Source organism: Grampus griseus (assembly GCF_964374135.1).
Source record: "Grampus griseus genome assembly, chromosome: 14".
Lineage (NCBI taxonomy): Eukaryota > Metazoa > Chordata > Mammalia > Artiodactyla > Delphinidae > Grampus > Grampus griseus.
Window position 1 is genome coordinate 65,370,031 of NC_139008.1, and position 125,252 is coordinate 65,495,282.

Sequence of the window (125,252 nt, forward strand, 5' to 3'; positions counted from 1 at the left end):
GGGGACACGGGTTCGTGCCCTGGTCCGGGAGGATCCCACATGCCGCGGAGCGGCTGGGCCCGTGAGCCATGGCCACTGAGCCTGCGCGTCCGGAGCCTGTGCTCCGCAACGGGAGGGGCCACAACGGTGAGAGGCCCGCGTACAGCCAAAAAAAAAAAAAAAAAAAAAAAACTGTTCACTGTCATCTCCTCTACTAGAGGGAATTAAAGCTGGCCTGTTAAGTTGCCTGACAGGACCACTAAATGTCTAAATTGGGAATCGACTATATTCTATCCAATTTAACCCTCTCTGTTAACACAGGGAAACAGAGGTCCAGGGAGTTCGAGAAAGTTGCCCAGAGACAGACAACTACTTTTGAGCTGGGCCAATTGTAAGACCAGGGTTCCTTTCACTAACCAACATTCTTTTCATTTATGTGGCCTTTCACAGTTTACCAAGCACCTCCTCAGCTCCATGGCCTCATTTATTGTACTATATCCATGAGCTTACAGAGGTGGCTTTTGGGAGATTTTCTGCATCCTCAGACCAGTGTTGCAATAGCTTATTCTATACTGACCCTTAAATTTAAAAATATATATGTACACACACATGTAAATGTGTGTGTACCTATATATGCACATATGGAAGACACGGCACCACATCTCCCTGTGTCACCCCATGCGGGCCACACCCTGGCAGTCACAAAGCACAAAGAGAAAATGGTCTTCGGTTTCAGAATTCCCGAGTTGCCACTGATGCTTCAATACTAAAGGGCTTAGAAGTGTTTACACTTTCAAGAGGAGTAGGAATGTTTTAGGCTTCCCTTTAATGAGTCTCATTTTGAGACAGGATGGCAAGGTTGGCCAGCCACTCTTCATGTAGTTTTTGTACTAAGTTTTTCAGAGAATGAATGGTGAAGCCAATTCATTTCTCCTCCTGGAATTTGTCCTTCTTCTTTTTCTCTGTTGTGAGGTTATATTTTAAAGGTATGGGCATACAGACATGAAAGATACGGGCTATCACGTGAGGGAGGAAATCAGACAATAAATCAAAAGAAACCTACGGAAATTAAAAATCTGAACTCAGGGGCAGGGCAGAGGCGACACGGTCTTTTCACAGAGCCGTTACACATAATGCAACTGTCGTCAAAAGCAGGAATGGAGAAGACTAGCCATTCAGCTGCAGAAGGAAGCTGGGGTCTTGGCTTTAGAGCTTTCAATGTCTTTAGCATTAGGCTGGGCAGCAAGTGCCTTTTCCAGAGTAGGCCAGAGAAGATAAGTCCAGTTTTGGTTTTTAAGGCTTGGGTCAGCTCTGTGGCCAGCAGCTCGTGGAGGGACACACCGTCGTGGGAGTACACCCAGTTTCTCCCAGTCCAGTCGTAACGCTTGGGGCTGCTGGATGGTGAAGATAACCAGATTTGCTTGTTTGGGGGTCTGCTTGTTGATCACGTACGTTCCTAGATCTCCACCCAGTTTAATTGTTAAAACACCACTCCCAAAGGAGACCTCATAGCCTTCAAATGTGTAAGGTTTGTCTGCAAGGTCTTCAAAGAGCTCTGCTAAGGAGTCCAGCGTCTCCTCGGCCAGTCTTTCATAGGTGGTATCGTCCAGAGGGCCAGCGTCACCCAAAGTTCCTGTTGTCCTCAAATCCATCCAACAGACACACTGCTTTTTGACATTCAGGATCTGGTTGAGGCAGCAGAGGCTCGGACTGGGCTGGCTGGGTGTGCTGGACGCGGTGGTCCCGGTGCGCAGGCCCCGGCAGCCGTAGAGCCGGGGGTCCTTCGTTGGCCGCGGGGCTACGGCGTGGGCCTGGGCAGAGCCCGGGGGCGCCGAGCAGGGCAAGAGGCTGGCAGCCGCTCGGCGCCCAAGCGTCCACATGCTCCTCGCGATCTGCGGCCGCTTATTTTGGCCTCTTAATAAGGCTGCCCTCAGAACTGTCCTGACGCTGGTGGGTGTGTCATTTAGCATATGCTGATGTATCACAACGAGCGTATAATGAGGCTCAAGGTCCATTGGAAGTTGAATTTTCCACCACCTTGGACCTAGTTTGTTCTAACCAGTTTATGTCATATCCTCAACGGCTAAGTCATTCTTTTAAAGGTTGTGCCCTGCCCCCTTCCCTCCTGTTTCATCTTCTTTCGCTTAGCATGTTTTTGAGGTTCTTCCAAGTTGTAGCATGTATTAATACTTTGTCCCTTTTAATGGCCGAATAATATTCCATTGTATGGACACGCCATAGTTTGTCCATTCATTTGGGTTGTTTTCACCTTTTGGCTATTGTGAATAATACTGCTATAGACATTTGTGTTCAAGTTTCCACGTGGACATATGTTTTCATTTCCCTTGGGTATCTACCTAAGAGTGGAATTGCTGGCTCATATGGTAATTCTATGTTTAACTTTCTGATGAACTGCCAAACTGTTTTCCACAGGAATGATGCACTGAGCTGCTGCCCATGGAACTCACTGGCCTTATCACATACTCACCCAGTTCATGGAAGTGCAGGAGATCTGTGAAGACTTAGTTTTGGCTCCAGATTTAGCAAAATAATAAATTAAAAGATAATCTGAAAACTCTCTTACAACAAAAATCCAGACTGCTGGTCAAATTAAAATTTTTAAAGTATTAAAATTTTTAAATTGTACCTATTTTTGAATGTATAATAGGGGTCTGTGGTACATAGTCCAAAAGGTATTAAAAAGTAAGTGAAAAGAATGAATCTGTTCCCCACCTACCCAGTCTCTTCCCCAGAGGCAACTACCATTCCTAATGTCTTGTGTATCTTTCCTGAGTTAATTGGTAATTTTGCAAGCATATACATATATATTAATAAAAATTATTTTAAATGCAGAGCAGAGGTAAAAGAAAACAGGAAGTGGGACTTCCCTGGTGGCACAGTGGTTAAGAATCTGCCTGCCAATGCAGGGGACACAGGTTCAAACCCTGGTCTGGGAAGATCCCACATGCCGCGGAGCAACTAAGCCCATGCGCCACAACTAATGAACCTGCGCTCTAGAGCCTGCGAGCCACAACTACTGAAGGCTGTGTGCCACAACTACTGAAGCCCGCATGCCTAGTGCCCGTGCTCCACAACAAGAGAAGCCACCACGATGAGAAGCCTGAGCACCACAATGAAGGGTAGCCGCCGCTCCCCGCAACAAGAGAAAGCCTGCGTGCAGCAAAGAGGACCCAACGCAGCCAAAAATAAAAATAAATTTAAAAATTAATTAATTAAAAAGAAAACAGGAAGTCCCCAGATGCCAGAAATGAAAAGAGAACTGAAAAACAGCATGGGGAGCGCTTGAGCTGCCTAAGAGGCTACCCAGGAGTTTAATGCTCATGTGGGCAGAGGACCTTGATCCCAGGGGAGGCAGAGAATTGGAACGGAGGCCCCTACAAAGCCCTGGAAACCTCAAAGAGCTGAACCTTCAGCAAAAAGCTGGGCTAGAAAAACATTCACCCGCCAGCATAGGGTGAAATAAGGAGGCTTATCTCTTTTGTCCAATGGGAAAAGTGCTTCCCTCAAGACTCAGTCTGGACCTGCACTTTGCACAGGGTTGGCTCTAAATTTACACCACCTGCATGATCTGGGGAACCAGGCAGAGAAATGAGTGTAAATATTCCCCCTGAGCCATGGAAGTCAAGTCTGGCCCTTCCTCACCTGGCACTGTCTTCACAGGTAAAAGAATGAGGCCAGAACTTTATTCAGTACCAGATTGATTGCTATACAATTTCCTCTTGCCCTTTACCCCTGAACGTCCCCAGAGCCCTGCTGCTCCTGCTGCTGCAACCCCAAGACTCCCCTGCATTCAGGCCCAAAGGACGAGGACTTGTGTTACCCAGCAGGGTGCCCCGTGTGAACGGTGAGCTTGTCCACTCTAGCTGACTTCCATTTCTGCTTCTGTGCTGTGTATGGACAGAATCTCCATTGGTCTGGTTAACATCCTCCCAGTAACGGGGACACCTTCCTTGCTTTTCTGCTCCAAATCCAAAGTGGGCATCCTGGTGGATGAGAGAGGGATGTATGTCAGCAGGTTGAATCCTGTCCTCATCCCACCTCCCCTCATTCAACATCGAGGGTGACAGGCTGCCTCCTGGAGCTGGGAGGAGAACGGAGCTCACCTTCCCCAGAGGAGACAGACACTGAACACACAGAGGGACCCCGGAGCCCAGAAAAGACAGCACCAGCTAGCTGATTCTCATCATATTGGAGGAAGAGAGAGGATTCCCTAGGGAGACAAGAAGAGCGCATTCCAGGCAGAGGGAACAGCGTCTGAAAAGGCATGAAGCAGATGGTGTGTTTGGGGAACACTGAGAAGCCCATGGTGTGAGCCTAGGACAGAGGAGGGGTGGGGGGAGGGGTCAGACCATGCCAGATCTTGGAAGCCAGACAGGAGCTTTTTTTTTTTTTAAAGTAGCACTTAAATTAGTGTGATTGAATCATTGGAGGAAGGTGTGTATTCAGCAGGGGATGGCGATCCTAGAGGCCGTCTTAGAATTGCACCTACTGCACTCACCAGTGCCAAAGTGAAAGCTTTGCTTGTCTGCTGGTGCCTGACTTCTGTCCTCCCCTATGTGACAGAGGATGTCATAAGCCTGCATCTGACATTAATTAATTAATTTATTTTTGCTGTGTTGGGTCTTCATTTCTGTGTGAGGGCTTTCTCTAGTTGTGGCAAGTGGGGGCCACTCTTCATAGCGGTGTGCGGGCCTCTCACTACTGTGGCCTCTCCCATTGCGGAGCACAGGCTCCAGACGCGCAGGCTCAGTAGTTGTGGCTCACGGGCCTAGTTGCTCTGCGGCATGTGGGATCTTCCCAGACCAGGGCTCGAACCCGTGTCCCCTGCATTGGCAGGCAGATTCTCAACCACTGCGCCACCAGGGAAGCCCGACAGGAGCTTTTAAACTCTATGCTGAAGGCATAACAGGGAAAAGTTTTAAGTGAGGAAAGGACAAGAATCTTTAACTGGGTCACAGGTGTGCAAGGCACAGAACAGAGCCACGAGCCCCTGGGATGGATACTGACCCTTTTATCCAGCCTGTTGCCCTGGGTGTACCTGAGGAAAGTGGGGCTGATCACCAGGACCTGGGGAAGAAGGGGGAGAGGGCCAACCTGGGGCCCTTCCCACAGCAGCCCGAAGCTACATCTTCCTGCCTCTCATCCCCTTACCTGGTCTTTTCTATCTTCCATTCTACTAGGGAACTGGACCATCTTCCAAAATCTAAGGAAGAAGTAGGAGGTGGGGGAGTTTCAGCAGCCCCTGAGACCTGCAAAGGTCCTGCAGGTGCTCTCAATAAGCCAGCAGAGGGTCTCCCTGGAGCCCCCTCTGTCATCCCCTGCAGTGACCTCTCCTTACCCCCCATACTGAGAATGTCTGGGTTCCCAGACCATCACCTCTTCACTCAGAGCATCTGAAGTCCATGCCAGAACAAAGAGCCTCAGGAGCAGCAGATCCAGCTGCCTCCAAGAACCCTGGTCCCTGTCATTCCGGAGGGAGACGGACTGTCCTGTGGTTTGGTTCCCCAGCATCTCGAAGCCCTGAATAGGGACCTGGTTCATCCTGGGAAGGGAAGCAGAAACTGACAAAACTCTGGGGGCAGGCCTGGACGTCCAGTCCCCTGCCCCCTCCTCAGTGCCCACCTGGAGACCGCGGTGTGGTTGGCACTCTTGCCGAGGCTGGCGGCCCACAGGATCTTCGAGTTCCCCACCGATGCACAAGTTCCACAGAAGAGATCAAAATGGCTCACCAAGGTCCTGGGAATCACCTTGAACAGCTTCTCCCACACTCTGCCCAGCTCGCTTGCTGAGTTCATGCCCTGAAAACAGCCAGAGGGAGGAGATTGGGGGTTGAGATCCAGGTATGGGCCCCCGGTGGAAGGAAAGCAGAGCTAGGTGGGTGAGACCTCCATCCGGAAGTCAGGGGTTGAGGCTGTGAAGATAGGAGGCACACGAAGCCAGGGCCGAGGGCAGGAGTTTGGGCCAGGAAGTGGGAGGTGGGCTGGGCCTGGGAAGGACGGGATGGGCTGGCCCAGTGTTGACCACTGACCGACCACGAGAGCACAGCGTCAGGGCTGGTGGGCTCTGCTGCTCCCATGAGGTGCCCCATCGTCTTCTCGTAACCTACATCAAACCAGTTCCCTCCGGCCGTGTGGTGGCAGACAGAGTCGTTGAGGGTCCCGGATGGGCAGCCATATTTCCTGAACTTGAACGGAGGGCAGCTGCAATGCCATGGTACCACCTTCATCCATTTTTCGTGGGGTGCCGATTCCGGCTTCAGATCCAGGCAGGGGGCCATCAGCCACAAGATGAGCATCAAGGAGATGCACAGGACAAAAATCTGCCAGCAGCACTTCATGTCTGGCCCAGGCAAAGACTCCAGTGGCAGGCAGCTGACTGGCTCCTCTACCTGGGACTGGGAGGGGTGAGGAACTGAGGCCACAGATAGCTCCCCAACCCTCTGTCTTGTTGGCTTCCACAGCTCCCCAGCCCTCCACACCACACCTCCTCCCAACCCCTCATCTCCCACTTCCCTATCCATTTGCTCCCCTCCAAAGGGGACTCTGGCTGGGCCTGGGATGGGAGGTGTGAGAGCAGAGACATAACATATGGTGTGTGCCCTATCCTCCCTGCAGGAGGAAGGCTGAGCTCTCAGTGGGGTCCTCAGTGCCACTGGGTATATCATGGCTCTCATCACAAAGTACACATTGTGACCTCCCTCCTTTAGGCACAAAGCCACCACCCCAGCCTGTCTGTTACACACAAGCTGCCTGCACTGAGTGCAAGATGCACGCGGATAGAGACTGACCTTGACTGTCTTCTTTACCTCCGAATCCCTAAGACTGAGAATCATGTAATAAATATTTACAGGAAACAGGAACAGAGTGGAGAGGGAACCGTAGATACTATTTATGTGTGAAGCCCCCTCTCCAATAATGTATCTTCGGCTCAGGCCTCTCTTCTCTTCTCTAGACCCCATATCCAGCAGCCTGTCGCACCTCAGCTTAGATGTCTCAGAGACCTGTCACCCTGAGCAAGCCGGAGACAGAACTCATGATGCTCCCTTTAAACCAACCCCTTCCCAAGACTTCTCTATCTCAACAGATGTTCCTCCATTCAGCCTGTTGCGGAAGCCAGAAACCCATGCGCTATCCTTGACTCCTCCCTCTCCTATGATTTCCAAATCATTTTTTAAAATTTATTTATTTTATTTATTTATTTTTGGCTGCATTGGGTCTTCAGTGCGGCGAGCGGGGCTATTCTTCCTTGCGGTGTGCGGGCTTCTCATTGCGGTGGCTTCTCTTATTGCGGAGCACGGGCTCTAGAGCACGGGCTCAGTAGTTGTGGCGCACAGGCTTAGTTGCTCCACGGCATGTGGGATCTTCCCGGACCAGGGCTCGAACCCGTGTCCCCTGCATTCTCAGGCGGATTCTTAACCACTGCGGCACCAGGGAAGCCCTCCCAATCATTTTTAATCTATTTGTTTCTATCTCCAAACCACCTTCTTCATCTCCAGTGTCACTCCCTTAATTCAATCTTGGCCTGTGGAATATGTTAAAAAACAAAATGAAAAATTTTGAGTTGTTTTTAAGGTTTCAGAAGACAAGGAGGGTCAGAAATCATGCAATTTTACTTTTAAATCAAAATGTTTTCTTCCATAGGAGGAGAACAGTAAAATAGTTATCATAACTAGTGAAAATCTGCACTGGGTATTTTATAGATTAAAAAAAATTCACCAAAAAGTCTGAGTAAGGGACTTCCTTGGTGGTGAATTTTCAAATTCTTAATGGTGTCATTTGAAGTGCAGAAACTTTAATCTTGGTGGAGTCCTATTTATTATGTGGATCATGCCTTTGTATCATATGATTTGCCTAACCCAGGATCATGACGGGTTAGGGGTTACCTAGGTTCAACATAGTTTAGTGATCGAGCCAATGATTGGTTGTAGGTTATGCTTAATTAAACAACTTGAGCTTGTAAGTCTTCGGCCCTTTACCAGTGGATCTCCATGTGGTTTGGAGAACACATTGACAATTCAGGCAGTTTACAAATTCACCCCCCTTTTGCTTTCTGCACACTCGGGGTCTCACATTCAGCCAGGGATGACTAGGTATCTAGGACACTCTCCAATCTCTCCTGAGCATGTGTATAGGCTTATGCAAGTGGGCAGCCTTCCCGACCACCAGGGATGCATGAACGCTTATTAAGACCCACTATGGCTATCTTGTTCCCAGATTTCTCTGTTAAATTTCTGGCTGGCTTACTGGTCTGTTGCTTGTTCCAACCAGTATCATGACCTCAGGATAGCTGCAGGGTTGGCTTTCCTTGACTGCTTGCCACTAGATTGCTATTATTTTCAACAACACCCACAGGCAAGGGTTTTCCAAGCTCTGCTCCAAATCAAATCGGCCCCTTCCAAGGGCAAATCTCCTAGTGCTCACAAACGTCACCACTCTGGTAGGACTGTCACCACAGAGCTGGAGTGGGGAAGATGGGAGCAGTCACTGCCTAAAATGCCATGAAATCTCATTGTTCTTACTGAGCTTTGATAGGTTCTCTCAGATAAATGCTTCTCAACTTGATGTATGCCTTTGGTCAATTTCCAGAGTCCTAAGGTGATTGCTATGGCACTTTTGTATAGTTTCATCATTGTTTTTTTTTTTAAAGATCTTTTTTTAAAAATTTATTTATTTATGGCTGTGTTGGGTCTTCGTTTCTGTGTGAGGGCTTTCTCTAGTTGTGGCAAGCGGGGGCCACTCTTCATAGCGGTGCACGGGCCTCTCACTATCGCGGCCTCTCTTGTTGCGGAGCACAGGCTCCAGACGTGCAGGCTCAGTAACTGTGGCTCACGGGCCCAGTTGCTCCGCGGCATGTGGGATCTTCCCAGACCAGGGCTTGAACCCATGTCCCCTGCATTGGCAGGCAGATTCTCAACCACTGCGCCACCAGGGAAGCCCCCATCATTGTTTTTTTAAAGAGAGGATTTGCTGGGCTTCTCAGTCATTCTGGAAGCCCCATCCCTTAACCAATATGCTCTCAATCCACTGTTAATTTTTCTCTTCTATTATTATAAAATATTTCAAGGACACTGTAGTGAACAATATAATTAACAGCACTAGAGTTATGAATATGACATTATATTCATTATATAATGAACATAATGACATTCATGTAGCCACTATCCATTTTTTTTCAGATCTTAACATTTTCTGTTTTTGGTGTTCTGGTGTCTAGGTGTGAATATAAGCTTATTTGTTCCATTTGAATAGATTCAGGCTTCTTGAATATGAAAACTCATGCCTTTCATCAATTCTGGCTAATTCTCAGTCATATCTTTCCAATATTGCCTCTCCCTCATTCTCACTACTTGCTCCTACTAGAACTCCTATTAGTCATATGTTGGATTTCTTCATTCTGGAACTTTTATATCTATGATCTTATTTTTCTATACTACATGCTGGGTAATTTTTCCAACTCTTTCAGTTCCATATTTCTCTCTTTAATTTTGTCTAATTGGCGGCTTAACTCACTGATTTTTGAACTTAAATTACTATATTTTTCATTTCTAGAAATTATTTTACATTTAAATTTATTTTCAAGTATTCCTTCTTCATTACATTTTTATTGTTTCTTAAATATCTTTAATCACTATAAACTTACTGCTTTATAGTTTTTATCTGAAAGTTCTATGATCTCAAGTTGATAAGCATCTAATCATGCTGATGATGTTGTCTGTGAATCTTGATCATGCTGGATTGTGTCCTCATATGTTTGTAACGTTAGATCAGGTGCTCATTTTTAGCAGGGTTTTATCCTTGAGAATGCTATGTGGCTTAAATTGTGTGTGTTCCCTCAGAGCAGTTTCATGTTTGCATCTGCCAGGTACCCTCAATTTTATGCTAATTTCTCCACTTTGGAGCTTTCAGACTAAGCAGAGAATATAAATCCAAACCTCAAATGTGAGGACAGGCCTGTGATTATGATGTCACGGCAATGCTTAATTTTTCTGTGCTCTTGTGTTCCTATCCAGGACACAGGTTGAGACAATCTCAAGCCTTCTCTTTTTCTTCCTATACAAGTGGATAATTTTTTTCCAGACTAACCGTTTCCCATGGGTCTAGATCTGTCGGGACTCCATCTTTTTATTGAGGCCTCATCTGGCTGTCATCTCCTCTCTATGTAGGCATCAATATCCAATACCCAAAGAAGACCCCCACCCCTAGCTATTGGGTTGGCCAAAAACTTTTTGGCCAACCCAATATTTTGACAATGATTATAAGGCAAGTACAATATGGTCATGGGACAGTTCAGGCCATTTTACCGTGCTCAGGCTGTTTCGGTAAATTCAACCCCAGAGGCCCTGGCTCCTAGAGTACTTTGAGGTCCAGAAGAAATGGGTTGGAATCAGGCCCTGTCATTAATTCCTGTGATCTCCAGGCCACAGTTTCTCCTTCAGAAAATGGATATAAAAGTCACACCTGGGCTTCCCTGGTGGCGCAGTGGTTGAGAGTCCGACTGCCTTTGCAGGGGTCACGGGTTCGTGCCCCGGTCTGGGAAGATCCCACATGCCGCAGAGCGGCTGGGCCTGTGAGCCAAGGCCGCTGAGCCCGCGCGTCTGGAGCCTGTGCTCCGCAACGGGAGAGGCCACAACAGTGAGAGGCCCGCGTACCGCAAAAAAAAAAAAAAAAAAAAAAAAAGTCACACCTACTTTACAGAGGTGATTCTCAAGCTGTAACTGCAGGGAATCACCTGGGAGCCATTCCTAGAGTTTCTGATTCATCAGGTTTGTGTCGGGGCACGATAACTTGCATTTCTAACCAATTCCAGGTGATAATGGGGCTGCCGCTTGGGGAGACTGAAAACCACTGTTCTAGGAGCTTCCAAGTTCCAAGAGTCTCATGTGAAACTCGAGGCGCAGTTCCTGGCGCAAGGCAAGCGAATGCTGCTATTACTGTGTCTACCCGGCGGAGTCCTCCTCCGGGGACCCTGTTCCGCAGAAGACCTACCCCCCCCACCCCGCCTTCCCTCGCTCCCTTACCGCTGGAGCCCTCTTTAGCCGCTGAACAGCAGTGCCGACAGCACGGATGGGCGGGGCGGCCTGCGTGAGAACGAGGGCGAAGGGTGGGGCCGAGCGTACGCATTGCTGCGCCTGCGTGCAGAGAGGGGGCGTGGCTCAAGCTCGGCCGGAAGCGGGAGGCTGCAGGGGCGGGCAGGCGGGCGGGCAGGTTGGCGTCCTCTTTCCGGCTAGTCCCCATGGAGGCACTGGGGAAGCTGAAGCAGTTCGATGCCTACCCCAAGACTCTGGAGGACTTCCGGGTCAAGACCTGCGGGGGCGCCACGGGTAGGCCGTGGCGGGGTCGGAGTGGCGGGGAGTGGGGTGTCCTAGAGGTTGGCTGGGGCGCCTGGAACCTGCCCGGCCTGCCAGGGGCTGAGGAAGAGGAACAGAGGCCCTCCTGACCCTCGCTCCCTGCCCGCAGTGACCATTGTCAGTGGCCTTCTCATGCTGCTACTGTTCCTGTCCGAGCTGCAGTATTACCTCACCACTGAGGTAAGGGGCGGGGCCTAGTACGTGGGCGGGGCTTGGCGTTCTAGAGGTAGGCGCTTTAGGGGATGGGAATGGGGAAAAAGAGGCTTGGGGCCAAATCTTACTGAGGTCGTCCTGCCCCAGGTGCATCCTGAACTCTACGTGGATAAGTCACGGGGAGATAAACTGAAGATCAACATAAATGTGCTTTTTCCACACATGCCATGTGCCTGTGAGTACCTCACCATGGGTGGGAGTTGCAAGTCCCAGGGTTCTCAGGTGGGCTTCCAGGTTCACACCTCCAGCCTTAGGTTCTGGACAGGACTCCAGGACAACCTCGTTCCCCTAATCCACTGCTGCCCCAAGACAAGCCCAGCATCCCCATTACCCTCCAAAACCCAGATTCCCTTGCCCTTAGGTTCCCAGTACCTTATCCTGATTTCCTGCTTCCAGATCTGAGCATTGATGCCATGGATGTGGCTGGGGAGCAGCAGCTGGATGTGGAACACAACCTGTTCAAAAAACGGCTAGATAAGGATGGCTTTCCCGTGAGCTCAGAGGCGGAACGTCATGGTAACTGGGGGGAAGAGACCAGATCTCAAATCCCAGAGCTGGACAAGCCCAAGCACTACCTTCTGGCAAGTGGGCTGTGACCAGCCCAGTGACAAATGAAACATCTAAGACCCAGAGAAGTCAAGTGGCTTGCCTAGGGTCCCCCAGCTATTAAGAATCAGAGTGGGCTGAAATCCAGTATTCTAGCCTAGTATTGAGAAGAGTACTCTTCAGGGCTGTCATTCTCAGAGGTCCCCAATCCCTGCCTGTTGTGGTCTGAGTAACAGAAGTTTGAGGATGGATCCTATGTGCTGTTGCCTTGGCAGAACTCGTCTAGGTGGACCCACGCTTCTCTGGGTGTTGCTTCCCTGTCCCATAGACTGACTTCAGCCCTGAATGCTCTTCCCTGGAATGAAGGATGGCTTAAGGTTGAGTTTGTTCTTGGGTTAGATTGCCTGCGTTCGGATGTAGCTTCGTCTCTTGCCATCTGTGACCTCAGCTATTAAGTGGTGATAAACAGTTATACCCACCACGTGGAATTGTAGGATCAAATGAAGTAATATGTGTACAATGCCTAGTACAGAGTGTCTGTTCACTTTTAGCTTCCTTTCTTCTCTCTGGGTGTCCTCCCAATGCCTCCATTAAGTCAGTTTTACTCCATAACAAAACCTTCCTGAAAGCTATGATTTTTCACACCTTAGGGATTCCTCTGTTGGTGAGCTTTGTCATTTATTTGTTCAACAAACATATGTTGAACACCAGTAAAACCAATAGAATTGGCTGTAGGATTGGGTGTTGGGTCAAGGTTGATTCCAAGGCTTTGGTCTGAGGAAATGAATGACTTGATGACCAGAAAGGAGGAAGAGGATTTGTGTGTGTAGGTGGGAGAGGTGGGGGAATATATATCCACTACTGCATAACAAGTAACCCCCAAAGTTAGTGACTTAACACAACAAACATTTTTTTTTCAGTTTCTATGGGTCAGGAATTCAGGAGTGACTTGGTTGGGCTGTTCTGACCATTGCAGTTGGCAACACGGAGGTCACTGGAGACTGAAAGGATTAGTTTTGATACTGTTGGGGATGAAAATCTAACCAAAGAGTAGAAAAGGAAGTGGAGACATCAAGTATAGATGACCCTTCCAGGAGTCTTGCTGTGAGACAGAGCGGAGAAGTAGGGTGGAGGCTGGAAGAGAGTGCATGCGGGTTGGTAGGTTTGGTGTTGAGATGAAGTGAGGTTCTGTTGCTTCTCTATTTTTAGTGGAAATTGAAAGCAAAGTCATTAGCTAAGAGTGGAGAAAGGGGAAGGGATTTTGGAAGCCCAAGGAAAGGGGAAAAGATAGAAATTAGTCATCGTGGGGAATGGGATAGTGAACTGATTATTGAAAGAAAGTAGGATTGCCAGGCAGTCTTAAGGGAGTCACAGGAAAGAAGTAGGCACAGGGAGTTGAACTCAACTAGGATTTAAGTTTTGCTAGACTTGTACGACAAAGGGAGAGAGGAACAAATGACTTGTGATTATGTGCAAGAGAATAATTGCAGCAGTGGACCAGAGAATTTATTTTCCAGCCTTGTAGAGATATAATTGAAATATACCATCGTGTAAGTTTAAGGTATACAACATGATGATTTAACATACATATTTGTTATAAGATGATTACCACAATAGGGTTCGCTAACACATCCACTACCTCACAGTTACCTTTTTTGTGTATGTGGTGAGAACATTTAAGATGTACTCTCAGGGGCTTCCCTGGTGGTGCAGTGGTTGAGAGTCCACCTGCCGATGCAGGGGACACGGGTTCCTGCCCCGGTCTGGGAAGATCCCACATGCCGCGGAGCGGCTGGGCCCGTGAGCCATGGCCGCTGAGCCTGCGCGTCCGGAGCCTCTGCTCCGCAGCGGGAGAGGCCACAACAGTGAGAGGCCCGCATACCACAAAAAAAAAAAAAAAAAAAAAAAAAATGTACTCTCAGCAACTTTCAAGTATACAGTACAATATTGTTAACTATAGTCACCATGCTGTACATTAGATCCCTAGAACTTATTCATCTTATAAGTGAGAGTCTGTACCCTTTGACCAACATTTCCCCATTTCCCCTATACCCCAGCCCCTGGCAGCCACCTGTCTACTCTCTGTTTCTATGAATTTGTTTTTTTTAGATTCTACATATAAATGAGATCATACAGTATTTGTCTTTCTCTATCTGACTTATTTCCCTTAATATAATGGCCACGAGGTTTATCTATGTTGTTGCAAATGGTAGGATTTCCTTTTTAATGACTGAATAATATTCCAATATATGTATATGATATATAAAATATTCTAATATATATGATGTATGTAATATTCATTATATATATACACACCATATATATATATACACACCATATACACACACACACACACACAAACAAACCACATTTTCCTTATCCATTCATCTGCTGAGGGACACTTAGGTTGTTTTTTGTCTTGGTTGTTGTGAATAATGCTGCAATAAACATGGGAATACAGATATCTCTTCAGGATACTGATTTCTTTTCTTTTTTTGTATCTATACCCAGAAATGGGAGTGCTGGAACAAATGGTAGTTCTATTTTTAGTTTTTTGAGGAACTTCCATATTGTTTTCCATAATGGCTGTACCAATTTACACTCCCACCAACAGTGCACAAGGGTTCCCTTTTCTCCACTTTCTCATCAATACTTACTTCATTTTTGTTTTTGTTTTTTCTAATAATAGATATTCTAACAGGTGTGAGGTGATATCTTGTGGTTTTCATTTGCATTTCTCTGATGATTAGTGTTGTTAAGCACCTTTTCATGTTCCTGTTGACCACCTGTATGTCTTCTTTTGAAAAATGTCTATTCAAGTCCTTTGCCCATTTTTAATTGAATAAATTTATTTTTTTGCTGTTGAGTTATATGAGTTCCTTACATGTTTTAGATATTAACCCCTTATCAGATATATCATTTGCAAATATTTCTCCCATTCCATAGGTTGTCTTTTCATTTTGTTAATTGTTTCTTTGCTGTGCAGAAGCTATTTACTTTGATGTAGTTGCACTTATTTTTACTTTTGTTGCCTGTGCTTTTGGTGTCATGTCCAAAAAACCATTGCCAAGACCAATATCAAGGAGTTCTTTCCCTATGTTTTCTTCTAGGAGTTTTATGGTATCAAGTCTTACATTTAATTCTTTAATCCATTTTGAGTTAATTTTTGTGAGGGGTATAATTTCAATCTTTTACATGTGAATATCCAGTTTTCCTGGCACCATTTATTGACGAGACTGTTCATTCCTCATTCGGACCATAAAATTTAAACACGGAGGGAAGTGACGATGTGAAGGGGTGATAGTGTCAGTGGTGTCAAAGAATTGGTAGATTCTGGGTACCAGAGAGAGTGATGTGGGAAAATGAGGATAAGATTGAAGATTGGGATACTTGAAATTGAATTTTGGAAGCTTTGTGGTAACTGGTAATAACTGAGTATGGAAATGCGTGGCTGAGGTTGGATGACAAAAATAGAAAGATTATTGGAGGACAGGAGATCAGGGTATTGAATATTGAAATCACCAGTTATGTTGAGGTAGTTAAAGGCAGGGAGCCAGGTGCAGAGAGAGCAGTCTGAGGACAAGCGCCATGGTTAAGGGCTTACGCTTTGGATTTAGAGCTGAAATCTGCCACTTACTGTGTTGCATTGGGCGAAATCACTTTTCATCTCTGAGCCTCAGCACCTTCTCAAGTACTATGGGGATAATAACCTCCACCTTCACAGGCATTGTGGGGTTGAAAAGAGACAGTATATGTAAAGTACACCGACCTGTACTCAGCTAATATTTAGTATTCACTGTTATTGTTTTATTACTATTACCGTTATTAAAAGAAATAATATACGTGTAGAAATGCTTAGTGCCTGACACATAGTAAACATGATGTAAATATTAGCTGTTATAATGTTTATTAACCCAAAGGGCCCATGCAAGGGTTAGGGGTATAGATTTCACTGTGCCTGCCCCCAGCTGATGCCCCTGCCTCTGCCCTCCCCTTAGAGCTCGGGAAAGTTGAGATGAAGGTGTTTGACCCTGATTCCCTGGACCCTAATCGCTGTGAGAGCTGCTATGGTGCCGAGACGGAAGACATCAAGTGAGCCAGGGTCGGGGGTGGGGGGTGGGGAGCTGGGCCCCCATCAGGTGTTTTTTGTCAGTCATCCTCAGCCTTTGTTGGACTCTGTGGTTTAGACCAAGAATTTAGACCGGACGGGACAGGCTGCAGCCTTGGTCCCTGATCCTGGTGCAGGCGACTGAGGCTCTGTGGCCAGGCCCTACCTGGGGGCTGCAGAGCTGGGGACGAAGTTGAAGTGGTCCTTGCTCTGGTTCAGAGGTAGTCTCTGGAGTCCAGCTGCCTGGGTTCTACCCATGGGTCCTTGGGCCAAGCTATGTAACCCTCTCTTGTGAAGGGGGACCATAATGGCACCTTTCTCATAAGAGTCACATAAGGAATATGTATGTAAAGCAGTGAGATGGAGGGCCCAGCACAGGTTATTAATTAAGCCTTCCATATATGGTAACTGCTGGTTTGTTTCTCAGGCCCTGACCCGTGAGAGGCTGATTCACCAGGTCTAGGGCAGGGCCTGGGAATATGTAGTTTTAAAAAAATTTTTTAGGTAAAATATATATGACATAAAATTTACCATTTAACCATTTTCATATGTGCAATCCAGTGGTATTAACTACATTCATAGCATTGTGCAGCCATCACCACAATCTGATCTAAAACTTTTCATCACCCCAAAGAAAATGGGAATACGTATTTTTAACAGTCCTGCTGCCACTGAGGAAACATACTTTGAGAACACTGGATGGTCAGGGCTGAGGCTGGCAGAGGCTTCATTAGTGGGCAGAACTGCTTTATTTCCCAAGGTGCCGGCACTGTTTCTGTGCCTCTTTGACATTCTCCCCCTGCACCTCCTCCCCTACAGGTGCTGTAACTCCTGTGAGGATGTGCGGGAGGCATATCGCCGTCGAGGCTGGGCCTTCAAGAACCCAGACACTATTGAGCAGTGCCGGCGAGAGGGCTTCAGCCAGAAGATGCAGGAGCAGAAGAATGAAGGCTGCCAGGTGTACGGCTTCTTGGAAGTCAACAAGGTACAGGAGGAGCCAAGGCGGGACAGGGCCAGCTGGTGTGTGGGTTGGCCCCACTCCACTGTGAATCGAGGGGACAAAGGGAAGGGAGGAAACGGCTGGAGAATGAGAGGGCATCTCCCCTACAGGTGGCGGGAAACTTCCACTTTGCCCCCGGGAAGAGCTTCCAGCAGTCCCACGTGCACGGTAAGTGACCCGACATCAGCTGGGAGCTTTAGCCCCTGAACACCTGGCGAGTCTGAGTGCCCCTTCGGCTGCCTCCTGCTCTTTTGTCTTTGGCCCAGAGCAGACCCTGAACCCAGGGCAGCAGTTTGGTAAACAGTTAAGAGCACAGGCTGAGGAGCCAGACTGCCTGGCTTCAGATTTCAGTTTTAGACCTTACAGGCTGTCTGAAACTTTGAGAAATTTCCTTAACTTTTTGAGCTTCAGTTTCCTCCTTTTTGAAGTGGGGCTGATAGTACTCATCTCCTATGCTGTTTGGGCAGGTTAAAGATGATAGCACAGAGCCTGGCTTGTGGTAGGTACTTATTTAAATGGTAGCCCCCAGTATCAGATGACCTGTGTGTGAGGCTTTGGGGGAAGCAGAGCTGGTTTGGAACCCGGGTTCTGCCTCTCCCACGCTGTGTCATATTTAGTACGTATTGAGCCCTACTCAATTTCTTCTTCTATAAAATGGGCCTGAAATAGTGCCTACCTTACAGGGTTGTTCACAAGGATGAATAAATGAGATTTATTCTCATTCATTTATTCATTCGTACATTCACTAGATATTTAGTAATCACCTGTTGTGCGCCATGTGCTAGTCTAGGTGCTAAGGATACAGCAGTGATCAAAACAAAGTCCCTGGGACTTCCCTCGTGGCACAGTGGTTAAGAATCCACCTGCCAATGCAGGCGACACGGGTTCGATCCCTGGTCCAGGAAGATCCCACATGCCGCGGAGCAACTAAGCCCGTGTGCCACAAATACTGAGCCTGCGCTCTAGAGCCTGGGAGCCACAACTACTGAAGCCTGTGTGCCTAGAGCCTGTGCTGCGCAACAGGAGAAGCCACTGCAATGAGAAGCCTGTGCACCACAATGAAGAATAGTCCCCACTCACCACAACTAGAGAAAGCCCACACGCAGCAATGAAGACCCAATGCAGCCAAAAAAAATTATTTTAATGAAAAAAAAAGTCCCTGCCCTCAGAACATTCTAGTAAAGAAACAGACAATAAATAAGTATGTAAAATGTATATCAGATGCTATTAGGTAACTCAAACCCAAAAAAGGCAGGATAAGGATGATGGGGCCGAGAGGTTGGGTGAGACGGTGTGTGAGTACCATTCCATATCGGGTGGTCAGGGGAAGACTCTGATGGATGACATTTGAGTGAAGACCTGAAGAAAGTGAAGGGACCGGCCATGTGGATGACGGGGGTGAGGTGTTTCAAGCAGAGAGAATAGCAAGTGCAAATCCCTAAGGCAGGAATGTGCTTGGTGAACTCAGGGCACAGTGAGGAAGTGAGGGTGGCCGGAGCACAGTTAGCCAAGCTGCGTGGTTAGCAGTAAGATGAGGGAGGTAACAGGGCCCAGGAGGGCACTGCAGGGACTCGGGCTGCTGCTCTGCATGAGATGGAAGGCTGTCGTGGGGCTCTGAAGAAGAGGCACGTGATCTGACTTAATTTTGAAAAGACAGGCAGCCCTCTGCTCTGTGGAGAAGACGGTGGGCCCGGGTCGGGGGTGTGGCGGAGGAGGACAGAGGCAGAGAGGCCGATCAGGAGGCTGTTAACGGCAATCGGTTCAGGCACCAGGTGATGGGGGCGGGGCCAGAGTGGTGGTAGATGTGGTGAGAAGTGACTGCGGGTATTTTGAAGGTGGAGCTGCTGATGGATGCGAAGGTGAGAGAAAGAGGAGTCAAGATGACTCCGAAGTTTTCTACTTGAGTAGCGAGAAGGATGAAGTTACCATTTAGTGATGGGGGATGACTCAGAGGAACAGGTTTAGATGGTTGGAGTGGGGGGCATAAAGCCACTTTCAACATGTTCGGACCAGTGGGATGTGGGTGTCCTTTTAGACACCTCAGATGTCAAGTAAGAAGTTGGCCATTCAAGTTTGGAGTTTAGGGGAGAGGTCTAGCCTAGAGATACAAATGTTGGAGTCATCAGTGTATTAAAACCATGGGACTGAATGAATCACCTTCTGGGTGGAGGTGAGGGTAGATGGAGAACAGGAGAGCTCAGGAGCCTAAGCGCCGGGCCCCAGCATTAGAGGACAGGGCATCAGGAGGAAGCAGCAGAGGAGACTGCTAAGAAACACCGAGGAGATGAGAGTGTGAACCAGACATCCTGAAAGCCAAGGGATGAAAGTGTTTCCAGAACCATATCAGATGCTTCTGGACATCAAGTACAACGACCATTGGGTGTATAACGTGGCAGTGGTCATTGTGACCTTAACAGAGCAGTTCGGGTGAAGTGCCAGGAAGCACCACTGAGTGGTTCAGGAGGGAATGGGAGAGGAGTGGAGCCAGTGAGCAGAGGCAGCGCTTGTGGGCTTTGTTCTAAAGGGAAGGGAGAGAGTGGGCTGTGGCTGGAGGGAAATGTGGAGTCACGGGGGGTTTTGTAAGATGTGTGATGTAGCAGTGTGTTAACATGCTGTCGGAAGTTACCTCCTGAAGAGAGCAGAAGCGATGCTCCGGAGATGAGAGAGACATTTACTGGAGTGAAGTCCTTGAGGAGGAAAAGGAAGACAGAATGTAGTGCCTTAGAGGTGTAGAAAGCCCCAAGTTGACAACAGGAGGAAGGGCAGATCTACACAGGTTTGGGTAGGTTGGCAGCTGAAATCACCAGGAATTGTGACAGGACCATCGTATGGGAGAGCGTGACAGTGGCTACAACTCTTGAGAACTGGCATGGGAGAACTGACTGGCAGTTCTGTGTGGATCTCCAGCAAACAGATGGGGATGGGAGGTGGTATAGCGTTCCAGGAGCTGCAGACCTGGAGACTTTTAGGGAAGATCAAGGGACAGTGATCTGGAAATGGCATTAAGGAGCAAGGAGGACCTCTCTTAAGGCCAAGGAGGAGGACAGGTGTGGGAGAGAAATAGTCACTGCTTGGGGTCTGCAAGGGAAATAGTGCTCTCAAGGGAGAGCTGGGCTGCCGCCAGAGCACAAGGTGGAGGGAAGGTTTGGAGGTTGAAGATGTTGAGGTTTTGCTGATGAGTAACAGGGCACGTGGAAGGGTCTGGGAGGGATGGGAGTCGGGATTATACTAAGGGAATGTACAGAGCTACATGGTGACAAGAGTCCAGGGGATGAGAGATGACCTGGCAGTCCTGAGCTGCCCAGTGACGAAGGACAGCAGGAGTAACAAGCCTGATGGAGATGGCCCTGCTGGTCTTTAAGGCAGTCGGGGATGAGGCTGAGTGTTGGAGAGGAGCAGGCAGGTGGATCTGGAGGGGGCCGGGGAAGGGTGGTCTTACTGGGATTAGGAAGACGATCAGCGTGGAGCTGTGGGCGCAGGGCCTGCAGGTGGTGCGTCTCTGCTTCTCTGTCTGGGCTGTTGTCATAGTCAGGGAGCCCAGGGCAAAAGGCACTCCATATCCTAGAAGGATGTTCGAAACACAGAACTACAGTTGCCTGAGGCCAGAGGCTGAATTGAAGGCCTGGGAGCTAGTTTCTGACATTATGTTGATTGGGGAAGAAAAGAGGAAGATTGTAAAGTTTACCAAGTACTTTCCCATCTTAGATCCTGTCTGGTCCTCAGGACAGCCCTGTGCAGAGGGGAACACCAAGGCTCAGAGAGGACAAGTGATTTGCCCAAGGTCACACAGCTAGGAAAGTGACTCTGGGCTCTAGGTCTTTTGTTCTTCCTAGGCCACCATACTTCTGCCCCCAAGCCCCCTTGCCTTCTTCTCTGGCCAGGGAAGGGCTCCTTTGGGGAGGGGACCAGGAGGAAGCTTGTTAGCTGAGTCCAGACCCTGCTGCTGAGGCAGGAATATCCAGTCTTCCCTTCTACCACATATCTTGGTCTGTAATTCTTGTAGTTCTTGTTGTGAAGCTCTGAATCTTTTTTCTCTTCCTCCCTTCTCTCTTCTTCCCTCCCCCATGCTGCAGTACATGCTGTGGAGAGTAAGTGGCCCTGCCCTCCCAGGGAGGCCAAGCCCCCATTTCTGGGGCAGCCTGCCCTCCCAGGATGGGCGGAGGTGTGGATGGGCGGGATGGCTGCCCGGTGACTATAAAAAGCAGTGGGATGTATCTTTTAGGTGGGGTTCCTTGTAGCAGGGAGGGATCAGGGTTAGAGGGCAGGAAGAGCTTGTTCTGGAACAGAGGGGGCAGGTTGCCTGTGGGATTTCCTTTGGTGGGTTGAGGGTGAGGGCAGAAGAGGCAGGGTAAGAGCTTGGACCACATTCTCAGGTCCCACCTCACTCTGGGGTTCAGTGATTGGCCATCGGCTCTCGTTAAACCTGAGTCAGTGGGTTTTCTTTCCTGAGATGCAGGCAGGGCCTTGGTGGGAGCAAAGGCCTGGAGTGATGCCCGTGAAGGGCTCCCTGTGTATGTGAGGGAGGAAGTGGGGCCTGTGGAGGGCATGGACTCTCACGCAGGCCTGCGGCAGGCCCTCTGGCTGCCCTCAAGCAGGGCCAGACTGGTGAGTGAATGAGGGGTAGAGGACGAGCCAGGTGGGTCACAGTCCAGAGGGAGGAGTGAGGAGGCCCAGGCGAGGGTGTGGGGAGCCTGCTCCGTCTGCTGACATCTTCTCCCTTCTCTCCTAGTCCATGACCTGCAGAGCTTTGGCCTCGACAATGTACGTACCAGGTAGAAACCATGGAGGGCGGGTGGAGGTGGAAGCGTGCTGCTGCCTTCATTCTCTGTAGAGACATCCTGGGGTGGGGAGTAGATATAGAAAAATAAACCATGTTCTGAGAGGGGGTGCAGTCCGAGGGTACTGGCGGTGACTTTTGAACTGAGATCCGCGTGGGCTGGAAACAGGGGATGGGCTTGGACAAGAGCATCCGGGAAGAGGGAGCCTTGGGGTGAGGTCAGGAGGGTTGGGGCACTTCTAAGGAACAACAGGGCCATGTGGTTGGATGAGGATGAGGCTGGAGGGTTGGCAGGCCGGCCGGGGGGTCTGGACTTTCTCCCAAGCAGTTGGGAGGCTGTTGGCTTACCTTAAACAGGGTTATGACATAATCAGATTTGTACTTTTTTAAAAGATCCCTCTAATGGCTGTTTGATCTAGACAGGAGCAGGACAGGCGCCGGAGCTGGGAGATCTGGGGCGCCTCCAGGCAAAGCCAGCACCTGCCACACAGGGCCCATGTCCAGTCTGTGCTTGGCTAATGGGTGGGTGCAGCCAGAGCCTCAAACTCTGGAGCCCCAGGAGCCCCCAGACCCTGAGGAAGGACTTCCTAGGTGGGGTGGGGGTGCCTGTCTCAAGCAGGTTCTCCTAGGCAGGGCCCAGCCCTTGGCCCATCTCTACACACCCACTCCCCAGACCCAGGTGCCCCTGTCTGCTCCTGTCTGAAGAGCCTTTGAGAGGGAGGGGCCTTTCGGGGCCTCGAGTGCTCCAAGACCCAGGAGCTGGTGTTGCTTGCAGATCAACATGACCCACTACATCCAGCACCTGTCATTCGGGGAGGACTACCCGGGCATTGTGAACCCCCTGGACCACACCAACGTCACTGCACCCCAAGGTACCAGCCTGGGAGGTAGCCCCCAGCTACCCAAGCCCTGCCTGCACCCACGCCCAGTGCCCTCTTCTCCCTGCAGCCTCCATGATGTTCCAGTACTTTGTGAAGGTGGTGCCCACGGTGTACATGAAGGTAGATGGGGAGGTGAGTCTGAGGGAGCTCAGACATCCGGGCACCCTCTTGGTGCCAGGCACCTGAGTTCCTTCAAGCTGGGAAGCGGAGTCCTGCTCTTATCCCCATATGATGGGTGACAAGGTGAGGCTCAGAGAGGGTAGGTGATTTGCCCTCACAGCCAGAGCTCAGGCCCCAGGCTGTCAGATTTCAAAGCGCTTTTCCTACTTGCCCAAAGTACCTCCATCCACTCCTCCCGTGTCCACTCTCTGTCTGCCTCACTGTCCCCCGTTATCTGCCCTGAGCCAGGAGCTAGCAAGGTCAACCCGCCCATGCCCCTTCCTCCCGTCTCTGCTGTGGCCTGTGGAGCAGCGTCTCCGCAGACTGGTAGAATGCAAGGGACTGAGCAGAGAGGAAGTCAGGCCCAGCCTCGCCAGGAGCTTGTGGTACAGCCTTGGAGAGTTGCTTCTCGCCCCTGGACCCCCATTGAGAGGGTCCACCAAACGTAGCTGGGATTGAGAAGCTGTAAAGAGCTGGTGACTGGAGGGGAAGCTGGGATGGTCAGGCTGGGAGAGGGCATCTAGGTGGTCCCCAGGCCTTGCAGTGTTTGTTTCCAAGGTGGGGCCTCGTTTTCTCCTCCACACAGTCAAGGCACTGCAACACCAGGGGTAGGAGCAGGGGTGGGGCGGCAGGGTTGGGAGCCAGGTCATAGACCCAGCCCTGGCCCAGGCTCCCCTCCCGTCCCAGGTGCTGAGGACAAATCAGTTCTCTGTGACCAGACATGAGAAGGTCGCCAATGGGCTGATGGGCGATCAGGGGCTTCCTGGAGTCTTCGTGCTGTACGAGCTCTCGCCCATGATGGTGAAGCTGACGGAGAAGCACAGGTGAGGGCAGGGAAAGGGAGGGGCCTGGGCCGGCAGGGAGCGGGGTGCCTGCTGACCCTCCCCCGCCCCTCTGCCAGGTCCTTCACACACTTCCTGACAGGCGTGTGCGCTATCATCGGGGGCATGTTCACAGGTTAGAAGCTCGAGGGTGTCTGTCTGGGGTTCAGGGCTTGATGGGGAGTGTAAAGCTTGACTCCCCCCACTAGGTTTTGGTTGAGGGAGGAGGGGCACTTCAAGGGCCAAGGGGGGGGATGCTGGCCTGGCCAGTCAGGTGACAAGGCCCGGAGGTCAAGCCAAGAGCCCACCTGGGCCAGTGCCAGCCCTCGTCTCTCTCCCCAGTGGCCGGACTCATCGACTCTCTCATCTACCACTCGGCTCGAGCCATCCAGAAGAAAATTGATCTAGGGAAGACAACATAGTTGTCCGTCCTTCCCCCCCAACAAGTCCCTGTTTTCCTTTGGCCTTGTGGTCATTTTCCCAGCCTCTTACCCCACCCACCCCGCACACCCCCTCTGCAAAGAGTCAGTCGCGGCCCCAGGTTGGTAAATCTATCAATTGTGATAGTACTCGCTGGTCTCTGTGTGGTTCTTGGGTCTGGCTGGAGCGTGGGAACAACCCTCATCACAGCCACTTATCAAAGGCAGTCAGGACTGACTTTGCAGAGCCAGGTGCCCCTGGGAGCCCCACGTGGACGTCCCTGCTTAATAGGACTTGATTCAAACCAGACTGATGTTCACTCCACAGCCCCATCATCAGTCCCTCCCACCGTGGCCTTCAGGCCTTTTGGGTTCAGCCCCAGGGCTTAGATGGACCTGTCCAGGATGAGCTTCCTGGAGTCATCCTGGCCCCCAGCCTTGTGAGTTTCCGACCCCACTGGTAATAGGCCCTGGCTGCAGGCTGGGGGTTGCCACCTCAGTGGTGGCTTAAGCTGGGGCCCCTCCCCGCCACCCTGGGCTCAGTCACCTGATCCCCTCCTGCTCACTGACCCTGCGATGTGCCAAGTGCCTGCTGGCTCCTGGTGCCCAGAAGGGTACAGCCAGGTCCTTTGCAATTTCCTGGGTGGACACAGAACTGAAAAACAGGGAGGGAAGGTAGCAGTGGCCATTCTGAAGCAGGGCTAGTATCAGACTCTGGCTCTGGACCTAGTCAGGCCTTCCCATTACAGCCCTTAAGATGTGTGGGGAACCGGCCCTGAGACCTCACCACTGCACAGCCCAGGCAACCAGGGACATTAGTAGCTGGTCAGTTCAGCCAGTCATTTCTCAGGGAGTTTCAGTGTAAGACAGTAGTGAGGGGAGAAGCGGAGGACAGAAAGCAGAGTAGGGCAATGACAGCAAAACTTCTGGAGGCAGCCGGACATGAGACCCAGCTCTGATGTGGCCACTTACGAGCTGTGACCTTGGACGTGTTATTGGTGGGCCCTTGTCTCATTTATGAATTGCGGGTGATATTGTCAGCTGTAGTGAGCCTTGTTTTTTTGGTCACCCGGGAACCATTCCCCCTTGTTAAGGTATCCTGGGTTTCCTCTGGGAACCTCCCCGCCCACTGTCTGCTTGTGTGATTTGGGAAGAGGGCTGATCTCCCACCCTAAGCCCCAGGGGAGGGCCCCAATCAGCATATCCCATCCCACACCCACACCCCAGTGACCCAGAGCAAGCTAGCATCTGTCAGGCCTAGGAAAGCTTTCTTTCCTTCCGGACATGCGTATGGGGAGACGTGGGGTTGCTGCAGCCGTCCTGCACTTCCGAGGAGAGACCCTGTCTGCAAATGAGCTTCCCCTGAGGACTGCAGCGCCAAGCTCAGGCAGAGAACCAGTCCTAGTGACATTGTTTGAACCCTGAGACAAACAGCACCTGAAGCCAACCAATTCCTGGGAATTACAGCTGTGTAAGCCAATAAATTCCCTTTTTGCTTAAGCCAGCTTGGGTTAGGATTTCTGTCACTTGCAGTCAAGTGTCCTAAGTGATCTGCCTTCTCTCAGGGTCGGTACAGGTTCACGGAGCACATAAAGGGCTTAGCTGCAATGGAGCAGCAGAAGCCACGGCAGGTGGGGTGAGAGGGACCCAGCCGCTGGCATGAGCAGGCGCAGCAGGTGGGCTGCTCGAGGGCCTGACACCTCGGTGGCCAGGGCTCCTCGGCTGTGACCCGCCGCGGGGCCCTGTCCTTCCCGGCAGCAGGGCCACGTGGGCAGCCTCCCAGCCTGTGCATTCATGCGCCCGAGGCCACCGAAGGACACATCTGTTCTCTGCCCCTAGTGTCATTTATTATATGCAGCATGTGTTCAGGGGACAGGGTGGATACCTCGTAAGGTTTACACAGAGAAAGCAGGGAACGCCATGATGGTTCCTGTTGGTGGGAAGGACACCAGGGGCAGGAGTTGAGGAGCTGGCATTACGGGATGAGTGTCCAAGGTCAGTCAGGGGCGGTGGAGGGGGCGGACGGTAACCTGGTTGATCAGGCCAGGCCTGGTGTAGGAGACGAGGAGGAGGAAGACAGTGAGCAGCGCCGCCAGCAGCAGCAGGATGCGCCAGCACCGGCGCCAGACGAAGAAGGCGGAGGTCTTCAGCGGGTTCACAAACCAGTTGAAGGAGGTTTCGGGGCAGCTGCGGGGAAGCAGGTGGTGTCGGAAGGATGAGGAAGCCCCCCGGCTGCCCCTCCCCCCTCCCCCAGGCTCGGGCCCCGCCTCCTGCACCGCACCGCCCGCACCCTTGGGCTTCTCCGAGGGCTCTGGCTCCTTGCGCCTCTTTCCCACTGGACGTTTCTCAGCCTCCTCCACAGTCAGCAGCTCAAACTCAGCCTCCACCTTCCCCTGGAAAAGGGGTGACGGAAGCCAAGTTCTTAGGCCGGCTCAGGCCTGGCCCCTGCCTGGCCCGGTTCCTGCCCTGGCCGCACCCACCGTGAGGATGTAGACGTTGCCTCCTGAGTCCAAGAACTCTTAAGTCTTCTGGCCGGCCCTTCTTCCTCTTCTTCCTCTTCTTCTTGCCAGCCTGAGCCTCCGGCACCCGCAGCTTCACTACAGGCCACCAGCCCCGCAAGCGGCGGCAGCGAAAGAGATTACGCCTTGGCCCGGCCCCGTCCCGGACCAGCCACACGGAGCAGAGCTCGGGGCCCCAGGACCCTCGCACCATGTCCGGTAGCTGCAGCTCCAAGGATCCTGCAGGTCCAGAGCTCTCTGGGTTAGGCAGGAGCTCAAGGTCTATCTGAACCAACCTCCCCTCCCTGAGAGTGACACCAAGGAAAGCCGAGCCCAGAGGTAGGAAGTGACAAGATGGCTGAGAGCATCTTGGGGGAAGGGCAGCACAGCGGGATTGTAAATCGGGGCATCCAAAGTTAGAATGTGGCAGTCAGGCCACAGCTATGGACCACACACCACAGCCCAAATGTCAGCAGGTTGTCAGACCCTGATGCTACAGGGCCCAAGGATGGGACCAGACCGCCAAAGCAGGGACTAAAGGCCATGGAGTCGAGTCCAGTGTAACCCGAGCTCAGGTCAAATTAGAGGATTGAGTGGGAGATTTGGGTGGAAACGGAGGTTATGGTGCTCAGAGCTGAATAAGTTCAGTAATTAGGCCAGAAAGCAGACCTAGAGTCTGAAATCCAGGATTGAGGATTGGGTTAGAGTAGGGAACCCAGGAGAGAGGGGACAGGGCAATGAGGGCAGAAATCGGGGCCAGGGGTTGAGGTAGGAGGGCAGCTAAGCAGTAGCAAGGAAGTCGTTCGTTGGCGGAGATGCAGTCATAGTCCCAGACCTGCAGGACCAGCACAGATGGCTGCCGGAACTCAGCTTCCTCCAGGGCAAAGGGTCCAGGCCAGCAACAGACGCTCACCTCTCGCTCGGTGGGCAGGTAGTCAAAGCGGAACACGAAGCGCCGTTGAAGTTCCCTCCCCTGTCAGAGAGTTGAAGTGAACGCCTGTCTCCTGCTTGTCTTGCTCCAGCCCCTTCGCCCAGCTGGAGCCAGGGGAAAGGTGCAGGCGGAGGGGATGGGCATCCGTGCTGGACGGAGCCCAGAAACCGGCTCCTCACCTAGCCTGCCCCTCCACTTACCACCAGACTGGTCCCTCCACCCAGCTCCGGGCGCCATCGAGGGCTTAGGGGCCAGAGCTCTGGCTCAGCCCAGGGCCCAAGCCCCTGTTTGAAATCGCACCTCAGTGCACAGCCATGTGCCCGCTCGGCCTGTAGGCCTACCTTTTCACGTAGATGTCACTCGACATCTCTCCAGTGAGTGGGTTTGCATCATCCAGAACTACATCCTCCGTGTTCCAGATGATGACTCTGAGCTCATAGCTGAGGGATGTATTGGGGGAGGGTTTTCAGACTCTCGAGAGGGGTCCTGGGAGGGGCTGCAGGAAGGACGTGGGCCAGGGCCACTGACATGCATTGAGCACCTGATGTGTGCCCAGCCGGGTGATCAGGATGTCTGTGGTCCCTTGAAGGGACAGCCCCAGGTATCACGGACCACCCCCACCCCCCCGGATGGCACCAGGAATGGTCTGCTGACCCAAGCTGGGCCAATGGGCTTCTCCCGCCCATAAATTTGGAATCAAGACCCTGAAAGGTTGACTCAAAAAGCATCAGATGCAGAGCTGGAGCCACCACAAGCCAAAGTGCTGTGCAAGCAGAGAGAGACAGTCTGCAGAGAGACACCAAGTGGGGATGACAGCACGCAGCCCCTGGGGGACAGAAGGAAGGGCTGTGACATTCTTGATCCTACCCCAAATAGCCCTGTCCTTGTCTGTCATGAGGTTTCCTGGATATCTATTGTTTTCTTTTGCCCTGTATCAATTTCCCCTCTCTTGTTGACAGCACTCTGATTTTCTGTTGGTGCTCCCACTCCACCCCCACTACTGTCAGTCTGTGTTATCCTGGCGGGGCGGACCAACCCCTCTCTGGCTCCAGAGGTTGGTATATCACCTACGACATCACCCAGGACTGGCCAGTCAATGCATTACAGCTCCCTGATCACAAAGGTTGGTTCAGGAATCAGCATTTGACCCAAGCTGGTCCAATGAGAGTCAGCTCGAGACTTTTGCTCTAACTGGGAAAGACGTGTTTTTTTTCCCTGCTCAAGTGGTCCGGTTGGTAAGATGTAAGCCTCCACTGTTAAAAGCCACTTGGACCCCAGACTGCATAAGTCTCCATGAGAGTGACACCAAGGAAAGCAGAGCCCAGAGGTAGAAAGTGACAGATTGCTGACATCTGAAGTGCACACACCCTCCACTCAGAGTAGCTCAGGTCAAAAGGGGGTTAACTGGTATTTGGACTGTTTTAGTTGCAAGTAACAGACACCCAATTCACAATGGCTTATGAAAAAAAAAAGGGAATTTAATGGCTCACCTATCTGAAGCCTGGATCAGCTCTGCCTGCTTCATGGGGGCCCTTGCACAGGTTTTCAGAGAGCCCTTGTCCAAGATGTGGGCTGTCCAAGATGTGCCCACCCCATGGGAGGATGGACCAGGACTCTCTTACCTGATTGGCTGCCGACGCTTGATGTCAACTGGAGGTGGGGCAGGCACATCTCCGGGGAAGATGTCAATCCACACATGAAGGGATCCCTGGGGGCACAGGAAGAGGCTAAAGGGTCTTGCTGGGTCCCACCCCCCTAACGGCCCTGTGGCCAGAGGTTGTGCCTTACCCCAGGTGGAGAGAAGAGCTGGGGTCAAGAGGGCAGATCCTGGGGTATGAGGATGAAGGTGGAGTCTGAACTGGGAATTCCAGGGTTGACGTTAGCCTGAGGGTTCAGAGATGAGGCCCCAGAAGTGGAAGGCTGAGATCAAAAGTAAGATCTACTGCTCCCAGGTCCAGATCCTAGGAATCTGAGGTAGAGGTCAGGTTGGGAGTGCCAGGTCTGAGCCTTGGTGGCCCAGGGGTGGGGATCCTTCAGAACCAGAGTCCAGGGTGTGGGTATGGGGTCCAGGATGGAAGTCCAAGACTGGAGTGGGGATGCTGGGCACCAGGATCAGGAGCCGAAGTCCAAAGTGCCAGTGCCCAGGTGGAGGTCTTGGAGAAAGGGCGTCCTGGGGGCCCAGGTCCAGGACCAGGTGGGAGTCCTGGGGTTCTGGGGTTGGGTGCTGAGCCCTCCTTCAACGGCAGCAGCCCTGAGCTGCGGCGATGGTAGAGGGGCCGTGTTTCTACGTGCTCAGGTACCAGCTGGATCCCAAGCCCAGGCGTCTCCTGCCAGCGCCGCAGCACCAGCAATGCCTGGGGCTCCTCAGGGACCTCACTTGCCACCTCGGAGTCCCCACTACCTGCAACAAGAGGTGTGTGAGCTTGGGTTCCGCACAGTTCCCGACTCTCCTCCCTTCCTCCCCCTGCCCTCAGTAGACGCTCTAGGCTGAGGCAGCTGCTGCATCGGACAAACCCACGGGCTGGGAGGGCAAGTCCACAATGCACAGAAAGCTCTAACAACTTTTGCCAGTGAAAAGCCAGCAGTCAGGGGGACAGTGGGGTTGGAGGCTTTGTGGCCTCTGTGCAGACCTTGCTTAGAGAACAGACCACTGGCCATATATGAAGCATGAGCTAAATTCTGCATCCGTGTTTTATGTTGTATGGGACCCCTGTGTCCCCAGTTAGCTACGGCTCCGAGGGGTTCGCTAGGGCTCCCTGGAGATCTCACACTCACCAACAAAGACCACTTTCTCTCCACTATCATCCTTACTCAGCCAAAACTCAGCTCCTCTGCTTGCAGAGGGAGGCGGGCTCTTTGTGGGGCACACTAGGCTAGGCACCAGGGTCCCCCTGTACCTTGTTCTTCCATCTTGCTCCCTCTGGACTGTGCAGCGGAGAGGGGCTGGTACCTGGGGGCAGGGTCTCTGGCGGTGTCAGAAAGAGTTTGCTGCCCACCTTGACAGCCCCGGCTCGGTATTCAGGTGGGGGGAGGCCACAGGGTAGGCACAGCACCGCCAGGATCTGCGAAGGCCGAAATGCGTCACGCCAGGCACTGTAGTCATCCCTGCGGCAGAAAAGGAATGTGCCTCAGTTGGATCCAGGATATGAACGTACTTGGGCACGGGGGCAGGGATGGGTGCCCTTGAGGACTTGGGATCCAGGTTTGTAACTCCTCTGCGGGACAGGTTAGCCCTCGCTTACGGTAACGGTGAAAATCAAATATGCATGGCAGGTGCTCCTGTGAAGGAGATACTGATATTACCCATCTTTCAGATGAGGAAACTGAAGCTCAGGAAAGCCAAGTGACTTATTAGTTACAGGATCCCAACTCCCAAGCCCATTTCTTGACCATTAAGCTATAATGTCTTGGTCGCAGGGGAGTCCCCTTCTATGAAATCAAAGGATCTGGACAGGCAGGTGGGATGCGAACTTGAATGTCTTTGGTCAGACTTAGAATGACTCCTGAGGGCCCTGTTGGACTCACACGTCATACTGGGACGGCAGCCCACAGTTCGCCCTGTGGTGGCTATAGAATCGGTTTTCCAGATCAACATGGGTCTCTCTGATGAGGTCATCAGAACCCACGAGGTCATGATCAAACACAGCCACGGTCAACTCTGGCTCAGCAGGGAGAGAGATGCTGAGCTCTAGGGCCCTGGCCAGGAGAGAGCGTGATGAGAACACCTCCACACCCTAGGAGGAGGTCTTGGGAGGGGTAGGGGTGTGAGGGGACTCAACAGCTTCTGTCCATTCCCCCACACCACATCAGCTGCCTGAGTGAGAGCCACAGGCAGGATGGCAAAGTTGCTCTCCATTCCCAAGCCCAGGGCCCAGCCTCACTCTCCAAAGATGGGGTTCAGCTACTTGAGGATGTAGTGCTCCTTGGTGTCCAGCCACTCCCAGCCAGCGCTCACCACCACATAGGGGTGTGCTTTGCCGTTGGCGTCCGCAGGAGCCAGGTTGGTAGCCTAGGGAGACAGTATGGGGTGGAAACGAAAGAAATGTCATTGTCATAACCCAAGGTGGCTCTTGCCAGATCTAATCTCCGATTGAGTGTAAACAGGAAGTTACCAGGGAGAGATCTTCCACCTCAAGGAGTTAGCTGAGAGGTTGCACAAGATGACTTTTACTTACTTTCAAATTAATTATTGAAATACTTAAGACATACAAGTATAACAAAAGATATAATGAAACAGAAAATATGTGGAAAGATGTATACCCTTATACATCTTACTATCCAATTTGTAACTTTCCATATTGTTTGACCTTCATTTTTTTACAATGAGCATATTTTACATTTTATTCCTTTTTTTACTTTTTAAATTAAGAATATTTTAACTAAATAAAAATAATTACAATTTTTAATTGTATTAAAAAATAATACAATGAGCATGTGTGTGCCCTGTTTCATAAATTAAACACTACCGACAAATGTCCCCTGAGTCTCCTGAGTCCCCCTGACCTGACTTAATTCCTTTTTCATCCCTGAAGTAGCCAGACCCTTTATTTGGGGTTTCTCACTCACAGAAAAAAAAAAGGAAAAATACTTTTACTACATATACATACGTCCCTAAGCAATATATAGCACTATATTGCATGGTTTAAACTATATTTAGAAAACTTACTTTTTCTGTTTTTGATAACTGTGTAATTAAGTAAATTCATAACTTATGCATAAATTACTGAAGTATAATTTATACACAGCAATATATTTTTAGTCTTTTTACACTCCTACCTGCCATGTATGAGAGTTCCAGTTGCCCCACATCTTTCACACCTGGTATCGTCAGTCTTTTTATTTTCGTCAATCTAGCGCTTGTGAAATTGTATCTCATTGTGGTTTTAATTTGCATTTCCCTGCTGATGAAGCACGTTGAGCATCTTTGCATGTGCTTATTGGCCTTATATATATATTTGCTTTTGTGAAGTGACTGTTCAAATTTTTTGCTCCATTATTGAGTTTTAAATTTAAAAACATTACACTTTTAATTTCTAAACATTCTAACTGGGCCTTTCAACTTGCTGTTTATTTTTAGTAGTCTCTTGTTCCTTGCTCATTTTAAATTCATTCTTTTATTTCTTTAAACGTTTCATATATACTTATTTTACATTCTCTATCTAGTCATTCCAATATCAACGACCTTGGGGGTCTGGAATGTGTTGTTATTTTTGCTAATTCTTACTCATGGTGACTTTTTTTTTTTAAACATCTTTATTGGTGTATAATTGCTTTACAGTGGTGTGTTCATTTCTGGTTTATAACAAAGTGAATCAGCTATACATATACATATATCCCCATATCTCCTCCCTCTTGCGTCTCCCTCCCACCCTCCCATGGTGGCTTTTTTCTTTATATTTCAGTACTTTTTAATCATGATTCATGTTTCGTTTAACTCATGCTGAGGGGCTGTTGTGGGTGTTCTCTGCCAGAGAGAGCTTGTTTTCACTCCTGCCAGTTTCCTAGGCAAACTACCAGCCTGCAGCCACTTTAAAATAAATCCTCCACTTGAGGTTTTGGGGATCACACAGATGGTGGGAACTCAGGCCCTGAACTGTATTAGAGCCAGCTTGTGGTCATGGATGCTAGGGGAAACTTTTTCCCCTCTAACCAATGCCAAGTTTAAGACAGGCAAGTTTCCTTGGTGTCTCCTTCTGCCTTTCAAGTTCCTATTTTTGTTCATCCTTATGCAGAGGGTGTAATTTTGGGGGCTCCATTTTATATAAGGCCGTTCAGTCAAACTCCTCCCCTAGGTAGCCCCAGGACTTCATCTTCTGTCCTCACTGCCTGTCAACCATCCACGAGGAAGATGAGGTTTCCCAGGTCAGCAGTAAGTGTGGGGTGAAAGCCAGCTTTAGCATTCCTTTTCCCTAGGTCCCTGTTATTAACTATATTTTCTTGTTTTCTGTAATCTTGATGCTGTGGTATCTGGAGCCATACTGGCCCGGGAGAAACTGCACCTGTCAGGGATACTAATTCCTAGAGTTAGCAAACAACACACCTGCCAGAGCACCTTTCATATACAAACCAACCAATCTAGAGCCCATACAATGTCCAACCACCTCCTCTATCTGGCTCTTATACTCCAGGAAGTAATATTCCTCTGCCCTAATCATCCTCAGGGCCAGGTTCCAGACAACAAGAGACAGTGAGACAGCCCCCGTACCCCAGAGCCCACAGGAATTATTCAAACTAGCCAATCCTAAGCCTGCTTACACTGCCTTGTCCTGCCTTTACTGCAGAAACCACAATAAAGGCTCTGGCCCTCACACTTCCCTTCCTCCTTCTGCCTCTGAACTGGCCCTCATGCTTCCCCGTGTGGCCCTGCAGGGTACAGCATGCACCACCACCCCCCACACACAGAAAACTGAAACAACAGACTAGCTTTTCAATGGCAACCATCTCCTGATCTGTTGGCTTCACCAAACATGGATAAGAACAAAATCCTGGGTACGTTTTAAAGCAGTTCCTGCTTTTATTCTGTTTTTTTTTTTTTTTTCACTCTAAAATCTCTTACTTTCTTGGAAGCTCAGCATTGCATTTAAAAGATTTTTTAAAAATAAATTTATTTACTTCCGGGAAGATGGCGGAAGAGTAAGACGCGGAGATCACATTCCTTCCCATAGATACACCAGAAATACATCTACACGTGGAACAACTCCTACAGAAAACCTACTGAACGCTGGCAGAAGACCTCAGACCTCCCAAAGGGCAAGAAACCCCCCACGTACCTGGGCAGGGCAAAAGAAAAAAGAATAAACAGAGACAAAAGGATAGGGACGGGTCCTGCACCAGTGGGAGGGAGGTGTGAAGGATGAAAAGTGTCCACACACTAGGAAGCCCCTTCGCGGGCGGAAACTGCGGGTGGCGGAGAGGGGGAGCTTCGGGGCCGCGGAGTAGAGCACAGCAACAGGGGTGCGGAGGGCAAAGCGGAGAGATTCCAGCGCAGAGGATCAGGGCCGACCGGCACTCACCAGCCCGAGAGGCTTGTCTGCTCCCCCGCCGGAGCGGGCGGGTCTTCGGTCGGAGCGCAGGGAGAGGACTGGGGTTGGCAGCGTGAACACAGGCTGCAGGGGGTTAGTGCGCCACGGCTGGCCGGGAGGGAGTCCGGGGAAAAGTCTGGACCTGCAGAAGAGGCAAGAGACTTTTTCTTCCCTCTTTATTTCCTGGTGCGCGAGTAGAGGGGATTAAGAGCGCCGCTTAAAGGAACTCCAGAGACGGGCGCGAGCCGTGGCTAAAAGCGCGGACCCCAGAGACGGGCATGAGACGCTAAGGCTGCTGCTGCCGCCACCAAGAAGCCTGTGTGCGACACAGGTCACTATTCCACACACCCCTTCCGGGGAGCCTTGCAGCCCGCCACTGCCAGGGTCCCGGGATCCAGGGACAACTACCCAGGGAGAACGCACGGCGCGCCTCAGGCTGGTGCAACGTCACGCTGGCCTCTGCCGCTGCAGGTCACTCCGTGACCCTCCCTACCCCCGGCCTGAGTGAGCCAGAGCCTCCGAATCAGCGGCTCCTTTAACCACGTCCTGTCTAAGCAAAGAACAGACGCCTTCCGGCGTCCTACACGCATAGGCGGGGCCAAATCCAAAACTGAGCCCCTGGGAGCTGTGAGAACAAAGAAGAGAAAGGGAAATCTCTCCCAGCAGCCGCAGAAGCAGCGGATTAAAGCTCCACAATCAACCTGATGTACCCTGCATCTGTGGAATACATGAATAGACAATGAATCATCCCAAATTAAGGAGGTGGACTTTGAGAGCAAGATTTATTATTCTTTCCCCTTTTCCTTTTTTTGTGTGTATGTGTATGCTTCTGTGTGAGATTTTGTCTGTATAGCTTTGCTTCCACCATTTGTTCCAGGGTTCTATCCATCTGTATTTTTGTTTTTTGGGTTTTTTTTCTCTTAATAATTATTTTTTTATTTTAATAACTTTATTATATTTTATCTTACTTTATTTTATTTTACTTTATCTTCTTTCTTTCTTTTTTTCCTTCCTTCCCTCCTTCCTTCCTTGCTCCCTCCCTCCCTCCCTCCTTTCTTTCTTTCTTTCTACTTCTAGTAATTCTTTCTTTCTACTTTTTCTCCCTTTTCTTCTGAGCTGTGTGGATGAAAGGCTCTTGGTGCTGCAGCCAGGAGTTAGTGCTGTGCCTCTGAGGTGGGAGAGCCAACTTCAGGACACTGGTCCACAAGAGACCTCCCAGCTGCACATAATATCAAACGGCGAAAAGATCCCAGAGATCTCCATCTCAACACCAGCACCCAGCTTCACTCAACGACCAGCAAGCTACAGTGCTGGACATCCTATGCCAAACAATTAGCAAGACAGGAACACAACACCACCCATTAGCAGAGAGGCTGCCCAAAATCATAATAAGTCAACAGACACCCCAAAACACACCACCAGACGTGGACCTGCCCACCAGAAAGACAAGATCCAGCCTCATCCACCAGAACACAGGCACTAGTCCCCTCCACCAGGAAGCCTACACAACCCACTGAACCAACCTTAGCCACTGGGGACAGACACCAAAAACAACAGGAACTACAAACCTGCAGCCTGCAAAAAGGAGACCGCAAACACAGTAAGATAAGCAAAATGAAAAGACAGAAAAACACACAGCAGATGAAGGAGCAAGATAAAAACCCACCAGACCTAACAAATGAAGAGGAAATAGGCAGTCTACCTGAAAAAGAATTCAGAATAATGATAGTAAAGATGATCCAAAATCTTGGAAATAGAATAGACAAAATGCAAGAAACATTTAACAAGGACCTAGAAGAACTAAAGATGAAACAAACAATGATGAACAACACAATAAATGAAATGAAAAATACTCTAGATGGGATCAATAGAATAACTGAGGCAGAAGAACGGATAAGTGACCTGGAAGATAAAATGGCGGAAATAACTAATGCAGAGCAGAATAAAGAAAAAAGAATGAAAAGAACTGAGAACAGTCTCAGAGACCTCTGGGACAACATTAAACACACAAACATTCAAATTATAGGGGTTCCAGAAGAAGAGAAAAAGAAAGGGACTGAGAAAATATTTGAAGAGATTATAGTTGAAAACTTCCCTAATATGGGAAAGGAAATAGTTAATCAAGTCCAGGAAGCACAGAGAGTCCCATACAGGATAAATCCAAGGAGAAATACGCCAAGACACATATGAATCAAACTGTCAAAAATTAAATACAAAGAAAACATATTAAAAGCAGCAAGGGAAAAACAACAAATAACACACAAGGGAATCCCCATAAGGTTAACAGCTGATCTTTCAGCAGAAACTCTGCAAGCCAGAAGGGAGTGGCAGGACATATTGAAAGTGATGAAAGAGAAAAACCTGCAACCAAGATTACTCTACCCAGCAAGGATCTCATTCAGATTTGATGGAGAAATTAAAACCTTTACAGACAAGCAAAAGCTGAGAGAGTTCAGCACCACCAAACCAGCTATACAACAACTGCTAAAGGAACTTCTCTAGGCAAGAAACACAAGAGAAGGAAAAGACCTACAATAACAAACCCAAAACAATTAAGAAAATAGGAATAGGAACATACATATCAATAATTACCTTAAATGTAAATGGACTAAATGCTCCCACCAAAAGACACAGATTGGCTGAATGGATACAAAAATAAGACGCATATATTTGCTGTCTACAAGAGACCCACTTCAGACCTAGAGACACATACAGACTGAAAGTAAGGGGATGGAAAAAGGTATTTCATGCAAATGGAAACCAAAAGAAAGCTGGAGTAGCAATTCTCATATCAGACAAAATAGACTTTAAAATAAAGACTATTAGAAGAGACAAAGAAGGACACTACATAAGGATCAAGGGATCAATCCAAGAAGAAGATATAACAATTGTAAATATTTATGCACCCAACATAGGAGCACCTCAATACATAAGGCAAATACTAACAGCCATAAAAGGGGAAATCGACAGTAACACATTCATAGTAGGGGACTTTAACACCCCACTTTCACCAATGGACAGATCATCCAAAATGAAAATAAATAAGGAAACCCAAGCTTTAAATGATACATTAAACAAGATGGACTTAATTGATATTTATAGGACATTCCATCCAAAAACAACAGAATACACATTTTTCTCTAGTGCTCATGGAACATTCTCCAGGATAGATCATATCTTGGGTCACAAATCAAGCCTTGGTAAATTTAAGAAAATTGAAATTGTATCAAGTATCTTTTCCGACCACAATGCTATGAGACTAGATATCAATTACAGGAAAAGATCTGTAAAAAAATACAAACACATGGAGGCTAAACAATACACTACTTAATAACGAAGTGATCACTGAAGAAATCAAAGAGGAAATCAAAAAATACCTAGAAACAAATGACAATGGAGACACGACGACTCAAAATCTATGGGATGCAGCAAAAGCAGTTCTAAGAGGGAAGTTTATAGCAATACAATCCTACCTTAAGAAACAGGAAACAGGGCTTCCCTGGTGGCGCAGTGGTTGAGAGTCCGCCTGCCGATGGAGGGGACATGGGTTCGTGCCCCGGTCCGGGAAGATCCCACATGCCACGGAGCAGCTGGTCCCGTGAGCCATGGCCACTGAGCCTGTGCGTCCGGAGCCTGTGCTCCGCAACGGGAGAGGCCACAGCAGTGAGAGGCCCGCATACCGCAAAAAAAAAAGAAACAGGAAACATCTCGAATAAACAACCTAAACTTGCACCTAAAGCAATTAGAGAAAGAAGAACAAAAAAACCCCAAACTTAGCAGAAGGAAAGAAATCATAAAAATCAGATCAGAAATAAATGAAAAAGAAATGAAGGAAATGATAGCAAAGATCAATAAAACTAAAAGCTGGTTCTTTGAGAAGATAAACAAAATTGATAAACCATTAGCCAGACTCATCAAGAAAAAAAGGGAGAAGACTGAAATCAGTAGAATTAGAAATGAAAAAGGAGAAGTAACAATTGACACTGCAGAAATACAAAAGATCATGAGAGATTACTACAAGCAACTCTATGCCAATAAAATGGACAACCTGGAAGAAATGGACAAATTCTTAGAAAGGCACAACCTGCCAAGACTGAATCAGGAAGAAATAGAAAATATGAACAGACCAATCACAAGCACTGAAATTGAAACTGCGATTAAAAATCTTCTAACAAACAAAAGCCCAGGACCAGATGGCTTCACAGGTGAATTCTATCAAACATTTAGAGAAGAGCTAACACCTATCCTTCTCAAACTCTTCCAAAATATAGCAGAGGGAGGAACACTCCCCAACTCATTCTACGAGGCCACCATCACCCTGATACCAAAACCAGACAAGGATGTCACAAAGAAAGAAAACTACAGGCCAATATCACTGATGAACATAGATGCAAAAATCCTCAACAAAATACTAGCAAACAGAATCCAACAGCACATTAAATGGATCACACACCATGATCAAGTGGGGGTTATTCCAGGAATGCAAGGATTCTTCAATATACGCAAATCAATCAACGTGATACACCATATTAACAAACTGAAGGAGAAAAACCATATGATCATCTCAAGAGATGCAGAGAAAGCTTTTGACAAAATTCAACACCAATTTATGATAAAAACCCTGCAGAAAGTAGGCATAGAGGGAACTTTCCTCAACATAATAAAGGCCATATATGACAAACCCACAGGCAACATTGTCCTCAATGGTGAAAAACTGAAAGCATTTCCTCTAAGATCAGGAACAAGACAAGGTTGCCCACTCTCACCACTCTTATTAAACATAGTTTGGGAAGTTTTAGCCACAGCAATCAGAGAAAAAAAGGAAATAAAAGGAATCCAAATCGGAAAAGAAGAAGTAAAGCTGTCACTATTTGCAGATGACATGATACTATACATAGAGAATCCTAAAGATGCTACCAGAAAACTACTAGAGCTAATCAATGAATTTGGTAAAGTAGCAGGATACAAAATTAATGCACAGAAATCTTTGGCATTCCTATACACTAAGGATGAAAAATCTGAAAGTGAAATCAAGAAAACACTCCCATTTACCATTGCAACAAAAAGAATAAAATATCTAGGAATAAACCTACCTAAGGAGACAAAAGACCTGTATGCAGAAAATTATAAGACACTGATGAAAGAAATTAAAGATGATACAAATAGATGGAGAGATATACCATGTTCTTGGATTGGAAGAATCAACATTGTGAAAATGACTCTACTACCCAAATCAATCTACAGATTCAATGCAATCCCTATTCAAACTACCACTGGCATTTTTCACAGAACTAGAACAAAAAATTTCACAATTTGTATGGAAACACAAAAGACCCCAAATAGCCAAAGCAATCTTGAGAACGAAAAATGGAGCTGGAGGAATCAGGCTTCCTGACTTCAGACTGTACTACAAAGCTACAGTAATCAAGACAGTATGGTACTGGCACAAAAACAGAAATATAGATCAATGGAACAGGATAGAAAGCCCAGAGATAAACCCACGCACATATGGTCACCTTATCTTTGATAAAGGAGCCAGGAATGTACAGTGGAGAAAGGACAGCCTCTTCAATAAGTGGTGCTGGGAAAACTGGACAGCTACATGTAAAAGTATGAGATTAGATCACTCCCTAACACCATACACAAAAATAAGCTCAAAATGGATTAAAGACCTAAATGTAAGGCCAGAAACTATCAAACTCTTAGAGGAAAAGATAGGCAGGACACTCTATGAGATAAATCACAGCAAGGTCCTTTTTGACCCACCTCCTAGAGAAATGGAAATAAAAACAAAAATAAACAAATGGGACCTAATGAAACTTAAAAGCTTTTGCACAGCAAAGGAAACCATAAACAAGACCAAAAGACAACCCTCAGAATGGGAGAAAATATTTGCAAATGAAGCAACTGACAAAGGATTGATCTCCAAAATTTATAAGCAGCTCATGCAGCTTAATAACAAAAAAACAAACAACCCAATCCAAAAATGGGCAGAAGACCTAAATAGACATTTCTCCAAAGAAGATATACAGATTGCCAACAAACACATGAAAGAATGCTCAACATCACTAATCATTAGAGAAATGCAAATCAAAACTACAATGAGATATCATCTCACACCAGTCAGAATGGCCATCATCAAAAAATCTAGAAACAATAAATGCTGGAGAGGGTGTGGAGAAAAGGGAACCCTCTTACACTGTTGGTGGGAATGTAAATTGATACAGCCACTGTGGAGAACAGTATGGAGGTTCCTTAAAAAACTACAAATAGGGCTTCCCTGGTGGCGCAGTGGTTGAGAGTCCAACTGCCAATGCAGGGGACACGGGTTCGTGCCCCAGTCTGGGAAGATCCCACATGCCGTGGAGCGGCTGGGCCCGTGAGCCATGGCCGCTGAGCCTGCGCGTCCAGAGCCTGTGCTCCGCGACGAGAGAGACCACAGCAGTGAGAAGCCCGCGTACCGCAAAAAACAAAACAAAACAAAAAAAAACTACAAATAGAACTACCATATGACCCAGTAATCCCACTACTAGGCATATACCCTGAGAAAACCATAATTCAAAAAGCATCATGTACCAAAATGTTCATTGCAGCTCTATTTACAATAGCCCAGAGATGGAAACAACCTAAGTGTCCATCATTGGATGAATGGATAAAGAAGATGTGGCACATATATACAATGGAATATTACTCAGCCATAAAAAGAAACGAAATTGAGCTATTTGTAATGAGGTGGATAGACCTAGAGTCTGTCATACAGAGTGAAGTAAGTCAGAAAGAGAGAGACAAATACCGTATGCTAACACATATGTATGGAATATAAGGGAAAAAAATGTCATGAAGAACCTAGGGGTGAAATAGGAATAAAGACACAGACTTACTAGAGAATGGACTTGAGGATATGGGGAGGGGGAAGGGTAAACTGTGACAAAGCGAGAGAGAGGCATGGACATATATACACTACCAAACGTAAGGTAGATAGCTAGTGGGAAGCAGCCGCATAGCACAGGGAGATCAGCTCGGTGCTTTGTGACCGCCTGGAGGGCTGGGATAGGGAGGGTGGAAGGGAGGGAGACACAAGCGGGAAGAGATATGGGAACATATGTATATATATAACTGATTCATTTTGTTGTGAAGCTGAAACTAACATACCATTGTAAAGCAATTATACTCCAGTAAAGATGTTAAAATGAAAAAAATAATAAATTTATTTACTTATTTATATTTTATTTTTGGCTGCATTGGGCCTTCATTGCCGTGCACGGACTTTCTCTACTTGCGGCAAGCAGGAGCTACTCTTCGTTGTGGTGCGTGGGCTTCTCATTGTGGTGGCTTCTCTTGTGGCAGAGCACGGGCTCTAGGCACGTGGGCTTCAGTAGTTGTGGCATGTGAGCTCAGTAGTTGTGGCGCACAGGCTTAGCTGCTCTGCGGCATGTGGGATCTTCCCGGACCAGGGCTCAAACCCATCTCCCCTGCATTGGCAGGTGGATTCTTAACCACTGTGCCACCATGGAAGTCCTAAAAGGTGTTTTTAACAGTATGAAGATTCCTCAAAACACTAAAAATAGAGTTGCCATATGATCCAGCAATCCCACTCCTGGGCATGTATCCTGAAAAAACTATAATTCAGAAACATACAGGGAGGGCTTCCCTGGTGGCACAGTGGTTAAGAATCTGCCTGCCAATGCAGGGGACACGGGTTCAAGCTCTGGTCCGGGAAGATCCCACATGCTGTGGAGCAACTAAGCCCATGTGCCACAACTACTGAGCCTGTGCACCTAGAGCCTGTGCTCCACAACAAGAGAAGCCACCACAATGAGAATCCTGCGCACCGCAACAAAGAGTAGCCCCCACTTGCCACAACTAGAGAAAGCCCACGCGCAGCAACAAAGACCCAATGCAGCCAAAAATAAAATAAATAAAATTAAAAAAAAAAAGATACAGGGAATTCCCTGGTGGTCCGGTGGTTAGGACTCTGCGCTTCCACTGTAGGGGGTACAGGTTCGATCCCTGGTCAGGGAAATAAGATCCTGCATGTCGCACAGTGCAGCCAAAAAAATAATAAGTAAATAAATAAATAAAATATAACCAAAAAAAGATACATGCACCCCTATGTTCATAGCAGCACTACTCATGATAGCCAAGACATGGAAGCCACCTAAATGCCCATCGACAGATGAATGGATAAAGAAGATGTGGTACATATATACAATGGAATAATACCCAGCCATAAAAAAAATGAAATAATGCTATTTGCAGCAACATGGATGGACCTAGAGATTATCATACTAAGTGAAATAAGTCAGAAAGAGAAAGACAAATACCATATGATATCACTTATATGTGGAATCTAAAAACACTTCGTATCAGTTGACAGAAATCTTCTTCATTTTATTTTACAGCTGCATAGTACTCTGTTGTACGGACATAGCACAGTTTATTCAACCCTTCTGCTATGTATGGGCATTTAATAAGATTTGATTTTTAATGGTCTTCCATCTTTAGAAATTTTATTTTATTATTTTCAAATCTGCCCAATTTTTATAGCCTTTTGTTCTCTGCGTGTGAAATCATTTTAAACTGTTTTAAACTGTGAAGTAATTTTAAGCTGTTTTATATTTCTAATATTTGAAAATTCTAACATCCAAAGCCCTTAGAAATCTAATTCTCTTTTGTGTTGTGTCTTTCTGACAAATTTTCCTGAGATTGTTTTCTTATATATTTTATAATTTGGGACTGTGAACCCAAATTTGGTTATGTAAATCTAGGGAAGTCTGTGAAGCCTGATTTGGGACTACTTTAAGCCAATCTCTCAACTTTGAGTTTTGTGGACTAAGCAGATAATAAAAATTCAAGTCTTAAATCAATGTGAGGGCAAAACTCTAATAGTAAATCCTCAGGGAAGACATTTTTTCTATTTCCCCCAATTGGAACAGAGGCTGAGATAGACCATTTACCTTACAGGCTTCTTTCCCAGTGGGTGGGCTTCCTCTTGCCCACCTTTCACTGAGAGTAGAGCCCTTCCTGGGTGCTGCTTCGAGCAAGGGTCTTGGTTGTGTCTCCCACCTTGTATAGGCTATTAGATATTAGAACCTAAGGCTTGGGGTCCAGGTATGGACAAATCCTCTCAAGAGAATCTGACTTCAGGGCTTGTTCAGGGATTCCTGCTGTTTTCTCATTTTGGCCCATTGGGAATTCCCTTTCTTATGAGCTTAGCATTTGTTTAAAAGATTGTTTATCTAGCATTTCTAGATCTATTATATCAAGAATTTATTTCAGACCATCTGGTCTGCAATGTTGCTAGAAGTAGAAGGTCCAGATGATGTCTACTATCTGATGTATGCACTAGGATGCTTACATTATGGTAGAAGAGTGCCACAGAATGTTTCTTGAAATTACATCTTAGTCAGAATGCCTATATTTAAACTAGATAAAAGTACAGCATCTGCTCTGTGCCGGGAGTGAAGGGGTAGCAACCCACTCATTCCCCTCTCACTCCCTGAGATGCCTTTAAGGAAACTGCAGGGCCCTGTTGAGCACTGTATGAAAACTGCAGCAATGGGAGGACCTGTACAAAGGTATTTGATGACAGGCCATCACAAAGCTTTACAGAGTTGTGCCCTTCCTGGAATTATACTCCCCATTCTATGAGACTAGAACTACAAATAAGGAATTAGGGGATCTAAGCTCTAAATTCAGGTTCTGCTGTGAGCAAGATGTGTAACCCTGCGAAGTCTCTTAAGTTTGTGCCTAAGATTTCCCATCTGAAAAATGAAAAAGCTGGACTCTGATCACTTCAGTCTGTAGGTTTTGTGTACATTACCTTTGCCGGAGTTAGAGGCGTGCCAGGCCAATGGATGCTCACCTTTACAACATATACTCTGACTAGGAGCTTGATGGGCTGATTCTGTGTGGGATCCCCCTGGAGATCTGGGGATCAGAGAAGGACACTGCCTCTGATTCAGGGTAAATGAGGTAGGAGCCCTGGGTGGGATGGGGGGGTATGGAGCAGAAAAAACACTGGTAAGACAGTCTTCTTCCTGCATCCCCACTTGTGCTCCCTGGTCCCCCATTCCTTCCCGAAACATACCTTGAACTTGCCCACAAGGTTTCCAGACCCTTCTTCCTCTCCATCTCCATCCTGACCTCCTTGCCCTCGATACAGGGGAAACACATTCAGCCAGTCTTCAAAGTGGTTAAACTCTTCTTCCAGGGAGCTGTTGTAAATCTGAAAGGCGAGGGCCTCAGTGACAGCTCGTCCAGAATCCGAGCAGAATCCCCTCTTGCAACACCCAGTAACCTTCAGAGTGGTGATTGCTTTTTTCTGGGACACAGAGCCTTTGACTTCAGCCTTACCCTGGTCTTGGGCTTCCCCATCCACAGAAAGGAGATTGCCCCCATCTGGGAACAGCAGAAATGCCCCATTAGAAATACTGGTGTGGGGGAGGGAGGGAGAAACAAAGAGGAAAAACAAGAAAGCCAATCTCTTACCTGAATCCCCAACATCATCCATTTCATCCTCATCAAAGTTGGTCTGAAATCAAAGCGCAGGTCAAAGATTCTTCCCTACCCTTTACCTCCTTAATCTACCCCTTTTCCAGGATAGGGAGTTGGAAAACTTTAGCTCAAGTTCCAGCTGGGTAAGCCACTTGCATTTTCAAAGCCTTAGTTTATCCTATAGTCCTGATATGTAACCACCAGGTACATGTGGCTATTGAGCACTTGAAATGCATCTGGTCCAAACTGAGATGTGCTGGAAGCATAAACTACACACCAGATTTTAAAGACTAGTATAAAATAAGATTATAAAATATCTCATTATTGAGCTTTCCCTGGGGGCACAGTGGTTAAGAATTCACCTGCCAATGCAGGGGACACGGGTTCAAGTCCTGGTCCGGGAAGACCCCACATGCCGCGGAGCAACTAAGCCTGTGTGCCACAACTACTGAGCCTGCACTCCAGAGCCTATGCTGCGCAGCAAAAGAAGCCACCGCAATGAGAAGCCCTCGTACCGCAACAAAGAATAGCCCCCGCTCACCACAACTAGAGAAAGCCCACGCGCAGCAACAAAGACCTAACACAGCCATAAATAAATAAATAAAATAAATCTATTAATTAAAAAAATCTCACTATTAATTGTTTATAATGGTTACTTCTTGAAATGATACTATAGATATACTAGGTTAAATAAAATATATTATTAAAATCATTTTCATCTGTTTCCTTTTACTTTTTTTTAATGTGGCTACTACAAAAGTTAAAATTACATATGTGGCTCACACGATATTTCTGTTGGACAAGACAGCTCCAGATAATGGAGTTAATAATCCCCAGCTTCTCAAATTGTTGTGAAGATGAGAAAAGATGGCTGTAACAAAGAGTTCTGAAAAACTGTAGAGCTCCATGTTTGATGAGATCCTTCTGCTTACCATTTACCCTCCTCTGTCTCCAGCCCCTCAACCCGCAGAAGCCTGCTCTGCTCCCACCTGACCCTGGAGCTCCTGCAGAGATGCATAGTACTTGGACCACCAGTCGAGCTCTTCAGGATCTGGGATGTCCTCCTCCAGCTCTGGGCCTTGATTCAGGAGGCCTCCCAGAGGGAGCTTCTTCAGAGGAGCCTGAGGGAGCAAGAACTCAGCACCTCTAACCTAGCACCACGCCAAGCCCCTCCAGTCCCTTCTCCACCCATCCCCCATACTCCATCACCTTTAGGAGCCGCCTGAGTATCCCCACTTCAGCCAAGAAGGGATCCCGGGACCTCTGTTCTGAGAGGGGATAAAAGACACCAGGAGGTCAGGTAAGTAAAAGCCAGACTCAGTGCTCCACTGGAGGGTCCCCTGGAGCCATCTCAGCCAGGAACCAGATGGACTTCTGTCTGGTGGCCCCTAAGGGGAAAGCCCCCTACCTTGAGGTACCTTGGGCACCAGGTCCCCTGTCTCCTCCTCTCCTTCCCCCTCAGGGGGATCCTCCTGACTCCAGAGTGTGACTCTCAGCACATGGGGGACAATGTGGGAACCCACGAGCACTGTGGAGCCAAAGGCCCAGCGCTCAATCACCAGGATGCTGAGGGGGGCTGCAGATAAGGCTGCTCTGGCAAGTCCTGGGGGTAGGGAGAGAGGACCTGTGTCTCTGCAGACTGTGGAGGGAGGAGAGGCAGCAGCAGAGATAGATGAGAAAACGGTGTAGCTAAATACGCATTCAAAGCCCACAGCCTCACTGAGTCATCTCTGGTGAGTCATTGCTTTCTGAACCCATTTCCCAGCTAAAAAGGGGACACAATCCTGGACTGGAAAGACTATTGGATCAAATGATATAACAGTACAAAAATTCTTTGGAACCTGCAAAGCGCCATCAGAAATATGAGGTTGTTGTTGTTATTATCATTATGTAAAGGACCAATGCTCAGTTTGCTAATATAGATTTAGAACCATAAAACTACGTATGCTCTTTAATCCAGAAATTCTATATCTATCAATGGATCCTAAGGGGGGGGCAGGGACAACAGTTATAATACTGTATTGTTGGCTTTATTTTACATATATGTGACAGTTACAGCACAAAAGGGGGGAGGAATGAATGGAGTTATAATGGAGAAAAGTATTTCTATTTTACTGGAACTAAATGAGTATTAATCTGAAATAGATTGTGAAAAATCAGTATGCATACTGTAATTCCTAGAGCAGCTACTAAGTAAATATCAACTAAGGAATTAAAGCAATATACTAACAAATATCTATGTAATACAAAAGAAGGCAGTAAAGGAAGAACGAAAAATATGAGACTTATAGAAAACAAATAGCAAAGAGGCAAATGTAAATCCAACCATATCAATAATAACATCAAATGTGACTGTATTAAACAGTTCAAAGACAGAGATTGTCAAACGGATTAAAAAAAAGATGCAACTACATGCTGTTTAAGAGATGCTCTTTCGTGAGATACATATAGGTTGAAGGTAAAAGGATGGGGAAACATATGCCATGCAAATACTAACCATAGAGAACTAGAGTAGCTATATTATCAGACAAATAGTCTTTAAGACAAAAAAGAGAGACAAACTAGAGACAAACAAGGACATTTTATAATGATAAACAGATCGATTCATAGGAAGTTATAACAATTATAAATATATATGCACCTAACAACAAAAACTGAAAATACAAGTAAAAAAAGACAAAAAAATAGGGCTTCCCTGGTGGCGCAGTGGTTGAGAGTCCGCCTGCTGATGCAGGGGACACGGGTTCGTGCCCCGGTCCGGGAAGATCCCACATGCTGCAGAGCGGCTGGGCCCGTGAGCCATGGCCGCTGAGCCTGCGCGTCTGGAGCCTGTGCTCCGCAACGGGAGAGGCCACTACAGTGAGAGGACCGCGTACCGCAAAAAAAAATAAAAATAAAAGACAAAAAAATAAAGGGAGAAACAATTCAACAAAAGTTGGAAACTTCAATACCATATTCTCAATAATGGATAGAACAACTAGACATAAAATTCCCAAGGAGGCTTTTTTTAGGAAAGCTTGAATAATACTATCAACCCAACTTGACCTGACTGGTATCTGATATAGAACATTCCACCCAACAACGAAGCATTCACATTCTTTTCAGGTGCACAGTGGAGAGAGGGGTGTTTTCCTCAACTTGCACTATGAAATGGGAAATGAGAGGAACACCCCCTAGAAGTTCAGCGAGCAAAGTGCTTTCAGTTTCATCATCTTATAGCACAATGAAGTTTTCAAACTGAAAACTGCTGCATGTGAAACAGAGTCATGACATAGTGTTGCGTTTTGTTGTTGCTGTTGCTGTGCTCCCCCTTGCAGTCGGGAGCCACTGTGCTTTGTCCCAGTCCCCGCCTTGCCCCCGCACAGCACTCTTCAGTTTACAAAGCCCTTTCACCAAGATCCTTTCTTTCATTGGCTCCTTATAGCACCCTTCGTCCCTTTTTTAAACAAACAAACAGAAAAACTAAAGCTCAAATCAGACAAGTGATTTGACAGGCTCCTAAGTGACATTGCCAGAATTTGACTCCAAAGCCCATACTAGAGTACAGTAATTACAAATTAAACAAAGAATGTATTTGTCTTCATGGCCCCTGGTGTCTCAGATTCCTTTGGACTCACACTTCATGACTTTTGGCTAATCCACTCAATCAACAGAGCCAACAGAGCACAACCAGTTCATGAATTAATCCAGGGATCAGCCAATTATTGCCTGTAAACCAAATCTGGCCTGCTGTCAGTTTTTGTAAATAAAGTTTTATTGGAACTGCCATACTCATTCATTTCCTTGTCGCCTATGGATGATTACATGCTATGATGGCAGAGTTGAGTAACTGCAACTGAGACTGCATGGCCCACAAAGCCTAAAATATTTACTATTTGGCGCTTTATAGAAAATTTGGTGACCCCTGGGTTAATGTAATATAACCAGCCGGGAATTCACCATCCCACTGCCCTCTTTCATTTCTCAGCCCAGCACTTCCGGCCTCCAGCCCATGTCCTCACCAATGTCAGATGCCTGACAAGCTCAGTGAAATTGGGGTTCTCACGGTAACTGGTCAGGACCTCGGACTCCACTCGCCGACCGGCCAACTCCAGCACAAACTGGGGCTGCTCCACCTCAAACAGATGCACACGGCCAAGGCCCCTCAGACCCCAGAACAGTACCTGGGGTTGGGAAGTGGGAGATTCAGGGGCCTGTACCTGACTGAAGGACACCCAGGTGTAGGGAAGGGAGGAGGATGTGAGTGCCTGGTGCTACTTCAACATGGAACTCCCTAAGCAGCGGGCGCACGTGCGGTGGCAGGGATAGGCGTCCGGAGAGGGGCTCAACCAGGGCGGTCAGGTCCTGGGGCTCCACATCACTAGGCACTGAGGGCTGAAGGGAGCAAGAGATCAGAGGTCAAAGAGGAATCAGGCCAAAGGAGGGAAAGCCTGGGCTCGGGGAAAAGAAATGGAGGACTGCTGGTGAAATATAAAACCAGAGGAACCTGGCAAGGCTGGATTGATGGGAGGGGGGTGTCTCAGGAAACAGCCATGTACAGGAAGGAGGATGGGTGTCTGAGGCATGAGGGTCAACCCGGGCTTGGGTTCTCTGGGGTTGGAGGCCTGGCAAGGTGAAGCTAGGGTAGGTCTACTTCAAGTGTTACCTGGAGTCAGGAGTCCAATGAGGCGGTCCCAGGACAGACCTGCAGCCTGCATTCTCTGGGGGTAAGGGAGTTGGAGGGGAACCCTGGGACATGCCCACATCCCTGGAGCTGGATGACCTAAACAAATAGCAGAAGCGATCCACGGTGTGTCCAGCTAGACCACAGCACTCTGACCTCAAGTCAACTACTGTAGTCCAGTTCAATGAGTTCAAAGGTGGCGATGATCTCCCCGGCTGCCCGGGGCCCCTGCCTTAGGGGGAAGAACTGCAACTCAGGATGCTGGTAAGGGTCCTCCATCAGCTTTACCCTCAGGGCGGCCAGCCTCCTTTCCAGGAACACAGAGGGGTCCTTCGGGGAGCAGGGCGGTGAAGACAAAAGTAGAAGAGGCTCAGGAACCAGGGGAGGGCACATCAAGACAAGAAGAGGGGATCCTTGGGGGTGGGAACCCAGGTGGAGCCCAGGCCGCACTCACAAACTTATTGTGGTCACAGACATTGACAATCACTAGTGGGGGCTCCTCCTGCAGGTGCTCCCTCAGTCCACGAATAACTGATCAAACACCACGAGTTCATCCTACAGAGGGCTCAGCGTCTGCTCCAGGACCTTGAGGGCCATGCAGGGAAGGAGCCAACAGCAGTTGTCAGAAGAATTCCTTACCCCTAAGACCCTCTGGTTCTACGCCACCCCCTAAATCAGGGCAGTCTGATCCAGTATCCTGTCCTGAAAATCCAAGGCAGGAAGAGAGACTTAGGGTCTTGGAAAAAGCTCAGCCTCCACCCCGCCTTGTCTCCCAGTGCCCCTCCACCAGCATCCCAGCCCAGCCCTCAACCCTGTGGTCTGGCACTGGGTAGAGATGAGGACTCGAGTGAACGGGTCCGAGAGCCCACTGTCATCTGCTGCCAGCACACCTCAGGCCTGGTACAAGTGAGCCCGGAGCTGGAAGGAGCTGAAGTCCGGGGTGGAGAGAAGGAAGGGGTCATGTTAGCTCAGGGACCACTGGAGTCCCTGACCCCAGACCCCTCTGATCCGAACCCCCAGCTGAGCATCTAGCCCCACACCTCGGGCAAATAGAGAACTGGGCCCGCCTGCCCCACGCCCCGCACTCCCAGTCCCGGTCCAGGCTAAGGGGCAGCCCAGCCGAGGGCTCAGGCAGCAGGTCCGGGGGGAGCTCTGAGGTGCAGGCCTTGGCTTGCTTGCCCAGCTCCAGCCCCAGGAAGAGCTCCAGCTTGGCACGGACCTCGCCAGCGGCTTCCCCAGGTGCCTGCTGCGGGGAGGAAGCATGTTAGGGACCACCTCTCATTACCCCAGCTAGGCCAACCATCTTGCTCCTCCAAGGCAGGCCCCTACTCTCTGCATCACCAGATCCTTAATCCAAAGAGTACTCCTTGTACCCCACCCTCTTCATGCCCTCCATCCAATGCCCCATCACCCTTAAACTCCCTCTCATTCCCTATCCCTCCTGCCCCAACACTGTCACATCCTATAGCCCAGACCCCAGACCCCAAAACTATGCTCTGAGCTTGCTCTCCCCTACCCCACCCTCACCCATCTGTCCCCTCATCCCCAACACATTTAGCTTCCCTGTCCCTTACCCCTGTGGTCACAGCTTCTCACCACTAGGGAACCCTGCTGGTGTCTCTCCCAGGGACACCTCATTTACAAATCTTTTGCCTCCAAATCAGCTGTACTTATAAGGAACTAATTAGTCACACTCCCATGTTCATAACCCTGCTCATCTGTCAGAGCCTAGTCAGCAAAAGGGCCAGTTCAGGCCCAGAGATGACAATATTTGGGGTTTATCTCACGTCAAAGCTCACCTGGGTAAAGGCACAATCTCCTTTTGGCACTTTGGATAATTAAAAAGAGTTTGGTACACTTTAAAAAATAATAATTTTAAAACAATTTTAAAAGTTAAAAAAATTTTAATTAAAACATTTTTTAATTGAATAAAATTTAAAAACTTTTTGACCGGAAACTTAATTTAAAAAAATAGTTTGGAGGGAATTCTCTGGCAGTCCAGTGGTTAGGACTCCACACTTTCACTGCTGAGGGCACGGGTTCAATCCCTGGTCAGGGAACTAAGATCCCGCATGCAGCATGGCGTGGCCAAAAATTATAAACAAATAAATAAATAGTTTGGGGACCCCTGTTGCGCTCCACATGGCTCCACACCAATGTCTGTGCTGCCCTATGAGCCTCAGCCCATTCTAGTCCCAGCACCCTCGCCCCCGGGACCCCCCACTGTGAGCAGCAGATTCTGGATCTTCCCACAGTCCCGGCCCCGTTCCTCCTCCACCACAGAGAACAGCACATCCTGGGCGGGATCCGGGCCCAGGCCACATGGTGCCGCCCACTGAGCTTCCAGACCAGCACATCCAGGAGGGATTGCTGGGGCTGCAGGCAGAGAACTGGGTTACAGAGGTGAATCTGGAGTTGAGATCACCTGCTCCCACAGCTGCCACTGGATGGACGGACCAAAGTCCATCTCCAGCCCTGACCTCCCCCCCAACCCCAGATGCATCTGGCCACCTGCCTCCTGGACATCTCTCCCCTGTGGATGCCCCACAGGCCACATCAGACTCAAAAGTCCAACCTGACTTTTATTTTCTGGTCTCTCTCTTTTTTAAGTTGTGTTAAAATACACATAACGTAAAATTTACCATCTCAACCACTGTTAAGTGTACAGTTCAGTATGACATTCACTTTTTTTTTTGGCTGCCTTGGGTCTTTGTTGCTGCACGTGAGCTTTGTCTAGCTGCCGCAAGCGGGGGCTACTCTTCGTTGTGGTGCGCGGGCTTCTCATTGCGGTGGCTTTTCATTGCGGTGGCTTTTCTTGTTGCGGAGCACGGGCTCTAGAGCGCAGGCTCAGTAGCCATCACTACCGCCCACTCCAGAACTTTCTTCATGGCAAAACTGACACTCTGTATCCATTAAACACAAAGAGACCAAAAACCCCAACTGCCACTTTTGAAGAGCCTGGAGCAAAAGCAAGGGGGTCGGGAGCAAAAGCAGCGTACTGCGCATGCCCCCTGCACACCACACCACCTAAGGGGTGGGCAAAACACCTAAGCCGCCCCTCCGGCCCGACCCCTAGACACACCCCTACCCTCACCCCATATAAGGAACAAGCTCGCCCCGCTTCGGGGAGCGAGCTGCAGCAGGGGCCCCAATAAAGCCTTGCCTGAAAAAAACACAAAAACCCACCAACTTTCCATTTCCCTCTCCCAGCCCTGACAATCACCACTCTACTTTCTCTCTATGAGTTTGACTACTCTGGGTACCTCATATGAGTGGAATCATTTGTCCTTTTGTGACTGGCTTTTTTTCGCTTAGCATAAGGTCTTCAGGGTTCACCATGTTGGAGCCTGTGTCAGCCTGATTTCCTTACTTTTCCCTCCTCTCAACCTGCTCTCTCCCCAGTGATCCCCACTGTGTGCCAATTCACATCAGCTAAGTATTTGAGCTGGTGTCAGCCTTCTCCTCCAACATCTAATCACCAAGTCCTGCCAATGTCCCCCTTCCCCACTCTCTTAGATCAAGACAGTCCACTCTTGTCCAGACAACTGAGACAGTCTTCCTGTCTTCAGTCTTCCCTTCCAACTCATTCTCTCATGAGTGGCTGGCTTGCTACCATCCTCTGGGTCTCAGTTTAAATGCTGTCTCTGCAGAGAAGTCTTCCCTGACCACCTTATGTAAGCTGGTTCTCCCCTGACCCCTTAGCTTCTATAGCATCTTCTTTAGCAATACCTACAGATCATCATTATTTTTCTCATGCATTTAAGATGCATAATCTGTCTCCCTCGCCAGAACATAAGCCCCAAAAGGGCAAGAAACATGACAGGGGTGGATCCCCAGGGTCTCATACAGAGCCTGGCATAAAATAGGACTTCAAATATCATTGAGGAAGCAAACAAGCAATAGCTAGAACTGATCACTCTAAAGCTGACCCTCTCCTTCCCCTATTTAAAAATCATCATGCCTTGTAAATCAATGAAGTTACACCATACACAAAAATAAACTCAAAATGGCTTGAAGACTTAAATATAAGACAGGACAACATAAAACTCCTAGAAGAGAACATAGGCAAAACATTCTCTGGCATAAATTGTACCAATGTTTTCTTAGGTCAGTCTCCCAAGGAAATAGAAATAAAAGCAAAAATAAACAAATCGGACCTAATCAAACTTACAAGCTTTTGTACAGCAAAGGAAACCATAAACAAAATGAAAAGACAACCAACAGACCATGAGAAAATATTTGCAAATGATGCGACCAACAAGGGCTTACTTTCCAAAATATATAAACAGACCATACAACTCAACAACAAAAAACAACAAACAACCCAATGGGCAGAAGACCTAAATAGACATTTCTCCAAAAAAGACATACAGATGGCCAACAGGCACATGAAAAAATGCTCAAACATCACTATTATTAGAGAAATGCAAATCAAAATTACAATGAGGTACCACCTCACACCAGTCAGAATGGCCATCATTTAAAAAATCTACAAATAACAGATGCTGGAGAGGGTGTGGAGAAAAGGGAACCCTCCTATGCTGTTGGTGGGAATGTAAATTGGTGAAGCCACTATGGAGAACAGTATGGAGGTTCCTCAAAAACTAAAAATAGAGTTGCCATATGATCCAGCAATTCCACTCCTGGGCATATATCCAGACAAAACTCTAATTCAAAAGGATACATGTACCCCAATGTTCACAATAGCACTAATCACAATAGTCAAGTCATGGAAGTGACCTAAATGTCCATCAACAGACGAATGGATAAAGAAGATGTGATATACATATACAATGGAATACTACTCAGCCATAAAAAAGAATGAAATAATGCCATTTGCAGCAACATGGATGGACCTAGAGATTATCATACTAAGTGAAGTAAGTCAGAAAGAGAAAGACAAATACCATATATCACCTTTATGTGGAATCTAAAATACTGCACAAATAAACTTATTTATGAATCATAAACAGACACACACATAGAGAACAGACTTGTGGTTGCCAAGGGAATGGGGGGGTAGGGGAGAGATAGATTGGGGGTTGGGGATTAGCAGATGCAAACTATTATATATAGAATGGATACACAACAAGGTCTTACTGTACAGCATGGGGAACTATATTCAGTATCCCGTGATAAACCATAATGGAAAAGAATATGAAAAAGAATATATATATATATATATATATATACACACACACACACATATCTGAATATATGTGTGTATATATATATATATTTATATATGAATCCCTTTGCTGTACAGCAGAAATTAACACAACATTGTAAATCAATTACACTTCAATAAAATAAATATTTTTAAAAATTATCAAAAAGAAAATCATCATGCCTGACTTCCATCTCCAGTAATATAATGAGCTAGGAATTAAGACCTACCTCTCACTAAAACCAACTAAAATGACTTGAAAAAATATTTTAAAATATTTATTAAAGGCAGTGGTGAGATAATAAGAATGAAGAATTATCATACTAAGCCCTGAATGAAGACAGGAATCCAGGGAAGTTAACAGACCATTTCAGCAACTTTTGCCACAAGGGCATTTGCCAAACCTGGCAACCCTGAGCTTTTCATGACCTGGCAGTGAGTAAAAACAATATAAAGAGCTCAGATACCATTCAGAACAGGAGTCTCACAGGAGATATCTCCCCTCCTTAAAAACTAGAACCCCAGAGAATCACACCTTCAGGATAAAGATAAACCATAATGGAACCTGCCCCACTTTCTCACATCCAGTGATCAACAAAGAGAGTTGTCTGGCTGAGTGTAGTCGAAGTTGGAAATTGTCCCTGAAAAGAATAACCACAAGCCAATTTTTTTCACTGTGCCTGGGTGTTGCTAAACATCGAATTTCAGTTTAAGGTGATCAAAGGCAGAAGCAAAGTCATATGTTTTCTGGAAGAATGTACCTTTATTCCAGGACTCAAAGAAGTCCCACAAATAATTTTTTGAGGAAACTATAATGAATAGTTCACAGTTTAAAGCAACCAAGCAGAGAAGGAAACAACCATGAGGAAGTATCAGCAGAAACAGAGAGTGAAAACAAACCCCCAAAAACTGACTACTGGAATCATCTGACATTATGAAAACAGCTCTGCTTACTATTCTTAAATGAAACAAAAGACAAACCTGATAAATACTTACTGGGAATAATAAACAGTGAAAAATAACACAGCGGATTTGAAAAAAAAAGAACTTACAGAAATTAAAAGTGCAGGGACTTCCGTGGTGGCTCAGTGGTTAAGAATCCACCTGCCAATGCAGGGGACAGGGGTTCAAGCCCTGGTCCAGGAAGATCCCACATGCTGCAGAGCAACTAAGCCCATGCACCACAGCTACTGAGCCTGCGCTCTAGAGCCTGCGAGCCACAACTACTGAGCCTGTGTGCCACAACTACTGAAGCCCACATGCCTAGAGCCAGTGCTCATCAATAAGAGAAGCCACCACAATGAGAAGTCCGCACACTGCAACGAAGTGTAGCACCCGCTCACCACAACTAGAGAAAGCCCACGTGCAGCAACGAAGACCCAACGCAGTCAAAAATAATTAATTAATTTTAGAAAAACAAAACAAAGCAAAAAAAATGTGCAATGATTGAAATGAAAAATTCAACAGAGGAACTTATACAACCTCTTGATTTTCAATTAAAAAGCCAAAGCAATTCAACAGGAAAAAGAAATCTATTCAACATATGGTGCTAGACTATCTCAATGTCCATATTTTAAAAATAGGATTTTGACCCATATGTTACACCATATGCAAAGACTAACTTGAGAACAGTCAGAGACCCAAATGTAAAATCTAAAACCATAAAACTTTTAGGAGACTATCTTTATTCTCCTAAAAGCATAGGAGAATATCTTTGTGGTTTGGAGGTAGTAAAGTTTTCTTACACAGGTAACAGAAAACAGAAAAATTAGTTAAAGTAGACTTCATCAAAACTCTCTGGAGATATTATTTATTTTAGCCTCTACTGTTCTTTTATACAAAACTCCAGGTACCTAATGAAAAATTATAGGAATAGGAAAAGCAAAAAATGTGACCCATGGTCAAGACAAGAATAATCAATAGAAGTAGACCCACAGATAACCCAAATGTGGGAATTATTAGAAAGCGATATTAAAATAACTGTGATAAAAATTCTAAAGGGTCTAGTGGGAAAAGTACAGAGTTTAAAGTGGATAATTTCAACAAACATAAGAAAACTGGAGCCAGATGGAAATAATTGAATTAAAACATGTGATTGGAGGCTGCAATATACCACTTTCAATAGTGGATAGAACACCTATACAGAAGATCATTAAGGAACCAGAGGACTTGAACAACATTATAAACCAACTAGACCTAACAGAGATATATAAACAATGCATCCAACAGCAGAATACACATTCTTCTCAAATGCACATAGAACATTCTCCAGGATAGACCATATAGGTCACAGAACAAGTATAATACATTTTAAAAGACTGAAATCATACAAAGTATCTTTTTTTAACCAAAGTGGAATGAAACTACAGATCAATAATAGAAAGAAAACTAGAAAGTTCACAAATGTGTGAAAATTAAACAACACACTCTTAAACACTGCATCGAAGAAGAAATCACAAAGGAAATTAGAAAATACTTATAGGTGAATGAAAATGTAACAGCAAAACTTATGATATGCAGCAAAGATAGGGCTCAGAGGAAAATTTATAGCTATAAATGCCTACATAAAAAGAAGAAAGAGGGTCTTCCCTGGTAGCACAGTGGTTAAGAATCTGCCTGCCAATGCAGGGGACACAGGTTCGATCTCTAGCCCAGGAAGATCCCACATGTCACAAAGCAACTAAGCCCATGCACCACAACTACTGAGCCTGCACTCTAGAGCCCGTGCTCTGCAACAAGAGAAGCCACGACAAAGAGAAGTCCACCTACTGCAACAAAGAGTAGCCCCCGCTTGCCTCAACTAGAGAAAGCCCATGCGCAGCAACCAAGACCCAACACAGCCAAAAATAAAAACAAATAAATAAATAAATTTATAAAAAAAAAGAAGAGAAAGATCTCAAGTCAATAACCAAACTATATGCCCTGAGGAATTAGAAAAAGAAGAGAAAACTCAACCCAAAGCTAGCAGAAGGAAGTAAATAAAGATTAGAGTGGAGAAAAATAAACTGGAGAATAGAAAAACAAAAGAATCAATGAAACCAGAAGTTGGTTCTTTGGAAAAATCAACAAAATTGATGAGCCTTTAGCTAGACTGACAAAGAATAAAAGAGACAAGATATAAATACCTAAAATCAGAAATGAACATGAGGGGCTTCCCTGGTGGCGCAGTGGTTAAGAATCTGCCTGCCATTGCAGGATACACGGGTTTGAGCCCTGGTCCGGGGAGATCCCACATGCCGCAGAGCAACTAAGCCCGTGTGCCACAACTACTGAGCCTGTGCTCTAGAGCCCACGAGCCACAACTACTGAGCCCACATGCCACAGCTACTGAAACCCGCACACCTAGACCCCATGCTCAGCAACAAGAGAAGCCACCACAATGAGAAGCCTGTGCACCGCAACGAAGAGTAGCCTCGCTCGCAGCAACTAAAAAGAAAGCCCACTCTCTCTCTCTCTCTCTCTTTTTCTCTCTTACTCCTCTTCCTCTTTCGCTTTCTTTTCTTTCTCTTTCTCTGCTATGTGAGGACACAACAAGAAAGCAACCATATGCAAGCCAAGAAGAGAGCTCTCACCAGAGCCCAACCACGCTGGCACCTTGACCCCAGACTTCCAGCCTCTAGAACTGGGTTGATGATGAAAAGTTTGGAAACTTCTGATCCATTTTCATGTTCCTGCTTCGAGAAGTGCAGGGAGCAGCTTTCAGATGGAAAAAGTTGCCACGAGGACCAGAAGTAGAATAAAGGCATTTATGTAAAAAAAAAAAAAAAAAAAAAAAAAAGAAAGCCCGCGCACAGCAACGAAGACCCAACACGGCCAAAAATAAATAAATTAATTTTTTTAAAAAAGAAATGAACGTGAGAACATTCCTAGAAACATAAAATTTATCTAAACTCACTCAAGGAGAAATAGAAATCTCAACAGACAAAACAAGAGATTGAATTAGTAATCAAAAACCTCCCAACAAAGAAAAGCTCAGGACCAAATGGCTTCACTGGTGAATTCTACCAAACATTTAAAGAAGAATTAACACCAATACTTCTCAAGCTCTTCCCAAAAACAGAAAAGGAAGGAACACTTCCTATTTCATTCTGTGAGGCCAGCGTTACCCTGATATGAAAAACACACAAAGACACCATAAGAAAAGAAAATTACAGAATAGTATCCTTTATGAATATAGATATATCCCTTAGGAATAAGTTCTGAACAAAATATTGGCAAACTGAATGCAACAGCATATAAAAAGGATTATATACCATGACCAAGTGGGATTTATCTCAGGAATGCTAGAGAGGTTCAACCTAAGAAAATCAATCAATGTAATTTACCACAATAATAGAACAAAGGGAAAAAACACAAATGAGTATCTCAACTAATGCAGAAAAGGCATCTGACAAAATTCAACATCCTTTCATGATAAAAAAAAATACATACTCAGAAAACTAAGAACAGAAGTTAACGTCCTCAACCTGATAAAGGGCATTTATGAAAAACCCACAGCCAACATCATACTTAATAGTGAAAGAATGAAAGCTTTTCCTCCAAGATTAAGAACAAAACAAAATGGAAAATTACAATTTTGGAAAAACGGTATCTCTTGTATCAGCCATTGTAAGCTTGACAGCTTCCCAACACTTAAAGATTTTTCTAGTGAGATTTGTGATGATATTAATGAATGTGATTTCTTAATACTGTATAATGAAATGCATGAACATTTGGAAAGTATGCATAATTCAGGGAAGCAAATTTCCAAATGACCTATGTATGATGATTCAAAGTCATTCAAGGATAATAGATCCATTCAAAGTGCAAGACAGACCAATGGATTTTAATATAACAGAGTATAAAAATTCTTTGCCAGATATTTGCAAAAAATGTAAAGCAATATCGTTGTTCTCACTACATTTTTTGTTTTGGAGAATTTACTTATTTTTCTTTTCTTTTTTTTTTTTTTTTTTTTTGCGGTACGCAGGCCTCTCACTGTTGTGGCCTCTCCTGTTGCGGAGCACAGGCTCCGGACGCGCAGGCTCAGCAGCCACGGCTCACGGGCCTAGCCGCTCCGTGGCATGTGGGATCTTCCCGGACCGGGGCACAAACCTGTGTCCCCTGCATCGGCAGGCGGACTCTCAACCACTGCGCCACCAGGGAAGCCCCTATACTTATTTTTCTAAAAATATATTTATGTTTCCCTATATAAATATACAAAAAAACATGTAATAGGTTTACTATTGTTATTTTAAATGAATTAATAAATAATTTTTTATTTCTATGGTTTTAAATTTTTTCAGTTTTAGTTTATATAATAGGGAATATCAGTAGATACATCTATATAAACAAAAGCTCATTTGGGTCCCCAGTAATTACTCTAAGGCTGTAAAGGAGTCCTGAGACCAAAAAAGTTTGAGAATCACTGCCCTAGAGACTCTTCCACTTACATCCAGGACATGTATAAAAATAGTCTTGGAAACATTGTTTCTAATCACCATGCCTTGGAATCAACACACATATCCATCAGTAGTGGGATGGATAAGTGAATTATAGTATAGTCATACAGTGGGATATTATACAGCAATGAAAATGGGCAAATTACAGCTACATACAATAAACATAATATTAAGTTTTAAAGAAAGCAAAATAATATAAACAGTATTATACAAAGTTTGAAAAATAGTGAAACTAACCTATATTATTTCAGGAGGCATATTTAAATCAGAAAATGTTTTTAAATGTCAGCTGACAACAGGTTTTCATTCCAAATAAATAAAGTAATTTTGGGACCTCCCTGGTGGAGAAGTGGTTAAGAATCCACCTGCCAATGCAGGGGACACGGGTTTGAGCCTTGGTCTGGGAAGATTCCACATGCTGTGGAGCAACTAAACCCATGTGCCACAACTACTGAGCCTGCCCTCTGGACCCATGAGCCACAGCTACTGAGCCCGCGCGCCTAGAGCCCATGCTCCGCAACAAGAGAAGCCACCACAGTAAGAAGCCCACACACCGCAACGAAGACCCAATGCAGCCAAAAATTAATTAATTAATTAATTTTTCTAAAAATTAAAAAAATAATAATTTTGCACTAAAATTCACTTTAATAAGGTCTCTATTCTGTATCTCCTTCCACTACTCTGCCTTCCAGCTGCGCCTTTGCACATGCTGTCCATTCTTTCATATTTGCCAAACTCCAACGTGCCCTTCGAGATCTGAGACCAATATCCAAACTCCTCACTGTTTGACCCTGAGGACATACTGGCCCCAGCGATCCAAACTTTCTGTGCCTTTGGGAATGACTGAGCTTCAGAGTGGGGCAGAACTGGCTTTGAATTCTAGCTCTGACACTTAACCGGCTATGACATGGTGGATCAGTCACTTTCCCTCTCTAAGCCTCAGTTTCTGCACCTGTCAAATGGGGTAACATCTTCCCAAGGCTGTTGAGTCACACTAGGTAATACATGCAGATGCTTAGCCAAGGAAGCTTTCTATAAATGTGAACTTCCTTTACCCTTCCCGTGTGTTGTGTTCAGAGCTTCAAACCAGGAAAGTCATGCCAAGGAAATGTACTCTCAGACCTTCTTCCAAAGAGATCTTGCATGTTCCCTGTATCCCTGCTGGGCCCTACAATGTACATCGTCACCCTTAGCTACTCCAAATGGAGCTTAGTCCTATGCTCAGAGCAACAGGTCCCATGGCCTGGTATCCATCCACAGGACAAATGTCAGGTCACCCCTGCCCAAAGACCTCCGGTAGGCTTAGAAGAAAGGGTATTCAGGGTGGGGAAATGGGTGGGTGAGGCATTACCTCCTGGGCCAGGAAGCACAGTTTCACCAGGAGCTTCTTGGCCAGTGCCACCTTCTCTTGCACGTTGCCCTGTCTCAGGCCCCGAAGGAGCCACAGTCCTTGCTTTGCCAACAGGTTCTGAAAGGGCAGGAAGAGAACATGAGTGGAGGGTCCCTGCTGGGTGCTCCTGATCCCCCTTCCCCAGACTGTACCAGGCTAAACGCCAGCTGTTTCCCTTGGCATCTGCATAGATCCAGTGCGTTGGGCCGAGTCATTGTCCTGTGCTCAGCACCGTGGCAAAACTGTCTGCAAGAGCAGTAGCGGGTGTGGCAGGTGGGAATCAAAGGAGAGAACACTGACCCTTAGGGGCCACCTCCCTCAGAGCAGGCCTCCCATGCCCAGCCTCCGTCACAGCTCCTCTCAGTCTTGTTCTCAAGGAGGCATCCTTCCTCAGCCAAGGATGGATTCTTTATTTGAACCACTCCCCAACTTATCAAGGCCAGCCTCACTGTGGAGACCCAAAATGTACTAGCATTTAACTATTTACTGCCCTGGCTACTCAAAGTGTGGCCCAGGCCCAACAGCATTGGTATTACCTACTTAGAAACGTAGAATCTCAGCCCCACCCCAGACCTGCTGCATCAGAAATCTGCATTTTTATACCTGGAGGATTCAAATGCATGTTAAAGGCTCACATGGGCTGTACTTGACAGTTCCAACACTGACCAAAGATAGTTCAAACATTACATGCTCAAACCAAGTGCATGAGTTCCAATGACTGCCCCAGGCCCCCACCTTGAAAGCGAACCCTGCTTCACTTCAAAACTTCCAAGTCATCCTTCACTGCTCTTTCTTTCACTCACATTCCACATCGATCCCATCAGCATATCATTTAGGCTCTACTTTCAAAATATATTCAAAATCTGACCACTTTCCCCCTTTTCCAGGACCACCCTAGTCCAAGCCACCATCACTTCTCAACAGGATTATTGCAACACCCTCCTAGCTGTTCTTACCACGTCCACTCTTACCCTCTCTCCTATGGAATATTCTCAATATAGCATCCAGAATGAGCTTTTCAATGCTTTCCAGACCATTTCACTCCTCTCCAGAAGTTTCTCATCTCAGAGTTAAAAATAAAATTCCGGGCTTCCCTGGTGGCGCAGTGGTTGAGAGTCCACCTGCCGATGCAGGGGACACGGGTTCGTGCCCCGGTCTGGGAAGATCCCACATGCCACGGAGCGGCTGGGCCCGTGAGCCATGGCCGCTGAGCCTGCGCGTCTGGAACCTGTGCTCCGCAACGGGAGAGGCCACAACAGTGAGAGGCCCGTGTACCGCAAAAAATAAAATAAAATTCCTTTTTTTAAAAAATTTATTTATTTTATTTTTGGCTGCGTTGGGTCTTCATTGCTGCACGCGGGCTTTCTTTAGTTGCGGGGAGAGGGGATACTCTTCATTGCGGTGCGCGGGCTTCTCATTGCGGTGGCTTCTCTTGTTGCGGAGTATGGGCTCTAGGCGCACAGGTTTCAGTAGCAGCGGCACATGGGCTCAGTAGTTGTGGCTCGGGGGCTCTAGAGCGCAGGCTCAGTAGTTGTGGTGCATGGGCTTAGTTGCCCCGTGGCATGTGGGATCTTCCCAGACTAGGGCTTGAACACGTGTCCCCTGCATTGGCAAGCAGATTCTTAACCACTGTGCCACCAGGGAACCCCAGGGAACCCCCCAAATAAAATTCTTTAAATGACCTAGAAGGCCCTACATGCTCTGTTTCTCTTTATCTCCCTGTCTTCACCAAATATTACTCTCCCCTCACACACAGCCCTACAGTCACACTGGCCTTTTTGCTGCTCCCTGAATACGCCAAGCCCGTTACTACCTCAGCACCTTTGTATTAGCTGCTCCCTCTGCTGGAATGTCAGGCCCCTAGATCTTTCCATGGCTCACTCTCCCCTTCTTCATTCAGGTCTTTGCTCAAATGTTATCTCTTCACAGACCTTCCCAGGTCATCCCCTCTAAACAGTCCCTGCTACTTTCTCCACCCTCATACTCTGCTTTATCCATCTCTCCAAATAGAATGTAAGGCATGGGGCTTCCCTGGTGACACAGTGGTTAAGAATCTGCCTGCCAATGCAGGGGACACGGGTTCGAGTCCCAGTCTGGGAAGATCCCACATGCCGCAGAGCAACTAAGTCCATGTGCTACAACTACTGAGCATGCACTCTAGAGCCCATGAGCCACAACCACTGAGCCCATGAGCCTAGAGACCATGCTCCACAATAAGCCCGCACACCGCAACAAAGAGTAGCCCCCACTCACCGCAACTAGAGAAAGCCTGCGCACAGTAACGAAGACCCAATGCAGCCAAAAATAAAAATAAATAAATTTATTTTAAAAAATACATTAAAAAAAAGAAAGTAAGGCATGGTGGGGACTTCATTTTGATTACCACTGTAACCTCAGGGCCTGGCACCTAATAGATGCTCAAAAAATATTTGTCAGGTAAAGTAAAATGATTTTTGAAACATGATATTTTGGTCCCTTTTTGACCCCTAATGATGTCTTAACTTTTTATTATGGAAATTTTCAAAAATATATGAAATAAGTGACTCCAAGGATTTTTCACCTAATACTGCTCCCAGAGCTTATCTTTTTAACTTACTAATGCTCTTTGCTCCAAGACTTCTATTGGCAGAAATAATCTGACATAAAATAACACAAAATAAAACTGACAAGAGTCAAAACTGCACCTATTTAAATGTCAATTATACCTCAATTAAAAAAAAACCTGCACTTATTGGGACTTCCCTGGTAGTCCAGTGGTTAAGACTCTGTGCTCCCAATACAGAGGGCCCGGGTTTGATCCCTGGTCAGGGAACTAGATCCCTCATGCCGCAACTAAAGATCCCACATGCCACAACTAAAAAAAAAAAAAAAAAAAAAAAAATCCTGCATGCCACAACGAAGATCTCACACGCGGCAACAAAGATCCTGCATGCCACAACTAAGACCCACCTCAGCCAGATATATAAATAAATAAATAATAAATAAAAACTGCACTTATTAACATTTGCTATTGATTAAAAATTGACAGAAGAGGGGCTTTCCTGGTGGCGCAGTGGTTGGGAGTCCGCCTGCCGATGCAGGGGACATGGGTTCGTGCCCGGGTCCGGGAAGATCCCACATGCCGCGGAGCGGCTGGGCCCGTGAGCCATGGCCGCTGAGCCTGCGCGTCCGGGGCCTGTGCTCCGCAATGGGAGAGGCTGCAACAGTGAGAGGCCCGCGTACTGCAAAAAAAAAAAAAAAAAAAAATTGACAGAAGAAAAAAAATCTTCTTGACAAGATTTAGATCCACAAAATTGGATTCAGGGAAATTAGATCCAGTAGAAATAATAGCACCCCCACACACCCACACACACACAGATCACACTGGATAAAGCTATAAGAAGTGAAATACAGGGACTTCCAGTGGTTAAGACTCTGTGCTTCCACTGCAGGGGGCACGGGTTCAATCCCTGGTTGGGGAACTAAGATCCCGCATGCCATGCAGCCAAAAGAGAAAAAAAAATTTTTAATAAATAATAATGCTGTTTTTTAAAAAAGATGAAATATCATTTGAACAGATCTTTCGTTGAAAGTTCCCTGACAAAGAATAATTTTAGTAATAAAATAATTTCAGTAAAGTGAAAATGGAAAGAGTTTAATTGCACCTTATAGACAATCAAGCAAGGAATTAAATTGGATTAAAGTTTGTTGCTCTTTTGGAGACATAGAGAATGTAGACAGAGAAGAGAGGCTTACAATGAAGCCCTAAGACATACCCATATGAACATTTGGAACATTCAGAGGTAAAGAAGATAGAGAGCGAGCAAAAGAGATGAGAAGGAATGGCCAGGGAAGCTGAAGGAAAACCAAGGGTATGGAAATCAACACCAGAGTCTTTCAAGAAGGAGGGTGGGGTCAACTGTGTCCACTGATACTGAAAGGTTGAGTAAGATGAGGACAGAAAAGTGACCAACAACCAAGTCCTTGGCTGAGTCCTCCTCCTTGACCCTTCCTCTAAATGCTGGAGCTTGCCAGGTCCTTAGATTTGTTTGCTTGTTTGGGGTTTTTTTGGCCTCGCCGAGCAGCATGTGGACCAGGAATCGAATCCAGGCCCCCTGCCTTGGAAGTGCAGAATCTTAACCACTGGACCATCAAGGAAGGAAGTCCAGATTTTTCCTTTTTTTTTTTTTTTTTTGGTTCCCTAGGTGATCCTATCCAATCCCATCTACATATTAACACCCCGCAATTTTACATTTCTAGCCCTGAACTCTCCCCAGAGCTCAACTCCTATAGCTAACAGCCTGGCAGACATATCCATTTAGAAGTCTAACAGGCATATATCTCAAAGTTAACATGTCCAGGGACTTCCCTGGTGGCTCAGTGGTTAAGAATTCGCCTGTCAGTGCAGGGGACATGGGTTCGAGCCCTGGTCCGGGCAGATCCCACATGCCGCAGAAGAACTAAGCCCATGCACCACAACTATGGAGCCTGTGCTCTAGAGTCCGTGAGCCACAACTACTGAGCCTGAGTGCCACAACTACTGAAGCCCGCGTGCCTAGACCCCGTGCTCTGCAGCAAGAGAAGCCACCCAATGAGAAGCCCAGGAACCGCAATAAAGAGTAGCCTCCGCTTGCTGCGACTAGAGAAAAGCCCGCGCGCAGCAACAAAGACCCAAGGCAGCCAAAAATAAAAATAAATTAAAAAAAAAAAAGTTAACATGTCCAAAAAGGGGCTTCTGATATCCCCTCCACTCCCATCAGAACTTCTCCTTCTCTTGTTTTCCATAGCTCAGTAAATAACACCATCTACATAGCTGTGCAAGTCAAAATCTTGGGAGTCATTCATGACTCTCCTCTGCACATTTTCCTCCTCCCCTAAGCCTATTCATTAGCCAGTCCTGAGGTGTCACTTCCAAAGTCTCTACTGCTCTTGAATTCATTCCCGTCACCCTGTATCCACTGCAACCACCCTAGATTCATTTCATCATTATTGGTCACCCGAATTATTACAATGCCCTCTATAGTACTCTCTCTGCTTCCTCTCATATCATCCCTCCCACACTGATCCTTTTTAAGGATAAATTAGAGCATATCCCTTCTCTTTTCAAAACCTTCAGTGGCTCCTCATTTCACTCAAAGAAGAAGCCAAGGCCGCTACAATGGCCTATGTGACTCCCACATGCCTCTCCCCACTATCATCCTCCTTTCCCCCCACACCCTCCAGCCTCAGCTACTCTGTTCACTCTGCTGCACTCACACTGGTCCCTTGCTCTTCCTCAAACACACCAGGCATGCTTCACCTCAGGGCCTTTGCACATGCTGTCCTTGCTGCCTGGAACACCCTTACAGACATGGCTTGCTCCTTCATCTTCTGTCAACATCACCATGGCCTCCCCTTGCCACCTTTTCTAAAATTGCAATGTCTCTCTGAAATACTTCCTTGCTTTATTTTCTCCCTAACACTATCCTTATCATACTTCTTATATTTCTGCCTTGTTGTTTACATGTTTATTATCTGTGTCTCCATTCAGCCTCCACCCCCACAAGAATGTAAGTTCCAGAAATCTTTGTGGACAAGAATGCTTATTCACTGTTATTCTTGTGCCTACCTAAAACACTGTCTGGCATAGTCAGTCTTATAAATATTAGTGAGTAAATGGATAAACAACCCTTTTGAGAAGAGGATCAGAAAAACACTGAAGTACCTGGAGCAGGTTATGGAATCCAGGGCAGTGAAGGTCAAAGATGGAAGTGACTAGAACAAATATATGTGGTTACAGTAATGACCTGGTAACTAGGGACCAGTTGATGCTGCAGGAGAGAAAGTGGACAATTGCAGAGCTAATTCTTCCAGTAGGTGAGAGGAGATGAAATCAGGATCACAGCTGTGGCTTTGGGAGGAGGTCACCTCCTCTGCTGTAGCAGGAAAAGAAGGAGAGCAGATGGTTGCAGAAGCTGGCAAGGCAGTAGACTGGATGGAGGAAGGTGAGGCTTCTATTTTCTCTATGAAGTAGGAAAGGAAGCCATTAGCTGGAAGGAGTGTGGAGGAACAGAGCAGGGGAATCTGAGGAGAGGGGGAAATGCATAAGCCTATAGGAGCTCGGCAAAGGGAGTTTATTGGAGGGGAGTGGGCTAACCCCCAATAATTTCTATCAAGTTCCCTCAACAATCACCTCCTCATTCTTCTGTACAGTGCTGAGCAAACGCAGTTTCCAGAGCCCTTGGGTCCAGACAGCCATCATGAGTTTCCCTCACCCTGGAGTTGGCAGCAAGGAGCGGGAGGCTCTCAGCTCACCTGCTCCCAGCCACCAGCTCTTCCAGTGCCTGCTTCAGCCGTGTGCAGGTCCCGGAACTGGGGCTGCGCTGCAGACTCTCAACCTCCTGCAGCCCCCGGTCCTGCGGCACCAGGTGAGAAGGTCAGACTCCGGCCTCTTTTACACCACACCCTCATCCCGAGGCCCCGCCCACTCACAACTGCACCTCTTGGCCCCACCCTTTGACTCCAACTTGTTCTCTGTTCAGTTTTTCAAGCCCTCTGCTGGCTCCGCACCTTTCTAAGCGGAGCTAGGTCGCGAGGATGGGGTTTGCAGTCGGGGGCGGGACCCAGGGCAGAGAGGGCCCAGGCAGAGGCTGCACGCGTCGGCCAGATGCGCTCACCCGCCCCGCCCGGATGCGAGATCTGCCTCAGGTCCAGCAAGTGCGTGGCGAGGGCCACATCGACCAGGGGCGCGTCGTCCCGTAGCTGCAGACGAAGGCGGCGCATCAGCGGCTGCAAGAGCTCCACGAAGCTCAGCTGCTCGTTCCACTCGGGCGCCGTCGCCTCGCCGCGCAACGACGTCTCGCCCTGAGCGCGGCGGCGAAGACAGGCGGAGAGGGGTCAGCGCCGATCAGGGCCTAGGCCTCCGCCGAGTGAGGACGGGAGGGACTTACCTGCTGCCCCAGGAAAGACACCCGCACATAGGGGTCCATGAGGACGCGCTGGTCGTGCAGGGCGCGGGCCAGGCTGCCCAGCAGGCCGGGGCGCAGCGCCGGAAGCCCCTCGGCGCGGTACACACGCACTCGCAGCCGCGCCCACGGCCTCTCCGCTGCCACCCGACGCGGCAGCAGCAGGTTCCTAAGGGAGTCGGGCGCTGAGGGTCCCAGAAGCCCGAGGCTCGGCCCCTCCCCGTCTCCGCATCCCAGAGGCCACGCCCCGTCCTAGTCTCCCCTCCCCATCTCACCCCAGCTCACTTCTCGATGTCCGAACTGTGGCCAGGGCCCGGGGATGGCAGCGGAGGGGCCAAGGCCCCGCGCGCCCTCACGGACAAAGTGACCTTGACGAAACCTTTGGTCCCGGCGCGTGTATCCCGGGAGTCGTGCAGAGAAGCCCATTTCTGATAGAAGTGGCCATATGGGGACGGAGGAGCAGACCAGGGGTCAGGGGAGACCGGTGGGATGCGCAGGGTGGTCGTGGGGCTGCGATCCGAGTGCTGGACAACGGCCGGGGTTCAAGTCCAGCTCAGGAAGGAGGAGCGGCAGTGCGTGGAGGTCAGACGTCGGAAGAGATTGCTGTCTCACAAGTTAGTACACTGGGCTCAGGGCCCAGAGGTTCAGCTTCCCTTGGCCGTGCAGAGGAGTCTCAGTGAGGGGAGGGTTCAGTACCTGGCTGGTCGAAGATAATGCCCAGGTCCATTCTGAAGGTGCCTATCCGGGTGGCCATAAAAGGGAGGGTCTACGAATGGAAAGCCTGGGGAAAGATGGCGTTAGTCCTGGAGCTTCGGCATCTCCCCTTCTCTGACGGAAACCTCTCACCCCTACCCGCCTCACCGTGATCTCCAGCAGCAAGTCCTGGAGGTGAAGCCGGGTCTCATGAAATTCAAACAAGAAGTACTAGGTTGAAGTGGGGAAGCGAGAGAAGTGACAGAAGGTTATACGTGAAGGGTTCACGCCAGGTGGTCCCTGCCTCTGGCAAAGAGAACGCTCTCCTTCCCCACCCTTCCTCACCACCACCGCCCGCAACTCGGAGACCACACCTCTTTGCACCCTTTCCCGCAAAGAGCCCTTAGCTTCAGGCCCGCCAATAGGCTCGCTTCCACCTAGGCTACGCCCCCTCCACACAGTTCTTATCCTGGGTCCCGCCCATTCCCTCAGGCTCCCCCTTCCTTGGTTGCACCCACTTCGTTGAAGAAGGGGCAATTTGTCCCGCGCTGCGTGGCGGTCACTCGGCGTTGCTCCCCAACGCGCACGGCCACGTAGGGATTAATGTTGACTCCCTCCAGCTTCCGGGCCTCGAGTACCGTGACCCCCACCTAAAGGATGGGGAAGGAGGAGAAAAGGAAGCTAAGTCTGCCTCGGTACGAGGGAAGAACGGATGTGGAGGGCGGGTGGTATTCCCCAAGGGTTCAGGCCTGGAGGGGGAGCGGTACCTGGAAGTCCTGGGCCCTGGATACCTGGAAGGGATCCCCGCGGGCCAGGCCCCGAGCTCGGCTGCGGAGAGGCTTACAGTCAGCTCTCACTTCACTTCCTCCCCTCCACCCCGCCGTCCACACACACACCCTTGCTTGGCGCTGGCGATAAGATCTCTCCCTCTGAAGATTCTGAGTCCTTCTAGCCTTATCTTGCCTCCATCTCAGTCCTACACTCAGAATTTGACTCATTCCTGGAGCCCTAAAACCATGCATTCATTCAACAAAGACTGAATGAGCACCTTCTATGTACCAACACTGTTCTAGGCACTGGAACACTGCAGTGAACAAAGGAGGCAACATTCCTTGCCCTCAACAGGATTTCATCACTTTCATGGGTTCCAGAGGCCATGTGTGAGCCAGTGTAACTGTGTGTGAATGTAGCAGTGTCTATGCCTAGGAATGAATGACCCTTGACCCCAGGATATCCACTCCCCCACCCATACCCTGAGACCATGTGTTTGTGAGGGTGGACAGGCACAGGCCTGCATGTATGAGTGAGTGAGGTTGACACACTGCTAGGTTATGGGAGCAGGTGCTCAGTGGGTACAAGTTACCTCTTGAGGGGGCTGAACGGGATGCCAGAAAGCTCCACATCAGGCTTGTCCTCCAGCTCCAGCTCCAGCTTGTTGTCCTCATCGCCCTGCGGCCCAATGCCATAGCCTGCGGCCCAATGCCACTGCCCACTGCTCCAGCCGGGCCTCCCCAGGCCTCACAGGAAAGGCCGTCAAGGAACATGTCTTGGACTTACCACCCATCTCTGGGCACCCATCTCTGACTTCCCTGACTCTAGGACCCACCCCTGCCCCTTGGTCTGACCCCTAACCTGGGAAACCTCTAGTTCCAGAATTGACCCCTGATTCTAGGACTGAGTTCTCACCCTGGAATTGGTCCAGTACTGATCCCAGACCCAGGGACTGACCCCACATCACTGGCTCCCAATCCCAAGACTGACCCTGTAATCCCAGGTCATCCCCACATACTCACTCCAGCTCCTGGAAGCCCACATTGGGAATGATCAGCTCTGAGCTGGGAGAAGGAGAAATGACAGGAGAGGGCCATGCCTGACTACAGAGCTACAACCTGGGCAGCACGGGTCCAAGGGTCACCATATCCAGCAGATCCACAGTGGAATTGGGTACCACTTCTCTCTTACCAAGGCCTGCCTGGGCCTTGGTTAGGTGGGTGGGAGGGTTACCTGTCCCAAATGGGTGCTCCAAAATCCTCTTCTGCCCAGGCTCCAGTTTCACCCTCTGGGGGCTGGTACTTCAGGTCAAGTTCCACCTGGACCTAAAACCAGATACACAGTAGGCCTTGGGCCCCTCAAACTACCCTGATGCTAAGAAAAGCCCAAAGACAATGCCTTTTATTCCACCTATAAACAGAGACCCTCCTGGCCTGCATCTCTGATGACTTGTGGTTCCTCTATGATCATTAATAATAGTGAGTACTCATAAGCTATCAAGGGTTTCCCTGGTGGCGCAGTGGTTGAGACTTTGCCTGCTGATGCAGGGGACACGGGTTCGTGCCCCGGTCCGGGAAGATCCCACGTGCCGCGAAGCAGCTGGGCCCGTGAGCCATGGCCGCTGAGCCTGCGCGTCTGGAGCCTGTGCTCCGCAACGGGAGAGGCCCACGTACCACACACACAAAAAAACAAAAAACATAAGCTATCAAGAGCTTACCTGATGCAAGTAACCTCTTCAAGGGGGCCAACACAATTCCAAAATTCTCTCATCGCTCTTGGAAATCCATTAGTGTGGCCTTCACAGCTCTGCGTGATCTGGCCCCTGCCAACATTTCCAGTCCCATCCCTTATGGGGTCTGCTCCTGCCCTGCACCCTGGTTATGCTCTCTCAGGGCGCTGGGCTTTTGCATATGCTGGTTCTTCCGCCTGCAACATTCTCTCCTCCCACTTATTTATCACCTATCGTATCCTTCAATTCCAAGCTCAAAGATTACTTCCTCAGGGAACCTTTTCTGAACCCCAAATAGGTCACATCCCTCTGTTATACATTCTCCCAGCCCCCTACCAGCTCTTTTGTAACACCAATCGGTGTCAATTTTACATTTATTTGTGTGAATATTTGTTTAATGTTTGCCTCTCTCTTCAGATACGGAGCTCTAAGAGGGCAAGTCCTTATCTGGTTTTGTTCACCACTCAGTCGTCATTGCTCAGCACTGCACTTGGCTTATACTCAGAGCTCAGCGAATGACAACAGACGGAATGAAAAGCTGGACATTTTGTACAACTCCACATAAGGTAAGTGAGGAAACATCCTAGAGAAGCTGAATAACTTGTCCAAGTTCTCAGCTGGGAAGTGGTGGACTTGAGATTTGAACCCAGGTTCATTTCTACCAGGCTGTACTGCCCCTCCATGAAACACCAGGAAAATCCAGCCAGGTTCATCTTCGTCCCCTACAGGAGCTGCGCCTGGTACGGGGTCAGGGAGCAGCACGGAGCTCCTTATCTTCCCTTGCCACACAACTCTGGCCCTCAGAGCTGAACCCGAATCTTGGCCTGGGGGCTGTAATGAAAGGCGCCCTGGCTCAGGGGCCTTGTTACCACTCCTGTCTGGGTCTGGGTTTTCCCCCCAGAGAAACGGAACCCTCTATCTAGAGGGACTCTCAGGCTTGGGGGTGGCAGGCTGGGGGCTGACGGAACTCACTGGGGACACGCGCAGATTCTCATCCACTAGGGCCTCCTGCAGCACCAAATGCCCTGCAGTCTGTAGCTGCTGCAGGGATATCACCAGCGTCCCCAGAGACCTGGGGGTGTGGCATGAAGCAGAAGAATGACCCAGGAGGATGGTCGCAAGCCACCCTCTACCCCTACTTGCATCCTTGGCTCCCCAGGCCTGCTCACCTGGGGCTGAACACATGGCTGCAGTTGACCACCTGTACAGACAGTCACTCCCCAGCCAGTGGAGCCTCATAGTGTGGCCAACGGAACAGCTGGGAATTGGAGGAACCTTGTGACATCCAATGCTGGGCTGACACTGACCCCTAATCCAGAGTCTGAAATAGCAGCCAACCCTAAAAACTGAGAGCTAACTCTATGACTGATCTCCTAAACCTGGAACCAACCCTCCCAAACTAGGGCTGATCTGGGGCTAACTACCAATCAAGAACTAATCCCCCCCAGTCTTGATTCTGACTTGCCCAAACTGAGTCTAACCTCTTTAGCCGGAAATCAACCCCACCTCCTGAGACTATACCTCCCAAAGCCAGGAATAAACCTCCCAAACCAAGGATGGACTCATATGGGGCACAGATCAGCTTCTCCCCATCCAGAATCCAACCCCACTGACCTCACCGATATCTGCTTCTTGACCACAGTGAATTCTCCTTGTTTTCTGGATAAGACCTGGTCAGAATTGAATCTAGTCATTTATCAGCTCCTCCCCACGCACACAAAAAAATCATCCCTCCATTCACTCTTGGCCCAGGGTCTAATCCCCCTGGACTCACCCTTAAAGAGACATAGAAGATAGGGAGGGAGGGAAGCAGAGAGTTGGAGACATTGGACTTGGGGAGAAAGGGGACAGGCTGTAGAGATGCCTAGGGATGGGGTGGGGGGCCTGGAGAATGGAGGAACTGGAGCTCTCCAGTTCCAAAAATTCTCAGAGCACCCCTGCAAACCTTACCTCGAAAGCTGAGCCTCACCCGTAGGTCATGGGTGCTCGGCAGCCCTGTCAGTCACCGCACACACACGGTCAGAGCCATTGTCCCAGGGCCAATGGCTCTGCCTCTGCCTGCTTGCCCTCCTGCCCACCTGCCCACCCACCTGAATCGCCTCTGACTCACTGGACTCACCCAGCAGGTTCAGCAATCCCTGCCCTTTAGTCAAACACAAAATCAGCAGGCCTGGGGGTCACGGGTAGGGAGGAAGTGGGAAGACAGAGACATAGGGGTAAGGTCCCTGTGGTCAGTTCAGTCCTCCCTGCCTGCACCAGCTTCAGCCTCCTTCCTGCCTCCTTGTAGGGTGGGAGCTGCGACAGGGTGGGGATGGAGGCAAGGGGAGAGGGCCAGACCCCAGGCTGGTCTCTGCTAGCCTGTGAGGACTCAAGGACATGGGACCTCATGTTGTTCCTTGTTCACTTCACTGTCCTCAATGCCCAGCTCAGGGTCTGGCACATTGCAAACCCTCAAAACACGGCCCGAATGGATGTATTAATAAATGAATCCCCTAGCTCCCAGCATTAGCATGGAGGCACTCAACACATTTATTGAATTAATGAGTGACTGAATGTGTGTCCCTAGCTTGTACATAGCAGGTGTTCAAAACACTTCTTAACCAAAAGCTAGAGGTCCTTCACTTGGGGTTTACTGGTGGTTTACTGGTGAGTACTGAACTCCAGGGCAGGATTTTGGAATTCTAATCTTTGGTCTCAGGAAAATCCTTCCCGCTCTCTGGACCTATTTGCCTAGCTGTGTAATATGCACAGGATGAACTGCACTGCTTTTCAAAGTATGGTCCCTAATCAGGATCACACATGTGGTTGTTAAAAATGCACATTTTGGGCTTCCCTGGTGGCACAATGGTTAAGAATCCGCCTGCCAATGCAGGGGACGTGGGTTCGAGCCCTGGTCTGGGAAGATCCCACATGCCGCAGAGCAACTAAGCCCGTGCGCCACAACTACTGAACCTGTGCTCTAGAGCCCGTGAGCCACAACTACTGAGCCCACGTGCCACAACTAATGAAGCCCGCGCGCCTAGAGCTCGTGCTCCGCAACGAGAGAAGCCACCGCAATGAGAGGCCTGCGCACCGCAATGAAGAGTAGCCCCCGCTCGCTGCAACTAGAAAAAAGAAAGCCCGCGTGCAGCAACAAAGACCCAACGCAGCCAAAAATAAATAATTAATTTTTAAAAAAATGCACATTCTGGGACTTCCCTGGTGGTCCAGTGGTAAAGAATCCACCTTACAATGCAGGGGACGTGGGTTCGATGCCTGGTCGGGGAACTAAGATCCCACATGCCTCCGGGCAATTAAGCCCACATGCCACAGCTACTGAGCTCGCGAGCCTCAACTAGAGAAGAGAAAACCCTCGTACCACAACTAGAGGGGAGCCCGCGCACCGCAAGGAAGAGCCTGTATGCCACAACTGAGACCTGACACATCCAAAAATAAATAAAATATATAAATAATAAATAAATCTTTAAAAAAATATACATGAAAATTCCTGCGCCCACTCTAGAAATGCTAAAGTAATATCTCAAGGTGTGCCTGGGAACCTGAATTTCTATAAGCTGCACTGGTACTATCCTGTTACACAGCAGGAGTTTGGGAACATCTGGTCGCTTGGCTGTGATCATGTGTGATTCCTCATTCCCTTCTAGGTGACTCAGATGATCTGAGTGTGGGTATGGAGATTGGTGGGTACTGAATTCTCACCCCACAGACCCCTGGTGAATATGGGTCTGGGAGAGGAACCCACAGATCCCTGAGGTCAGAGTTCTCTGGCCTAATGACTAGGATGAGAGGAGGGGCCTGAAGGGTTGTAGAGCAAAAGAGACTAAGAAACTAAAAAGACTTTATTGAGAAGTGCTGTGGGTGATCCCTTGCTCCTTAACATTTATTCATTCACAGATATTTGAGCACCTACTACATGCTAGGCCTATCTAGGCGCTGGAGGATACAGTAGTGAACAAAACAAAAATCCCTGCCTTCATAAAGTTTACTGCTGTACTGGGAGTAACAGGTTATGGAAAGAGAGGAAGAAAGGAAAGAAAGAAAGAAAGAAAGAAAGAAAGAAAGAAAGAAAGAAAGAAAGAAAGAAAGAAAGAAAGAAAGAAAGAAAGAAAGAAAGAAAGAAAGAAAGAAAGAAAGGAAGGAAGGAAGGAAGGAAGGAAAGGAAGGAAGGGAGGAAGGAAGGAAGGAAGGAAGGAAGGGAAGGAAGGAAGGAAGGAAGGAAGAAAGAAAGAAAGAAAGAAAAAGAAAACACATAGCATGTCAATAAGTGCTAAGGAGAAAAACAAAGCAGGAAGGGGGACAGAAATTCTTTTACGCAGAGTGCAGTTTTGGACGGGGTGTTCTGGGAAGTGCTGTGATGTCACTGCTTGCTTTAACCTGGGAAAGAATAAGAGAGACTGCCAAGGCTCCCCAGTGACGTCACGACTAGCTCTGTGACTCCACACCAGAGCGTTCGGCGGAGACCCTGGTCTCCTCTATGAAGTCAGCAGCCAGGCCCAGATATAGGGGAGAGGGTTGGGTCAGGCCGCCGGGCACACTGGCTGCACGCAGAGTCCTTGGGGTACCGGCGGCGCGCACCTGCTGAGGGAGGGCCGAGGGCCTTGGCGGCTCAGGCGGTGATTCTGGCGTCCGTGAGTGGGGCAGCCCGGGGTCAGGATGCAGCGAAGACCCCGCCCGGGCTCTGCCGCGTTCCCGCACAAGCACACGCCCAACTTCTACAGCGACAACAGCAACAGCTCTATGAGCATCACCTCGGGGGAAAGCTGCGGGCACCGGTCAGCTGGGCCGGAGCCCGGGGAGCCCGAGGGCAGAAGAGGCCGGGGCTCTAGCTGCGGTGAGCCCGCCATGAGCGCTGGAGTGCCCGGAAGAACCACAAAGGCTGAAAGCTCTCGGCTGAAGCCGGCGCCTCGGAGCCACAGTGGGCCGACCGCCTCTGGCGCGGCAACCGTGAGGGGCGGGGCCTCGGGTGCGGGCGGGGTCGAAACCGGGGGAGAGGAGGGGCCTAAGGGGTGGGGCTTGGCGCGGAAGCGGGATAAAACTATCTGGGCGCCCCCTAAGGGGCGGGACCTGTAGGGTGAAAACAGGAGGTACTAGATAAGATGCCCCAAAGGGGGGCCTCGGTGTGGTGGACTGTCCTGGGGAGGGGCGGGGAAAGTCCTGTGATTGGGCACCACTGAGGAGGCGCGGCCTCGGTGTTAGCATGAGTTGGCTACCAGGGAAATGGGGCCGTATCAAGACCTAAGGCTGGGGGCGGGGCCACCGTTTGGGAGGTGGGACCACGTCTAGACTGAGCTTTCTGGGCGCGGGGGCGTCAGAGTGCTGCGAGAGACCCGGGATGGGGCTGCTTTGGGACCAAAGCCCCTGAGGCTGCTCTGCTTCTGGGCTGGGGAACCTGCGGCCAGGTGCCGGGGAAACAGCGGGCCTGCGGTGCGCAAGGCCTCAATGGAGCCCCTTGGGCTCCCGCAGAACCGGCTGGCTCTCCCGGTGTCCCTGAGGAGCAGCTCGACCTCTCGACTCTGGATCCGAGGCAGGAGATACCTCCCCCGCGAGTGTCCAAGAGCTTCCTGAGTACGGGCCAGGCCAGCCCAGATCCCCTCTGACCCTCTGGCCCCCCTCTCCGAATTCCATTTCTCACCTCTGGGGCCCTGGTTTCAGTTCTGAGCCCCCAGCCCGTGTCTGATTCTCCAGCTCTTTCTCTGAGCCCGATCCATCTTCCCTGAGAATGAGAATCCAAATCATTCTCCTCGCCCGCATCTAATTCTCCTAGCCCACACCGCTGTTCCTGAGTCCCTATCCCCGAGCCCCCTTCCTAAGCCCCTTCTGAACCTCGAACACCACGCTCTGTGAGCCCCTCACCTCTCCCCCTCCCTAAGCCTAGTCCCTTCTCTGAGCCCCCTCTCTTCTCCTCAGGCCCACTCTTCCAGGTGCTGAGCGTGTTGTTATCCCTGGTAGGAGGTGTGCTGGTCAGTGTGTACAGGTCAGAGGGAGGGAAAGGGGAGCCCCAGGGGCTGCTCCTTGAGGGGGTGGGGAGCAGGGCCAGACCCGGCTGCGGCTTGAGCCGATTCACACCTGTGTTCACAGGAGCTGGGTCTAGGACACTGGGGTGGGGTCCGTGGGGTTCGCTAGGGTATCGGGGCCTCAGCCTCCCTCCGGTTCTTTAGGGAGGTCTGTTCCGTCCGCTTCCTGCTCACGGCTGTGTCACTGCTGAGCCTCTTTCTGGCAGGTGAGAGGGCGGTGAATTCCCTAGGCCCTAGCCCTGGCTGCTTTGGAGGCAAACGTGGTACATTTTCTCCTGTACCCTTCAGCCCACTCAGTCTCTTCAGAGGCTCACAGCTCCTCACAGTCCCCTTCAGAGCCTTCTAGTCCCCCCCTCAGACTCAGCCCCTTCAAGCCTCTTCTCTCCCCACTGTCCCCTTTATGCCAGGGAAACCCTCTCCCTTCTCTTCCCCTGAGACCAGCCCCCTCTTTCTCCAGCACTCTGGTGGGGACTCCGGTACCTGGCCCCTCCTTTGGAGAATGTGAGTCGGGGAGACTGTCCCGGGGTGGGTGGTTGGCAGGCTGTGAACCTGCAGGTTGTGTGGAGTCCCCTGGGCCGCTGGGAGCAGGGCAGTGCTGGAAGCTATAACCCTAAGGAAAGGCTGGATATAAACAGGAGATTTCTGAAGGATTGTGCCCAGAGGTGCTTGAGGGTCTGTCTCTGAGAGGTCCTGGAAGGGCAGGGCAGGGGGGCAGGGGTTGGCAGTCCTCAGAAGCAAGGCCCTTTGAGTCTGGCCTCCCACACTGAGGTGGGAACAGAGGTGGGTGGGAGCTCAGCAGCACTGTATTTTGTCCCTCCCTCCTCCCTCCAACAGGAACCTAAGGAGATACTGACTCTAAGGTGAGAGAGAGCACCTGGGGTGGGGAGTTGGGGGCCTCAAAGGTGCTGAAGTGTCCAGGGGGACAGGGAGCCAACTGCACCGTGCCAACCTTCTGTCTGCAGCGAATACCACGAGCGCGTGCGCTCCCAGGAGCAGCAGCTGCAGCAGCTCCGGGCTGAGCTGGTTAAACTCCACAAGGAGGTGTCCAGCGTTCGCGCAGCCAACAGCGAGGTGAGCCCCGCAGACTCATCCTGTTCTCAGAACCAGGTCCAGGAGCTCGGGCCCCAGGAGCCTGGCCCCGTGGCTCTGCCCATTGCACAGTCCCGGCCCACCTTGCAGCTCTGCTCCCTGAGTCCTGAGCCTTAAGGCCCTGCCTAGAGCCCCGCCTTTGGAATTTCTCCCGGGGCCCACAAAGTCTATCCCCAGAGAACTCTGCCCCACTATAAAAGCTGCCCGCAAGCCCCGCCCCTCCAGGCCCCGCCCTCTCTCTTTTCAGAGAGTGGCCAAACTCGTATTCCAGAGGCTGAGCGAGGACTTTGTGCGGAAACCCGACTATGCGCTGAGCTCTGTGGGTAAGACTCAGAGACACAGGCAGAACTATGCACATGAGCGGCTCCAGGAGACCAACCTCAAACAGACCCTGCCCCAGCTGTCAGTCAGGCCTAGGAGCCCCTGAGTGGTTGCTTCTCCCTGCTCCAGGAGCCTCCATCGACCTAGAGAAGACGTCCCCCGACTACGAGGATGCGAACACTGCCTACTTCTGGAATCGCTTCAGCTTCTGGAACTATGCGCGACCGCCCACGGTTATCCTGGAGGTGGGCCTGGAACCTAGATCCCTGAACGGGACCTGGGGCGGGACTCTGGGAAAAGGACCCCCGCAGCTCCCCTGGGGTGGGACCTGACTGAACTGAGGGCGTGGCGCCAGGCGGAGCCCTGCTGGGCAGAAGTCCTGGAGGCAGGGCCTGGCTTGTTTGGGGTGAGGCTCTGGGTGAGGCCGAGAACAACGTGATACTGAAGAGACCTGGCCCTACTAGGTACTGGGGCCCTGGGCAGACACCGGGCTGGGGTTGGAGGACTGGGCGGGGCCCATGATGGGGTCAACCTGTCCTGTGGTTCTGATGGGCTGTGTGTCTGTCTGCCCGCCTGCAGCCAGATGTGTTCCCTGGGAATTGCTGGGCTTTTGAGGGCGACCAGGGCCAGGTGGTGATCCAGTTGCCGGGTCGTGTGCAGCTGAGCGACATCACTCTGCAGCATCCACCGCCCAGCGTGGCACACACCCGGGGAGCCAAGAGCGCCCCGCGTGACTTCGCAGTCTATGTAAGTGGGGCTGAGGCCAAGGAGGTGGGGGATTTTTGCCTAGAGAGCACAAGGCAGTCATGAAAACTGAGACTACTGAGTCTTTGCTCGCTCATCCATAAAATGGAGATACTACCACTTGCCTCTCAAGGCTGCTGCAGGTTATAATTATAACCATATTCAAATATTAGTTATGGTTTATTGAGTGCTTACTCTGTGCAGAGTACTTTACATGGATTATATATCCTTGCATCCACACAACAACCTATGAAGTGCAAGTGGTCGAACTAAAATTTGCAACTTGATTTCTTTGAGCCCACATTCCACACTATACTATCCTAACACCAAAAAATAAATGAGAATATGCATACAGATACTGAACAGAGTTGGTGCTAAACAGTTACTCTCCCTCCTCCACCTGTGCCTCACTGTTCCTCCACTCATTCTTCACTTACTAGGGCCTCCAGGTTGATGATGAGACTGAAGTTTTCTTGGGGAAATTCACCTTCGATGTGGAGAAATCTGAGATTCAGACTTTCCACCTAGAGGTATGTTTGTCTCACAGTGAAGGAATATTGGGGAGAAAGGCAGTCCTTGGGAGACCAGGCCTTGGCATGATCCATTTGTCTCCCCAGAATGACCCCCCAGCTGCCTTTCCCAAGGTGAAGATCCAGATTCTAAGCAACTGGGGCCACCCCCATTTCACATGCTTGTATCGAGTCCGAGCCCATGGCATTCAAACCTCAAAGGGGGCAGGGGACAGTGCCACAGGGGGGGCCCATTAAACATGCTGATTGTTGGAGTAGAGTGGAGGTCTATGCTGAAAGAAGCTGGATCAGTGCTGGGAGGGCTATTGCGGGAAGAGGGGTGTGTGGCGCTCTAGTTGCCTTTGGTATATAAACATGGTTGGGGGGTCTACCAAAACGCCCTCTTTGAGGGCGCAGCAGTAGATGATGTTTATGGAGTGTTTACCATGTGCACAAGACAGTACTCTGGACGTTATATGCCTTACCCTAACTAATCTTCACAGCCACAGAGGTGGAAGCCACTCAGGTCAGGAAAGTTGCTCAAGGTCACACAGCTAACGAAGAGCTCAAACACAGCAGGACCCCAAGCCTACCACCCTCTTGCAGAGCTGCCAGTCAGCATGAAGCCATGCTTGTGCACCTCAATTCTCACCCCAACTCTTGCTAGGTGCAGGTGGAGGAGGAACTACCCCTTCAGGTAAAAACTAGGGAGACTTGAGAACCTCTAGGAAGCATCTGAGTCAGAGTTGATGCAGGCCTGGTCGCCTTTACTCAGGTTGTCTTTACTGGGACCTGAGTGCACGACTATGCTAGGCACAGTACAGGTGGTCTAGTATTTACCAGTCCCTGCCCTCAAGGACCCTGATAGGGGAGAGACGATGCTCCAGAAAAATGGGAGAATTCATTGATCCAAGAACTCTTCACTCTAAGGGTCAAAAGTAGAATGGGAGGGAAAAAGAGGGAGGAGACGGACATTAAAGGGTTAATGAGTTCTGCCCAGGCCAAGAGGAGAAAAGGAAAACAAGTGTGAACAAAGAAACATGCAACATCTTGACTATTAGGATCCTTTGTAGTGTGTTCATGTTTTGGAAGAATATATAGACTATTAACAGTGGTTACACCTCTAGAAAGTGGAATGCATGAGTATGTGGGGGGAGTGGAACATGCATCCATCTGTTTAAATTTGGGGGTTATTACTCTTAAAGCCTAAGGTTTTCTAACTAATGAACTAATACATTTCTAGAGGGCAACTTCATAGTAAGTACCAAAAGCCTTAAATTTTTTTTGCAGTACGCAGGCCTCTCACTGCTGTGGCCTCTCCCGTTGCGGAGCACAGGCTCTGGACGCGCAGGCTCAGCAGCCATGGCTCACGGGCCCAGCCGCTCCACGGCATGTGGGATCTTCCCAGACCGGGGCACAAACCTGTGTCCCCTGCATCGGCAGGCGGACTCTCAACCACTGCGCCAGCAAGGGAAGCCCCAAGCCTTAAATTTTTTTATACTTTTTAATCACTGCAATTCCACTTCTAAGCATGGATCCAAAGGATACCTAGGTATAATCTAAGTTAATACTTTAAGGATGTCCATCCTACTGTTGTTCATGAAGGAAAAAACTGGAAATAGTATCTAAGAAGACAAAGTACACTACAAAAATAATATGGAGACAATAGAAATGGTAATATAAGGGAATGTTTAATGTCATGAAAAGTAAATAATGATATATGGATAATTTCTTAAAAAGCAAGCTAGGTTGGTATACATAAAAATTTTTAATTTCCATATCCGAAGAGTTACATAGACCAAAAGATACTATAACTGAAAAGACAATAGCCTTGGAGGAAATATTTTCAACATGTATTAATAACTGAATAACTGTAACAGAATAAGGGCTATAAGGACAACAACAATCTATAAAAAGGCTGTTCAGAAGAAATACAATCGACAAATAAGCATATAAAATGATACCTAGCCTTCATAAATAAATTCAAACTAAAAATGAGATTTTTTTTGCCTGTCAGATTAACAAAATGGGTAAAAAATTGTTATGAAAGGCAATTTATAATATCTATTAAAATGTTAAATATTCTTATCTTTTGAGCATTTTCACTTGTAGGAATAAATCCTTCAGAAACATTCCTGTAAATGCACAGATAAATGTAGAAGGATATTCCTTACAGCACTGTTTGTTATAACAGAAGAAAACTAGAAGGGACCCAAATCTTGATAAATTAGGGATTGGCTAAATAAGCTATAGTACACTCATACACAGAGTAATACACAAGCATTAGAAAAAATGAGGTCAGCAGTAAGTTCTAATGGATAAAATACCCAAAATATAATAAAAACAAAGTGCAAACAGTATAATATCTATTTAGGGAAAAATCTGTCAGACCTAGAAAATACACCCTGCTCCATAATCTATTTTATACAATATTTATATTTGAAATAATTTTGTACTAACTAGCACACATTTTAAAAACATTTAAAGCATACTAAAATAGTATGTATGGTATGATCCCAATTTTGTAAAACAAAAAAACATGTATCACTAAAAATATGCATAAAGTATTAAAAAATATGCACCAAATATTTTATTGGGACATAGGAGTTTGGGTGATATTTATTTTTTCCTAAAATGAATATACATATTTATTTTCTAGTAAGAAAAAAATTAGCTATTAAAAAATTTAGGCTTATAGCCCATTTTTAGGACTAGAACCACCACTGCTCCATCCCTCCAGGAAGTCTAGCATAGCTCCTGCTCCATCTTAAAACTCACCCCTCCCCTAGCACTTTCCACCTTGTCTGTGTTCACAGCTCAGCTCTGCTCTGAGGCAGGGCAGGCTAGGTGTTTGGCTTACATTCAGTCTTTGCATTTGCAAAAACAGAGTCAGTGTCTCTAGATATGTGACCAGGAATACCCAATTTCTTTGAGTGGGGCTATTATATCAGATGAATCCTTCACTCAACAATCTCTAAGGTCAACAAATAAGCTCAGAGAGGAGAAGTAAATGTGGCTAATAGCAGATTCCCACCCAGAAACACAGAGTGGTAGCAAAGTGTGGTCTTCATTGATCTTTATTGAATGAGAGGCTCCAGGGACAAGCAGGTGAGATCAAGAGTGGCTATAGCAAGTATAAAAGTAAGCATAAAAGTATAAAACATATAAAAGTATAAAACAGGGTTGGGGGACCTTAGGAACACAGGACTGAGGACTGGCCACAGTCTACCCCTCCAAGGGAATCTAGGCCTGAGGGACCTGTGCAGGGCCCTTGGCTGCAGGTGGAAGTGCTTTGAGTGGGGCCCAACCTTGGGCCTTAAAGTAGGAGACCAGTTGCGTGGGTACTTCTGCAAGTACAGTCTGCGCCAGTGCCTCTCGAGGGGCCTGCCAAGGAGAAGAGGGGCAGGTTCAGTGATGACCCATGACAGCTTCCCCAGGTCTACATTTCATACCCCAGAAAGGATACAAAATCCAACACCCAACCCTGCCCCAGGCTCAGATGAAAGGGTAAGTATCCCCACTCACATCAGGGAGAGGTGGAAGACTAAACTCCACCTCTCGGTGGACAAACTCCACCGAGCTTGTCCCTACTCACATTCTGGAAGCGGCGGTAGGGCACAAACTGCACTATGTCACGAGCAGCTGCCTCCCCGGAGCGTGTACGCAGGGGTCCACCATCAGCATCCAGCTGCTCCATGGCCTCGAAGTCAGCGCCACCCACACCCACGATGATCACTGACATGGGCAGGAAGGAGGCACGAACCACAGCCTCACGTGTGGCCTCCACATCTGTCACAGCACCATCGGTCAGCAGCAACAGCACGAAGTATTGCTAAGGGCAAGTTCGTTCATATACTGAGGCAGACCCTCTAAACATTCCAGCCACATATTCCCACACTGACAAGAAGCCTCCTGTTACAAGGGAGGCCCTGACCAAGTCCCCTCTCCCCACCCACTACCTCCCATGACCCTCACCGAGGCCGTCCTCTGATGTGCAGCCTGGGCTGCAAACCTAGCCACATGGTTGATGATGGGTGCAAAGTTGGTGGGGCCATAGAGCCGAACTTGGGGCAGGGCCTGGCGGTAAGCATCCACAATGCCCTGGATGCCTAGAGAAGAAAGGCAAAGAATACTGTAAAATACTGGGCCTGTCAGGGTTCAGCTAGTCCTGACATCACTCTATACTGGCCAAGGAGATTTAGGAACCTGGGTGCATTTCATTCAATTATCCCTGTAACCCACAGTTCTACCCACATCATCCCACATCATTGGGTAGAACATCAGTTCTACCCAATCATCCCTGTAACCCACAGTAAACCCAGATTAGGGGGAATCCCCTGAACAAATCTAGGAGTGCTGAGAGTATCAGATTATAACCCACTTAATAAAATAATGAATTATAACCCATTTAATAACATAAGAATCCACAGAGATATTAAATAATGGGAGAGAAGAAAACGTTCTTCCTTAATAAATGTAGAAGGAGAAATTATAGAATCATTTGACAATCAGAGATAACTGATTTAGGCAAGGATCATCAATGGATTCTAAAACTAGAGGGTAAAAACTGATGAGTGATTGGATATTTATACAGCCTCAAAGTATCCTCCCAAAGGATACTTATTAATTAAAAGGGAAAAAAAACAGACTCACACACCTATGGTCAATGACCTTTGATAAAGGAGGCAAGAATATACAATGGAGAAAAGACAGTCTCTTCAGTAAGTGCTGTTGGGAAAGCTGGACGGCCGCGTGCAAACCAGTGAAGTTAGAACACTCCCTCACACCATACACAAAAATAAACTCAAAATGGCTAAAGACTTAAATATAAGACAGGACACCATAAAACTCCTAAAAGAGAACATAGGCAAAACATCCTCTGACATAAATTGTACCAATGTTTTCTTAGGTCGGTCTCCCAAGGAAATAGAAATAAAAGCAAAACTAAACAAATGGGACCTAATCAAACTTACAAGCTTCTGTACAGCAAAGGAAACCGTAAACAAAATGAAAAGACAACCTACAGACTGCGAGAAAATATTTGGAAATGATACGACCGACAAGGGATTAATCTCTAAAATATACAAACAGCTCACACAACTCAGTAACAAAAAAAACAACCCAATCGAAAAATGGGCAAAAGACCTAAACAGACACTTCTTTAAAGAAGACATACAGGGACTTCTCTGGTGGCACAGTGGTTAAGAATCCGCCTACCGGGCTTCCCTGGTGGCGCAGTGGTTGAGAGTACCCCTGCCGACGCAGGGGACACGGGTTCGTGCCCCAGTCCGGGAAGATCGCACATGCCGCGGAGTGGCTGGGCCCGTGAGCTGTGGCCGCTGAGCCTGCGCTCCGCAACAGGAGAGGCCATAACAGTGAGAGGCCCACGTACCACAAAAAAAAAAAAAAAAAAAAAGAATCCGCCTACTTATGCAGGGGACACGGTTCAAGCCCTGGTCTGGGAAGATCCCACATGCCGTGAAGCAACTAAGCCCATGCACCACAACTACTGAGCCTGTGCTCTAGAGCCCACGAGCCACAACTAATGAAGCCTGCATGCCTAGAGCCCGTGCTCCACAACAATAGAAGCCACCGCAATGAGAAGCCCGTGCACCACAACGAAGATTAGCCCCTGCTTGCCACAACTAGAGAAAGCCCACATGCAGCAATGAAGACCCAATGCAGCCAAAAATAGATACATTAAAAAAAAAAAAAGACATACAGATGGCCAATAGGCACATGAAAAGATGCTCAACATTGCTAATTATTAGAGAAATGCACGGAATTCCCTGGTGGTCCAGTGGTTAGGACTCTGTGCTTCCACTGCAGGGGGCATGGGTTTGATCCCTGGTCGGGGAACTAAGATCCCGCATGCCACGTGGCACGGCCAAAAAATAAAAATAAATTAATTAAAAATGATTAAAAATTAGAATTAAAAAAAAGAGGTGACACATACACACACACACACACACACACACACACAGTGGAATATTACTCAGCCATAAAAAGGAGTGAAATATTGCCATTTGCATCAACATGGATGGACCTAGAGATTATCACACTAAGTCAGTCAGAAAGAGAAAGACGAATACCATATAATACCACTCATATGTGGAATCTAAAATATGATACAGGGACTTCCCTGGTGGTACAGTGGTTAAGACTGAGCTCCCAATGCACGGGGCCCGGGTTCAATCCCTGGTCAGGGAACTAGATCCCACATGCATGCCGCAACTATGAGTTCGCAGGCCACAACTAATGAGCCTGGTGGCCTCAATTAAGGAGCCCACGAGCTGCAACTAAGGAGCCCGCCTGCCGCAACTAAGACCCAGCGCAACCAAATAAATAAAAAGTGAAATATTTTAAAATATGATACAAATGAACTTGTGTACAAAACAGAAACAGACTCACAGACATAGAAAACAAATTTATGGTTAACAAGGGGAAAGGGGATAGGGGAGGGATCAATTAGGAGTTTGGGATTAGCCAATACAAATTACTATACATAAAATAGATAAACAACAAGGTCCTACTGTGTAACACAGGGAACTATATTCAATATCCTGTAATAAGCCATAATGGAAAAGAATATGAGAAAGATATATATGTGTGTGTGTGTATATAAACTGTATTTATATATATAAACTGAATCACTTTGCTGTACACTGGAAACTAACACAACATTGTAAATCAACTATACTTCATAGAAAGAATTTTTTTTAATTACATATAAAGAAAAAAACAGCAGTGGTTGAGAGTCCGCCTGCCGATGCAGGGGATACGGGTTCGTGCCCCGGTCCGGGAAGATCCCACATGCTGCGAAGCGGCTGCGCCCGTGAGCCACGGCCGCTGAGCCTGCGCGTCCGGAGCCTGTTGCTCCGCAATGGGAGAGGCCACAACAGTGAGAGGCCCGCGTACCGCAAAAAAAAAAAAGAAAAAAACAGACTTGTATAGTAGAGAAACCTGGTAGACTCTACCTTAACCAAGTGATCGAAGTTAATATGACTTGTAAGAGGATAAATCAACATCATGTGCCTCCTGAATACACAGCATGGCTTCTGTGGTATTCCCGCCAAAAATGCATAATTTGAATCTAATTATGAGGAAATATCAGGTAAACCCAAACTGAAGGACATTCTACAAATGATCTGGCCTTTAACCATAAAAAATGTCAATATCATGAAATACATGAAGAACTCTGGAAGACAACTGAATGAAACGTGTGATCCAAGATTTTCTTTTGCTATAAAAGAGGACAACTGGAAAATTTTGAATAAATTTTATAGATTGAGTAATAGTATTGTATTGATGTTAATTTCCTGATTTTGAGAATTGCACTGTGGTTATGTAAGAGAATGTCTTTGATTTTAGAGAACACTGAAGTATTCAGGGATAAAGGGCCATGCAGATGATGATGAGTGCAAAGTTGATGGGGCCATGGAGGCAAACTTGGGGCAGGGATTATTCACCACAGTTCTCAAACATTTCTGGAAAAAAAATGTATATATATAGAGAGAGAGAGAGAGGAGGAAGAGAGAAAATCTGAGTGAGAGAATGACACAGCAAATGTGGTAAAATGTCCATGTCTGAGGAATCTGGATGAAGGTAAACAACAGCCCCTGTGACCCAGGCCCTGACCCCGGATCCCCAGTGACCCGAATCCCTGTAATTATTCTTGCAACTTTTCTCTAAGTCTGAACCCATGTCAAAAATAAAAACCCAGGTCAGATCAGGTCAGGTCAAGTTTTCCACTTCAGCTTGTTGCTCTTGTGTGGGTACTAGGGAAACACTGGGTTTGGCCCTCTCTAGACAAAAGAGTGTGGGGCAAAAAGTACCATGAATAGAGCTGCAGGGAGGCACCAAGGCTTCCACTGATGCCCTGTGAGCTTCTAGGCAAAGATAATAATGATAATATAATAGCTCTCATAGTTTAGAGAACACTTAGTATATGCCAGGCGTACTGCTTCAAACTTTATATGCATCTTCTTAAATACTCAATATCCTATAATATTTAGTCTTATTATGAAGCCAAAGCACACAAAAGCTAAGCAACTGGCCCCAAGTCATATGATTAGCAAGTGGCAGGATGAAGATTTGACTCCAGAGGCCTAGCTCTAAAATCCACTCCTCTGGCCAATGGAGTCAGGTGTCTATCTCCCCACCCCCATTCTCCCTTGCCTCTCTAGATATGGACAGATATACCTTACGCTGGAGGATCGGGGACTTACCTGCACAGTAGGGGTTATTAGGGTTGAAGTTCAAGGCAAATTCATGGGAGACCTGAGGGCAAGAAAAAAATGAGGTTCTTTCCCCATGACCACTTTTGTGCTAAGAAAAAGGGCATTATGGTATGTACCAAGCAACATACAGGAGGTATTTAGTCCTGAGCATTTGTTATATACATGCCTGTAAAGATACATCCCTGCAACTCCGGGATGCCAAGCAGCAAGTTTACCACATCCCCCAAAATCAGGACCCTGAAACTAAAAACAGGAGTAGGGGAGGGGAAAAAACACTCACCTGCCAGTCAGGGGGTACCTGGGCCCCAAATCCAAATGCTGGGAACAGCTTGTCCCTGTGGGAAGACAGTGAATGGGGGAAGAAGCAGTGAGAGGACCATGAGCCCAGAGGCTAAAGCATCTGCAGGAAGTGGGGACGGGCAAGAGACAAAGTTACTTACGAATCATAGTCCTGAACCACACTGCCCACACTCCACAGTGCTGTCAGGTACTCATTGACCCCTGTTGGGCTCAGGTAGTGCAGGGAATCAGGTGAGGAAGGGTCTCCATTGGAGCCCGTGAAGTCCACACCCACCTGGGAGAAGAAGAGGAGGGGAGCTGAAGGCCACCTTGCACCCTGGATCTGTTCTCCTGCCCCTGATGAAGCAACTTACAGTGAAGTTGATTTGACAGCCTCCCATCACATAGTCCAAGAATGAATATTCTGTTTCTACCTGTAGATGAAACCACGGTCATAGCTGGAGTGAAGGGGTTGGGGTCACGGAGCTTAGAAGTCAGAGACTGGGTCACATGGGCTATTGTCTCACCTGACAAATCTTGACACAGATAGTTCCAGAGTTCTTGTAGCTTTTCTTTTTCTGCTGTTTCTCAAGGTGGATGCATTCAAACTCAGCCTGGTAAGGAAAGAAAAATTAGAGTAGGAAACTTCTAGAGCATTAGCTAGGATTGGAGCTGCCCTGCCCTCCCTCTCTTCCTGGAGCTGTAGCCCCTAGGCCCACCTCAATACCCCTGAGCCAGCACTCACTGGGACTGCTTGCAGCTGGGCCAAGCTGGTGTGGAAGGTACCAATGAGGTCATGTGAACCATCACTGTCATAATCTGAGCATCGCACCTAGGAGGGAAGGTGTGTGTGTGTGTGTATATAAAGACCAGGAGGCAAGTGGCAGGTGAGAATAAATCCCTCCCCAGGCTCTCTGCCCCTGCTCAGTCCACTCAGGAGGCAAGCTCCTCACCTGGATGGGTGTGTTGGGGTCTCCCCCACAGAAATGTTGAAGGGGAACAGAGAAGCGCTTCCAAGTAGGGTTCAGGTTGTTCTTGATGACCTGAAGGTGGAGGGCAAGGCCTCTAGTGAGCTCTGCGTTGGCATGTGGGGAGCTGCCATTCTTCTTACCCATATGCAGACTCTTTAGCCCTGTGCTCCAAACCCTGGTAATCACAAGCCCCAGGAGATTCTCTCCTACCCCATCATACCCAATCCCAGGGGTCTCACACCTCAGATCTGTATGCCAGGTGCCATTTCCCATCACCCTGATGGAAAAACTCCAAGAACGGATCCGATTTTCCCAGGAAGTCCTGTCAATATCACAGAGACCGCAGTTTAGACTCAGGCACCTGACAACCACTATGAAAGACCTTCCCACCCTTCCCCTTCCAACACACCATCCCTGTCCGCTTAATTCTTGAACTCCCAAGACCTCCTTCCACACACACCTTCTTATCTAGGTTTCTGGCCTCCACCTCCATGGTCACTACACGACTATCCTTTAGCTCCTGAGCTGAGACCTAGGTAGGGGAAGAAGCAGGAGACTGTACCATCTCATGAATTCCTCATGGATATAAGTACACAACCACCCACAAACCCCAGCAGAGTTCCTCCTTACCGTGATGGTCCCTCGCCCAGCAGGTTTTCCAGGCTTCAGCATCAAGGGTAAAGTTAGTATCCGACTGGACACAATCTGGGGCAGAGCAGGGGTGGGTGGGGTACCAAGGTCTCAGACAAGGCTAGGTCCTGTTTGACCCCAACCTCCAAGTTCCAAGCAGTCTGGTTTATCTGACAGTGCTCTTACTTAACCTGTGTCTGAAGGATTCTAATCCCTGGCTCTGCATACCTGTCCTAGGGAACACTCAGCCCCTCCTAGGAAGTCATCATCCCCCAGCTCAGGCGTCTTGTTGTCTATGTCATAGATGCCAAATCGGAGCTTTTGGACTGTTTCAAAGTGGTACTCAAGCTGCAGAGTCTTGGAGAACTCAGGGCTCGAACAGTTCCGTATTCGCTCAGTCCGGCCAAGCTGTGGGCAGAAGCCAATAAGCATCACAGTCATGCACCTTCCAACCCAAAAGAGTCCTAGCCTCCCTCCACAACTTTATCCCCCATAGTCCTTCTTACCTCAGCCCATTTGCCCCCTCCCACATCCTGTAAAAGGACGCAGAGTGGGTCAGACTTGGAGCTGATGTCCTTGTCAATGAGGTGGTCACATGAAATGGACAGCTGAACCAAGGTCACGCAGTGGGCCATCTGGGGGGAAAAAAGACCTGAATCAAGCACCTTCCTCACCCCTCCCTGACTGTAGGTCCCAACTTGTAAAGTCAGCTGGCTTCAACCAGGCAGGGCTGAGCCTGTGTCTACCCCCATGACACCCAAGGAAGAGAAGGCCCTATAGCTTCCATATTCCTCCAATCCCCCTGGGTAAGCTCAATGGGATGGGAGATGGTGGTTACAACCAACCCTGGTCCAAGAATATGATGAGAAGATGCAGAAAAAGTGTACTGGCCTCCAACAACAACTTTGACCCCAAACTAGTCCTCAGCCCAAAACTGGTCCCAATCCTAATAATATTCCCCAGACCCAGACTCCAACCCTGATCTTCTCACAGACCAATGAATCTCACTCTGATGCCTTTACTGGCCCCAGACCAGACCCTAATCCAAGTTCCAAGCCCAATATTGCCCCCAATACAGCCATGATCTAGATTCTGCTCCCCAAAGTCTCTTCCTCCAATGATTTCCCACTAACCCTGGGGCCCTACACCTTGAGGCAGAGTTATGATCCCCCACACGGATTCTCCTAGCCTATAATCAGCTGTTCAGGTCCAACTCCTATTTTTTTTTTTTTGCAGTATGTGGGCCTCTCACTGTTGTGGCCTCTCCCGTTGCGGAGCACAGGCTCCGGACGCGCAGGCTCAACGGCCATGGCTCACGGGCGCAGCCGCTCCGCGGCATGTGGGATCTTCCCGGACCGGGGCACGAACCCGTGTCCCCTGCATCAGCAGGCAGAGTCTCAACCACTGCGCCACCAGGGAAGCCCCAACTCCTCACTATTTGCACTACCCAGTCCAAGCCATCATCATCTCTCACCAGGCTTACTGCATTACCCTCTTTTTACAGGTCTCCCTTATCCTATGCCATCCTCACCTCTACTCCCTCATCCTCACACCAACAGGCTACTCTCAATACAGCAACCAGGGTGATCCTGTTAAAACATAGGTCATGTCATACCTCTACCCAAACCCAATAATGATTTCCCATTGCTTAGAAAAAATCCAAACTCTGCATTGGCCTACAAGGTTTTGAAAGATCTAGATCTCTCTAACTTGATCTCCTAACACCTTCTTGCTCACTCCATTCTGGCAACACAGGTCTGCTTGTCATTCCTCAAATATGCTTGTTTCTACCTCAATGCCTAGAATTTTCTTCCCTCATATAACCCACACGGCTTGCTGTTCCTCACATTCTCTCTAGGTCTCTATTCAAAATCATCTTCTTGGGCTTCCCTGGTGGCACAGTGGTTAAGAATCTGCCTGCCAATGCAGGGGACACGGGTTCGAGCCCTGGTCTGGGAATATCCCACACACCGTGGAGCAACTAAGCCCGTGCGCCACAACTACTGGGCCTGCAACTCTAGAGCCTGCGAGCCACAACTACTGAAGCCTGTGCTCCTAGAGCCTGTGCCCTGAAACAAGAGAAGCCACTGCAGTGAGAAGCCCCCGCACCGCAACAAAGAGTAGCCCCCGCTCGACGCAACTAGAGAGAAAGCCCGCGCGCAGCAACGAAGACCCAACGCAGCCCAAAATAAATTTAAAAAAAAATAATCTCCAGTTTGAAGAAAAAGTTCTCCTTTTCTGGCCACTCTAAAATTTCAACCCTACTACCACTGATACATCACATACCCATTTCCTGTTTTTTCTATTTAGCATTTATCACTGTCTAATATACTATATATATTTATGTAATTTGTCTTCCCCACTAGAATGTAACCTCCATGAGGGAAGGGATATCTGTCTGTTCTATTCACTGCTCTGTCTCAAGCACCTAATAAATATTTGCTGCATGAAATCCAAAAGGCCATCTCCAGTCTCTGCTCCCAGCTTAGCCATCTCCAAACTGACTGGCAATCAAACAGCACCAAGGTTCTCCATCCATTCCTTTTGCTAGAAACACTACCTTCTTGCATGGATCACCATGACTCCCATATAAACCCCGCCTCCTAAGTCACTATAACAGTTATCCTCAGACTCCTCACTAACCCTATGTCCCCCCGACCGATACGCCTGCGACCATCTGTACCAAGAGTGCAGACGAAGTCAGATCTCTCACCCAGCTTCACTCAGCATTCCAGGTTTCCCAGCACTATACCCCAGGACGCCTCCAGCCTCAATCTCCCCTAAACTGACCCTCAGTCAATCCCTCTCCCAACCCTGCCCAGTTAGTGCTATTCCCATCTTAGTGCCTCATGGTCTCTGTCTTGAATGCTGTTATCAACCAAAATTGGAATGATTCTTAGAGTTCAACTTGCTTCACATACTGTCCCCTCCATAGCACCTCAGTCTCTGCTTGAATGCACCCATGATGGAAAACCCACCACTCTTATAATCCAATCATCAGAAAGTCCTGCTCCATAAAGTCCTACCCAAACTAACCCAAGTCTGTTGAATTCTCACTTCTACGCATTATTCCTATTTCTTCCCATCTAAAATTCCACAAGAAAGCCTTATTCCGTCTCCCTCTGAGAACCATCTGATACCTGGAAGCAGTGAACTGCAAGCTAAAATCTGGAGAAACAGCCCCAGTTCTTTTGAATATTGCCACTAGAATGTGGCTTTTAGACTTCTGACCAGCCTGATCACTGCTTTGGAGGTTCCCCAAGGACAGATCCAGAGCACAATACATACTCCTGAGGGAACAGAACCACAACTTCCCCCGTCATAATCCAACTCCATGCTTCTCACCTCACACATTCTCTCAGGCAGTGTTTGCATAGTACAGAGACAAATAAAGAAGAATGATCATTTCACCGTTGCTCAGAACAGTAAAAAACCTGAGACCACTTAAAGGTCTACCAATTAGGTGGTGACTAAGTAAATTACGGTACTTAGTCAATGGAATGCCAAGTAGCGGGTAAATAAACAATTAAGGCAGAAGTATACTGGTATCATATGAAAAAATAAAGTTGCAAAAAAATGGTAAGAAGACTATAACCCCATTTTAAACTTCAATTGTATGTGTATATACAATAGATTTAAATACATATACAAAATAAATACACACAAAAAATGGAAGACACACCAAATAAATGCAACTTTTAGGTACACCTCAGAGGAATGGAATAAAGGTGAGAATTTTACACACTCTTATACACTTCTGTATTGTTTCAATATTTTATACTGTTTGTTTTGTATTTTTTAAAGGGACTCGTTAGCTTTTTGCCCTAATCCACACCTCATGTCCTCATGACAATTCATTCTAACCCCAAAGCCTCTATACCTTCACTTCAACAACTTCTACCTAACTTCAGGCCCCATTGTTTCTTGCCTCCTCCCTGGTTTTTCATCCATACCAGTGCCTTACCTAGTCATCCCTGACGCCAGCTTCCAGAAAATCTCTAACTAGAAGCCCTGTATAGTAGCTGCTCATGGCCCTTAGTTTCAAAGCCTAACTCCCTAGCATGGCCACCTTGTGGCACAACTCCAGAGGGCCCATCTATACAGAACTAAGTAATTGTCTAATACGATGACCCTGCACCTGTAATTCAACCTTCAAAGCCCTTCTTAGACTGTTCTACCTCCTGCCGTTCCACCATCCACCCAACTAGTCATCCAAAGCTATTTCTCGTTTCTCAAACACACAGACACAACACACGCTGATACCTCTGACTTTTCTGCCTAGCAAATGCCTTGTCATCCATGGTTATGCTGTGACATTATTCTTATATGAAGTTTTGCCCACCTTCCCCAGGTTGGATTTATCTCTCCTCTGGATGACTGCAGTGGTTTCTTCACCAGTTTTTCTGTATGTGTGTTTGCACATGCACGTGCATGCGCGCAGACACACACATACACACTCACAACGTTTATTAGCCAAACAGAAACCAGCTCATGCCGCTTCTCTGCTTAAAACTCTGGAATGGCTTCCCAAAACACTCAAAATAAAATCCAAAGTTCTTACCATGGTCTACAAAGCCCTGCAAGATCTGACCATCACCTAACTAATCATCTAGTCATGCAAGTATGTTCCAGCCAGGTTTCATTTCTGATCCACATACACGCAACATCAATCTCATTCCCCATCTCAGGGGCTCTGCACTGTCTTCCCCCACATACACTCCAGAAAACAAATAAGCTGTATTAGAGTAGGAACTATGTCTGGTTCGCCTACCTCTATATGTACAATACCTACAACAGTACCTATCCTATAGTAGGTACTCAGTAAATATTTAGTGACTTAACGGTGAAACCACTACATCAGAATTTTTACTTTTGTCTGTCTACCCTCATAATCTTGGCTCCTTGGAACTGGGGCTAGGTATTATTTCTGTATCCCTAATACTAATGCTTAGTTGGTACTCATAACCATTTACTGAATAAATGGTAAATGTGCTTCTGCTCAACTCAAACCTTCATGCCTTTTCCATTTGAACTAATGTCCAGCAGTAATGCAGAAGTTGTACTCTTCTACAATGCAGGACTCCTAGAATTCAATGTTAAATGATAGTCAATTAAAAAATGGGCAAAAAATTGATCTGATACTTCATAAAGGAAAACATATGAATTGGAAATAATCAAAGGAAGTGATCAATAGCACTAGTTATCAACGAAATACAAATTAAAACCACAATGAGATACTACTACATACCCATCACAATGGCTAAAAGTAAAAAACTGACAATACCAAATGTTAGCAAGGATGTGGAATTCTCATACGTTGTTAGTGAAGGCACTAAATGTACCATTTTGACGGTCTGGCAGCTTATTAGAAAACCAAACGTATATCTAGCCCAAGAGCAATTACACTCTAGATTTTTATCCAAAATAAATAAAAACATTATGTTCACAAAAAGATTTGTACATGAATGTTCATGGCAGCTTTATTCATAATAGCCAAAAATCTGAAACAGCCCAGTTGTCCATCAATATGAGAATGGATAAACAAACCATAGTGTTTGTATATGTAATACAAAACTACTCAGCAAAAGAAGAAACAAACTATTAATATCTGCAACATGGATGAACCTGAAGCATAAAATGCATAGTTACACTTTATAAAGTTTTATGACAGGCAAAACTAATCTATAGTGAAAAAATTCAGAATAGTGGTTGTTCTTCCCCGGTCCCCCAGGGGAGGGGGAGGTATTAACTGCGAAGAGGCAGAAGAGAACTCTAGGGAGAATGTGAAAGTCCTTTACCTAGGTAGGAATGTGAGTCATAGGTGAATTTGTCATTTTCATCCAATGGTACACTTAAGGTATATACATCCTACTGCATGTAAATTTTATCAACCCCTACCCCAAACCCATAAACAAATATTCAGCTCAGGATAAGGCATACGGAAATATTTATGGGTGAAGTGTGCTGATGCTCGCAACTTCTATGAAATGCACCGAAAATTAAAATGGTGTGCTGAATGGATAGATGTGGTAAAACAAATATAGGAAAATATAAACTGTAGAATCTAAATGGTGGATACATGGGAATTCACTGTATCATTTTTTCAACTTTTCTTATGTTGAAAGTTTTCATAATAAAATGTTGGGGAAAAATTTAAATGGAGGGCTACAGGTTTATCCCTGATAAAGACTTTGTTGTGGGCCTTCCCTGGTGGTCCAGTGATTAAGACTCCGAGCTTCCACTGCAGGGGGCACGGGTTTGATCCCTGATCCCACATACCGCGCAGCACGGCCAAAAAAAAAAAAAAAGTTGTGAACTATGAGAGCATTAGCAGTAATTAACTGTGGTGGTAAGATTACAGGCAACAACTGGAACTGCTGCCCTTCCCCTCACTCCATAACTTCTGAAAGATCCCAGAAAGAGATGCTTTTGGTGGGGGCCCAATACATGCAGAGGGTCAGGAGCTTCCTCCTGTGCTAAGCCTCTATTTCTAATAGACTATTCTTTTCTAGTCTGTTACCATTTCTACCACTTTCTCCACAGCTGGTCCTATTCTATCTTTTTTCAGTTTCTTCTCTGCCCAGACTAAAACCCCAACCAGAATGCTGTGGGCCCACATATGCCCCAGGAGCACACGGGGCTAGATTTCATTCTGAGAGGTCAGAGCTTCCTGGATAACTACAGTTTTGTTTTTTCACAAATCTGACTTCTACTTTCTCATTGGAATTAGTGACTCTTATAAGCAAATCTTTATAATGTGCAGTTTTCTATCCTTTGAGTCATATTCCCTTTAAATCATCTAATGCATGAGATTATTAGTATCTCCTAAATCCTGTTTATCTCCTTTAAAATTTACCTCCAAACCTACCTCTGTTTGGAAATCTTCTGTAATTAAAACTAGTTCATGTCACTCTTCTGTCCCCTATCCCTTTAACAGGTACATACGTTACATCAGCCTCATTTACCTTTCATCTAGTCTCATTAATCTCATGGGATTGTCAGCATCCTTTATAGGACTGGAGCTTTACAGTTTATTGAATATTACATTTAAGTGACTCAATAAAAGGAGTCTCAGAAATTTTTTTCATTTATTTTTGTAAGAGACATCTGGCTAATACTCGCCAGGTCTTTGTGCACTCTCTTCTGAATCAGCGTATCTTGCCTGGATGTCTGTAATAGTCTCCTTCTGGTCTCCCCATTTCCACTCTCAGTCCCTGCCGATCTCTTTTCCATATTGAAATCAGAGATCTTCCCTGATTCCAAACCAACAAAACCCAGCTTCTCATAAACCTATCAAAATGTGTAACTTACTTGCTTATTATCTATTTCCCTACCAGATTATATAAATTCAATAGGGGATGGACCAGATCTGTCTTATTTCCATTCCAGTGACTCATACATAGCAGGTGCTTTATAAATAACTGCTGAACTAATGCTAAAAGAAAGGAGTGATAATCCAAGGATTCTCAGAAATAACCCAAATCTAGCCCTGGCCTGCTGCAGAAGCCATCAAGGGAAAAGTGAGCTTTCCAGGAATATTCAATACAAAAGCCAGCTTGTTATCTCTGTTTGCACCCACAATCCACACCTTTCCATCTGGGAAAGTGCAAATGGAAACAACTGAGTATTCAGCACCAACCTTTCCTGCTTTTGCTTTCTACCACTTGGAGTCTCATTCCCTTCACTCGCCCTTGTAGACCGCTTTCCTCTGCTTACCCCCATCGCCAGCCAACCTTAGTGCTTCCCAAGCCTCGTACCCTGGCAGGGCACTTTCTCCAGTATTCCTTAAAGAAGCTATACACACTCTCATTTTTATAACTTAAAATTCACAAAATGTCAGAAATTAAAAGGAACTGAGTGATCATCTTATCCAAGTTCCTCAATTCAAGGCAGAGAGGGAAGAAGTGATTTGGTTACGGAGACATACATCGTTAAGTAAAATGAGGACCAGAACGCTTATTCTGACTCCCACCTAGTCTTAAGACTTTAGACTGTAGTTAACACCCTTCTCTACTGAAATAACCTCCCTTCTTATATTTAATAGCAATCTGATATAGTGGGCAAGAGTATGAGTTCTGCAGTGAAGTAACCAGGCTCCAAGTACTGGCTTTACTCCTTTCTAGCCACAATGAGATACTATTACACACCCACCAGAATGATGTCCTATCTCTGTAATTTGGGCAAAATTTTTACTCAGGTGTAAAGTAAGGGATATTATCTATTTCTGAAGATTGACATAAACAATGTATGCAAGATGCTTAGTACAGAGTCTGATACTATTATCACCAGTAAGTGTTAGCTATTATTATCCTTCAAGCCTAGCTCTCATATGCTCCCCTTTTCATGATCTTTCCAGCACTCAACAACTTCTCATTCTGGACTGCTATACTCAAGCCGCACCACAATTGTACCCTGTCAATGTTTCTAGCTCCTGTCAATGAAATAACAAGGTTCTTTAGAAAAGACGCTGCTTCAGCATCTCCTATGTCACACAGAACAGACCTGAGCACAGAATGGGAATTCAAAACACCTGAGGGAGGCTTGCAGCAGCATGCCAGAGCAGGCTTGTACAGTTTACAAGAGAGAATTGTAAAGGAATTTGTAAGCAGGTGGCCTCGTTAAGTTTTAAACCACAGAAATTGGGCAAATGCTAAAAATCAAGGCTTCCCTTTGCCAGACTAGCACGTGACTGTTGATAGGGAATCTCACTGCCAATAGGCAGTAACTCACCCTTCATTTTCTTCGGCTTCCCCTCTCCTGCCTCGGGAGATTCTATCTTGGCTCTTATAAATCCAAGAACAGATCTTTCCTCCTGGATCTAGTTGGATCCAATTCAGTGCCAACTGAGCTGAAACTCTTCAGTCGTTCACGTTCAGGAGTTACACTGCCTTCCTCCATTCCCAAAAGCCTAACAAGGCAAGGCACCAGACTTCAACCCCATTTCCAGGCTGTGAGGAGGAACAGAGCACCCATCTGTATGGCAGGATCACTCATTCACAAACCAAAGCCACGCTCTCACTCCTGTTGCCTACCTTGGCACACTGGAGCAGCTGAGATGCTGGATCAAATCTTGAAAACCCAACAGGAAATTCTCCATAAGTTCCCAATGGGAGAACACCACCCAACGGAGTACTCTTTTCTCATAAGATTGAAAAAGACAAACTACACCCATCACCACCACTCTTCTTTTCCCTCTCTGCCTCAAGGGACATGATGAAGGTAGACAAAGTATTTCTACCCCTGCCTCTCCCTCTATAACTCAGGAATTCCCCAAAATTAAATCAGCAGCCTCAAGGACAGTCCTCTTAGATCACGAACTGAATCCAATATGCAAATCCTTACTACAAAACTACACATTCTTTATTCATACATCTAAGAGCTACTAACGTGTTTATAAACGAAAATCTTAAGCAATAATTTGGTTTAGATCCATATAATACTAGGAAGTCTGGCTGCCATGCAGCATTTGGCAATATTAGAAAGCTTAAAATGTGCATGTTCACACAAAAAGTGGAAAGTGGGAAAATAACGGTACAGTAAATGGTCACAGGGTTTCCCATCCTGCTGTATTCTACAATGGTCAAAAAAGTTTGGAAGCCACTGATCCAGCTCCAACGGCCCAAAAAGACTTATCCAAAAAATGGACAAATCCAACCTGTGTGCAACTCTCCAAAGGGAAGCTAGCTTGAGGAGAGAATTAGATATGGGAAAGGAAGCAAACCAAGAAGGAACACATGGCCTTCCACCAAGATAGAACTGTATCTGAGTGGACATTTTTCCCCTCGTGACTTTGAATGTGCTTCAACAAAGCCGCCACCTTCTTACTTCAAAATAAGCATTTGGAGCATTGGCACAAGACTGGAGCCCCTTCCCCAGCCAGCTCGGGACCCATGACAGAAGAGTGCTGCCACTGGCCTCCCATATCTCCCCCACAAAAGTCAGGGAGAGGAAGGAAACAACGAGGAAAGGAGGCGCTCTGCCTCTAGAGTCATGCAGACAGATGATGACTGAATAATCTCTGTTCACCCCTTATCAATGAGACTTTGGGCAAGTTATTTTGCTTCTCTTTGCCTGGATTTCTCCATCTGAAAAGTGGGGATAATAATAGTGTCAACTTTAGAGGATTATTTTGAGAATTAAATGGGGCTAACCATGGAAAGTGCCCCCTGCCTGACCCACTTTAAGTGCCCTACATGTGTTAACTGCTCCTCTCTTCAGTGCTCATAAACGGATCCTTTTACTGTATGGTATCATCTACTTGTTGGCTGACGAGACACCCAGGAGGAATGCCTCGGTCTACCTGCTCCAGAGGACCTAAATGGCAGGAAAGGAACAGCCTCCAAAAAGGGAAATGAAGACCCTTCCCTCTTTTCTCTCCTAATGAAGTTCTCAAGCTTAAGTGTGGAACTGCTATCACAAGCAGTAGCCAGATCAAAACTTTTAGTTCCACTGGCCTCTCTTTTAAGGTTCAAATTAACTACAGATTTCCAGAAAGAAATGAAATAGCTGGGTTCACAGAATCACAGAAATTTAAAACTGAATATAATGAGATTATCTAATTTAACCCCATTTTGTTAATTAATCCCATTACTACTAAAGACAGAGAAAGGAAATAACTAGCCCTGGGACACACAGTAACTTGGATGAACCACAACTCGCTTCCCTAAGGATGTCATTTCCATCCATTTTACCAACAGCTCACACCTTGTGTAATCCAGTTCAATCTGAAGTCCACTTGGCCACTAAAAGAGCAGTGAGGCTCATGTGGCCTCTTCCCATGATCTACACTAATCTTGCACACAGATCAAAAATAATTCTGCACCCACCACACATTCTCCCTATTTGTCTGCCAAGGCAAAGGAATCAAAGGAATAAACTTCAAATAACAAGCACGAATACAGCAAATAAAGTAGAAAATGTGACTTCTACCAAAATTTTCAAAGAACACCTACTGGGCAGCCACCTTTGCCCTCATCCTGCCCTGGTGGAATCTATATATTTAATCTATGTTCTTTAAATGAGACACCTGCCTCTCTATAGCCTGCAGAGTGTCTAAGACAACAGTACTGGACCACCTTCCTTACCATCTCCAGGGCAAGGGCATCAACAAGAACTTGTGCATCTCCAGTGTGCAGTGTGACCAATGGCACAAAAGGTGTTGAGTTAATGAACAAAAGCAGCAGACCAGAGCCCCTGGAAAGGAAACCAACCTACTGCTGATAACGCAAGTCCCCTCACTGGAATAAATTTACTTGGGATACATGGGAAATCTTAAGATGGGTTGATCTTCAGAATTCATTATGTTAGGGAAGCTGAGAAATTAAAGAGAGAGGATTTCAAAAATAAAGACGCTACGTTACAGACACACAATGACTTGCCCACTTGCCATTGTGGATGGCGTACAGAGTGGAGGGGAGAGATTCTACTTCTGTGGCTGCTTCTAGTGCAGGATTAGTAATGTTACAATATAAAACTGTCACCTAGTTAACCTCCAGTGTGGCCCATAAAAAAGGTAACTGAGGCAAATTCTCAAAAGCAAAACTAACCTGCAAACACAACAGGAGGGGTAAAGGTTAGGAGGAATGCAACAAAATTTGAATACTCAAAAGTGAAGAAACAGCTGAAAGAGGCAGCAAAACTAGGAGAGAAATGGCAGTGAATAACTTTTTTAATATTCTAAATCTGTGCTGTCCAAAAGGGTAGCCCCTAACCACATGCAGCTATTGAGTACTTGAAATAACGCTTAGTTCGAATCACAATGTGCTGTAAAATATACACTGAATTTTGAAAACTTAGTACAAAAACAAAAATGTAAAATAGCTCAATAATCTTGTATTGAGTATAAGCTGAAACTGTAACATTTAAGATCTACTGGGTTAAATATATATATATTTTAATTTTTATTGGAGTGTAGTTGCTTTACAATGTTGTATTAAGTGTATTCTTAAATTTCACTTGTTCCTTTTAACCTTTTATAAATGTGGCTACTAGAAAATTTTGAATGATGTCAAGTGATTCTTATTTCTATTGGATAGTGCTGCCTAACAAGATCTCCAAAGATCAGACCTGGGAGAGGAAATTTGCTGCTGCACTGTGAATCTACAGTTGTGCTATTCAATACAGTAGCCACTAGCCACACACAGCTATTAAAATTTAATTACCATATTAGTACACATGAGAACATTTCCATTGGAGAAAATTCTATTGGACAGTGTTGGCCTAGAAGAACAAGAACCAAAAGGTGGACATCTCAGACGGAAAAGCTAAAACTCTGTGTCAAATTGATCTAAAACCACAAAGGAATGAATTTCAGGTAGACAACTATGCATATACGTGGTTAAATTGATGGGGAAATTCACTTAATTCTGAGTTGTTTATGAACGTATTAGAGCATTTGTTATCTGGCGGCTAGTCAAAAGAGTATTAAAAAGATAAAAGGTTCTGTCCCTCTGCTAGGCCAGGACATCCCTAGAACCAACCTTTGCCTTGCCTGCCTACCTGCTCTGTAGACCATTCAGCTCAGTCATACCAGCTAGGCTGCCAGAACCTCAAGCTATGCTGTTATGGGACAACTTTAAGAGCTTTCAGGACAGGCACAATTTTAGATACTGCTACTGTGCTCCCTCACACAGTCATTTCATTTTACTAAACTAACAGTATTGTGTCCCCAAGAACACTGGTTAGAGATCGCACCTTCCCTCAGCTTACACCTAAGGATTCCATTTCACTTATTTCTGTCTGACCATTCAGCAGCTGGCCAGGAAACCCTTTATCTAGTTCCTGTGAGTCATGAGTATACCCTGAACATGTATAAGTACAACTGAGCACTTACTTGCATCATTTAGGACTTTAAAGTCTTGAAGAACAGACATTTTTTAAACTTCCTTTTCCAACACAATGTGTTAAGTGCTAGGTGCACAACACCACTCAAAACATTTAATTAGCATGGGTTACAGCTATGGCTAAGCTGTATATCCATGTGAAATTGTCTTAAAAGTTTGGAGTTAACAGATGTTTCCAATTCCAACCTGTCAATTCAGTGGTCACAGAAGCAAAGGTAATCAGCATTATCTACTTCAGTAAGAGGTGCATTTGTCTTTCCACCACTTAAGCCAGATTTATAGCCAAGGGATCCTGCTGGGCCCACACTACAGAAAGGAGTTATGTATAAAGGACATGACGCCCCAACGTGTGGGGAAGTGTGGAACAAAAGAAAAATGAGGAAATTAGCAACAGCACCTGTTAGTACCATTTAAGACCCCTTAAGTAGCTGAACTTCTTTACCCTTCTTAAGACTTCCCACTCTTTGAGGACTAACAAGTGATTTGCAGTACAATGTGGTTGTTACATTTGATGTGTAGCACAAACGCGTAAGTGACAAATCTTATTTCACTAATCAAGAGCTGTGAGTGAACTCACACCCACCCCCACCCCAATTAGGAGGTTAGGGCTACAGAGACACCAGTGAGGGGGCTTCAGTCTAAGTAAAACTCATAGTGCTGGTTACCAGCAGGCTTACTATACAAGCAGGTAAAAGGGGAAAACTGAGAGCATCAAAATAGAGAGGGAATCAAACACCAAGGGGCAGTCTGTTTGAACATAGCATAGCTTGCTATATTGTAATACTGGGATGTGTTATGCTTATTCAACATCTTTAACTCTGTCCATATTTAATTATGTTCTCATAGCTCTATTTTCCCCAAATAGTCACCTCCTCCTTCTCTCAACATGAAATGGCAGGCCATCAGTTGACTAGGAAAAATGACATGAAACTATTAAGTCACTGAAATCACAGTCCAGATGTCCGGAACAGCTAGGGTGCCAACTCCAATGCTCTGCTGTGCTATTTAACCACTTCTCTACAGCTGGTGTTTGCTTAGTCTCTATGACCTAATGGTCAACATTTTTGCTGGGGAGAGGTTCCTGGGACTCTTGACAGAATTCAAGGAATATGGTTAATGAGCACTACACTACTTCCCTGTCCTCAGAGTTTTAGAGTGCTGCCCTCTGTCCCTGGGGCTGGAATGTTTGCATCAGGTGGCTTTTTGCCCCTTCAGTAGTAGAGCAATATGTAGAAAAGCAGCTGCCACCTTAGTTGCTTGTTGCTAGTTATGTTGATCCAGAAAACGACCCATATTCTAGGATGCTTGTGAGATCCTCTGGCACAAAATAGCTCAAGGCACCAAGGAACAGCACAGTGAAGAATTAAGATTTACATGAGCAGGCACCAATAAGAGATGAGCTTGCTTATTTGTTGAACAGAAGAGTTTTCCCAGAAAAGTCACTACAGCATCAGAGAACTGTGCCACCACGAGAGTACACTCTTTCCAGAACATTTTACAGTAAGTCAGTGTGATCTAAAGATTTTATGCTAAAAAGACAAAACTGATATCAAGCAATTTTTTTAATTAAAAAGGATAGCCATAAGTTTGGATTCTACCATATCCCGTAAAAGCTCTACTTTTGGGGGGTAAGGAGAACGGTGGCGATGCACAAAATTGATAGACTATTACTTGCTGTAAAACAATGGAAAGCAGACAACAATGCATTACAGAAGTTGAGTGATCACTCCTGAGCAATAAACGGAGACATATTAGCACATAGTCCACCCTTTTAAGATGGTAAACGCCATTCTGGATATCCTTAGGCAGCCGATTTCACTCTGTGATTTTTCAAATGCTTAGTCAAACTGTCGTAATTTTAAAAACAGATCAGCAACTACCTGGAATTAATTATGTCTAGTCTAAACCTCTCTAAAACAAATTGGGTATTCAAACTCAAATACAGGCTAAAACTTTCATGATAAAGATAAAAGTTACAAACATTTTTCAAGAGTCTTGGTTAAAAGGAACAGCCCACTAATTTCTCTGCAAGTCCAATCCAGATTTTTTTTTTTTTAAAGAGACTCTGCGGAGTTTACAGAAACTTTTTATTTGCTAATTTTTTCAGTAGAAGTTGAACCAATGTGGAAAGGACAAAACCAGAGCATCAATGTCGGAGAGCAGCTATATTTTTGATTCTTCTCCCCTCTTCCCCACCTCAAATACCTCACATACTAATGCAAAAACAAATAAGTAAACAAAAAAGAAAAACAAAGCTTTAGAGGTATGTGCAACTGACAATGTATTCTGAAAATTTGTTTTCCCATTTCCTAAAGTAATCAGTTTTAAAAAAACAATTCACAGCCCCCTTTAAAACTCCTTTTGTGAAAAGGAGTATCTGGCTTTCAGTTCTTTCTGAGTCCACATAACAAAGTGACTTGCTAGCAAAACTCATGTTAAGTCTGAAAAGGTGGATACCACAGATTTGACCTAGAGTCAAGATTCCTCCCTGCAGTTCCAGGTATCCTCTTCTTTCCACACTTCAGCATTAGCAGACAAGGATAAGCAACAATTGTTACCTCCAAGATCACCAAAGCCACCTTTCCAAAGGCACAAAATATTTTCAGGAGTTTTTAAAAAAACCCCAAATACCTGATGGTATAGCTCAGTAAAGTACTCGTGTACAGTTAAAGCATTAAAAGCATCAGCCTGTTTTATTTCGTGACAAGTTTATTGAACAGTATTCAAGACTTTATCTATATAAACAAAAATCTCTGCTGAATGAAGCCAAGGCAGTATTTGCTGGCACTGTTGTGGCCACATTGGCAATGAGTTATTTTATTGTGTTTGGTTCCTAAAGTTTGGACTACTACAGAACTGCCAGTAAAACAATTTAAATGTTTGCAAGAGTGGGAAATAATTTTTAAAAGTGATCACTGCCAGAAATTCTTTCCAGAAGATTTGACTAGCAGCAATTTTACATTTTCTTTACACATTTTTAAAGTGTTCTTCAACTGATGAGTGGATTTATTTTTAAACCTTGACCCACACCTCTACACAATGACGGAATCCAATAAAAGGGACTTTGAGTTTGATTAAGGCTTTCGTGCATCCTTATTTTTATCTATTTCCACCCAAAATGTATGTTTGCTTACTTCCATACACAGTCCTAGATTTTCATCCAGTGGGTTAAGACTGACCTAATTACACTGTTACCTCTCTGAAATTCTGAATAAAGTTTCCTAATGGAATTTCCACTAACAATGCTTTGACAACTTGGAGCACAAAGCTAGAAACTACATTTCACTTAACAGTGTTGCATTAAAAAAAAAAGCCACTAATAATTATACATCCAAACTGCAGTGGAAACACAGAACACACCTCCAAATTTTGCTTACCAACTGTTTCACTAAAGTTCAGGAAAAGTTTACAAGTTTGCTTATTTATAAAATACATTTTGTAGATCTCTCTAACCCTTTAAGCTAAAAAAAACCCAAGCAAACAAAAAAATGGGGGGTGGGGAGGAAGGTTTAAACCTAATAGAAAAGTTTCTCTTCTATTAATGTCAGAGTCACCAAAAACAGGCAATAAAATTTACACATAAGATTGAAAATATCATGATAGTGTTTACAAATACACACCACTTTAAGTGAAGCTTTACAAATCCTTCATACCATACAAAGCAAATGAGAAAATAATGTAAATTTTCACCCCAAACCTAGTTCTTACGAGAAAATTTGCAGGTAAGAGAGGTATGAATAGTTGCACAGAACATATTTTCAAGAATTTTTTAAAAAGTCAAACTCCAATGCCCAGAGCAAGATGAACAGTATGCTTAGCAGTTAGCACTATGTTAATAAGTCTCAGATACACAAAAATCAAGTACCAGAGGGCAAAGCATTTAATTACATTTCACAACAAGAGAAGCACTGTTGTGATTCAACCAAATATGAAACACAATTCTCTCCAATTTCTACACAAACCACTATTTTCTTAATTTATTTAATTTGATGAACAATAAAATCAAGTTTTCCTTTTCAGCATTAATCTAAAACGTAGAAATAACAAAGTAGTTGCAATAAAGTATATGAAATATTTAATAAGAACGTATGAACACATAACCAAAATAAACTGTGAAAAAAGATAAAAAGACTTTCATCTTCAAACAACCCATTTTTCTAAAATGAAAATAGTCAGCTTTCCAATGGGGAAAATAATCTGCAGTTGAAATAAGACTCCCAAGCAGCGCTGAAGTTTTTTGCACTCTGTCTTTGGAATGAGAAATGATTACTTAACAGAAAACTTAAATTGAACAGCATATACAAACATCATATTGCTTTTTTAGTTGAGGAGGCAATACCTAGTTATCTGTCAAAGCAAATTTGTATTCATGAATTAGCAAAAGACCCACAACACAGCCATTTCTTCTTTGAAAGTCTAAATAATCCTTTCCCTAAACAAAATATCCTGTACTGTCAATCCTCTAAGATTGTAGTGATGAAAAAGCTTTCCAAATCTTAGCACACAAATGAACTGTTGCCACTCTTAACTCTAAATTACACGACGCTGTATTTCAGTGTTCCACTGAATTCCAACACCCAAAAGGCACTATTTTTCTTAAATAGAAAATATTTCTTTTAAAAGGCTGACCCCTTTGTAAGTAAATTGATTTGTAGGAAATGTTGGGGATGTTTCAAACCAAGACAGAGGCCCATGTAAAAGACAAAATTTGTTTTTCATGATATCTCACCAATCTCCCATTCCATGTTTATAATATAATGTGACACATCTTTAGAGCATTTTAACTAAGAAGAAAAGTAACTATAAGTAGAGCCTTTTGTGGCAGTGAGCAGGACGTTGTAAGGCAAATGTTTTCGTGACAAGGACACTCACCAACCAGAACCCACGTGGTCCTCCTGCCTTAGTCCTGAATGCCAGAGTATGAAAGGGCAAGGAGCCTCAATTCTCTCCCCTCTGGCAGCTGCACTTGTACTCTGTATAAGGAATTTTTGTAACCAGGCTCCTGATCAAACAACTAGACCAAAAAGCCTCCAATTAACAGGATTAAATATATATTGATCTATGGACCAGCTTATGGATCTTTTATTCTGTTAACACTACTGCTAACAAAGCTAACAATTTCAACTACAATTTTAAAGACCTATATATAATAATGCTTTCTTATGAATGGACCCTTTTTGTTTAGTTACAGGTCAAAATTTCACATAAATTTGGGACAGAAGGAAATTGCCAGAACATTAGTCCATCTTGGGCAAGACTTCAAATCAGGCATCTTAAACAATGACCATTAAAAGTGGTTTCTGGTTTTTGATGCCATCCAAACAACATGAACAATTTTTAAACTGACTAAAACTTGGCGGTCAAACCAAAAAGGCTCTGGTAGGTAGAGGACTCCATATTTTATTTTTGTGGCAAACGTCTTATTCCACACAGTTTTAAGTGTGACTGACATTAGAAATCAAAGTTCAAGGTTATAGCACAAACCAAGTGTGGAGTTTTATATTAGAAAAACATCAACAAAACAATTCTGCTCATTTACAAATGAGTCAATTAGGCAAATAAAGCAGCAACTTCAGAAGGACTGTCTATACAGCAAGAACCCTCAAGAAGCAATAAAGGTACATACAGTGAATCTGTACACAGAGATTTTATTCAATTTTTAAAGAAAATGAGGACTTTAGACAAAGCTTTGACCCTATAACAAAGCAAATCTGTCCAGCTTTAAACCAAATTCCAAGAGTAGCCAGCTTCTATTTTTCAGCAGCTGGTAAGAGCACCCTCAATGAGCTCTATTGACATTTCTATTTTCTTCACCCCATATGGTATAAAACAAAACCAATCTAGACTCCTGGATAAGCTTTATGTGGTCATTTGAGTTTTACAAATGGTTTCTCTAATAGTATGCCAAAATCATTTTTGTGTTCTCTCCGGAAAGCTTTACTGTAACATACAGCAATGTTTATCCTGGTAGTGAGTCTTCTGTAAACAGTAAACCAATGCTCTATGTTATGGAAACCAATCTATATGCAATTGAAACAATCCACAGGCTCTAACCTGGAAACACTAGGAAAACAATCTGAATGCATTAATCACAGCACTATGAAGACTATATCTACCCTATGAAGAACTGATGTGAACAGCTACCCTAATACGAGTTTTACTTTCCTAGAGCCAATAGGTCTGTCATTTAAGTCAATGACAGCAGCTGTGGCTTCATCCCGAGATTCGAAAGCCACCATAGCTTCACCTGTGGGCATACCTTTTTCATTGTATTTTAAACACACTGAGCCTGGGATCACTTGATAGCCATAAAAGAAATCTAAAATCTCATCAATAGACACAGTGAAGGGCATGTTCTGTACTTTGATTACTGTTGGTCCTGGTTTTCCAGAACTAGATCCAAAGCCAGGAGGACCACCAACATGGACTGGGCCTGGGCCTGGGCCAGGGCCAGGGCCAAAGGCTGGAGGCCCACTCAAATGCCCAGGGGCACTTCCAAGGCCAGGAGGGCCGCTTCCAAAGCCAGGGGGGCCACCTAAGCTACCAGGGCCATTTCCAAAATTCTGAGGGCCCCCTCCAAATCCTGGTCCACTTAAATTATTTGGTCCACCTCCAAAACCTGGAACATCCAGTCCTAGACCAGGCAAACCACTATTTCCAACTGAAGGCATTCCAGGCCTAGCATCACCAAAGGCCCCTCCTAATCCTGGAGGAGGGAGTGGTGGTCCAAAGGCATTTGACCCACCAAAATTACCAGGAAAGTTAAATGGAGGCCCATTGTTGGCCTCCTTAGATCCTACAGTCAAGAAGGCATGCTCTTCACCTCCTGCACTAGGCATTCCCGCACTAGGCATTCCCGCACTGGGTATTCCCACACCGGGCATTCCAGCACCGGGCATTCCTGCAGCAGGCATTCCCGTATTGGGCATTCCTGCATTGGGCATTCCCGCACTGGGCATTCCCACACTGGGAATTCCTGGAACTGCGGGATTACCTGGCACAGGCATCTTTAACCCCTTTTTTCCTTGGGCAGGAGGATTTTTCTCAATCTCTCTCATATCTTCTAGAGTGACTACATGAACAAAAGCTTCTCTCCCATTAAGTTTTTTACGGTGTAAGCGTTCAGACTTACGTGCATCATCTTCATTTTTAAACTGAACCAATGCCTGTCCTAGACCTTGCCCATTGTTATCAACAAGAACATGTACAGCATTTTCATCCACTGGGATTCCTTCTAGGAATTGGAGAACATCCATCTTGGTAATGCTGAAGGGAATATTTGTTATATGCGCACAGACTTTGGCAGAGGTGACATCCCCCTCCGGATTTAACATCATTTCCCTCTGGTCATAGCTGAAGTTCTGCAATCTTTTTCGAATCATATCTATCTTTTCTAGCATACCTTTCTTGGTAATTGGATGAACTTGAATAAAGCGATTGCCCATGTATTGTTTATGACGACAAAGAGCAGCCTTATAGTCAGCCTCATTCCTGAACTCTACGAAGCCTTCACCCGTTGCTTTCCCATTGGGTCCATAAGCAATATAAATACTATCTTCCACAATATCCAACTTTTTAAAAAAATCAATGACATGTTTGTTTTCTGCTTCAAAGGGTAGCCCTTTCAAGTAAACACAAAAACCAGCCTCATGCGGTGATCTTGACCTTGACCTTTTCTGCCCACTGGGCGATTTTGACCTGGGAAGTGCCTGAGGAGGGGGATGGTTTTGTCCAGAATGTCCTATACTTTGCTTAAAAGTGATATGGCCTCCAGCAGCTACCCACTGTCTCTCTGTGGCAGGACTAACTTCCACATAGCGTTGAATCATCAGCATTCTGTTTCGCTTCAAAGCTTCAAATGTATCTTGAGGGGAGAGAAACTTAACCAATCCATTCCCATTATTTCGACCTACATGATCTTTCAACAAATGCACGGCATCAACACGGAGCCCATGGAAAAAATCTCTGACATCATTTTCCATTGCAGAAAAGGGCATTCCATGCACACTGACATACAGATCATCAGGGTTGATGGGAAGTGGTTTCACACTGCTTTGAGAGTTCATCTGGATAGGGTTAACAGGATTCAATGGACCCAGAAACACAGGGTTCAGGTTATTGTTCAGATTCATAGGTGCTCCAGAGCCATTCATTCCAGCAGGTAGAGGTGCCACAGGTGGCGGGTTCAAGGGTGGCATGCCTGACATGGGTGGCAGTGGGGTCATGGGTGGCACAGAAGGGACTGGGGGTATTGGGGGCACAGGAGGCACAGGAGGCAATGTAGGTACCGGGGGAGGAACTGGTATTGGAGGAATGGACGGCATTGGCGGCAAAGATGGCATCGCTGGGATTGGAGGAATTGGTGGAGGTGGGACTGTGTTCATTGGAGAGGCTGTGCTCGGAATGGTTGAGCTAAACGTTGGGCTCCCAAAGGAGGTCCCCATATTTGGAGGAGCCGTTCCTATGCTGGCTGTGGAAAATGTCTGTACGTTTTTGCTGCTTTCATGAACAGAAGTGGCGGCAGTAACTACACTGGGTGAGGGATTATTAAAGTTGGGTACTGTCGTAGGCAAGTTTACCCTGCCACTCATTCCTGAACTAGGTGGAGGTCCTGATCTACTAGCATTTGCTGGTGGTATATCTAAGTTGGCAGTTTCAAAACGCCTACGACTCAGTTCAATCATATTCTGCATTTCCGTTTTACTACTCAACAATAGTGTTACTTTTGACCCTTTAATTGTACCACCTGTGCGCATCATACCAAGCCTTGCATCTTCATCAGTGGCAAAAACGATGAAAGCCTCACCCAGTTCACCCCCTACAATATGCACGCCCCCATCAGGGATGGTCAATCCAGAGAAGAAGTGGCGAATGTCCATGGTCCCCGCCACAATTGGGAGACCTTGCAAACGGATGACCACAGCCATGCTGCGCTGAAACCACACACACCTGCAGATGAGAAAAGGCAACGGCCAGGTCAGACTCCTGTTTATCACACCAAGTTTTCAGCTACAAGAATGACCATCTACCGTATTAGGCCCTCAAGTATTCCCTCAAACTATCACGAGCAATGTCGTTTTTTAAATTTGGATATTCTAAAACTGAATATTATATGCCATTTACAATGTAAAACCCAATTTCAACATCCAAAAGGCATTAATTCTGAAAACACTTAGAAGTTCAGCCCCAAGACTCAAAAATTTCAGGAAAAAACAACCATAGGACAAGAAAATCACCAATTATATCATCATTCAGACCACTAATTATTCAATAAGATTTAAAAGAAATGTGTAAGTCAAATCAGGAAACAAAGTTTAACAATCTACAGGGGAAAAGATACAAAGGATGTATCAAAGTTAATATTTAAAACTGGCTCAGCATCTTCCTTATAAACTTTTGACAACTTTGTAGAATTATTGGTATCATTTTATATGGCTTAATCTCAAAACAACAGAAACAAAGCGGGAATAATACTGAATTTCAAATAATACTTAACACTAAAGCAGATTCAAGTCTCAAATGAGAACTGATTTCATATTTCATCCTAGGATGAAACCACTTTATTTATTAAAGAAATAGCTTTACTTATTAAAGAAAATGACATATGGAATTACGTATTACATATAAGGTTAATACATACTAAGTATCCAGAAGAAATACTGAGTAAAACAGCCAAAATATCAGTTACCTGTAGTCATCATTCCAAAAAGTAGAACCTGGTTACAGTGCCATTCACCATGGCTATTTTAATTAAAACCCAGGTCCAAAGACTCATTCTCATGCCCTCCATTTAATAAAAAGTCTTGTTTATCCCACAGGGGAGGGCTGATAATGAAAAAGAGGGATTTTTTTATTTTTGAACTAGTGTACGAACTTTATTCAGTGGTTGTGACCCAAAATAACTCCTGTGGAATTTCTGGGTACTCACTAATCTCTGTAGATAATGTCCATTTTGATATAATCAAAAAAGAAAAGTTTCTCCCAGACTTAAATACAATTTCAGTATTTCAATTCATATGGTTTCTAAGAGTAAATGGAAGGGCAGCCATGTATAAAGTAATCCAAAACAAACTCTTGCGACTGAAAAAAAAATTAATTTGAAATTTATATGGTTAACAACAAAGGGTGTTATCCAAGCCATTTTTAAAATCAACTTTTAAATATAAACCTATATTAAACTGGCTCTGTGATCTTAGCAAAATTATGAATTATTTGAGCTTTGGTTTCATCACTTTCAAATGAGAACATTAGAAGAGCAAAGTTTCCTGCTCCAAGAATTCTGTAACTCCGTGAAAGCAGTTTTTCAATGTCAAATATTACATGAATACTAATTTAAGGCAACAAAATCTGCAATTATATCTCAATATTACACTTGCTGCACACAAAAGAGTAATATATTGTTTGGCTTTTACACTTTTCTCACACACACATACACAAAAATAAAAGCCACCTTCAAACTTAATCCAGAAAAATGGACTGGCAAACAGAAAACGAGACCGTATAAAACATTAGAAATTTGGGAAGGGGCGGGGGAAGCTTTCCATTTTTGGTCTGCAAGCGTCAACAAGAAAAATTAATACTAAAAACGTCATACCAACAGACTCTTTTGCCCTTATTTACTATTTAGCAGTCTTTAAGAAGTTCATCAAGAAGGTTCCGATTCATTGAATCAAATTCTCACTCCTTACTAACTCTAGAATATTGGCTGTACGCAAAGATGAGATAGCATTCCGTTCAACTTCAAAAATCACTTAATCACTAACTGGGGGAAACATCATGGGTAATCTAGATCCCCAAAACTTGAGAAAGAGAGAGAGAGATGTTAGTTTGCATTAGCACAATAAAATGGAAATTTGATATGGTCCCAAGAATTAAGCACAGGGCTAAAGTGACCTACACAATTAAGTCTTCAAACCATCTGCAGCTGAGGGAAGGGATTTAGTGAAAGTCTGTACAAGGTACATGTGAAAACATGATATTGAAAGTCTGCCCAAATTACCATCTAGAAAAGGGCTGAGTAAACCAAAGCAGTGCACAAGATTTATTCATAAAGTCATCTAAACAGGAAGAGTTTTTAGGTTCTGAAAAACGTGAAGTAAGATATGCTATTCTGCTACAAAGTACCTGTTTGACAGATGAGTCATTTCAACCTATCTTGCTTGAGTCTACCTTAGTTATTTAACAAGAAGTTAGGTTCCAATCACTAAGGTTCCATCTAAAGTCAATTTGTACTCTAAAACATGACCCATTTTCTATACCTATTCCGCAAAGGAATATTAAAAAACCGTACCAATAACAAGCACCCATATTTGTAGTTAGTCTAGAATGCTACTGAGGGAAAAAAAACAGCTACTTACTGCCTAATAATCAGGAATTCAGCAGAAGAAATGCATCCATAGAAAACTGACTCCCAAAGGAAGCAACAACTGTTTAAGACACCCAGTCCACCCCTCTCCCATCCCTCAAGTAAGCTTATTACAAACAAAAACCCACAATTTAGTTATTATACATATTTTCATGTTATTTAATAAGCTATCTCAATTTATTTTGTATAAAAATAAACCCTCTATTCAAAATCTCTTACCTGATAAAACAAGAGATGTATTTTCTTAACAAGAAGTAGAGGCCAAGTCAATCCTGTGGGCAACCAATTAAAACCAACTTTTAGACTGCAATAGAGAATAAATGGAGGCAAAAATCAATGCAGGAAACACAAAACACGCACAGGCCACACTGAACTGTATATTAAAGGGCGAGTCTGAAACCACTGGAGTACATCATTACAACGTATTAGGAAAAAAAAAAAAAGACGTACCAAAATCCCACACGTTTATTATTTGGTTGCTTTCAAGTTGCTTTCTCTCAAAGCATTATATATTTACATACATCAAGAATGTGTCATAAATTAGCCCAAGAAAGAATCAATCGAAAACTAAAACAGTCATAAAGATCGGCTTCACAGCTGGTAATTGCTTTAATCACTTGATGATTAAACCAGTCCAGAAAATTCCATAACACAAGTCCAACGGCGACCTATTTCCTCAGGTTCCCACCAAATTTTTGATGAAAAAGCACAAGTTCACATAGTAACAGTTCCTGGACAAATTAAGTCATCAATTCAAGGATATTCATGGAAATTACTGCAATTACTCTTTCAACATATTTTCCTTTGCACCAAAATAGCAATCGAACAACAAAAAAAACATAAGTGAAGTGAAAGGTCTGGCCTATAAGGACTAATTCCTGGCTAAAACCACTAGAGTTCAATATATTAAAGAAGAGTGCTTTTTCTTCTAACACCAAAATGGTTCCAAGAAACTTATTAAAAAAAAAGAAAAAAGTCCGGCATATTAAGAGTCCTTCCAAAGTAAAAACAGGTCACTCATCTTTCACTGGAATTTCTCCCAAACTAGTGAAGTTATGAACAATTTACAAGCAATTTATATGACCAAATGATTAGACAACTATATTCAAAAGAGTAGAAGAAAATTGTCACTGTTAGGTATAAGATTACCCATAGACACCTACTTAGAATGATGATGCTTATTTTTAACTATCTTTCAAGATCAAGATACCACCATTGAGCTTAATATTCATCACCAGAAAGACATATTCAAACGTTTTAGCATTACTCCAAACTTTTTCTAAAGAACAAGCTAAACATCACCTGGACAACCACTCAAATTACTAAAGAACAGTGTGTTTTGCCACAAAAAGCTATGCTGTATATCATAAGCAACACCTTCAGAAGCCCAGAGCATTGTGTTAATCTTTTAAATGTTGTACAATCGATCCTCTAGATCAATTAATTAAATTAAATCTAGAATTTAAATTAAATTAAATCTAGAATTTTAAGTCTTCATTTAAAAACAAGCCACATCTAGTAGTTTATCTAATGGGTCACAAAGGGAAATGTAAAACAGAAAAAAGCTTGCTTTACATAAAGTTTACACTCAACAGGGAAGAGCATAAATTATTGCAATATTTTTTTTCTAAATGTACAAGTTTAACTCTATGAGCCTCAGAATCAGGGTAATTTTTTAGTTAAACACTTGTGATGACTCCTACTGAAGATTCCAATTCAAAAGGTCTGGTGTGGGGCCAGGACCCATGGCCTGAAGGTAAGGGAAACAGGTTCCTCAGCCCCTTTCCTTCCAGATCCAAGAAGGTACCATATGTCCACTGGAGAGGAACAAGTTCGGGGTCAGCCAGTTAAGCCCAAAGAAAACATTCTAGGTCTACTCCCTAAAATGTTTACAGGGTTGCCAGAAATTACTAAACAAGGAGAAAAGGTGAAAGGCCCAGCTGAATTCAGCAAATCCCTAGTTCAACTCATTCAATTTAAAGTACAAAATCAATCTAGTCATAAATTTGTTAATCTTTTCTATTTCAGCACAAGGGAAGATACACCTCACCCCATGCCAAAGGAAAGTACACAGAAAGCTCAGGTTAGCAGCCAGAACTTCACAACTCTTGGTGTTATGGCTCTTCCTTCAAATAGAAATTGAGAACTCAAATACTTTTGTTTTCAACAAAAGTATTTTGTTTCAACGAAAGGGGCACAATAATTTAATAGAAGTATCACTATTTTCCAGGAACCTACTTATTCCTGCGTTCTGTCAGCTAGCAACTGAATGTAGGATACCAGTCACTCCAGTGACTTTTAAAAATTCACTCCACTCATCTTTAAACTTTGGTGAGTTTTAGAAAGATAAGACTGAAACAATCCTAAGCAACAAAACACCTAAAATACATGTTTTACCTATTCAGAGAGCATAACGGAAAGAGAAAATGGGCTTGATTTGCCATTAAATCCATTGATGTACTTCAGAAGATCGAAGACAAGAAGCTTTAGTATACTTTTGCACTTTATCTTGAAAATTAAGCCACATAGTGGCTTTGTTTCTTACAAATTCCAGATATATGCACAATTACAAAAAGCTACTACAAAAGTTTAGCATATTATTATGACAAGACAGATTTTCTTAAATACTAGCCATTCCAGAAACTTGGAATTGCAGGATAAAATGTCTGACAACAATCCTCTTTACCAGGAAGCCAAGGCAAAAATCAGAACTTGACCATTTCCACTCTTCATTTGGTAATAAACATCCAAAAGTGAATTTTAACTTTGTTCAATAGTAAGTCTTTGATCAACAAGAACCAGGGTACAGCAGACCTAAGTTCTTCAGATTCAAAAGAAACAATCACCCTTCAAATGTTCACCACAGAGATGAGCAACAGAGAACCAATCATAATGGGCACAATGCTACAAGCAGCATAATCATATTATGGTATGTATTATGGAAAAAAACACAGCTTCATCAACTTGATTTTGTCCCCATCCCCAAATGAAACACATTTCAGGTTCTGGGACCATTCTTAATAAAACAATTCTTCGGACACTGAGGGAGATATAAACCTTTGATAGCATGTTACTCAACTTTCCCATTAACCTCCAGTCAGTACTCAAAGACAGCAAATCAAAAGACATTTCTAAATAAGATATTTATTCTCTTGCCAAAAACACTACAATATTAAGTTATTTTTCAATCCCCCCCAAATGCCAACAAAAATGTTTACTTGCTTTAAACTTCAAAGAAACAATATTTCTTCTAACCTAGCCAACCACATTCACCCTCACTACTGGTTTTAAGGCTTTAAACTTAATGAACTAAACACTATGCAAACCAAAATGTATATGTGTGGTGGTAGTAAAATCTGATAAAACTAAAGATTGATTTTTCTTAGTTGACCTAAAACACTTAACAATATTCACTTATTCACAAATATTCATCAAGCAGTTATGGGCCAGGCAGAAGATTACAGAAATGGATGACAGTCCCTGCATTTTAGGGAGGGATATCTAAAAACATCTTTTGTGCAACGGTTACTGACAGTTCTTCCTACCTCATCTACAGAAGAAAATATTCAACTGAAATGACGGAGTGACCATCTACAAAATGGAATAAAAACAGCATGAACGTTGTCGGTGGATTTCAGCACCTGGAACACACTGGCCCACAAAATCAAGTTTCACATCCACAGATTGTACCAACAACCCCCAAACTCACGCAAAAATCAAGTCATTTGGTATGTCAAAGAAAGTGAAAGAAGCCTGAAGTTTTCTGGTATTAGCACATAACAGTATGTTCCAAGTAACTACCACAATGGTTTCTAAAGCTTCACATTTTTCACCTAACAGATATGAACATAAGAAAAATTGAAATTATGCATCACAATCCATAAACAAAATAATCAATATATAATCAAGCATATAAATGATATAAAAATGCATTCCCTGCGTCATTTTTTCCAGCAATAATACTAAGCACATCCTCAACTTTTATATAAACACGCCAAACATTTTTCTTCAAATATTAATTACCATAAATTTTTTTAACCACCTGTAACAGTTCTTCCCAATTGTTTTAATATTCTTGGAAAATGCCTGAGCACAATTTCCTTCCACTAAATCCAGAATCCTCCACGCTATCAAAACTACCAAATTTCAAAACAAATACAACCAGTCTTGTATTATATTTCTATAATTAAAAAACAAAATTCAACAGGAACGGCCTATACATCCAGACTTCTAGGATTTTTTTCTTCAACTGCAAAGGCTCTGAAATGCATCAACAATGTAAACTAGATAAAAAAGTCCAAGGCAATTCATGTTGCTAGTACTGCATTTTACAAAAATTATACCATTTACAACCATTCAAGCAAGAAGCTCTAAAAGAAATACTCGTCACAAGTCTCTCCTTCAACAAAACCTTCAGTTGCAATCACATTTTTTTGTTAGTAGCTTATATTGACTGGCATCACTCTAGTCTTAAATAATATAAAATGGTTCCTGCCAACTATCCCAATTTACATTAGGTCATCTCTGGGAATCCGGAGTCAAGGAGGGTTTTAGAGTCCAGAAACCTCTCTTACGGAGCCTGCTATTTTCAGTATACAACTCTCGGCAGGTTCAGGGCTGAATAACCGAGAGTAACCCTCACCGGAGCTCAAATTTTTCACTATAAATCACACATTGGAAGCACACATACAGTCCATGCACTTACAATCTAGCAGCTAAGCCTCCTGCACTAGTGACCATCCCCGTCATTAACCTGCAGATTCTCAAAGCCCCTTCACCCACTTCGCGTGGCCGAAAACTACCACCTCCAGCCTTCAAAAGAGAAACTCAGTTCACTCTCCATCAAAATCACTCAGCCTCCACATCCCATTGGACCTCCTCCTTCTTCGATGCTGGAGGCTCTCTCCCAAGGGACGCGTAAAGGTGATGCTCTTAGCAGCCTCCTCCCTACTCCGGGACCAAGAGGCCCGGGAGGCGGACTCACCCCACGCTACCGGGGCCGGCTTCTCAAATTAACGACACCCCGGAGGGTAAGCCCCGCCCCAACGCTGGGCTTTGGAAGCGTTTCACTGCAACCGCCTCCACCTTAAGGCCAAGAAGGCGGCCAATTCCGACTTCCTTCCTACACTCACGGGAGAGACCGACTACAGCTCCTTTCCCCCACGTGTGTCCAGAGCCTGTAGTCCCCTTTTTCTGGTAGGCCACCGGGGCCTCCATTCCACTTCCGGTGGAGGGAGTGTCCTCACTACGATTATCTCCTCACTTCGGGGCACAGTTAACCTCTGCCCCACGTGGGGGCATAAAGAATCTTGCTCATTCGGGATGTAGTGTATTTTCACTGCAGTTCCCGTTCGTTCGCAGGCCGCTGGGCCACCCAGTTCTGGCCTCCTCCCTCTCAGACCACGGGGGCGTCCTCGCTACGGCCTCGTCCCCTCTTCGGTAGGCAGGCTCCTCCTCTCTTGTGTCCTACTTGCACCCTCTCAGGACCGAGAGGCACAAGCGGCGCCCCAGGCCCCTCGCAGCCATGCCCCGACCCTTCAGCGTAGGGCGCTCACTGCGGCGGGCTCCGAGGCCTCCGAAGGCCCCGCCCCAGGCCACCAAGGGGCGGCTCGAGCCCCGCACAGCCCCGCCCGTTCCGAGGCTGCGGGAGTCTTACCGGGGAGAGCTGCGCGGCACCCGAACCCAGACCCGAGTTACCCCCCGCGCGAGTGCCTCCGCCCCGCGGTCGGTAGCCCCAGCCCGAACGGCTTCCCGGAGCCCAGAGCAGCCACCACCTCTTTCGCCGCTTCACAAGATGGCCGCCGGCCCGCTCCGCAGCTCCGCGTTCCAGAAAGGGCGGGATGGAATGGTTGACGTCACGGGGCGGGGTGGGGCGGCGCAAGCGCGCGGAGGTTCTCGGGTAGCTCCCGGAAGTTGCTTGTGTTTGTGGCAGAGGAGCTCGGCGACTTTTGCTTGCTAGCTCCGCCTTAAGGGAGTGAAGCTTCTTGTTGGAATCCGAACAGTATCTGGCGTTGGGCTTCGTGCAATTGCTTCACTTCTTCGAGCCTCTGCGAAAGGAGGGAAATACTGCCTACCTCGCAGAATTGTATTGAGGATTAAATGGACCACAAAATGGTGCCTAGTTCTACTGATGATGCCCTGACAGAAGAACCAAAATCTGATTCTTTTTTTCCCATTTAAAAATTTCAATCCAGGACTTCCCTGGTGGGGCATTGGTTAAGAATCCGCCCGCCAATGTAGGGGACACGGGTTCGATCCCTGGTCCGGGAAGATCCCACATGCTGAGGAGCAGCTAAGCTTGTGTGCCACAACTACTTGTACCCTCACTTCTGGCTCAGTAAATTCCTTTTTTTTTCTTTCTTTTTTTTTTTGCCGCACCACGGCATGCAGGGTCTTAGTTCCCCCACCAGGGATCGAACCCCTGCCCCCTGCCGTGGAAGCGCAGAGTCCTAACCACTGGAATGCCAGGGAAGTCCCTGGCTCAGTAAATTCTTTTACCGCCCGCGTTGCCATCCCCATCGCCACACTCCGCGGCATTTTGGTGGCGGGTAGGGTGCTCTCTCTGCCCGTTCCTATCTGTCTTCCACCACGTAGCGATCAGCCTACTGACTCCAGGCAATTGAAGGTCCCCAGCCTGGGCTACTCCTCGGCGGGAGGTAAAGGCCTGCGGGACGGGACTCCGACTCGCTGTCGACCTAAGGGGTACGTTCTGGAAACGGTCTTTTCGCCTCTTCAACACTGCCTATGGTCTGAGGCCCCTGGAGACCGGGGATTAAAGCGTCCTGGCCGAGGCGACTCTTCCAAAGACCTAAAACCCGGTCCCATACTGAGCGACCATTCCTGCCCGATGGGGTGGCAGTGTCCTTTGGCCCTAGCCTTGGGACTCCTCACTTCCAACGGCTGGCGCAGTCGGCAGCAGCAGCTCGTTGGGGCGAATCCAGGCACACTGTGAGATCCCCTTTCTCTTTACATCCTCCCTTGACGACCGTCCATCCTGATCCGCCAACATCTCCAGGTACTTCAAACGAGTCGCCACAAAACCAGTGAGTTTCCCCCTCTGGGTTGGCCCGAGACCCACTTCCCTTCCTGGTCTTGGGGTGATTGGCCGGGCCTCAGGAAGCCTCTGTCAGACAGAAGGCGCCTCAAGAGGTCCTCTGTTCGGGGGTAGCCCCAGTCTAGAGTGCAACCTCAGGTCCCTCGCGGACAGGGCATGAGGCCTGTTTCCCTCTAGGGATGCCTTTTGTTGTTTGGTTTTGTTTTGTTAATGTTTATTTATTTGGTTGTGCCTGGTCTTAGTTGCAGCAGGCAGGCTCCTTAGTTGCGGCTCGCTGGCTCCTTAGTTGTAGCACGTGGGCTCCTTAGTTGCCGCTGGAACCTGGGTCCCCGGCACTGGGAGCGTGGAGTCTTATCCACTGCGCTACCAGTAAGTCTCTAGAGATGCCTTTTCGGTAGACGCTGTGCCTGGTTAAGGTCCAATATGGGTCTAACACCCTCTATTCTTGCTGACTCACCTTTGGGATGTATTCTTAAAAATTGGACTTGGAAGTTCCCTGGCAGTCCGGTGGTTAGGACTTCGCACTTTCACTGCTGTGGCCCCGGGTTCAATCCCTGGTCTGGGAACAAAGATCCCCAAAGCCTCCCACAAGCCGCACAGTGTGGCCAAAAAAAAAAAAAAGATTGGATTAAATTTGATTTCCAAACTCTCTCCGACATTTGGTTCCAGATCAGGAGGTCTGGCCTCTCAACAGGTCCCTAAACTATAACACCATCCTGCAGCTTGATCTCTTTTGTCAAAACTCGGGAAGGACTCTGAGGTCCCCTACATTCAGGCCTTCATGGCCCTGTCACAAAACCCCAAATTATGACAAACCTGTCGCATATGCCTCTCCAGATTCTGCCCTCGAAGCCTGACACGGATATTCTCCAACATCCCTCCTTTAATCTCCCACGCACTCCTCTTAACCCACTCCCCTCCTACCGCTCCCCATTCCTATCCGGACACCCTCTCACCTTCCCATCCTCGTTCAGGTGCCTCATATCTGAACACCCTCAACCCCCTGAAAATCTCTTGCCTCTCCATGAGGTGGCCAATGGAGAAAAGGGCACTATTCAAGTTCACATCCCCTTGCCTATGTCTGACTTGTCACAAATCAAAACTAAATTGGGATCTTTTGGTTGGGACCCCACCAATTTTATTCGGGAATTCAGAGGAACTCACGGTGGCTTTCGATCTGACCTGACAGGACATCTATGTTGTCTTGACCACCTGTTGTACCCTAGAGGAAAAGTCCTGTATTTGGTCCCTAGGGTGGGCTTGGGCAGATGAAGCACATGCCTGCACCCCTGACAATGCCCATCCACCTGGGGCTGTCCCTGACACAGAACCAAATTGGACATATCAGGCCACCGACACAGGGCCTACATAAGGACAAGGCCGCTGAGATTACATGATTACCTGCCTAATTGAGGGGATGAAAAAGGCTGTCATCAAGCCAGTAACTTACAACAAACTTCATGAAATAACCCAGGACTTCTCTGAAAACCCTACCTTATTTCAAGCCCGCTTAGCTGAAACTATGCATAAATACACAAACCTAAACCCTGAGAGTCCAGAGGGACTAGCTATTCTGGCCGTTCACTTTACCAGCCAAGCTTCACCTGATATCAGACAAAACTCCAAAAACTTGGGCTTCCCTGGTGGCGCAGTGGTTGGGAGTCCGCCTGCCGAGGCAGGGGACGCGGGTTCGTGCCCCAGTCGGGGAGAATCCCACGTGCCGCGGAGCGGCTGGGTCCGTGAGCCATGGCCGCTGGGCCTGCGCTTCCGGAGCCTGTTCTCCGTGGCGGGAGAGGCCACAGCAGTGAGAGGCCCGCGTACCACAAAAAAAAAAAAAAAAAAAACTCCAAAAACTTGAACAGGGACCCCAAATTCCCTTTGCCGTCCTATTAGATACGGCCTTCAAGGTCTTTAATAACCGGGAGGAGGCCTCGAGAGTCCAAAGGGCTAAATGGGAAGATGAAAGAGGTAAACAAACGGCAGGCCCAATACATGGCAACCGCAATTGTTAGCTTGCTGTCCATTTCGGGCACCCCCATGGCTTGTCCCAGCCAACCAAAGGGGACAGCCGCCCTGGCCCATTCCTGCTTCCACTGCAGCCAACCAGGGCTCTTCAGTTGGGAATGTTCCAAGCCTCTAGGGCCTTGTCTCAACCGCAAGCAACGTGGCCACTGGAAACGCGACTGTCCCTCTCTCCCTCAAGGGGGAGGGCCATCCCCCACTCAAAGGCCCCATGCGCCACAGGGAGGTCCCCAAGCCCCAAGGGCCCCTTCCCAGGGACAAATGCCCTTGACGCCCAAGGGTGACCAGAAGAGACCATAAAAGAAGCCCAGTTTCTCTCCCCCAGCAGACCCCCTCTTGGTCTCGCCTGCTGCTCCCTTGCAGTGTATTCAATAAATCTCGCTTTCTACCCTCACTTCTGACCCAGTAAATTCTTTTATCACCTGCGTTGCCAGCCCCATCGCCGCACTCCACGGCAATAATGCCATCAGCAGCAACATGGATGGACCTAGAGATTATCATACTAAGCAAAGTAAGTCAGAAAGAGAAAGACAAATACCATATATTACTTATATGTGGAATCTAAAATATGACACGAATGAACGTATCTACGAAACAGAAACAGACTTACAGACATAGAGAACAGACTTGTGGTTGCCAATGGTGGGGGGGGCGAGGATTGGGAGTTCGGGATTAGCAGATGCAAACTAGTATGTATAGGATGGATAAACAACAAGGTCCTACTGTATAGCACAGGGAACTATATTCAATATCCTGTGATAAACCATAATGGAAAAGAATATGAGAAAGAGTATATATATGTTTAACTGAGTAACTTTGCTGTACAGCAGAAATTAACACAACATTGTAAATCAACTATACTTCAATAAAATTTTTAAAAATATCTGTGTGATGTACTCTAAAATTTTTTCTCTCACCCTTTCTAGTGCTGGTAACATCCCACCTGTGGTTTCAGACCCACAAATGGAAAAATTCTACTCTGGCTATTTTGGCCTTCTCTCAGTTTCTCAAACACACCGTGTTTCTTTATGCCTCAGGCCCTTTGCTCTTGCTGTTCCTTCTTATTCCTCACTCATCCCTAGCTCTTTCGATGGCTAGAAATCATGTTTTTTGCTTAACACTTGCTCAAAAAAATCTTTCCTGGTACACCCAGCATGGTAGGTTTTCTCCATTACT

At 46.5% G+C, this 125,252-nt stretch overlaps 4 protein-coding genes and 2 pseudogenes across 11 annotated transcripts; 2 read left to right on the forward strand and 4 right to left on the reverse strand.

Annotated features, from left to right (window-relative positions):
- Nucleotides 1-1,209: 1,209 nt before the first annotated feature.
- Nucleotides 1,210-1,994, reverse strand: LOC309832078 (frataxin, mitochondrial-like; annotated as a pseudogene). Its single transcript has one exon. The product of its transcript is annotated as a frataxin, mitochondrial-like (transcript).
- A 9,173-nt stretch (nucleotides 1,995-11,167) lies between these two features.
- On the forward strand, nucleotides 11,168-24,392 carry ERGIC3 (ERGIC and golgi 3). Its single transcript, XM_082671081.1, has 13 exons — nucleotides 11,168-11,320; nucleotides 11,457-11,527; nucleotides 11,648-11,735; nucleotides 11,957-12,076; nucleotides 16,105-16,198; nucleotides 17,034-17,199; nucleotides 17,325-17,382; nucleotides 21,944-21,975; nucleotides 22,767-22,863; nucleotides 22,940-23,004; nucleotides 23,719-23,855; nucleotides 23,933-23,988; nucleotides 24,195-24,392. The coding sequence occupies exons 1-13, from the start codon at nucleotides 11,233-11,235 to the stop codon at nucleotides 24,272-24,274; spliced, it is 1,152 nt and encodes a 383-aa protein (XP_082527207.1). The 5' UTR covers nucleotides 11,168-11,232; the 3' UTR covers nucleotides 24,275-24,392.
- Nucleotides 24,393-26,063: 1,671 nt separating this feature from the next.
- On the reverse strand, nucleotides 26,064-74,025 carry LOC309832764 (fer-1-like protein 4; annotated as a pseudogene). Its single transcript has 40 exons — nucleotides 73,947-74,025; nucleotides 73,611-73,666; nucleotides 73,166-73,254; nucleotides 72,969-73,068; nucleotides 71,501-71,592; nucleotides 71,290-71,331; nucleotides 70,860-71,013; nucleotides 70,264-70,324; nucleotides 70,015-70,146; nucleotides 69,665-69,727; nucleotides 69,500-69,584; nucleotides 69,089-69,248; nucleotides 68,789-68,972; nucleotides 68,409-68,702; nucleotides 68,154-68,254; nucleotides 62,033-62,126; nucleotides 61,842-61,958; nucleotides 52,107-52,258; nucleotides 50,968-51,125; nucleotides 50,687-50,810; nucleotides 50,337-50,467; nucleotides 50,039-50,212; nucleotides 49,477-49,593; nucleotides 49,221-49,382; nucleotides 46,628-46,822; nucleotides 46,429-46,487; nucleotides 46,209-46,340; nucleotides 45,214-45,256; nucleotides 45,023-45,123; nucleotides 44,813-44,950; nucleotides 44,588-44,706; nucleotides 31,582-31,709; nucleotides 31,226-31,396; nucleotides 30,651-30,805; nucleotides 29,942-30,101; nucleotides 29,323-29,427; nucleotides 28,042-28,140; nucleotides 27,565-27,804; nucleotides 26,752-27,009; nucleotides 26,064-26,664 (listed from the first exon to the last, which is right to left on the reverse strand). The product of its transcript is annotated as a fer-1-like protein 4 (transcript).
- A 2,609-nt stretch (nucleotides 74,026-76,634) lies between these two features.
- SPAG4 (sperm associated antigen 4) lies at nucleotides 76,635-80,931 on the forward strand (the record flags this gene model as incomplete). Its single annotated transcript, XM_082669687.1, has 12 exons — nucleotides 76,635-76,959; nucleotides 77,460-77,561; nucleotides 77,904-77,970; nucleotides 78,155-78,216; nucleotides 78,468-78,511; nucleotides 78,845-78,870; nucleotides 78,973-79,081; nucleotides 79,347-79,422; nucleotides 79,550-79,665; nucleotides 80,000-80,167; nucleotides 80,605-80,694; nucleotides 80,782-80,931. The coding sequence occupies exons 1-12, from the start codon at nucleotides 76,650-76,652 to the stop codon at nucleotides 80,929-80,931; spliced, it is 1,320 nt and encodes a 439-aa protein (XP_082525813.1). The 5' UTR covers nucleotides 76,635-76,649.
- A 2,803-nt stretch (nucleotides 80,932-83,734) lies between these two features.
- On the reverse strand, nucleotides 83,735-120,802 carry CPNE1 (copine 1). Of its 5 annotated transcripts, none has more exons than XM_082669683.1 (17): nucleotides 120,657-120,739; nucleotides 115,220-115,272; nucleotides 91,300-91,428; nucleotides 91,022-91,201; nucleotides 90,794-90,868; nucleotides 90,624-90,695; nucleotides 90,405-90,485; nucleotides 90,146-90,235; nucleotides 89,938-90,024; nucleotides 89,720-89,806; nucleotides 89,567-89,626; nucleotides 89,354-89,487; nucleotides 89,194-89,248; nucleotides 88,902-88,953; nucleotides 84,649-84,782; nucleotides 84,269-84,505; nucleotides 83,735-84,057 (listed from the first exon to the last, which is right to left on the reverse strand). In XM_082669683.1, exons 3-17 carry the CDS (start codon nucleotides 91,426-91,428, stop codon nucleotides 83,917-83,919), a joined length of 1,614 nt encoding a protein of 537 aa, XP_082525809.1. In that variant the 5' UTR covers nucleotides 115,220-115,272; nucleotides 120,657-120,739; the 3' UTR covers nucleotides 83,735-83,916. The 5 variants fall into 5 exon arrangements, with proteins under 5 accessions (XP_082525809.1, XP_082525808.1, XP_082525812.1 ...); XM_082669682.1 differs by having other exon boundaries at nucleotides 115,220-115,304; nucleotides 120,657-120,671; XM_082669686.1 differs by lacking the exons at nucleotides 115,220-115,272; nucleotides 120,657-120,739 and adding an exon at nucleotides 120,775-120,802.
- RBM12 (RNA binding motif protein 12) lies at nucleotides 105,880-120,737 on the reverse strand. Of its 2 annotated transcripts, XM_082669678.1 has the most exons (3): nucleotides 120,657-120,737; nucleotides 115,220-115,272; nucleotides 105,880-112,584 (listed from the first exon to the last, which is right to left on the reverse strand). In XM_082669678.1, the coding sequence occupies exon 3, from the start codon at nucleotides 112,560-112,562 to the stop codon at nucleotides 109,776-109,778; it is 2,787 nt and encodes a 928-aa protein (XP_082525804.1). In that variant the 5' UTR covers nucleotides 112,563-112,584; nucleotides 115,220-115,272; nucleotides 120,657-120,737; the 3' UTR covers nucleotides 105,880-109,775. The 2 variants fall into 2 exon arrangements, with proteins under 2 accessions (XP_082525804.1, XP_082525805.1); XM_082669679.1 differs by lacking the exon at nucleotides 120,657-120,737 and having other exon boundaries at nucleotides 115,220-115,452.
- Nucleotides 120,803-125,252: the final 4,450 nt, after the last annotated feature.

Excerpts from the sequence above, each read along its gene's own strand:
- ERGIC3 (XM_082671081.1), top strand. The coding sequence starts at position 11,233 with ATGGAGGCACTGGGGAAGCTGAAGCAGTTCGATGCCTACCCCAAGACT. Across the intron at positions 11,321-11,456 it reads GACCTGCGGGGGCGCCACGG|TGACCATTGTCAGTGGCCTT; the intron begins GTAGGCCGTGGC and ends CCCTGCCCGCAG. Across the intron at positions 16,199-17,033 it reads GCCGAGACGGAAGACATCAA|GTGCTGTAACTCCTGTGAGG; the intron begins GTGAGCCAGGGT and ends CCTCCCCTACAG.
- CPNE1 (XM_082669686.1), bottom strand. The coding sequence starts at position 91,428 with ATGGCCCACTGCGTGACCTTGGTTCAGCTGTCCATTTCATGTGACCAC. Across the intron at positions 90,025-90,145 it reads ACCCCAACACACCCATCCAG|GTGCGATGCTCAGATTATGA; the intron begins GTGAGGAGCTTG and ends CTTCCCTCCTAG. Across the intron at positions 84,058-84,268 it reads CCTACCGCCGCTTCCAGAAT|GCCCCTCGAGAGGCACTGGC; the intron begins GTGAGTAGGGAC and ends TCTCCTTGGCAG.
- RBM12 (XM_082669678.1), bottom strand. The coding sequence starts at position 112,562 with ATGGCTGTGGTCATCCGTTTGCAAGGTCTCCCAATTGTGGCGGGGACC.